General features: G+C 35.9%; 4 protein-coding genes, 2 long non-coding RNA genes, 1 other non-coding gene and 1 pseudogene across 9 annotated transcripts; 6 read left to right on the top strand and 2 right to left on the bottom strand.

Moving 5' to 3' along the window:
- The first annotated feature begins 27,634 nt into the window (after positions 1–27,634).
- On the top strand, positions 27,635–28,615 carry LOC114176758 (ethylene-responsive transcription factor ERF109-like). Its single transcript, XM_028061901.1, has one exon. It carries the CDS (start codon positions 27,688–27,690, stop codon positions 28,375–28,377), a length of 690 nt encoding a protein of 229 aa, XP_027917702.1. The 5' UTR covers positions 27,635–27,687; the 3' UTR covers positions 28,378–28,615.
- A 29,494-nt stretch (positions 28,616–58,109) lies between these two features.
- Positions 58,110–59,769, top strand: LOC114178904. Its single transcript, XR_003603397.1, has 3 exons — positions 58,110–58,474; positions 58,557–58,697; positions 59,355–59,769. It is a non-coding gene; the product is annotated as an uncharacterized LOC114178904 (long non-coding RNA).
- Positions 59,770–64,539: 4,770 nt separating this feature from the next.
- On the top strand, positions 64,540–67,583 carry LOC114176865 (probable LRR receptor-like serine/threonine-protein kinase At1g51810). Of its 3 annotated transcripts, none has more exons than XR_003603075.1 (9): positions 64,540–64,770; positions 65,082–65,622; positions 65,749–66,212; positions 66,319–66,454; positions 66,640–66,711; positions 66,813–66,881; positions 66,987–67,058; positions 67,233–67,298; positions 67,375–67,583. XR_003603075.1 is itself a non-coding variant. In XM_028062045.1 (8 exons), the coding sequence occupies exons 1-8, from the start codon at positions 64,689–64,691 to the stop codon at positions 67,246–67,248; spliced, it is 1,452 nt and encodes a 483-aa protein (XP_027917846.1). In that variant the 5' UTR covers positions 64,540–64,688; the 3' UTR covers positions 67,249–67,583. The 3 variants fall into 3 exon arrangements, 1 of the variants encoding a protein (XP_027917846.1); XR_003603074.1 differs by having other exon boundaries at positions 67,369–67,583; XM_028062045.1 differs by having other exon boundaries at positions 67,233–67,583.
- Positions 67,584–68,288: 705 nt separating this feature from the next.
- Positions 68,289–77,672, top strand: LOC114178185 (annotated as a pseudogene).
- A 2,848-nt stretch (positions 77,673–80,520) lies between these two features.
- On the bottom strand, positions 80,521–82,500 carry LOC114178669 (pentatricopeptide repeat-containing protein At2g15690, mitochondrial). Its single transcript, XM_028064709.1, has one exon. It carries the CDS (start codon positions 82,415–82,417, stop codon positions 80,708–80,710), a length of 1,710 nt encoding a protein of 569 aa, XP_027920510.1. The 5' UTR covers positions 82,418–82,500; the 3' UTR covers positions 80,521–80,707.
- A 9,461-nt stretch (positions 82,501–91,961) lies between these two features.
- LOC114179128 (cell number regulator 2-like) lies at positions 91,962–93,147 on the bottom strand. The gene is made up of 4 exons (XM_028065351.1): positions 92,880–93,147; positions 92,700–92,771; positions 92,380–92,592; positions 91,962–92,063 (listed from the first exon to the last, which is right to left on the bottom strand). The coding sequence occupies exons 1-4, from the start codon at positions 93,091–93,093 to the stop codon at positions 91,987–91,989; spliced, it is 576 nt and encodes a 191-aa protein (XP_027921152.1). The 5' UTR covers positions 93,094–93,147; the 3' UTR covers positions 91,962–91,986.
- A 1,689-nt stretch (positions 93,148–94,836) lies between these two features.
- Positions 94,837–96,204, top strand: LOC114179053. The gene is made up of 3 exons (XR_003603422.1): positions 94,837–95,356; positions 95,573–95,811; positions 95,986–96,204. It is a non-coding gene; the product is annotated as an uncharacterized LOC114179053 (long non-coding RNA).
- A 24,597-nt stretch (positions 96,205–120,801) lies between these two features.
- Positions 120,802–120,908, top strand: LOC114180043. The gene has a single exon (XR_003603619.1). It is a non-coding gene; the product is annotated as a small nucleolar RNA R71 (small nucleolar RNA).
- The last annotated feature ends 23,271 nt before the right edge of the window (positions 120,909–144,179 follow it).

Below are 144,179 nucleotides of genomic sequence, written 5' to 3'. Positions count from 1 at the left end.
GCCTGCTGCTCCTCCGGTCTCATTCATCATCCAATCTAAGATTCAGGATGTGACACATGCACAAATAACAATGGTGGTGTTCGTGCACACTGATGAATGGGTTATACAGTCTTCTGAGAGGATCTTGGCCTTATCAATTATTTAGCTAGTGATAAAGTTGGCAAACCCGCTGACCAGCAAGCCCGCATGAAAAATGTGGGATGGGCTAAGATTTCAAGTTCGCCAGTCTACACAGCCTCAACCTGCATGGGCCCGTGGCAGGGTGACAGGTCAACCCGCATTAAAATAAAATCTTATAATTGTATATGCTAGTTACTTTTTTTTTCTGGACTCTTACTTAGACTATCCAAATATTTGTACGAGTGAAAAAAACTAATATTATGTATCTTTGAATGTACTAAAATCTCAAGAATTTATCATGTTTGTCAAATTACGAATATGAATATGATGTAAAAAATAATAATCTTGCACTTGTATATGTTAGTTATGTGATTTTGTCTAAAAATAAAGTCACAAAATTATTGATTTGAGAATTTGTCCTTTTCAAATGTGGATTTAGACATGATATAAACTTAAATGAGTTCAAATTTATACAACTGTTTGCTGTAAAAGGGATGAGTTTTTCTTTCTCTAGAATTTATGATATGAGTTTTCTTTTCTTGCTCTACAATTTATTATTTAGATAAATGAATATAGAAAGAAGGTAAAATGAGATGTTAGAAAGAGAAAAATGATGAGATTGAAACAAATTGAAATATGATCTAATTCATAGATACAATTTGTTAATAATAATTTTAAAGTCTAATTGTAACGAAACTTTTTCCATTTCTAATGTCCAATAAGTGTCATATCATTTTCATCCATAATATTTAACAATATTTTTTACATTAATTAGTCAACAATAACAAATTTTATTATTATATACTTTGAGTGCATTTAAGAGAAGAATCTTTTCCTTCTTCCTGGAATTTAAACTTATAGATAAATATATATATTTTTAATTTCTCATATTAACTCAATTACTGCTGTAGTATTTTAAAAATGTTTGAAAAAAATTAACCCTTCAAAAAAGTACAATTATATTTTATGTTCCTAAATATATGGAGAAAATTAATCTAAAAGGTAATATTGATATATTTATGTTTATTATATTAACTTGAACTAATAAGAAAGACGATTGAATATATTTTTCGTTCACCAAACTAATTTCAATTCTTAAAAGTAATACAACTTATATAGTCCTCTATACAAACAAAGTCAACTTATCCATCCCACTTAATGGATGAGGTATTTTCAAACTTCTCCATTACCGATAAAATTTATTGAATTGAAAAAAAATCTATAGCTTCTTTTTATTTCAACATTAAATATTCAATATGAATTTCTAAAATAAATTTATGTTAGAAAAGTAATTAATTACAAGCACTATTATCATTACAAAAAATTTGATTTTTTTATGGACAAAATTTGTATGTAATGAACAAAATTCGTAAGTAATACATAAGAAAATAAATTCGTATGTAAATCAGGCGTCGAAAAATTTATATATGGAAAATATTCTATATGTAATTTACATACGAAATTTTTCGTAGATATTAAAATCTATATGTAATTTACATACATATTATTCCATATGTAATTCTCGATGAATTGCATACAGAATATTCCGTATGTAATTCTCGATGAATTACATACCGTATGTAATTTACATATGAAAAAATTCGTATGTAATTGACTAGAATACATATGTGTATATTACATAAGGAATAATCTGTATGTAAATTATATACGAACAAAATTCGTATATAAATTATATACGAATAAAATTTGTGTGTAATGTGAAATGTATTACATACGGAATGATCCGTAGATAATAATGGGGCAATTTTATACAACTTATTTCGTATGTAAATCTGTATGTAATAATATACTTTTTAAATTAAAAACTATATTTTTTCATTTCCAATTTTTTTTTTTTTTTACATTACCTGTTAATTGCAATGAAATTTCACCAACACCAACAAGCACTATTTACTTAATCCAAATCCAAGTTTATAAACAACATAAAACCCAAATCAAAGATAATAACATTATCCAAATCCAAGTTATAAACAAAATAAGTGCCAACAATTCGGTCTAAAAGTGCTAATATAGTTCTAATAAAAGTGCTAACATAACATAATCTAATGTAGTCCCCAAAAAGTGTTCAAAGATATAATGGTAATCAAGCTCTAACAAAACACAACCTAAAAGTGCTAACATAATGAAGAAGTACAAACATCTGAAGGCCTGATATTCAAAATAGTCATGTCGTTCTTGTTGATTGTTTAGTTATGATTGCTCTTGGTCTTGTTGAGGTTGTCTTTGCTCAGGTTGGTGTTGTTGCTCTTGGTGTTGTTGTTGTAATGTAGTTTGTGCATCTGGTGGAAGGAAAGGGAGGATAACACTAACAAAGGAATGAAATTGTCGTTGTTGTTGTTGTAACTGTTGGCTTAACCCCTTATTGTCCTCCCTATAATTCAAAACTTCTTGTTTTAGCTAGACAATCTCTTCTGAAGAGTGACTTGAGCTTCCATGATATGTGAGTTTATCCACATGTTTGGTACAAGTAACCACTCCAATCCCATAGATCTGACCCTTTTTCTTTCCACTTGCAGCAAGAACCCAACTATCAGTCCTTATTCTCTCTTCTTCTATAGGTTCCATAGGGGATGATTCAGATTGCCCAACACAAGATGTAGCTTCTGATCTAGCTTGAGCATATATGCTCTTAAATTCCTCCTATTATTCAAAAAAACAAATTTATTCATATATACAATTCATAACCTAATAAAAGAAAGAACAAAAAGTAAAAATACTAGACTTACATGTGTTTTCGTAGATCATTCACCCACAAATTCTCCTTTACTCTTTCGTACATGAGTTTGCTTGAAAACTTCATCAATATGTGGTGGACGACCCAATTCCTTCTCCTATAAACAATATGATTAATATAGGTTATAAAGAAAGAAAAACAAACTTTTTTTGTTACACTTACCATACGAATTGCATGCTCATGTATAGTAATGGATCCACCTGTATGCAAACTCCCACCTATTTCAGATGCTCAATTTTGTCGGGCTTGTAAACACTTTGTATGATACATAGGAGAATTCCAAATTGCTAGTAGAGAATTCCAAATCTCATCAAACATCCACTCCATATTTTTTCCATTTTTTCACGCTATCATAAGCATCTCAGATAGCCTATGTGAGGCTTTTGAGTAAGAGTTTTTTTTTATGTGATCCTCATCTTCAGGTCTCCATTTGACTGTCCTCTATGTAAAGACAATTTCAAAAAACATCAACAATGTAACAATTGCATGTTAGAGTGTTAAATATGAGAAAACTTACTTTAAAACATTGGAAGAATCTCTCTTTTTCTTCACTAGTTAGTGAACCCCATGTAGTCCATGGCTAAGTGTATTGTTGCCTAATGGTCATTGTGATGACATTGGTTGCTATCCTACCTGGATAAAACCTTAACAAGAGAATTTTGTGAAAAAATTAGTATACAATAAATTCATAAAGCTAATAATATAAACAACTTGTTATATTAATCATTACCCATGAGCCTGAGGTGAAATCATAGGAAGGTCTGCACGACGTATGGGTTCCTCATGGATGTCTGATTGCACATCACCTTGATTGGTAGACACTTCAGGACCTTCCTCAACAAGTGAATGATGGACTTTGGAAGGGTAAGCTAATTTCACCTTTTGTATAATTGAATATTCCTTCCTTATCAGTTCACTATAATAGAAAGCACGAGAGGAATCAAATCTTATAATGCAAATGTGATGTGCATAAGAAATAATAATAAATTAATGGAACTTCAAAGTTGAATAGAAAAATATATTCACATGTAATTAGTATAATAGTACAATAGTATAATAATTCTTGATGACATAGGGCAATGACATTTTAAACTCACCAAGACCACATGCCAGTACCCTTTCCCACACTTTTCTAAGAGGGAATCCATTCAATATACTTCCTTATGATAATTTTCATTTATCTCTTATCTTTAATTTCATATGTTAAATGTATTTTATACTTTGGCAAACTTTTAGAATAGATAAGTTTGAAACAATTGGAAGTCAAGCAAAGTAATTTTTTCAACTAATAAATCAGTCCAAAAGTACAATAAGTAGTTCTTACATAGTCATAAAATTATTTTTCTTTTTAGTATAGCCATCTCAATAGTCAGTACAACTTAATCACACATATAGTAGAACAAAATGAAGCAAAACGTACCGGGAAGTTCAGAACTTAGAGCCTTCTGTTATAGAGAAAACTATGACAAGTACTTGTGCATCACAAAGAATAGATAGCTCATAAGCTTTCTTTAGAAGTTCATTTTGATGCTTTTAAAATGTCACTTGACGGCTTGGTGCATCCTCAATTTTCTTCATTTAAACCTTTCCCCCAACATCTCGTACTCATAAAAACCAGTTGCATAAGGCCCTGTAAAAAAAAAAAAGAGAAGCCAAAAATTCTCTTCAAGTTCTAATGGGAAGAAACAAATGAAGTAAAACGTTTATAAGAACTAAGAAATAAGAAACTAAAAAAAATTGAAAAAGAAAGGAACAAAATATTACCAAAAATTCCCAAGAGGCTCTTCCAAAAAAGTTTCCCTTTAAGTTGTGTTATTTCTAATGCTGGAAACGGTAAGATTTTGAAATAAACCATTAAAAGCCACAAAAGCCACAATCTCGAACTACCGAATGAAAGCAAAAACGATTCCAAAATATGGTGAAAAAATACTGACCTCCCAAAATGCTTTAAATTAGACGAACAGAGACATTCCAATATGAGCAAAGAGAAAGAAAAAGAGCCCAAAGCTTCATTATAGGTCAAAGAACAGAGAAAGGAAAAACTAACCACTTTCCTTAGGTTAAAGTTAAAGAAGAGAACAAAAATTATGGCTAGCGGAAGAAAGAATCGTGGCCAGTGGACAAACCCTTTCAGTAACACATCTGAATCTACATCTACATTGAACAAGTAAATAGAATATAAATTCTCTTACCAAGTGTGGGGATGGTGATTGGAACTCGAAATGGTCACTTTTATTTAGAACAAACCAAGCTAGGGTTTCACTAATGGGGATTTTCAATTTACAAAGCTAATAAACATAAAAGATGAGCAAACTAAATTTTAGTGTCGATAGGGAGCAAATAAGTGAAGAGGGAAAGAAATGTAACCAACGAAAACGAAAGAAGATTTTAAATTTTATATTTTTTAATAATTTTGTAATTTAAAATCCGTATGTAAATTCGGTACGAAAGAGATATCCTTGCTTACATACGGATTTTTCATACGAAAAAGAAAAAAAAAATTAGTTTGTTGTTACATACGAAAAAAAATTCATATATAACAAAATTTTACATATAAAAAAAATTGTATTTAAAATCCGTATGTATAGCTTAATTTATGTACGAACTTTAATTCGTATGTAATTATCAATAGATAATTTTGATTTTTTTTATAGAAAAAATATTATATTTATGATATTTTACATCAAGTAATACTTTAATGTAGATGAAAAAAAAGTAAATTTACATTTAACCTTAACTCCGATATAAATATTGAACCTTTATTTTTTAAATAGTTTAGTTTTGGCTTAAATCAAACTTGAAATAAAGAAAAAAATCAATACAATATAACTTGGTAAAATTTCAATAAAGAAATCTATTCTAAAACGAGCTAAACAAGAAAATAACCAAAACTACGCTCAATAATAGAGATGGCAAATAAACCCGTCCCCGTGGGTATTGCCCGAACCCGTCCCCGTTTTGACGGGGAATCCCCGCATTAACTGGGTATGGGTATGGGTATGGGGAATCCCCGACTTTTTCAGTTGGGTATGGGGATGGGTATGGGGATGTACATATACCCGCCATAATACCCGTCCCCGCCATATCTCCATTCTCGTTTAAATTATTAAAATATTCACAATTAATCAAGTAACCCCTATATATATATATATTTTCTATTTTTTATTTCTTTTAATTATTTCATTTGTCATGAAACTCATTCTCATCTCCAATATATTTTTTATCTTATCATAACCTTTATGTAATTATGTTAAAATGATGTATGTTAATTAAAAAAAAATTATGCCTCACATTTGAATATTTATATTATTTTTTAATATTTTTATTTATTATAAATTTTTCTTTCACATGAGAATGTTTATACTCTCAATTTAAGATAATATAAAAAAATTCTTTACTTATTATTATTATTAATTTTTGTTTAATTTGAAGAACTCTTTTGTTTCATTAAAATAATTTTCGTTATTTTTCAACCATTAATTATATGTTAATATTTGAAAAGTTTTCTTAATTCTCTAAGATATTTTTCGTCTTATCATACCTTAGTTATACATTTGATTTCCTTTGTGTGATTTTTTTCGATAGTCTCTCAAATTATTTCTAAAACACACATTTGTTAGTTTTTTAATATTTTTATTTATTTTTTTATTTTCATCATGTAGAATAATATTTCGATATATTCTATCTAATTATTTTTTATTTTATAACTCATTATTAATCATAATGTAATTTTTTCACTTTAAATTCTGTTTGAAGTGGTTAAAATTTTATATATATATATATATATATATATATATATATATATATAATGATATTTAGGAATAGTATATGATAATTCACTACAAGAAAAACATGAAATGGTGACTGATTTAGTCAGTAACCCATATCAGTCACTATTTTTCGTCATTGGTGGTAGTAGTTGATTTATTGTCTGAATCAATGACTAAATTAGTGACCGATTCAATGATCGAATCTGTACTTGATTTAGTGACCAATTTAATTACTAATTTATATGTAATTTAATGACAAATTTTTTGGTCACTAATGATATTTCTATTTAATTTTAACCACTTCAAACATAATTTAATAATTAGTTCTGTAAGGTATTTTTCATTTTATCATACCTTAATTATACATTTGATTTCCTTTGTGCGATTTTTTTCGATAGTCTCTCAAATTATTTCTAAAACACACATTTGTTAGTCTTTTAATATTTTTATTTATTGTTTATTTTCATCATGTAGAATAATATTTCGATATATTCTATCTAATTATTTGTTATTTTATAACTCACTATTAATCATACTGTAATTTTTTCCACTTTAATTGTATAAATAACTTTTATTTACTACAATATAAAAATTTAATGTAATTGCTATGAATATTTTTTTGTCACTATCCAACATATATTGAAGTTCAAAAGATACAAAATCTATGTCAAAATTTTATTATTATGTTTATTATTTGTTCTTTGTGTCATTTTGATCAAGTGATGTATTATAACTTTTATTAGTGTATAAAAAAGAGATTCATTATAATTTAAAAAATTGAAGTAAACAAACATTTAAAATATATTTTAATTTGAATATTTGTTTTCCTTTTATTATTATGTTTATTATTTATTCTTTATGTCATTTTGATCAAGTGATATATTATAACTTTTATTAGTGTATAAAAAAGATATTCATTAGAATTTAAAAATTGAAGTAAACAAACATTTAAAATATATTTTAATTTAAATATTTGTTTTCCTTTTATATTTTTTTGAAATATTTTTTAATTTTATCAACTAAGTTCATCAATGTTGTAGTTTGCAAATTTAACAAATGTTTTGGTTCACATGAAATTTTATTTGGTATTTTAATATAAAATGTAAACAATTATAATTTATTTTAAGGTATTTGGCATCGAAGAAAATCCTCCTAATATTGAATATTTCATAATATTATGTTTTCTTTACCGTAATTTTTTTTCTTTTATAAAAATTAATATTGAAGTAGTTAGAACACGGGTACGGGTATGGGTACGAGATTATACCCGTTACCCGGTGGGGATGGGGATGGGAAAAAAGTTTGATACCCGTTGGGTTTGGGTATGGGGATGGGGATGAATTTTTTATGCGGGGATGGGTATGGGATAGCGAAACCCGTCCCCGCCCTGCCCCGTTGCCATCCCTACTCAATAAACCGGAAGAGGAAGGTTTTCCATTTTTTTTTACATAACCTAGACAACAATCACGGTATCGATTTGAGAAAAAAAAATTGGAGGTTTACATAACCTAAATATATTTGCTTCTTAAATTTAAAAATATTATTTTTCTATATTTCATATGTTATTCAGTTGAAAAATTATTCAGCCATTTGCCTAACTGTTTGAACTAAAAAGCGACTATATATACAAATTGAAAAATGATTTGTTAATAAAGTCTTTTCTTATAAAAAAATATTATTTTATTACTTTATTACTAACAAAGTTGATCTTTTCCATTAAAATGATTTAGCGTCGTTCTATATTTATAAAAAAGAGATATAAAAGGAAATACGTAAAACCAATAGTTAAATTAGTTTCATATTTAAATAATTTTCTTTTTTATATATAACTCGAAAAATTATTTATATTTTCATTTCATTTTAATTAAAGGATAAACAATAAAAAGGTCGGAGACAAAGTAAATACTTTTTAACTAGTGAATTAATCATATACTTTCTTTTTTCTTTTTTAATAAGCGAAATCTTTTCTTTTCCATAGTTGTCTTAAATATATAAAAAATATGTCTGCATTATGATATACTTTAATTGGGATATATTAGTTATATGTTCTCGATAATCTGATACACATGTTCGGTTAAATATTTGTACATATTGTTTTGGTACTTTTTACTTTCTGACAAGTTTAAAGATAATTTTAAATAAATTACATAAGTTAGTAAAGGTAATTTTACAACTATAAATGTTTAACCAATCACCATAATATGAAGAAATCGACAGAAATTTTGACATTCCAAGGTTGACAAAATTTGACCCAGTAATATAGAAATTTGAATTCGTCAAATATTTTTAATATCTCCATATTTGACCCAAAACCAAGTACAAAGTAGTGTTTTCTTCAACGTTTACGGAAACCAACATTCATGTCCCTAAAAAATGAGGGAAAAGAGATTAGGTAAGAGGAAAGCGAAGAAAAATATATATATTTTTTAAAAAGTCTTCGGCCTTCAATTTGTTTTAAATTGTTTGAACTTTTTTTTCTTACCACTGAAAAGATAGTATACTTTAAAAAATGATAAGTATATACAGTTTTTTGTTATTTTTCAATCTCGGCCAAAATTATTCCTAAAGAATATGTAAAATAACTAAGTATATATAGGAAAAATTAGTATTTCTTTTATTTTTATTTTAATATAGAAGTGTTAAAACTTAGTAGAGTACTACAGTATTCGTCCTTATCCGCATTCAAAAATTAATATTTGTACTACTTAAATTGATTATGTCAATTATAACATTGATATATATATACATTCAGCAAATATAATTTCGAGTAAGTGTATATATATGCATAACTAGACGTATTATCCACATAAAAGTAAGTTGGATTATGATTTTTAAAGGAAAATTTGGAAAGGAGAAATCGTTTAATTCTAGGTGTGTTTATATATATATATATATATATATATATATATATATATATATATATATATATATATATATATATATATATATATATATATACACGGTGGAGGATCTATATTCTATAAAGAAAGAAGAAAGGGAACTAAAACAATTAATAAATGATATGTCATGATACCAATGGAGATGTATGTCAAGATTAAAAAATGATCTTCTGTACCACTTTGTATATGCTAACTTTGGGAAGTTATTTTTTAAGAGATTTGTTGATCAAGTTCACTAAAGAATCAAATCATGTTGAGACTCTAAGTGATGATTTGATCACTTTAGGATCAAGCCATATTGAAAGTGATGCTTTGACCACTAAAACAATAATTGATGTTGAAAGTGATGAGTTAACCCCTAAGAATCAACTCATTTGGACAATCTTAACTTTGTGTTGGACAATGAAGAAGTTGTCCCTGACCTTAAAAGATATTCTCGATCTGTGGTTCCAGAAAAGAAGAAGATCCCATTAAAGATGTTGAAGAAAAATATCAAGATTGAGAAGTGACTTCTCTTATGCGAAACTCCCAATTGTACCAGATTTTTTGTTAGTTTTATGTTTCTTCTATATGTTTTATGGAAAACATTTTCTTTCTTTTAAGTATGTGTATTGATGACCAACAACTTTTGTTGTTCTTATGTTGTTGTTGTTTGTTATTTTGAAAACATTGAGTTGAAGTTTATCTGTACTTATTTTTTAATTTTAGTATTTGTTACTCAACTTCTATTTCTACTTGTATTTGTTATTCTTAACTTAATGTTTTTTTAATCATAAATTGCTAGCTGAATAAGAAAGTGTTGATATTATTTTATGTTGTCAACACCATAATCGTGCTAGCTATATCAAAGAAACAAAGTTCACCATGAATCATAAACTTCCAGCGTTGTATGTGTATTGTGTATTAAAATATTTGTGTATTTTTGTATCTTTATTGGTCTCAAATTTCTAAATGATTATTATAAAACCATTTGAAGGAATCATATTTTTTATTCTTTTATTTTTTATTAGTTGGGTTAATATTGTTTGTTCACAGCATATTATATTGTGAAGAAAAAACTTTCATACTAGCTACATGTTTGTTTTTATTTTTTATTATTTTTGTACTTTTATTTTATTTTATAATAAATACATACACAATTAATTACTTTGCTAACACAATATTATATTCCCACAATATTATACTCGTTTTAATTTTGGATTTTCTAGCTCTTTTGATATTTGCTCACTATTTTGGCTATAATTTTTTGTAGATATTATCTTAGGCTAATTCCAATTCCATTGGGTTTTACACTTCTATGGGTTTTTGGATTTATACTTATCTTATATTTTTACTAATTTTTGAAGTTGAGGCAAATTTGTTAAAAATTTGTAAAGGGGAGCCCATGAATATTAGATTTTATATGTATTAGCTTAAACTTTTGTAATTGGGCCTATGGGCCTAATGAGAGCCCAAGTTTAGGACGATATTTTCCTTAGTTTTTAGAGCTTATATAAGGCATAAATGTGCTTAAACCATGATGAAGGATTATCTTGTTCCTTTTTAAGATTATTGAATATGGTGTGAGTTGATTAAGAAAGTTAAGTGAAATCCCCATTGGACATTAAGATAGCAAGCTATCTAGATGTGAAAGTTCCTTTCACAAAGCTTAAGAGAAGAAGATGATGGATTGATTCAAAACAAAAAAGAAACGGAAAGCACATAAACCATAGAAAACCAAGAACAATTAAAGGAAAAAGAAAACATAAAATGGAAAGGAAAGAAATGGTAAAAATGTGAGAAGCACACCACTACAAGGCTAGGCTAGAAGCCATGGCAACCTTGAAGATGAGTGGATGTGTGCCGCTACTTGTTATGCAAGATAAGGCTTAAAAGTATTCACTCCCTAGGGAGGAAACTCTAACAAATGGTTGAGACACAAGAGTGTTTTTACTTCAAAATGTTCAACCCTTTTACATGTCTAGGAGCACCCCTTATATAAAAGAGTTTAAGGGCCTCTAAGAAAATAAAAGATACCTAAGGATGTATCTACAAAAACCTAACTCTAGCTTCCAGAAACTAGGTCAAATAAGGTTACAAAAATGAGAGACAAAAGACTTAACTATGGTGTTTGCAAGGCTAATTTCGTTCTAGCACAAAAGGAGACAAAGAATGTGTCTCATATGTCTCCAAAAAGTGGCCAAAGTGTGCTAAAAACAAAGGAGACCAAAGGTACATAGGTACACTTGCTTCATGCCTTTTACTTTATGCTTTATGCCTTTACTTTACTCTCTCCTCCACATCATTTATGCTCTCCAATCACCATGCGCCACCTAGCATTGCTTTCTTACTCCTAATTAACCTACAAAGCAAATAAACATAGATTAACATGTTGGCTTAAGTCAAGTCAACTATAGTCAACAAGTCAAACCTAGTCAAAGGTCAACATGTCAACTAAAGTTGATTCAACTAAGTCAACTTTGGGAATCAAAAATAACAAACACAAATGAAAGGGATGAAGGATTAGTGAACTTCCCTTTTAAACATGCTTAGTCTTCTTAAGCATGTGCCTCTATCCTTGGTTGGGGTCAATCCTTCATCATCCTCCCCTCCTTGGAGAGAATTTGACCACAAATTCTTTAAGCCTTTGTAGATGGAGCTTGACTTGATTTGGGGGAGGATTTTCACCTCCCTTTTATGAGCTCTTGTTCCATCCTTTCTAAGGGTATTACCCATAGCTTTGGTTAGGCCATCCCTCTTTTCTAGACCACTCTTTCTCTCATGCTTGCGCATTAGGTCTTTCTTTTGAGTCTTGGAAGAGAAGGAAGAATGGTGATGTCCATCTTGCTTTGGAAATCTTCTTTTGGAGGCAAGTAACACTTTGGAGGTAACTTGCTCTTTTTCTTTTTCATCTTTTCTCTTATCTTTCACTTTATTTTGGTTCTCATTTGCTTGATTGGGTGAGAGAGGTAGGAGTGTGAACTTCTTGCCTTGGAAGGAGAAAGCATAGGTGTTAGCATGACCATCATAAAAGACTTTTCTATCAAATTGCCATGGCCTACCTAGCAAAATATGAGTTGCTTCCATAGGCACAACATCACATAACACCTCATCTTTAAAATTTCCAATTGAAAAGTTAATGAGGACTTGTTGAGTTACTTTAATGTCTTCTTCCTTAAGCCATGATAGTTTCTAGGACTTGGCATGAGGGATAGTTTTCAAGCCAAGCTTGTCCACAACCCTTGTGCTAGCCACATTTACACAACTTCCATTATCTATGATAAGGGGACATAGTTTGTCATTGATATGGCACCTTGAATGAAAAAGGTTTTGTCTTTGAGAAGGGTCAAGTTCCTTGGAAACTTGTCTTAGTTGGTGCCTTATCATTAACAATCCACCTTCAAGGGGTTTAATCTTTTCACTTGAAGAAGAAGTTTGGGAAGAAGTACTTTTGGGGGAATGGGGAGAAGAATGTTCACTCTCTACTTATCTTTTAAGGTTTAAGGCCATGGTTCTTTTGGTAGGACAATTTAAAGCTATGTGCCCATATCCCAAACACTTAAAACATTTTATAGAACTTGTCCTTGTACCTTGAGAAGAATTAAGAGTTTCATTAGAAGGCCTAGACGAATTAGTCCTAGGAGTTGGGTCTTGGGAACTCTTGGGTGGTGATTGATCATGTTTTCTTTCTTTACCTTTCCAAGTACTAGAATAGTAGTCATTGTATGAACCACTCCTCTTGGCCTCTTTTTTATTTTGCAATTGAGTTTCAACTTTGATAGCCAAATGTAAAACTTTGTCAAGAAAGGAGTACTCATATAACTCTACTAAATCTTGTATGTCCCTCCTTAACCCACTCACAAATCTAGCTACCTTTTCCTCTTCACTTTCAAATTGGAGTCCTACTTTTAGAAGCATGGACTCCATTAACTTGTAATATTCATCTACACACATAGACCCTTGTTGTAGCCTTTGGAGCTTCAAAAGAGTCTCCCTCCTATAATAGGAAGGAACAAATCTAGCGCGCATCAAATTTTTAAGGTCCCTCCAAGAAGTCGCGAGTGACTCTTGGTTAATATTGTCCATACATAATTGATGCCACCAAGTCATGGCATAATCCTGAAACTCTAAGACTACCAAATCTACTTGCTTTTGATGACTAACTACATGAATGGTAAAAAATTGGTCCACTTTTTGTTCCCACTCAATGTAGATGTTTGGGTCATTTTCTCCTTTGAACTTAGGAATCTTTGGAGTTTGCTTCTCTTGTGATGCGTTGCGCCTAGAATGCCCTCTTTTCCTAGCCTCTCTTTCTTGCTCCCTAGCTTCAAGCCTTTGAATATGCTCTTGGATTCTTAGGTCACTTTGCTCCTTGTCTTTTCTCAATTGTTCAAAGGACTCCTTCCTAGATAACTCCAAATCCCGAAGCAATCTCATCAATGTATTGTTTTTGTTTTGTGTAGGTGCATTTGATGAACTTGCCATGATTCTTACAACAAAAATAGTCAAATACAAGACAAAATAAATGGATTAGGGGTTAGATAACATGAAAACTGGGACCAAATCCAACCCAAAATGCAACCCAAGTGTTTAGATCACATTCCCAAAATAACAAGGCAAGGCTAGAACTCAAAATCCACCAAAGGATTGAAGAAAAAACTTTTAAAAACTTGTGCAAAACCTTTCAAATGCAAGACAAGTGATTCGGCTACAACACCCCAAGAGTTTCAAGAAAAGAAAACTAGTAAGACAAAACAAAAGAACACCTAGTGACAAGCAAGAAAAGCACAAAACAAGGAAAGCTAAACTTTAAAGAAGAAAAGTTTGAGATAAAACTTTTAACAAGACTAAAACAAGAAAAACACATTTTAAAGACTCTATGGAAAGTACTTGACAAACATCTTCAAGTCTTAAATCATGCATACACCAAGAAAGATCATAACCAATTAAAACATGGAACTAATTAGCCAATATCATCCAATTCTCAAGTATGAAAACTAGTAGCATAACACCTAGTGAAAAACACACTTTTAATTCACAAAGGAGCAAGGTTGCTCTCGATTTTTAGGCAAAAATTGGTGCAAAATTTTCTTCTTTCACAACTAGTTTCATAAAATGGTGAGAAAGAGTTTTAGGTGGCTTGGACACTTAGTTCCTCAATTTTTAGGCCAAAATCAATTTCATGGAGCATACATCAAGCAAGACATAAAGTGAAAGAAAGATTCAAATACTTGGAAAAACAAGAATAAGAAAACTTCAAGTTAACATATGACACATGACTCAAGCAAAAGTTAGACACATTTAAAGACTCAACATGATATACACAAAGACACAAACATGTAGCTATCATGCATTTAAACTCATGGATTTGAGGCTCAAAGACTAAGCATCCAAAGACATGTTATCCAACCACATTTAGGAGCTTAAAGAGATGCAAAAATCGTAGCCAAACTGTCACAACAAAACCTGAAAACGCTGATTCACGTATTCTTGGCAGATCTGACCTTTGCTCGGTAATTTGATCATAATTTTCTCCACAGAACTCCAAATGTGTTGGTTCTTTTTTTTTTGGAAACTAGACTCAAAGAGCTTTCTTTTGACACAAAAAATGTAATTTTTGGACCGCTGAGCTGGTGCAGTTTAATGTTTTAAAATCGTCACGTTTTTTGCCAGCACTGTTTTTGTGTGTCATGGAAGTGGATTTGAACCATACCAAGATAGCTACAACAAGACAAGGTTAGCACATGAAAAACACCATATTCAAGATAACCTAGGCTCTAGATACCAAATGATGAAGGATTATCTTGTTCCTTTTTAAGATTATTGAATATGGTGTGAGTTGATTAAGAAAGTTAAGTGAAATCCCCATTGGACATTAAGATAGCAAGCTATCTAGATGTGAAGGTTCCTTTCACAAAGCTCAAGAGAAGAAGATGATGGATTGATTCAAAACAAAAAGGAAACGGAAAGCACATAGACCATAGAAAACCAAGAACAATTAAAGGAAGAAGAAAACATAAAATGGAAAGGAAACAAATGGTAAAAATGTGAGAAGCACGCCACTACAAGGCTAGGCTAGAAGCCATGGCAACCTTGAAGATGAGTGGATGTGTGCCACCACTTAATATGCAAGATAAGGCTTAAAAGTATTCACTCCCTAGGGAGAAAACTCTCACAAATGGTTGAGACACAAAAGTGTTTTTACTTCAAAATGTTCAACCCTTTTACATGTCTAGGAGCACCCCTTATATAGAAGAGTTTATGGGCCTCTAAGAAAATAAAAGATACCTAAGGATGTCTCTACAAAAACCTAACCCTAGCTTCTAGAAACTAGGTCAAATAAGGTTACAAAAATGAGAGACAAAAGACCTAACTATGGTGTGTGCAAGGCTAATTTCGTTTTAGCACAAAAGGAGACAAAGAATGTGTCTCATATGTCTCCAAAAAGTGGCCAAAGTGTGCTAAAAACAAAGGAGACCAAAGGTACATAGGTACACTTGCTTCATGCCTTTTACTTTATGTTTTATGTCTTTGCTTTACTCTCTCCTCCACATCATTTATGCTCCCCAATCACCATGCGCCACTTAGCATTGCTTTCTTACTCCTAATTAACCTACAAAGCAAATAAACATAGATTAACATGTTGGCTTAAGTCAAGTCAATTATAGTCAACAAGTCAAACCTAGTCAAAGGTCAACAAGTCAACTAAAGTTGATTCAACTAAGTCAACTTTGGGAATAAAAATAACAAACACAAATGAAAGGGATGAAGGATTAGTGAACTTCCCTTCTAAACATGCTTAGTCTTCTTAAGCATGTGTCTCCATCCTTGGTTGGGGTCAATCCTTCATCAAACCAGAAGGACATAAATCATTTGCTAAATTTGAGAGTTTTAACTTTTTTCTCCTTTCCTCTCTTTTGTTACATTTTTGTTTTTGTCTTTTCCAATTCTTCTACATTGCACTTTTTGTTCTTCATCAATGGAGAATTAGATCTTTGGGGATTAATTCACATAATCAAAATCAAACAACACAAATTGAGTTTTGCATGGATTATTCTTCGCTCACTAATTTTGATTTTGCTTTTTGAATTGAATGTTATTTAACTAAAAGTAACTAAATAAAAAGAGTTTTTCTAAAATAAGATTTACAAAGATATGGTGACACTATGTCTGTACATGCAAAGTTGTGTTTGATTGTCTACATGAAATTTTGGGCTTACAAAAACTTCTAAGTTAAAACCTCATATGAGTACTTTGATCAAACAAAAGCTTAACAAAATTTTAAAACGTATTAAATACATAATTCAACTCTACATTCTTGTATATTTTGTTTGTTTTCATATGTCATAATATAGATCAAGTTAATGAAAGATGCAACACCCTAATTTTTCAGTTGTCTAAAATATATAATTAACACAAATTAAAATAAAAAGTTATTCCTATTTTATTTAAAATTGCAATAAAAATAAATAAACATTGTTTTACAAACAAACTTTATTGAAAAGGAAAAACCTAAGACTAAAACATTATTCTAAATGTCTCTTGATATTGACCACTCTCTTTATTATTGTGCATCTTCATCAACACATGTTCAATCATCTGCTCTCGTATAAAAGACGATCATCGCAGGTGGAAACTACCAATGCAAGGGTGAGCTAACATACAAACATCCAAACACCATAACAAGAATATACATAAGTCATAATATAACACTCACCCAAACCTTAACTCTAGCATCTCAGAACATCATTCAGTTTTACCAGTTGTCAACCTTCACAAAGCCTATTGTCTCAAACAACAGTTCAAACAAATCATCACAGATTCAAAATGTCATCACAACAATTAATACAAACACTTGTGATCTTAGTGTCATGAGCCGATTTGTAACTCTCGCACACAGCTTACCAATAATTGCTCTACTTTCCATTACTCTCCTAGTGAGCCTCGACGAAGTATACAACTTCTTATTACTCTTCTCGAGAGCCTTGGCAAAGTATAAAACTTCCCATAACACTTCTTAAGAGCCCCAATGAAGTACACCTCCGGTACAATTATGTGGAGTTACCCTTCACCACCTTTTGTTGAGTCACCACACACAAGCATACATTTATGTTTCAAAACAAACACATATTGACATGTCATCACAATCATACTAAATAATATCTACTTCACAATTTAGACTCATATAACATATTACATCACATACAAACAAGCAGACAAGAAAAAAAACAACAAAACGAGAACACAAAAATACAAAAATGTAAGTTCCCCTACTTCTTTTTGTTCACTTCTTCCTTCTTCCTCTTTGAAACTCAACCTTTACCATTCTTCCTATGCTTGAATCTTACTTTTAATTTTCCTTCAAATATACTCAGTCACGTTCTTTTCTACCCAAGTGTAACACTCACTCACTTGTTTAATATGTATTTTTATGGGTTTTATTCTCACACTTAAAATCCTAAATACTTGTAAAAGATCTTAGTGATCTTCTAATAACCATAAAATATTAGATATATCTTTTCTTACCTTTCTACTTCTATTTCTTAGAAAATCTTTATAAATCTCTTGTATATAATGAAAATCATACACATAATAAATCTTATATTTTTTAATTAATTTGTTTAAGAAATAACCATCATATAATACTTGCTTATATTATAATAACTACTTTATATATCTTTCATGAAACTAATATTATAATAATCACTTTATATGTCTTAAATAAAATAAATCGTTTAAGTAATTAGTAAATGGTAAATCTTTAAAAATAAAATAAAATAAACCACCTTGAATATATATATATATATATATATATATATATATATATATATATATATATATATATAATTAGGTTTAATTAGTCAGATGATACTCACTTTCATTTGGATGTGTCAGTTTGGTATCCGCTTTTAAAAATGTGTCAATTGAGTCCCAACTTTTGAAAAGAGACCTCAATTAGGTTCCTTTCAGCAAAAAATTATTAAGTCGTTTACAGTATTGATATTTATATTAAAATTTAGTGGTAAAAGTCATGAATAAAGTTAACAGCGTTAATAATTTTTCCTGAAAGGGATCAAATTGAGAAACTTTTCCAAAAGTTGGAACTCGATTGATACATTTTTAAAAGTGGGTACCAAACTGACACAACTAAATGAAAATGAGTACCAACCAACTAATTAAACCTTTTAATTATTATAACTTTTTAGGTTTTACAAAAGAACTTTATATATTTTGTTAGATAGAATGTAATAGATATATTGGATTATATGTAGTAACTACTATGACTTTATTGTAATGTGTTTCCCTTGCATCAACTAGATTCATGCTTACAAAAACATCACATTTACATCACCTAGACTGATGTAGACTTAAAAATAATTATCAATAGACATTTTTGTACTAATAATATGTTGGGAAAAACGTATCATCAATTAAGAACATTACAATCTTTACTCCCAAGAATCACCCTATTAACAGAGAAATAACATGAAAACCCCAAAACTAGAGAAAAACCACGACCGTTGTCTAATGACAACTAGAGAGTACGACATGTGAAAATTTGTACAACACATAGACTACCCTCCCATGCCCTTTGACCCCAAGTACATTCACACTCTTCAAAGTAAGAATTTAACCCAAACCTCACAACACTCTATTACAAGAGTATAAGAAAATTTAAACACAAGCTTAAAGAGTTTTTGACTAGGACATGAAACACCATGGACTTCAAGTCAATTATATAGTTACCAACACCCACTCCCTAGCTTATCCTAGGCGATGTGAGACTTTTCAAGACATTATTTTCATCAGCCCAACATTCTCCACCTAGATTAAAATAAACACATCTTCATTGCCTTTACCAACAATCATACTCCACCATAAAGAGTATACTCACTTGGAGTTAAACCATCCCAATAATTTCCATGCACTCTGCATCCACGCTAACCAATGCCCGTGTATAATCACCATACACATTGCATAAATATTAGTCAATGCCTCTGTATAAACATCATACATCATGCATCAATGCTAAACAATGTCTGTGTATAATCACCACACATGGTGCATAAATATTAGGCAATGCTCATGTATAAAATTAGCACTAGAAAAACTCATCCTTTTTCATGGCAACGTGGTTATGCCATGAGGGCATTTCTTGCATTTTTCACAAAAGATCATCGTCTCCTAAAATGAGAAAGACACTCTTTTCTGAATCTGAGTCACTTTTTTGTGATGTATCTCCACCTCGACAATTTTTCTTCACATGCGCATGCTTTCCACATTGCAACATACCACTTTCATTTTATGGTTTTTGTTCCTATGTGTCCCACTTCTAACAATCATCATTGATTTTGTTTTCATGCTTTCATTACTTTTCATCCTAATTTCTTCAAAAAGGATCTTACTAGCAATTTCATTAAAAAACTAAGTTTCTTTGTCATACGTCAAAATAGGCTTGATAAGCTCATAGGAGGACAAAAGAGACCAAATGAGTTTTAATGTTATATCTTCTTCTTCGACCTTAACTCCAATCGTCTCTAATATACAAACAATTTCATTATATTTCTAAGATGATAAAATAATTTTATATCATGGCCCATGCATAGGTTATGAAACTTATCCTTCAATAACAACATATTTGATATACCCTTTGCATGATATATGCCTTTAAGTTTCTCCCAAAGTTCCTTTGTCGTCATCATTTTTTGCACGTTTGCAATAATATTCTTAGTCAAGCACAGACGAATTACACTAGCTGCTCTCACATCAAGCTCCTCACATTCTTCTTCCTTCATGTTAGAAATTCTTCCTTTCAACTCCTTATCCATATTAAATCAACACATCTTTGACTTGAGTTTGCCATAAGCCAAAATTCATCCATCCATCAAATTTCTCTATGACACATTTGACCACACTTGCAAATGCCGTTGCAACCTCAACAACCAAGGATGATTCTCCAACAACAAAAAATTAATCTTTTTTAATGTGGAAGATCAGACACAGTTGCAACCACAAAGAGTACTAAGAAAAAAACCTACCAAACCATAGCTATTGCTACCATCGGTTTGGAAAAATGCATCACCAATTAAAAACATTATCGTCTTTACCCCTAATAATCACCCTATTGACAAAAAAATAGGATAAAAATAAGGAACACAAAAATATAACGTGAAAATCTCAAAACTAGAGAAAAATCACTATTGTTGTCTAATGACAACCAAAGAATAACACTATGTAAAAATTTATACAACACATAAACTACCCTCTCATGCCCTTTAACACCAAATACACCTACATTCTCTAAAACAAGAATTTAACTCAAACCCCACAACACTATTGCAAGAGTATAAAGAAATTCAAATACAAACTTAAAATGTTTTTGACTGGGACAAGAAACACCATGGACTTAGAGTCCATCATATACTCACTAACATTTATTCCCTAACTTATTCTAAGTGATGTAAGACTTTTCAAGACGTATTATTTTCATGAGTCCAACATAATATGAGTTAAACTAACACTAATTTAAATTATTATTAATTAGTGTTAGATTTAAGTCAATCTTTATATAAATTAGACCAATACTACATGTTAACACACAAAATTCAATATAATTTATTGATCGATGTCGTACCCGACCAAATATAACAGTTAAATGTAATACTCAGTAGTTAAACCAAGGTCGTCTCTCAGTGACCAAACATTTCATTCAAATCTTTCCTAGATTGCCATTCAACACAAGGGGGGGTTGGAAGATTCAAATGCTTACAACAGATTAAATGAAATGCAATAGTGATTAAAACGTACTGACTTCCTTGATTCAAATACAATTTCAATTATCATAGGCCACCAAATGAATACATAATAACCCACTAAGCGAAAGTTACAATCCAGTTTTATTATGCAATTAAGCAATACATACATCCATGATTTCGTGACAGCCAAGTTACATACATTAAGCATGATCATAACCCAACCCAAACATATGCAATTACTCTGTAAGTTAAGCATAAATAGATGAACTACCTACATTCCACGAATTTAAGATAAAAACTGTAACATCCCGGTAGGATATTACTTAAAATAAATTCAAATATAATAAAATAAACAGGCAGGATGAAATTCCTCATTTATTAAATAGTCAATTTCCCAAAAATACGGGAAATTTAAAACTTTAAACATTTATGGTCTATAAATTCTAAAAAAACCATATGTACAACTTTAATGTTAATATTGAAAACCGTAAAAACTGTAATCAAATTACATATAACATAAACCAAAAACAGTTATAAAATCCCCCCTCGTGCACTGAGCCCACTCTCCGCCACTAAGCGCCTCCTGGCTCACCTAAAACATCATCTGCTCCCGGATAATAAATTACCCAATCATCGCCACACATAAACAGATAGGGTGAGCTATGCACATAAACATAATAATTATGAAATTAAATTTCCATCATAAACATAAGTATCCAATTATTTATTTTCTAAAAGACCCTCTTTCCCCCACTCATAACCAATATGAGTTCATGCATGTACTCTAAATCTGGGACTTAATGTGCTTCCACGACCCTCCTCGCTCGTGGTCCAACCTACAAGCCTATCCCGCTTGTAGTCCTGCTTCACGGACTCCCTCGCCCGTCATCTGAACTCCTCGCTCAGACCCGGACCGCATACCCGCCTTTCCTACTATGAACTCCCTCGGTCATAGCATTCCCAAGTTGAGCGTGAAATGAACTCCCTCGCTCATTCATCCCAACAAGAGTACCTCCGGTGAACTAATTGTTCACGTTCCGCATGCGGTCCACCGATCACAAACTTCTCATTCGCGACCCATTCCAAGCACATCCCAGAATCCTATGGACTTAGTCCATCAAGTCCAAACACCACAAACACATGCATATACCTTCTTATAATTAGGAAAATAAATAAATAATCCAGCTCATAAAGCACACACAAACATAGCAATTCGCAGCAACTCGTTTAAGCCAGGGACTATCACCCAAGCTAATCCATCAGCCTCACTTAGGCTAGTCCACCTCGCCTGAGCGAGCATGAAACAATGGCTGCATCACCTTGTCTCGCTTAGGCGAGCCCGTCTCGCTTAGGCGAGCCCATCTCGCCTGAGCGAGACCCCATTCGCTTAACCACCCAAATCTTTCTCGCCTGAGCTACTACTCGAGCAACACACCAACATCTATCACGATTTCTCGCTTAGGCGAGACCTTCTTGCCTGAGCGAGACCCTAGTTCGCCCAAACCCTCAGCTCCTCGCCTGGACGAGGATTCACGCTCAATCACACACAGAACTCATCGCGTCCTCGCTTAGGCGATCCACTCTCGCCTGAGCGAGACTTCGGTTCGCTCAACCCCAAGCTTGGTCGCCTAAGCGAAATGCTCAAGCCTAAACCCTGAATGAATTTCTACAACTCTCGCCTAGACGAGAAGGAGTCGCTTGAGCGAAAATTGCAGAGTTTCGCCACTGCTCATGCACCAAAGACACCAAAATAATGCCAAATTTACAATGCAATCATTTTCATTCGATCTGTTTCATTAATCAAACTCTAAAAACACATTGTAAACACGTTTGGAACCTCAAAATGCATGATTTGGCCATAAATCAAAATAGCATTACCAAAACCCTCATCCAATTCTGATTTCACACCAAAAATTCTTTGCACTCCACATTCCATTCAAAAATTCTCAATTTGCAGTGCATATGGATACCACAGACATACCACATTGAATCCAATTGAGTATAAAACGCAGACACACATACAAAATTCGTACAAATAAACTCAGCACCCCTAACCTGGAGTTCTTGACTAAAATTAAGAAGAAAAGGATGCTTCTGGTCTCCTAATGTTGGTTTAAAGAGATAAAAAGAAAATTGGGCTTTATTATGGGTTTAATGCCTATTCAATGATAATTACAATATGAGTTTTCAGACCCTCTTGGCTCTCTCTACCTTTTCACATTCACTCCAAACTAACTTTGGCAAAAATAAAGGTTAATTTCTGTTTATCAAGGTTTAAACCTGTGACCTTCCACCCATAAGGCCAAAGCACCACCACTATGCCAATTCACATTTAGTAATAATTATTATAATTCTATAATCTTATTATCACACAACATGATCATGCACAATATTAAAATTTAAATAATCAAATAACATATAAATGGCATACCTAGGACTTGAACCTAAGTCGCTTCACACAATTTAAGTACTCTCAACCACTTGATCTAGTACTTTTTCACGTCACACTAATCAACATTTAATGTCATAAAGGCTCTTCCTACCCGCATTTATTCATTAATTACTTATTTAATTAATTAATTTTCGTGGGTCTTACAAAGACATGGCTGATTTCACAAAACAAGCACAACCTCAAAGCTTCATTGCATTTTTCATCAAGGAGTCACACGAATTTAGCAAGCCATGGAAACATGGTCACATCACCACAATTGCTCAAATACGTGAAAAATGGAGAATGGGGAAGAAGAGAATGGTTGCCCCTGAAGAAGAAGACTTAAAAATGTGGTCACATCACCACAATTGCTCAAATTTACAAAACTGTCATTTTGCCACTTAGAAATACAAAAATGCCACTATGAGCTGAAAATGATGGCTTAGTGATGTGGACATGCTAAATGACATGGTGCAGATATTACAATGATGTGGAAACTCTCTTTTCATCTTAAAATTAGTGTCCAAGCTCCAAAATTTGCTCCACAAAATTTCTAAAAATAATTAGAAACAAAGATTAGACTAATTAATGTCAAATTACTCAAAATTCAGAAAAATTGTCCAATGAAGCCCAATTGAGGAAAATACACAAAGAAGAGACAATTAAGCACTAAACAACCCTCAAGATGGGTACAAAAAGACAATAAAATAAGGGAAAATAATGACTTATCATTTATCCTTTTGTGTTGATGTTTTGCTTACAACAAAAAGAAGTTTTCTTAACATGGATGTAAAACTTAGCTAAAATAATCACGTCCATTCTTATTTTCATTACGTTGTTTTTACACATAGGATGAAATAACTCTTATATAAGAATTGAAATTTCACAGATAAATAAGAATTAAATGAAATGAGCGTGAAGAAAATAATTGATAATCGATGTACATTTTACTTAATTACATACTTTATTTTATCTTTTATTATGCTATTTGATTAATTAGTGAAGGTGCAAGTTTTAAAGGATTAATAAAACATGATGAATTTTGATATAAATTTGGCTTAATTAAAGCTTAAGTCACTTATAAATTTAGATATTCTTAATTTCGTCCCTATTATATAATTTATAGTCTATTAAGTACTCAAAATATTTATATTTTTTAATTAAGTTTTTTTTATTTATTTAATTTTTTCGTTAGCAAGATGGCTTGAGTGGTCATCTTATATACTTGTCTTTATATATTATGAAATTATGAAATGTGAAGTTTTGTAGTTAATATGAAATGATATTAAAATTAGTGAAAGATGATTTGTGACTGTTACTATTTTCATTAAAAGTATGTTGGATAACAAAGGGTGGTTGTCGTTACATATATCAATAATAATGATGGTGACAATCTTTTAAGTGTCACTAATACAAAAAAAGATTTTTAACGTTCATTATTTTCGGTTTTTGACATTTGTCTAAATTTCGACGTCATATTGGGTGATGTCAAAATTGACGTCGAAGGAAAAATTCAACATCCCTTGACGTTAGATATAAATGGAGTCGACATCATGTGGTTGCACTTTCTTTCATAGACCAAAACCCAAGTCTCTTAACCAAAACCGTGAAGTAAATGCCAATAACTCTCTTTTTTTCTTGTTTCCCCTTAATTTCATTCACAATCATTGTCAAACATAAACTTACAATTGGTTTAAGAAACAGATAAAAAATAGCATGCACAAACAATTAATGTTAGAATCACAAAGCATGCTTTGAAACATATACCATTTAGATAAAAATGATAAAGAAATAAAGTTCAAACCAGACATAAACCGAATCTACTATTACAAAAAACCAAAAACAAAAACTCATGCCAAGGAGAAAGACTCGTAATGCAATAAGAAACATTCAATAGTTGATAGTTTATCCTTTAGTGAATGTGGTTGTCACTCATCAATCTTAGGCGTAGGAGATCCCCCCACCTCCTGCAATAACTCTCTTTCACATACCCTCTACAACAAACTACAAATATAAATAAATAAAAACCCAAATCTGAAAAAAAATAAAATAAAAAAATAGTCATATGAGTGACCTAACAATGAAGGTAAGGGGAAAACATAGAGTTAGACTAGAAAAGAGTCCCTTTGAGTAAGCAATAGTTACAATAATAATTGTGCAGTCAAAGGTCATCACGCTGCTAAAAGTGGTGGAGCTCGTTGTCGCGCCGCAGCCTAGCACGAATCACACTATTGCAATATGAAAGGGAGAAAATCAATGATCAAAACACGAAAAAACCCCAAGCGAGAGATCCTCTTATGCGCATTAGAGGTTTCATGTCCAGAAACTAACCTTCTTTCATCCTCTCACTCATCAACGAAGGTGTTGGTTCACCTAGAAACGAAAGTGTGCAAACGAATAGTGTTATTAGCGCTGCCTATAGTTCTATTTTATAACATTTGACATTGGGTATTGAGAAATGGACGTCATTTGACGTCGGGGAATTGAAAAACAGACGTCATTTGATGTTTGGGAATTAAGATTTGACGTCCTTTGACGTCAGGGTGATGAGTCCGACATAAAATTGAATAAAGATGTCTCTTCTTTAGGGAATCAAAGTTAATCTTGTCTTTTTTATTACAAAAATACCACTGATCATTTATGACTTTGGGGTTTTCGGGAACTAGCGTCAAATAGGTGACATTATAGGCCTATTTTGTGTTAGTGTGTCATAATTAATTACATGAAATGAAAATCATCAAAGAATATAACTAGACGGAGCTTAACGTATTTAAGAAGAATATAACTAGACGGAGCTTAACGTATTTAAGAGAGGCTTTTGTCTCCCAAAATATATATATATATATATATATATATATATAATTTCAAATTTCTTTTTTAATTTTAATATATTTTATATATTTGACATCTAATAATTTTTTATATATCTATACAAAGAATTTGTCATTGAATAAAACACTCTAGTTGTCCAATATATTTTTAGTTAAAATAATATAAGTCACTTTTTATTTTACATTAACCAAAATATCATTTTATATTAATTAATTTTCAAAAAAATTTATAATTTAATTCAACCACAAAAAATCACATTCTTTTCATAACACATTAAAACAAGTGAACAAAATAAGAGACAATATAATAATTACATTACTTAATTAACAAAAACATTAAACTGTAAATATTCAGATACTCAAATGAAAATATAAAAATGAAATACACAATATAATTTTTTTATAATGTCTCAGTTAAAAATAATCAAATTTATAAAGTATATAAAATTTAATTAAACTATAAATTTGGTGCGCACTAGAAGCTGTATACAACAATTTATATTTAAATTATTTAGTAAAATAGTATATTTAAAATAGAGAAACTATGTAATATTTTGGTTCAGTAGTTAAAGAAATATTATAAGGAAATTTAAAATCATTAATCAAATGCAATGATATTCTTATTATAAAAGATAAGTTAAATGAAAATAAGATGTAATGTGTAAAATTGTAATCGCTTGCGTTAATATGGACAAAGTTTGACATCCGTAGTAGTCCAGTTGTAGCCGTACCCAGATATTTTTCAATCCAGCTAGTGGTTTGCGAAGGAACAGGTCAAACCAATTTAAAGCAGTGACTGAAGTGAACTCTCCTATTTCCTTCGTCCCAGACATTTTCTGTTCCTCAAATCACTTCACATTAATACTTTTCCCAATCCCACGCGACACCTTTCACCGTGACCGTCCACCACCATCTACAATCCCTCCACGTCACCCTCAATATCTTATCTGGCACGTTTCTGGAATACGCACACGTGATCAAATCAACATCACTAACATCCGTGTGAAAACGGTGTGAACAACTGGACTTTAGCTGCCACGTCACTCCCAAACCGTATATAAGCAAAGCCCTCCTCTCACTTCATTCAGTTCGAAAAATCCTTTGACGCGCCAAACACAGAGACCACTTGACTCTCTTAAACTCCGATGATGTCGTCCTCCTCCTCCTCCTTCTCCCGCGCCACTCTCACCCCCGAGCAAGAACTCTCCGTCATGGTCGCCGCTCTCACCAACGTCGTCTCCGGCTCCACCTCCTCCGACGCCGTCTCCCTCCCGGACTTCCGCCTCCCCAACGCCTCCCAGCCTCTCGCCGGAAACACCTTCGCGCCGCCCACTATGGACACGTGTCGCGAGTGCAATATCGCTGGCTGCTTGGGCTGCAACTTCTTCCCCGAGGAGAAAAAGAAACAGAAGAGGGCCAAGAAGAAGTACAGAGGCGTGAGGCAGAGGCCATGGGGTAAGTGGGCGGCCGAGATCCGCGACCCTCGCCGTGCGGCCCGTGTCTGGCTCGGGACTTTCAACACGGCCGAGGATGCCGCCCGGGCCTACGACAAGGCCGCCATCGAGTTCCGCGGCCCACGGGCCAAGCTCAATTTTCCCTTAGTGGACGAGTCCTTAAGCATGCAGCAGAGCGAGCCGCAGAGGGTTGCAGCGGAAGAACAAATAAAGAACGAGAATCTCAACCAGGGCATGGAAATGGAGACGCTGGAATTCGGGAACAAAGATACCGAATTCTGGGACAGGATTGGCGAAGCTGATTTTCATCAGCTCATGATGATGATGGATTTCACCGGAGATTCTTCCGACTCCGCCACTGGGAACACTCTTAGTTCCTGACGACTCCCACCAATTAAGTTAATTCAGAAAAATTATTAGTTTTGGTAGTGTGTGCTTAAAAATTAGTACAACTCGGCTAAGCTAGATTATTTGTTAATTACCATTTAGCTAGCTCCATTGCGTATATTTCTGTATATCTTTCTTCCGCTATATTTTACGGAGGAAGCTGCAAAGTACAAACAAATCGAGGGTTTTTTTTTTTTTATATATTTTATTTCACTAAACAACTTCTTTTTCACTCTCTTTTCTTTCTGGCGTATTACCATCTATTGAAGCTAGTTTCGAGAACACTTAGTTTGCTAACTCGTGTCACTTTCAGTTTGTACATTTTTGTTATGGGTTTCGGATAACAACGTTGAATTCATCAAAGCTAAGAAAAGGGGAAATTTGTCTTCATTAGATGGTTGTTTTTAGTGTCACAACTGACAGTCAAATGAATGGGTAAGGGATATTCTAACAATAACTGATGTTGGCTGCATTGGAACACAGTCAGTTATGTGTTTGGGTAAGAAAATTTTGGGGGCAAAAGTTTTAGGTGGAGCCCAGTACATGACCTGAGGGTGTTAGATGTTGTCGTGTGGTGCGCACTGGGACAGTGCCGAGGATTCTCTTACCAAGTCCTAAAGAGATTTACGTACTTGGTAGGGCCACGGAATGTCCAACTTGATGCCACGTACAGAGAACCTTACAACAACCTGCAATTTCAGCACGTTTTCATTTCGTCACGTTTTCAATGTGCTCAATGCTTCACGTGCTGGTTTAGTTCAGGAATGGGATTTAAAAAGGAATAACGCCCACAGAAAGAGTATTATTATAAAACGTTTGATTCGCATTACCGAAAGCTGTTGACGTGTGAACAAGAAAAAAGAGATTGTTTTCTGGGTGGATAGCACTGAAGCTATTGTGTTAGTGTTAAGGGATTTTTTTATTAGTTCTTTCTTTGATCTTATCTTCTTCCCAATTTAAGTAACATACTATATATTTTTCTAGTTACATTTGGGTCAAACGTTATGCTTAAATACTCGTTTCAAACACAAAAGGACGTGACATATTCACTGACGCAAACATACTTTTGGCCAGGTCTCAGCTTCTCCGGCTTGACATCACGATCAACAGTAAACGCAGAAATTTTCAATACAATTCCATTCTTCTCTTTTCTTGGATGTACTGTTAACATAAATGTTGTTGGAATTTCGTTATCTATTTTTTTATTTCTATATAAAAATTTATTGACGAATATTTAAATATTTACGGACAAATAACAAGTAATTTATTGTGTAATAGAGTGTCATTAATTATAGTATTTTTTTAAAGATGCAAAGAATCGAATTTATTCAAGATATTAGACATGTAAATTATATTTTACACACAATTCCCTGCTAATTTTAGTTAGTGTTGGATAAAAAAAATCAATTAAATCATATAAAACATACACAAGTGCAGGTAAGAGTTTTGACATTATTGATTATTTTGATAATTGTGTTTTTGTTTTTTAACCGAAGCATATTGAGGTAAAAAGAGTAGGGTTTTAGACCTCGATTCAGCAGTGATGTTTATTTTTCACTTTATACTTCAATTCTTTTGGAATTAAAGCTTATTTCCACCACCACCACCACTACTATTACTACTATTATTAAAGTTTATGTTTTCGTTATAAAATCTCAATTGGATCCTCAAATTTTAAGTTGTCTTAATTGGGTTCTATTTTTTTAAAATTTGTTTTAATTTGGTCCTTTCCGTTAAGGCATCATTGACGATGTTAATGGTGTGTCACATGTCAACTCCTGTTTTTTTATACTTTTTATACTTTTTTATTTTTAATTTCTTTTTACTTTTTTCCTTAAAAAAACAGGTGACACGTGTCAAATTAAGGTTTTGCCACGTGTCAGTTGTAGTTTTTTTAATTAAAAAACTGTCACGTGTCAAATTATGATTCTGCCACGTGTAAAAAATCTCTTGGTCCCTGTACTTATTATTTTGTCTCAATTTAGTCCTAATTTGTTTTTAAACTGGAATAATTTCATTCCTTCCAAATTAAGACCAAATTTATCTTTTATATTAATATTATAATTATATTTTTATTATAATAGATATTTTTTTAAATAAATTAAGTTAATTTAAACTTAAATTTTACATTGAATTTAAAAAATTTTCTACTGCACCATGCATTTAATTGTTACCAACTTAACTACTGTTTTATCTGATGCACCATGAATCAAATGACCCAATTTAAAAGCTTTTATAACTATTTCCATGAATCAAATGACAACGTGTTTTTAAGAGGGAGTTTTAGAAGTTGTAGTAAAAAAAAAAAAATATTCATTTTTATGCTAATGTCATCTACTTAAAAAAAACAATTCATTAGATTTTCATTTAGGAAAAATAATAAAGTACAATAATAAATAATAAAATATATAAAAAAACAAAATTATTAAGATATTTTTTATTTTCTCTCTTATTGTTTTTTTGAGTTTTTCATATATTGTATTATTCTCTCATGCTTCTTTTTTTGTTATTAAAAAAAAGTTAGACATAAACTCGATATTTCTATCCTCATTTTTTCATATTTTCTCTTTCATTATTAAATAAATAAATAAGATAACTTTCTCTTGTCTCACTTGATAGCTTGATAGTGAACTATTTGTTTAACATTTAACATGATTTTTTATCTCATGACCTTTTTGTATATTTATTTTTTATTAATATAAAAGAAGAGACAATATACTATGTAATTTTTCATAATCAATTTTTAATAGTAATTTGATTATCATAATTTTTTTAGTAATTATGTCTCTCGATTTTTAATTAGATTATGATAAATTAATTTTTAGTCTTAAACTTATATTTTAAATAGATATATTAATAAAAAATATATTATTTTGACTTCCACACAAATTTTGATAAATATCCCTCATTGTGTTGAACAACTTTAAACTTTTGAACAACTTTAAACTTTTGAACAAAGTGAAGACCAAATAATTAATCAATTCAATATTCAACGAGTTCTAGTTTTTTTAAAAATTCATGTGTTTTTTTGCCTTCTCAATCAAAGTAAGCGTAAAAAAAATGGGATAAATTTGAAAACGATTTAAGTATATTATTTTGAAATTGGAAGTATTGATTTTAAAATTTAAGAAGTTTCTAAAATTTGGGTAGTAGATGATAGATGCGAAAGTATAAAAGAAAAGTTGGTGATAATGTCAGAAAGGACATTCCCGGAAAGGGCAGGAAGATATTATGTTAAGGTCACAGGGATTCATATTACGGTTTTTACGCTCTTTTGACGCAGAATCAATTCTACATTATTACGTCATCCTTGCAGTACCCAAAAAGTTCATAGACAAAGTTGAAAGAGACACCGGAAAACAAAAGCACCACAAAAAAAAGTATATATTTTTTTTAATAAAATTGAAAAGAAAAATACCCATTGGCTCCTAATCTCTTTATCTACAAAGGAATCAACATGCTTACTATTCAATTATAGAAATTGTGTTTCTAGGGGTTGATTTCAGAACTATATTAGTACTTTTAAGTTAAAAAAGCTCGATTAAATATAAATGGTTAATATTAATTTAAATGTAATAACTTAAATTATTAATAACATGCTGATAATTTTATTATTATTGTATACTTTTAATATTTTAATTATAATTAATTGAAATACTTTTAATTGTGTATTATTATTTATTTAAATTTATCATTGTTCATAAATTTATAATTCAGAATTAATTACAAAAATAGTATTTAAAAAGTATATTACAATTACAAAGAGTTTTGGAAAACACTATGGCATTATAAATTTATTATAAAAGTAAATATCATTCTCATTTTAAAGTTACATTATTAATATTAATGAATTGTATTTTGATAGAATTTTCTTGAAGATATGTTGATCGAAATGGTTTGTATGAAAATGTTTGTTTAGGAATAATTACTCTCTTTTTTATAAGGAAAATTATACTCTAACCTGAATTTTTTAACCTGTTTTTGACCCGCCTACGTGGCACTGAAACCTGGATTTATTTTAAATGTTTTTGAAAAAAAAAATGAAGGATGAAGTGACGGTTCTGAGCAAGCGGCAAAGTGGGTAGCGTGCTGTGGCCCGCGTGCGCGTGAGGAAAGACCACGTGCGAACCATCTCACAAATCAAAAGATTTGATTTTTTTCACTCTTGCGCGAACCATCTCTCAACCCACTCGAAGCAACCAAGCGGTGCCTTCAGGTTTTCTACAAGCGGTGATCTTTTCACTCAACCGACTCTCAATCTTGTACAAAAATGCGAAGTTGGTAGCGAAAGGAGAAGGAAAAGCACTTGGGCAGTGGAAGAAGCGGTAGAACTAGGAGGTTGCGTGTGAAAATTTTATTCGTCGACCTTTATTGTGTTGTTCATGCGCGTGCTCATAGGTAGAAGAACAGAACCCCTCAAAAAATCCCAAGTTGGGAACGGAAGAAGCGGTAGAACGAGGATGACGTTGGCGGTTCGTTTTTAAGGTGGTGTTTTCTTTTCGCCCAAACCCTTCGCTTTTGTCCATTACATTCTTCAAATGAGTCTTATAGTGTGAAGCGTGGGTGATCAAGAATAATTTGTGGTAAATCGCAAACCTTTGGTGGACCGTGGAAAGCCCTTGGTGTTATGTTTGTCTAAAACTGACGGTGGTGTTTTTGTTATGAATGCAGACCATTGACTCGAAAGGTGGAACGATACATTATTTGTTCCGTTGCTGTTGGTTGGTTTGTTGTTGGTCCCGTTCCAGTTATTTAGGTATATTGTTAGTTGTTTTATTGTTCGTTGGACGTGTGTTGTAATGTTTGATTTAATTTGACGCTTTTGTTGTTGAAGTTTGGATTGTTGTGAATACATTTTATTAATGTTGTTCTTATTTTATTTTACAAGATATGAGTGAAGATAGTGGTCCAAGTAAACATAACAATGGTAGTCATGATAGTGAGGGGAGTGAAGGTCGTGACGTGGGAGAGTTCAGTGATAATACTGAGGTAAGTTAGTTTTATGATACAATGTTTATTGATATTGAATTGAAAGAATGGGTTGTAAATTATGGTTGTGTGTTGTTTTTATTTTACAGATTTTGTTCAGACATTCTTGTAGGACGACATATTTATGTTTATTGAATAGGAATTTAAGTGTGGACCAAAAGTTGCGTATTCAAAGAACATCATTTTGGTGGTTCACTTTGTTGAATGATTCTGTTAAGATAAGTTGAAATGTTCTTGGTGTTTTGGTGGTTCACTCATTGCTGTTAAATTTCTTTAACCAAACATCAGTCGTATTGGACACCCTAGCTTCGTCACCAGCTTCACTAATCCCATCACCAGCTTCACTAACCCTACCAAGATTTAACACAACCCGAACAACTTCATTACATTGATCTTCTTCCGTTAAAGTCCAATCGAACATCACCTGCAATGTAATTTAACTAATGATTAAAAAAACTGTTGTTACATTTAAAACTTCACCAACTCAACTAAATCGATATGGTATGAAAATTAAAAAAACAAAATACCTTGGGTTCAATGAATAGTTTCTCAATGCTTGAAGTCCTTAACTTTAAACATGACCATCGTAATATTCTGGGAAACACTATATCCCTATTATTTGCGCCCAATTCTAACCTCTCAAAATCCCAAATCTAAAAATAACAAATGTTACATCATTCATATGAAAACACAAACACAAAAAATGTAAAACAGATTTCAATATTCAAACATAATAAAATACAACTTACCTGTAAAACCACAACTGACCCTGCCAACGTGATGTTATGGTCATTTTTTTTTGGCTATGAACCACATATGCACGACTTAATGCGTTAACCAAAAAATTGTGCACTACACTCCCCCAATTGAACTTAACCAAACTATCAATATCGTCTAATATTCTAAAAGGCATATTGCAAACCACTTTTGAATTCTTAGGAAAAAACAACACGACAAAGCACAACAATATATACAAACGACAAACATTATCTACATCATCACACTCGGTTTCTATTAGACTTCTAATCATGTTTGTTATACCTTTAATACATATTCTTTCACCACAAAAAAGTGAACCAACTAACCCACATCCATATACATCAAATTCTACTTCTTCACCAATTACACTTAACCCCAAACTAAAACAAACATCAACCACAGATAAAGGCACAAGGTGCTTCCATATGTGAAAGAATTGTTCACCCTCATCCCATCGCCGAAGTAGCTCAACTAGTAGAGGAATGCAGATATCTAAAGATCTCTCTAACTCCAAACACCATTTGAAAGGGGTGAGTCTTATACGTCTCCGGTGTCCATCAGTCAACACGTTTTTTTATCTCCACGATGTGCTTTGTGTCCACAAAATTTATTAGTCGAACCTTCCATTCAATTTTAAGAAATTAAATAATGCTCAACAACCATATTATCATGCACAACATCGAACACCATATAATAATTAACAGCATTAACCCTGTCTTCTTCCTCAACGTCCGCTTTTCCCCCCTCTTTTTTCCCCTTTCGAGCCATGCTGCAACAACAACCTACACAAAACCAATAAACAGACAAAATCAAATCAATAGACCTCAACTACAAAACCTACAACCAAATTCAGAAACAATTTTGACTTTCCCTTACACCGGAAAACCTCCACAAAACATAAATTAACCTTTCCTCTCCGTTAACCGGCGCCGGCAACTGTAAACAAAATGAACTCAAGGAACACAAACTTTTTTATCATCATAATATCGACACACGCAAAAAAAAAAACCAAAACTTCATCTTTTTATAAAATGAAGTAACATAATAATGGACGAAAGCGAAGGGTTTGGGCGAAAATAAAAAACCACCTTAAAAATGAACCGTCGACGTCGTCCTCGTTCTTCTACCTATGAGCATGCGCAAAAACAACACAACAAAGGTCGAAAAATACAATTTTTGCATGCAACTTCCTCGTTCTACCGCTTCTTCTGCTGCCCAAGTGTTTTTCCTTCTCCTTCCACTACCAATTTTGCATTTTTGTACAAGATTGAGAGTCAGTTGAGTGAAAAGATCACCGCTTGTAGAAAACCTGAAGCCACCGCTTGTAGAAAACCTGAAGCCACCGCTTGGTTGCTTCGAGTGGGTTGAAAGTTGGTTCGCGCAAGAGTGAAAAAAAAATCAAATCTTTCGGTTTGTGAGATGGTCTGTAACATCCCGTCAGGATATTACCAGTTTAAATAAATAAAAAAATTAAATATATAAAGTCATCGCATTTATGAATAACCCCATTTCCCAAAAACGCGGGAAATTTAAAATTTATTAAATGCGCAGATAAAATTTATAAACATCCATTCCATAAACCAAAACGACATTGTTATAGTTTCACCCATCAGGGTTTACAACAGTTTCCAAAAACAAATAAAATAAATATAAGAAGTTTCTTCCAGTAGAACCCCCACTCGCGACTAAGCATCACCGGCTCGACCTGCATCAACATCCTCTGCTCCCGTGTACCGCGTACACGATCATCGCCAAACACAAGCAGATATGGTGAGCTTATGAGAAGAACATACATCATCATAGATATCATATAATCAATTTAACATATATAAGCTCCACAAATAACAAGTACTATCTCTTAACCAAATCACTAACGTCTGGCCACAACCAGACCATTCGGGTTCTACCTCTTCTAGTGATTACCTCAAGGTAATTTGCTGCCAAACCTATCGGTCACGACCGACAGAGCACGTGTGGGAACCTATGCTACGGATCACACACCGCAACGCCAGGTGGAGTTCCTAATTACGAACATAGTCCGTAATGTCCCAAGACTACCAAACTCATCAGTCAACAACTGAGGAGGGCAATCTAACTGGACCCATCCGTACTGGCCACAACCAGCACACTCACACCGGCAACACTCGCCAACCCGAGCTCAACTCAAGGGTTCCTCGTGTTCATCCGCCATCCCGAGCTCAACTCGAGGGATGCCATTCCGAGCTCAACTCGAGGAATGTACGTGCTTAACCCCTATCCCGAGCTCAACTCAAGGGATACGTTCCGAGCTCAACTCAAGGAACCAAGCAATCTTACCTTTAAAGCACCACCAAAATCCTTGTAGAACACCCTACAAAGTCCAACAACTAGGACTTACAGTAGCCAAATCGCCTAACGGGGGACACGTACCGCTAGGCGCCACAGCTTCCAGACCGCCTGGCGGGGGACACGTACCGTCAGGCGCTAAGCGCCTCAAGATCCATAAAATTTTGCCACCACCGCCCAGCGGGTCTCTCTTTGCCGCCAGGCGGACGCTGATTCATATGTCACGTATTTTCTCGCTATCGCCTGGCGAAAACTGCCTGCCGCTAGGCGCCTCCCACACCATGATCCCACTATTTCCTCACTATCGCCTGGCGGGTGCGATCCCACTGCCAGGCGCCACACCAGTAATATACCTTTACTGGTTTTTCGTGACTTAGTTCAAGTTCACCACAAAGGTCTTGCACAATTACATTCTCAGATAGATGAAACCCATTCACATCATGTGTACAATTGTAAACTGGTTTATCGAATTAGACATACGTAAGTTCAACTAACCCAATACTCAATGTGCCCCTGCAGCTACTACCTCTATAAACTCTATTATTTACTTCCCTTCAAGTCCCGATTTTCCCCACTTACAACCTTACTTCACAACCTTCTTACTTAGGATTCACACAATTCCTACTATTTGACAATTCCTGAAATTCATAAAATATAACTTGCCTCTCGTCATCGTGTACATTCACTAACTCTGTACTGGTCTAGAACACAGGTTCCACACTCATGTTAGAATCCTCCCTCAACTACACCAAAATTCTCTTTCTCTCTTCACACTTAATTATCAACACTAACTCTGATTTTTTTATCATTCTTTCTTACATCCTATTACCCCTTTCCACTACTTCAGTAGTATGAAGATGGCTCCCTCCACCCATTATAGTCAGCAACACCCACGACATGTAAAAACACCAACTTCTAAGATGGCGCCTGGCGACAACGCCCGTGCCGCCAGGCGGTTCAAGTAAATAGGGTAGATTTCCAGAATTTTACAGCAGCTATGCGATCCTTCTTTCATTCTCCATCACTTCTCTCTGCATCCCAGAATTACCTTCCCCCTCGAATACTTAATCATGACATCACCCTCTAACTTTAACTCTAATAGTTCACAATGCGGTACCCCAATTCGCTATCAACACTGATTCATCTAAAAACTCTCAATCATAACCCTAAAATCATATTCACACTGTTTCATCAAAATCATCTACTAAATATACTGAATCTCAATAAAATACGATGTTACATCATCCCTAACTCACCAACCCATGATTTCCCTCCGATCAGAATCATGTTATAACACCCAGAATGACGAAAACCAAAACTCAGTCCCGCGTCGCCTGGCGGAAATTCATCACCGCCAGGCAGTTCATCAGAAAAAAAACCCAGAATGCTCACGAACCTTGAGCCGCCTGGCGGTACAGGGATTCACTGCCAGGCGCTGCTCCAGAAACTCCACAATACATGTTTAAATGGATGAGCCGCCTGGCGGCTAAGTATAGCCCGCCAGGCGGTTTCTGGAAAAATTCCAGAATTCAGCAAAACCATGATACAGACAATTCCAGAATTCAGCAAAACCATGATACAGACACAGAACATGCTTAAATTACATAGTATTCTCACACAATTCAGACCATACAACAAAATCAACGTAGAAAGTTCGTTCTCCAAAATTTCGTGCTCTCTCTCACTGATGTATTTTCAGCTTGCCAAACCTTTGCTTCCACCTCTATTCTGCCCTTCCACTAAAATGTTTCTCAACTCTTCAAATTCAAACCAAACCCAAAAATCTCAAAATTAAAGTTTAATATGAGTTCTCCAAGACTCGAACCCACAACCATGAAATTCCCCAAATCAATATCAAACCACTTAACCAATTCAGATTTCATGCTAGCAATCATAATTAATTAATTATTTAATTAATTAAATTTCACAGGTCTTACATGGTTCGCGCGTGGTCTTTCATCACGCGCACGCGGGCCGCAGCATGTTACCCCTTTTGCCGCTTGCTTAGAACCATCACTTCCTCCTAGATTTTTTTTTTCAAAAATATTAAAATAAATCCACGTTTCAGTGCCATGTAGGCGGGTCAAAAATAGGTTAAAAAATTCAGGTTAGAGTATCATTTTCCTTCTTATAATGCTATGCTACTATGATGTTTATTTCAATGAATTCAACAATATCATTTATGGTCGGCAATATATGTGGAGAAGCTAGTAAATATTGTATTAAAATTGGTATTTTTTTTTATTAAGTAGGTTACTTATTGCAATTTTTTTTACCATATAAGGGTGCATAAGATTGAAAAAGTGGGAGAAAACAAGTAAAGAAATAACACTTTTTTTCTTTTGTTGCATAGTTTGTGAACAAGGGAAATTGTTGGATTTTTTATTTTTTTCTGTTATGCTAACCAAGTAAATTCCTCTCAAACTTTATGTTTCTTGTAATATCTACGTCATGTACTTAAATAGCAATACTTAAGGGCCTATGTTAGGTATAATGAATATTATGTATTCAAATTCTTTACCTAGCAATGTCCACAAAAATAAAAATGCCTCTTTCAAAATTTCCATATACTTGGCTAATCAAAGATAATTGGACGTAATACTAGGGAGCACAACTTCCAAACACCATCGTTATGCTGAATGTTCTACTAGATCTCAAGGTTTTTTTGTTATAATTGAGAAACAATCATCAAAGCTTGGCCAAAATTTATATTACCTTAAAATTGTTCTTTGGATACTGAAATTGAAATTAAGCTGAAATTTTTCCCTATTTTAAATATTGACATGGGTTAGAAATCAGTTGCACACTACCTTATTCAAACTTGGTGTACTATACGTCACTTAGTTAAATAGGGTAAAAAGGCCAAAATTCCAACACAATGAAATTATATAATAATAATATAAAAATAAATTTCCTCTCATATTAATCCAGAGACAACTCATATGGTACATTATAAGTGCTAGACATGTCAGACTCAATTTCTTGTATATATCTTTCTTTGTTTAAGAGGCAACCCACACAACCTCTTGGGAGTCTTTCTACTTTTCAGGCCGGCGTCACTTCGCCTCCATCTAGTTCCTCCTGTTTCGCATAGCCAGGTGAGTAATGAAACGTTTACTGTTTAAAATTAAGAAGAGAAACAAAAAATTAAAGATTTCCAAAAATGAAACGGAAAGCAAAAAGAATAATTAAAGCATAAACCTTAGACCTCAAGAATGCGCAATGAAGGGAAAGACAAAATGGATGAAACCCTAACCCTCTGTTTGGATGGAGCATTTTAACAATGCTTAGAAATTTAAATGCTTTGTATTTGAATTGTTTGCAATTAAATTCCCTTCATTTTCTAAGTAACTTGTTTGAATAAAGAAATTAAAATATGTTACATTTCAATTTCTTGTTTGGAAAAAACTATTGAATTTCTTGTGAGATAAAATTTAATTTTTACAGTATTTATTTTAGGCTTAATTATGTTTTGAGTTCATGATAAATTTGGAAACGGGCTCGACGACCCAGATGGGCCGAGCTTACCCGACGACCTAGCCGATTTGATCTTACCTGACGACCTAGATAGATTGAGCTGACCCAGACAGGTTGGGTCAGCCCAATGATCCAGACAAGCCTGACGGCCCATATTTGCCGGTCGTGCCCGTCAAGTTCGTCAACCTGGCCCAATACGACCCGGCCTAACTCGGTCTGTCTAGGTCATTGGCCCAACTTGGCCCCATTAGGTCGTCAAGGGTATGAGGTTGAGTGAGAAGAAATTCAAATTCCACATTTTTTAGGGTATTTGAATTTCTTCTAATTTAGCTAATTGAAATACTTCAAAAAAATGCATGCATTTTAAATGTTTTTTAATTTCTCTATCCAAACAAAATATTTCATTACAAAGAATTTCAAATTCTCCAAATAATTGAATCACCCTCTTGAATTGATTCATCCAAACACACCATAAAGAGAATCCAATTGATAACCTAGGTGTGTATAACATGACCTCCCAAATGCAATGTGGATGAAATCCTAATAACGACACCTTTGCATCATTGCACATGCTCACCACCTTCTCAACTTAGCGCAATAGAGAATGAGAGAACAAACTGTCAAGAAATAAAAATGCTACAATGCCAAAAGGGTTGATCGCTATCTAATTACTCTTAGGAGTGAGAGTTTCAATGTCAATGGTAACACAACAAAGTCACGAGTGAAAATCGAAACTAAAAAACAAAGGCCCACCAGAAACGAAAGTGAGAAGGAAAATGGGGATCTTCTCTAGGTTTTCTTAAGAATCAAACACCATATTTCATAAAAGCTAAAATAAATCTACATCAACCTCCTTACTCAGTGGACACTTTTGACAAGTTAAGTACCATGTTCAAAGCTTAGTTTGTTGATCTCAAAACAGTGTTGACCATTTCTGTCACTTTGAAGTATATAGAGCAAGGAGAGAATGAGACCCTCAAACACTTCATGGAAATGTCCATTGTCGCGACAACCACGATCCCGTACCTCACCCCGTCTGTGTTCATTTTCTTTTTGATATGTGGGCCTTCAACTCGAACTGTTCTCTGACTCACTCTTCAGCGAATGTCGGATAACATGGATGATCTGAGGCAGCAAGCGTGCCCATATACATTGTCATTGAAGAAAATAGGCTAAAAAGAGCAAGCAAGCCCAACATCATGGTACAACCAGTACACTCTCTTGAATATAGTAGGGACATTGTATTGTGAGAAATGTAGTACCTAGAGCTTATCCATCTCTGCGAACCTCGACTGCCTTACCCAGAAGCCAACTCAACAAGAAAGTGTTCCTACCATCAAAGCATAAAACACACAAAAAAGAATGTCGGTATTTGAAGCATTTCATTAAAGAGTTGATCCACTGTAGTAACTTGGCTTGGTTCGTTCAGTAAGGCAACGACGAATGAGGCATGGGACGAGTAAAATGAGGTAGGGGCGAGTAGAATGAGGCTGAGGAAGAGGTTGTACGGACTTCATAGGCCGAGGTCGGGGGCAACTCGACCAACTCAATATGGTGCTCTAGATTCCTAGAACCGACTCCCAATAACCCGTTTAGGTTCAACAACCTATTCCACCTCCAATGCAACTTCAAGTGATCCAAAGTCAGGTCATTCAAGCACAATGCAACCCCTCTCAAGCTAGGCGTAGTGTCCATACTATTGTAGGAGGCTTTGATGGAGGGGGGAACCTCCCATGCAGCCCAAAAAAGATATCAGAGGAGTGTCAACTCAATGAGCTAGTTCCCACCACGGAGCCTTCCTCTTACAACCTTCACAGTCGTAGATTTTTGTATAGATGATCCAGATCAGGACGACCTGGTGGTTGCCACGACAACCATTGCTAATTAGTGGGTACATAAAATCTTAATCAACCAAGGAAGCTCGATTGATGTCCTATTTTGGCATGTCTTCAAGATCCTAGACATCCTAATTAACTAGATCAAATCTTATCTGAAACCTCTGCTCGATTTTTTCGGTAAATGGGTTCACACTAAATGGTACATTAACTTGTTGAGAACCTTTTGAATACTAGAGGCACATCATATTGTAATGGTACGATACCTTCTAGTGGAAGTCGATACTTCCTACAACATCCTGATTGGGTAGACGCTGAATAAGTTCAGAGCCATTGTGTCAACTCCACACATGGCAATGAAGTTCCCAACAAAGGACCACTCGACCATCATTATCGTCAAGGCAGACCCCAAAGAGGCAAGAGCCTGCTACATTATAAGCTTGAAGGTAACACTATATTTGTTTCCTACAAGCTTGGTAGACACCAAATATTCACCCAAAGCGGTAAAAATAAAGCAACTCGCCTTATTGCAGATATAGCCACAAAGTGATAAATAGTGCAATCACGTAGGCCAGTGTTCACAGATCACTAGCAAAAGATCCAACCCAGATGACAACACTTTTGACCTAAACCTTAGGTTTGATTTTCCAAATGACGATCGACCTCTATTTGATGAACCAATGCAAAACTACCTCTGGGGAACCAAGCATTCCTAGATCACAAAGGTCGACACGAACATAAAGAAGTTAGTCCATGACCAGATAGAAGAGGTCCTCAAACAGAACGCAAATCTCTTTGCATGGTTTATAGTGGACATGTCAGGGATCAACCCTAGATTCTTATCCCACAGCTTGTCCATTCTTTCACAGGCCAAACCTGTGGCCCAAAGAAAGAGAAAGTTCAAAGAAGAGTGTTGAGAAACTATAAAAAATGAGGTAACAACCCTCTTTGAAGCTAGTTTTATCAGAGAAATCACCTACACTATGTGGCTCGCCAATGTCGTCATGGTAAAGAAGGCCAGCAGCAAGTGGCACATGTATGTCAACTACACAAATCTTAACAAAGCATGCCTGAAAGACATATCTGTTACCCAACATTGATCGTCTTATAGGCAAGATAGTAGGGTAAGAGTTGTTGAACTTCCTGGATGCATACTCAGGAAACAACCAAATTCGGATCTACCTATCTGACGAGGAGCAGATGAAACTTCATGAGAGAAAGGGCCATCTTTTGTTACAAAGGCATGCCCTTTGGTTTGAAGAACGAAGGCGCGACCTACAAGAATTTGATAGATAGGGTGTTTGTCGATCTCGTTAGAAAGATAATGGTTGTTTATGTAGACGATATTGTCGTAAAGTCTACACTTGCAGCCAACCATCCAACACACAAGGTACACTACTATAATATGAGATTGAATCTAGAAAAGTGCTCTTTTGATGTAGGTGGCGACAAATTTATGGGTTTCATGATAAACCAACGAGGAATAAAGACTAACCCAAACAAGTGTGAGGCTATACTTAGCATGACTAGCTTGACCAACCTTTAGAAAGTCCAAAGTTTGAACGATAAACTAGTCTTGGTCTCTATTTTTTGTCATGTCTGGCACAAATGCAAGACCACTCTTCAAACTATTGAAAGGAGCTTATACATACTTCTAGATCGAAGAATGTTTGACTATGTTCCAGCAGCTAAGGAGGGAAGTTGTCGTACTCCCCGTCATCAATAATCCTCAACCAAACCAACCTTTGGCGCTGTACTTAGCTATATTGCACTCAACAATTAGCTTGGTCCTCATTGTGATGGAAGGCAGAAGCAATAATTAGTGTACTTCACAAGTTGGACTCTCTAACGAGCAGAAGAACGATACCAAACCATAGAGAAGTTGTTCGCAACACTGATATTCTCAGCTCGGTGATTGCATAGATTATCCTAACAAGCAAATATTATAGAAACCAGAATTAGTAGGATGTATGACGTCTTGGATGGAAGATCTCTCTGAGTTCGAGCTCACATATCAAAATAAGGGACTGATGAAGTCACAATTCCTAGCATATTTTCTCACCCAACTCCGAATCAAAGGGAAACAACTCGCATGGCGGTCTTTAAGTGTTTGTGGGTCCTCCAATAAGAAAAACAGTGGCGTTGACATTATTCTAGAGGGGCCCAACAACCTCATTCTGGAACATGCCATCCATTTTAGCTTTAACATGTCCAATAACCAGGCAATATGAAGTCTTAATCGTCGGGCTATAACTAGCCCATGAGCTCGGAGTAAAGAAGTTATACTACTACAACGACTTGAAGAATCTTTTAGAATGATTTGATGAGTTCAAGATCAACCATGTTGTGTATGCTTATCAGCATAAAGAAACTTGACCAACACCAAGCTATGACCGAGAAGAAAAATGTGAGATCTAATTCGCCTCATCGAGCTAAATGCCCCCCATCATGAGTTATCTAACTTCAGACGTGTATCCCACCGATCCAATAGAAGCAAAGTCTATAGGTAGGCAAGCGACATTCTACTCCGTGTAGAACAAAGAACTTTTCAAGAGAGGATTCACTACCCCCTCCTCAAATGCTTGGATCAAGAACATAGTTAGTGCGTAATTGTTGAGATGCACCAAGGCACACGTGGCATGCATTTAAGAGCTCGATGCATGGCTGCATGAGTACTCAAAGTAGGGTACTACTGGCCGACTTTGAGAAAGGATGCTCATGAATACATCACGAAGTGCCAAGACGGACAACAATTCGATTAAGGATGTCAACGAAGTGGGTAGGGTAGGAGTAGTAGCTCCCCCATACCCTACTCGCTAGATAAATATCTGCCCCATACCCATTCTCATATCCATGTGGGTATTCGATATGCGGGTACCCACATATATTTTTAATTTCCACGGGTACTTGTGGGTATTTACAAAAAAAATTTAAAATATTTAACAATATATTTTAATCGTAAATTCAAATAAAATACAATACATAACATTAAATCTCAAAAAAAGTCAAAATAACCCATTCAAATAGTATTGACTGATAGTTTACTAAGAACTGATTTTTTTTAAAATTCATTGATAAAAAATAACCCATTTAAAATTAATTTTTTAATCATGTTTTTTTGTTTTTTATTTTAGTTTAAATTAGAGTATAACGGGTATATGTATCCATGGGTATAGATACTATGATAACCGTACCCGTTCCGTTAACATACGAGTATAAGAAATACACGTACCTGTATCCATATACAATATTTATTTCCTACCCGTTGCGAGTTTTATCCGTAGGTACCCACAAGTACGAATTTTTTTGAAATCACTAGTTTGACTCCTTATGTAACACCTCAATCGGATTTTACTTGGTAAAGTAATTATAATTGAAAATAAAATTTAATTCTTCTAATACCATTCTCAAGGGCGGGAAAATTCAAGACTTAAAAGCGTATGAATTAACATTACCTCATAATTTATTTAATACAACTCAACAATAAAAAATCACATAAAGAAAATACAAAATATTTCAAATCGTGTTTTCTTTAATAAGATTCCCCAAGCTAGCCCTCACTTCGGCTCTATGCCTCACCATCATCGCTTGGAATAACATATGTTCCCGTGTGACAAGTTACACAATCATTGTCAAACACAAATAGAAAGAGTGAGCTCAACAGAATATAAATATGCACAATCCACAAGAATACCTCACCCAAAAGCAATAACTTTTCACTTACCAAGACTCAAAACTTAAAGACCTTACCACACAAGGTACCAATGCAGCCATAATTTCATAACCTATATGAGACTAGCACATCTAATCATATCATGCACATACTCGACCATGGTCTTAGGGATTCCATATGCTTCCAAGAACCTGCCCGTTCGTGGACCAACTATACGAACCTCCTTGCTCGTAGTTCAACTCTACGAACCTCCTCGCTTGTACTTCAAGCTATACGAACATTCTCGCTCGTAGTCCAACACGCGTGAACACCAACTGTTATGAACCTCCCTACTCATAATAGCCTTAAGTGTGAGCATGGAACATACAAACCTCCCTACTTGTATCCCCACATAAGAGTACATCCAATACGATCCTCCGCGTCTGTATTAATTACGCGATTCTAACTCTATTACGAACCTCTACGCTCGTAATCCATGCAAGCATATCCCAGACCAAGAACCATCACCACGAGGCATGCAAAACTAAACACAAACACACACTACCACTGCACTATCGCCTGACACTACCTAGGCGTCGCCAAACAACATTGCAATATAGATTGCATGGCGGTCTCAACTCGCCATCGGGCGACACCTGCTCCAAGACCCGCTGGTTTCCTCTTATCGCTTAACGGCCTCCTTTGTGCCGCCAGGTGTTATACCAATAACGTGCAACCACTAGTTTTTGCACCAAAAAATCAGATTTTAACACCTCAAACATCTCATGCGTAAGTCCAGATTACCAAGTTACATATCTATACATTACACGTGAAACAATTTTACATTATCACTCAACATATGCATCCTTCATGTATGTTTATATAGGATTTGCAATTTGAAACCATGCCAACCCTCACCTTAAACTATGAATAACTGTAAGAGCCGTAGAATTTAATTAATTAATTAATTAATTAATTAATAAATACGGGAGGGGAAATAATTATGACATTAAATTATGGTTGGTATGACGTGGAAAAGTACTAGCTCAACTGGTTGAGAGTACTTAAATTGTGTGAGAGGACTTGGGTTCGAGTCCTATGTATGCTAACTTTTGTGTTATTGTTTTATTATTTAAATCTATGTAATTATGTTCTGGTATGATATGAGGTCTGAATTGGATTTGTTAAGCATGAAACATGACTTGGTTGAATTGGTGGTGTAATTACTTTGTGATTGAATGGTTATGGGTTCAAACCTTGGAGAACTAAACTAAAAACATTATTTTTGGCATTTTGGCTTTGAATTGAATATGAAAGGTTGGGAAAAACCCTAGATAGTTGAGAGGCAGCCTTGGGTAGCTGAAAAACAGATCATAAAGGTCAATTTAATGGTAGTTAACAGTACCATTAGGTAAATTTCGTTTTGGGTAATTAAACTCTACTAAAAGCCAAGTTTAAAAGGGTAAAAAGTGGCCATAGGGAAGGTTTTGGCAAACTGAAATAGCAACCTGAATTAGAGCACGAAAATCAGAGAGATTGGTGAGGTTTGAGTAAGGTTCTGGTGAGGTTTGAGTGACCACATCAAGAAGGGGGAGACGTAGTGATCATTGGAGTATCTCAAACAATTCAATTTAAGCGAAGGAATTCCAGGTTAGGGAGGCTGGTCTCCGCTTTTGACTTTGTTATTATCTTAATTCTCGAATAATATGTTAGTCTTGATGTATGATCATTGCTGTTCTGGTAAAATTCTGGGTTCTGGGAAATTTCCAAAAACCGCCTGGCGGGCTTTGCATAGCCGCCAGGCGGCTCATATGTGTGTGTGTAATTCTGGGTTCCTGAAGGAACCGCCTGGCGGTGAAACCCTGTACCGCCAGGCGACGCAAACCTGTCACTGTGTTTCTGGGCGTTCTATTGAACTGCCTGGCGGTGATAAATTCCCGCCAAGCGATGCGAGCCGTTGAGCTCGATTTTTCTCTGTTTTTTTGGGGTTTTGGGAGGGAATGGATCGAGGAACTCGAGGAGGAGTGGTACCAGGGACGATTAAACTTGATTGTTTGTGTAATCCAACGAAATGCATGGTCTGATTTGATGAAACAGTGTAATGAAATGGTTAGGGTGAGGGTACTAGCAGATTGGTAGGATTAGGATTTACAGAAGTTAATTGTAATGTAACTGGTTTGTTGGAAATTAGACTATGTAGTGCAGAGTAACATTATCATCGGGTTCTTGGAGAAAATGGGTTGCGAAAGAGATAAGAGAGCCTTCAAATTTGAAGGGGATCATTACGCAGGGGCTGTGAGACTGGGAAATGCCCAGAAATCCCGCGGCAGTGAGACTTGGGTGAGTGGTCGCGTGGAACAGTGAGGGTAGTGGCTGTATTGGAAAGCAAGTTGGAGGGTGAAGAGGAAAGATGTGAGGAGAGAGTATAGGAGGAGATTATATGATTTGGAAAGAACGGAAGGATAAGATGCAAACTGCTGGAGGTGTAATGGTTGTATAGAATAAAAATTAATGTCGCACTAATGAACCTGAGGTTCGATAAATCAGAATTCTGTGTTGGGTAATAACGACTGAATGGGAGGAACTTAAAGTTAATTGATAATGCTAGCTTTGGATCCTGAGAGTAAAGGTAGTTATCGAAATGGTGATAGATATTGGCCCTAGTACTACTATATTCATAGCTGGATAAATCAGAGGTAATAGGGGTAGGAAATGCTTGAGGGTACGTCTCATGTGTTAAATAATAGAGTTAAACCATATTACTCTCTTATAAGTAGCGGTAGCAAACCCAAATGAAAGTGTAGAATTTGTGTAATGGGTTAGCTATTGGGAGTGAGTGTAAGAGGATTAGAAGGAAATTACGTAGTGACGTTGGCTGAATTGAGTCATGGTGTACTCTGGTTGAGCAATCTAAAGATAGTACTGTGCAACATATTGATATGGCGCCTGGCGGCAGGGCTGAGACCGCCAGGCGATAGCCAATACACAAGTGGCTCTAGAGTGAGTGGCGCATGGCGGAGAGGGAGATTCTGCCAGGCGAACGGAGCAACAACAGTGACGTCCAGGAGCGTTGGCGCCGGGCGGTAGCGACTTAACCGCTAGGCGGTGGCGATTAGGATCATGTGTTTTGAGGCGCTTAGCGCCTGGCGGTACGCGACACCCGCCAGGCGGTCTGGGAGCTGGCAGCGCCTGGCGACACGTGTCCCTTGCCAGGCCATTTATACTGCTGCAGCTTTGAATTTCATTTATGAAATTGTGATCTACAGTGCGTCTAGTGATGCTTTAAGGGTGAGATTGCTGGTGTTCCTTGAGTTGTGGCTCGGAACGTATCCCTTGAGTTGTGGCTCGGGATAGGGGTTAAGCACGTGGTATTCCTTGAGTTGTGGCTCAGAATAGCATCTCTTGAGTTGTGGCTCGGGATGGCGGATGAACACGAGGAACCCTGGAGTTGTGGCTCGGGTTGGCGAGTGTTGCCGGTGTGAGTGTGCTGGTTGTGGCCAGTATAGATGGGTCCAGAGAGATTGCCCTCCTTAGTTGTTGGCTGACGAGTTTGGTAGTCTTGGGACGATGCGGACTTTGTTCGTATATGGGAACTCTATCTGGCGTTGCGGTGTATGATCCGTAGCATGTTTTCCCGCACGTGCTCTATCGGTTGTGGCCGATAGGTATGGCAGCAAGTCACCTTGAAGTAATCCTTAGTCGTTGTAGAACACGAATAATCTGATTGGAGGTCAGATGGCAGAAATTAAAGAACTGGGCAATGTGATATGTTGATGTTATGTATGATATATTGTGTTTATATGCTTATATTTCTGCAACTTTATACATGTGATTTAATTGTTAAGCTCACCCTATCTGCGTGTGTTTGGCGATGATCGTGTACGCGGTACACGGGAGCAGATGTTGGTGATGCAGGTGGCTCGGGTGCAGCCTAGTCGCGGAGAGGGGATTGACTTGGGGAAATTATTGCGTTTATTCACTTGTTTTTGAAAACATATGTAAACCCTGACGGGTGACTTGATAATATTGTGGATTTTGGTTTTGTAATGAACGTTGTATACTTTATTCGCCCATTTAATAAAGTTTTAAATTTTCCCGCGTCTTGGGAAAATGAGGTATTATTAAACACAAGATTTTATTTATTTCATTTATTTAATTATATATCAGTAATATCCTGGCGGGATGTTACAATAACTCATGCTCTTAGGAGATGTCAAACAACAACACTCAATTGCAAATTCACATATTCCATACACCAATAATTTATACATTTAGTTACACATGTCTTCATCACTTCACAATTAGCACTTTAATTTAAAAAAAAAAATCATGCTCTCTTAATGAATCAAAACCAACAACTACATAATGTCTCCACTTATGTAAGGCCATAAAATACCTCAAATGCATCTACACCAGGCCATTAGTCCAATACCTCATACTAATTCCATTTTTTTAGCATCATCATACAATCATACCCCATGCATTACGTATACTACAATACAAATTGATTCAATGTACATCCCCATCACATGTGTGAGTCAAAAGATCCCAATATAAACCCGTCCCACAACACCAACAAACAAAATTACACACTCTATTGCACTCCACACGTCGCCTGGCGGCACATACTTGCCGTCAGGCAGTGCATCAAAGTTCTTGGACAAAAATCAGATTCCTTCACCTGCAACAGTCCCAAAAATCACCACAACTCGCCTAGTCATCCAATTGAATGAAAACCACATGAATTCAACAATCATACACATCCAATTACTCATATAATTGCAACTTTACAAGAATTAAACCCTGAATATGAGATTTCAAATCCATCCTCAAACCCTAACATGAACCCTCATTTTTGTTCGTGCAACAATTCACCCATCATATCAATACACAGCACGAAAAACCCAAAATATCACATGAAGGTTTTTGTCCATTCCCATCTTGTAATTGCTACCCCTCTCTACCTCTAAAGACGTATAGGGTTCTCCTAAGTTCTCCACAACTTTAAAAACTTAAAACGTGAAAAAGAACTATTTTGCGCTAGCCAACGTCCAAACTTACATCCCTCCTATTATCAAGCATATGCACAACCAATACGTCATTCCATGTTTCATGACATTTCATGCACACATATAGTTGTAAGATCTCATCTCACGTCTATGGATACATGAAAAAGAAACCAATTAATTAAAATACCTCATAAATGGCATATACACAAGATTCAAACCCAAGACCTTTCAACACTACCTAACACACTCAACTACTTGAGCTACCATTGCTCCTTTTCTATTACTTGACAATTAATTCTCTCAAAGATACTTTCGATCCACAATTAATGCTAATTAAATATTTATTATTTATTTAAATTTTTCGGGTTTTACACCTTACCTTAGGTGTTGCTCGAGAAATTGAACACTATAACAACTCCCTGGCCATTCGCTACACAGGATGGACATAAGCCTTTTTCCACTAGTAAAATGACAAGTCAATTTTCTCATCGTGGTCATAGACTATTTCACTAAGTGGATAGAAGCGGAAACATTGCCCATCATCTTAGCCCAACAAGTTCAAAAGTTTTGTTGAAAAAAAATCATATGTCGACACAGGCTGACACACTCCATAGTCACCAATAACAACAAATAGTTCATCGATAGTGACTTCGAACCGTTGTTGAGCCAACTCGGCATAAGGCACCAACTCTCGTCAATTGAGCATCTCAAAGCCAATGGGCAGTCTAAGGTCGCCAACAAAGTCATCCTCACCAAGCTGTAGAAGAAGCTCGATGTCGCAACTAAAATCACAGCGGGACGAAGAAAATAATTTAAAAGATATAGAGGAGTCACCACCATAGTTTATTATGGAAAATTATAGAAAAACCTTAAAAAAAAGAATATACTTTGGAACTAAATTTGGGTTCGGGAGTCGGTTATGTGTGGGGAAGGTATTAGCATCCCACAACGTTTGTCCTAAGACAATTCCCTTTAATTAAGTATGCAAGATAAAAATATATTTTTTAAAATATTTGCTATTCCCTAAAAATCAAACAAAATAAATACATACATATAATAATAAAGATAAAAGGCAAAATTATTTTTTAGTTTTTTGGCTCGACAAGGATTGTACCTCGCTCCTACGTATCTTCACTTGGAAAATCAAGGATCACATAGTTCTTTGCAAAAATATTTGTTGTTTGATATTTTTTTTTAATTTTAGATTTTAATATTTTTATTATGAAGAGAATTTGAGGTTCAACATGATTAAATTATCAAGCAAATCCAAGATTTGACATGATATCCAAAAATGATAAAAAAAGAAGTATAATTTATAATTTATAAATTTTTTATTTTAGATTCTAATATTTTTTTTATTATCAAAAGAATTTGATATTCAACATGATAAAAGACTTAGTTATTAAGAAAATCTAAGACTTCGACATGATATTCAATAATTATATAAAAGAAATAATTTATAATTTTTATTTTTTATATTTTATATTTTTAAAATAAGAGAATTAAAAGCCTATGAATGAGTATTTTAATTATCAAGCAAATCCAAGACTTGACATGATATTCAATAATTATGTAAAAGAAATAATATAATTTATAATTTTTCTTTCTTTTAAATAAGAGAATTAAAAGCTTAAGAAAGATATTTCTAATTACAAAGATAAGAATAATAGCATCTCAAATAGAAGAAAAGAGAAAGGTCGCGCATATAAATTAAGTTTCACGTGAATTAATCACTCAAAAAGAGACATTCATTCATAATCAGAGTTGTTGACATAATCAGACATTAAACTTCAATCGACACATATCAATCAGGAATCTAAACCCAACATCTGAACCCCAAAAGCATTTAGTAGAGTTGTCAAAATGGATTGGAACCCGCAAGCCAACTCAACCCACCACGGGTTTGGGCCGGGTTGGGATGAAAATATTTTATAAATTTCAATAGGGTCAATTTTTGAGAGGACTTGGGTTCGAGTCCTATGTGTGCCAATTGTATGTTATTTTGACTTGTGCATTATTTTATGGATATTCTTGAATGTGAGTAGTGATAATGAAATCCTAAAATTATAGGAATTATCATGAAACATGATTTGGTTGAATTGGTTGTGCACTTGCTTTGTGATTAAAGGGTTGTGGGTTCAAGCCTTGGTAGGAACGAAACTAAAACTTTCTTTTTTAGCCTAATTTTATTCTTGGTGGGAATGTGAGAAGGCAGAGGAAAACCCTAGCTACAAAAGTGGCAGCCAAGAAAGGTAGAGAATGGCCATAATTGACTTTGAATAGCAATTAACCATAGGATTAACTTTAATTTTCGTTTTTGGACCATTAACAATCATTAAGGAGTAATTAAGAGTAATGAGATTGGTGAGAGTGAGGCAAAAACGGGACTATTGTTGAGAGTACTGGCAAGAGTGGATTGCAGAGGAGTTTTTGGAGTTTTGGGAGAGGTAGAGTGGAGTTTTGTGTGAAGAAGAAAAGGGAAACTTTTGGACATCCTAAGGACGTGAGCTAGAGGGCCAATTGGAGTGCGAATTCCAGGTAAGGGGAGTTGTCTCTTATGTTTTTAGTTCGTATTCGAATAAATGTGCATTACCATGAAATATTGCATGATCCCACTCGATTCTGCACTGTCTTTTTTGGGGTTCCTGGATTTTTCCCAGAAACTGCTTGGTGACTCAACCCCTGCCGCTAGGCGACACATCGGATGTTGGTTTTGTTCTTGGTTCTGGTATGAACCGCCTGGCGACGATGAACATCTGCCAGGCGATGCGACATTGTTCGCATTTTTTCTTGGCTTGTGTTTTGCGCAGGGGTCATTGGGACTTCTGATTGTGATCTTGTGTATGATGCTATGTGTTAATAGTATGAAACTTTTAGAATTGGGATTTTGATGGTGCTGTGGGAATACTCTTGATGATTAATCATGGATAGAGGTGGGGTTTTGGAAGGGTAGAATTCGAATTTTGAATTATTATGGCTCATGGTATGTGCAAGTTAGAGGAAATAATATCATAGGACATTGGGTTGGTAAATCATGTGTGAATTATTGTGTTGTATTGAATTTGGTGTCTGGATCGAGTTCTGGATATCTTGGGTATATCGCAGGTACAACAACTTGGGGGTTTCCTAGGTTCTGATGTACCGCTTGGCAACACTTAGCTTGCCGCCAGGCGATGACGGGAACAATGGCACAATGTTGTATTAATTTTGGTTGGTCATGAGGGAAGAGGTCGTGAGTGGTATTAGAAATAAAATGATGACACGGGAAAGGATAATATACTTATGGGAATTGAGTATGTGAATGGTAATAGGTTGGAAAGTATGACTATGTTATGGTGTGTTGGAAGGAATGTTAAGGAAAGAAAGGGAGAAGGATAATTCCAAATAAAAGTTTCAGGTTTTGGAATCCTAGTTCTTTACTTACGTGTTTTTTATAATTGTTGATCATAATTATGGACTTTAGGTGTCATTCGTGGCTCATATGCATAGAGGGGTGATATGTGGTTATGCTATATTGGGTGTGGTAAGTAGGAATTCTATGAAAGTAATTAAGAATATTGGGAGGAAGGTTTTATTCATTGTAGTGCAGTATATTTGGAATGTTTGACGTAAGATAGTGGATTGTTGGTTATTACCATAGACATGGATGTACTTATTATACTATGTTAAAGCCCTTGACAACTTAGAAACCTTGAAGGGATGATGGATTAACAATTGTAAGGGGTAGGTGCATGAACATATGAGAGTTGCAGACTACCCATAATGTAATTGTGATGGAGGAGTGTCTATTTGAATCTTTAGGAGTGGAGTATACTGCAAGTCAGACCATTTGAGGTGCTAAAACAATAGTTGTCTGCTACTGATATGGCGCTTGGCGGCACGGGTAGGTGTGCCAGGCGATAAGAGTACCAGGGGAGAATTACTGTCACTCTTGCGCCTAGCGGCAGGGTGTGGTCCGCCAGGCGATAGACACCACAACAGTGGGTCTGCGAGAGGTTGGCGCCTGGCGACAAGGGGGTTCCTCTAGGCGGTCTAGGCAGATTTTGCCTAGCGGCGCTTAGGCTGCGCCAGGCAATAACGTTGCAGTCCATGGCTTGTTTGTGTGATGTTTTAACGGAAAGATACTATACTTGGATCGGGAAATGTTGTGCCATGAGCGGGTAGGATCATGGATGGTGGTTAACATGTGATGATATGAGAGGGTAGGTTCATGGATGGTGGTTAACATGTAATGATATGAGCGGGGGGGGGGGGGGTTCATATCCAATTACTCTCATGTGGGGTTACGAGCGAGGTAGGTTTGTATGTTTCGTGCGCACGCTTGAGAGATGCTGTGTGCGGGGAGGTACGTGACTGGTGGATCACATGTGTTGGACTATGGTCGGGTAGGTCCATAGAGCAGGACTACGAGCGGGGAGGTTTGTAGGGCAGGACTACAAGCAGGGAGATTCATAGAGGCAGGAGCACGAACAGCAAGGTTCGTGTGAGCATCATATTCGTGAGTCCAAGGCTAACCATTTGTGTGATTTGAAGGCTGAAAAGCCTTGGGGTTTAAGGTCTTGGCCAAGAACTAATTAGAAAGAATAAGATGGGTGTATTACTTTTCTTCTAGTTATTGTATATGCTATTTCTAATTTTATCAGCTCACCCTTTTTGTTTGTGTTTGGCGATGATCGTGTGATTCGTTACACGGGAGCAGATAATGATACAGGTGATGCTGAAGATGCTCAGGCGACGGAGTGAGGGCTAGCTGGGATTAGAGCTAGGAATTTTACTATGTTTTCATGGTTTTATTTGGAACATTGGAACTTGTAATGACTTTTGGTTTAATTTCATTTGGATTTTGTCGCATTGGATATTAAATTTTAAATTTCCTGCGTTTGGGAATAATAATATCTGGTTGATTTAATTTCATTTTATATCTTTAATTATTTAATTAAGTAATATTCCCTAGGGATGTTACACCCATCCCCACCCTATTCCGTCCCCGTTTAAATTATTGAAATACTCATAGTCTATTGAGTATCCTTATATTTTTTATTCTTTTAATTGTTTAGTTTGTCATCAAATTCATTCGCATCTCCAAGATATTTTTCCTCTCATCACAAGCTTTATGCAATCATGTCCAAAGGATATATGTCAATTAAATATTTTTTATTTCTCACATTTGAATATTTTTACTCTTTTTAATATTTTTGTTTATTTGATATTTTCTTTTCACGTGAGAATGTTTACCCCTATCAATTTAAGTGATCAATAGCATAACATTTACTAGGTAATATAAAAAACTTGTCTTCTTTACTCTATTATTATTAGTTTTTTTTTTCATTTGAAGAACTCCTTCATCTCGCTAAAACAATTTTTATTATTTCTCAATCGTTCGGCTAGGTTAATATTGAAAAGTTTTCTTAGATTTCTAAGATCTTTTTCATCTTTTCATACCCTTAACTATATATTTGTTTTCCTTTCTTAGATTTCATTCAATGATTTATCAAATTGTTTTAAGGTTGAATTAGCCGGTTGGTACCCACTTTCGTTCTGATGTGTCAGTTTGGTACGCTTTTAAAAAGGTGTCAACTGCGGCCCAGTTTGATATTTTTTATATAATTATTTTTATTTTCTAACTCATTATCATATGTGTAATTTTATCACTATAATTGTCTAAATTAATTTTATTTACTATAATATAATAATTTAATATAATTGTCATGAATGTTTGTTATCACCATCATATATATATTGAAGTTCAAAAGATGAAAGGTCTGTGTTAAATTTCAATTATTATAAGTTTTATTCTTTGTTCTTTGTATGATTTTTTATCAAGTGATGTACTTCTTGCAGTCAAAGCATCTGACATGATCTCCGCAAAAATAAAACGAAAAAGGAGTGTTTGAATTTATAAGCAAAACTATTGTAAAATATCATCAGCCTTACCCTCAAAGAGAGCAGTAAGATCCTTAGGATGTGGGATGTGAAGTACTTCTCGACTGGAGATCGACCAAGGAAGCTGAAGTAGAAGTTCAACACCTTAGGATGACTCTAGTTGAAGGGAAACCTCGACTTTTGAATATCAAGAAACAAAAAGTGTTTGAGATCGTCCTCATCAGACAAAGCCTTCAACTTAAAGGGTCTAGTTTAAAACTTCTTAAAAGATAGTGTATATACGGTAAACAAAGGGTCGTGTTGGGCACCATTTAGAGATACCCAACTGACTTTAGCCCCAAGATTCATTTGGTAGAAGTGCATGAACATATAAGGAGTGGGGGTCAGATTGAGTTGGTCATATACTACTTCAAAAGACTTAACAAAACCTAACTATCGGGGTAGAGTGGATTGGGAGCCACAAAAAGCACAAAAAGAAGAACATGCTCAAAGTCAATCAAAGGAAAAGAGATGTCAAAGTCACTAAAGAACTCATAAATGAAGACAAAATTGTCCTTTTTCTCACCAGTCCTAGAGAAAACCCTCCCCCTTAAGGAACAAGGCAGGACAGTAATCCCCTTAGGGCAAAATTTGAAAGTAACCATAAGATTGACGAATTTCTCAGAAGAAATTGTCTTGGAGGCATAAGAAGTCACCTCATCCAGAACCCATGTATACCTAGAATCTCTAATGAGGGAAGTCGGTCACACCTCTTACTTACTCGTACAAGCGACATAAGCACTACGACCTGCCTAAGTCGGTAACACGAAACAAAGCTTGCTTAAGTCAGTAATACAAAGTAAAGTCTTCCTAAGTTAGCAATACTCATACAAGAAAGCTCGCTCAGATAAGGCGATAATAGAGTTTTCTTAAGCTAGTATCCACAGTCAAAAGACAATCACCACAATTCGATTAAGAAAGACCTAAGTTAATAGTAAGTTCAACTCGATCAAAGACAACCGTATATAGTTCGGTTAAACGGCCAATCCACCTGCAAACATAAAGACGACTACAACTCAGCCAAAGGGTCAGTTACAACCACAACCAATACTCATTACATGTTAATCAAACTTCTGAGCTTGGGGGCTTATACCTACCTAGTCAAACAAATATGCTACGTTACATGGTCCAATAAGGCCCATTCAACATTATTAACCTAAAGTGGTTAAATAATACTCTAACATATATTTGTTGGTGAAAGTATTCATATATTAACAAAATATATGACCAAATCTCAGTAGTTTGAATATGTTATGGTTTTCTTTTGTACCATTTATCCATAGAATATATGTTTAATTAGATAAGTTATCACATTATTATTATTCATATATACGGTAAGTTATTTTTGTTGATATTATGTGACATTATCTTGATATTATTAGTTTTTATGACAAACATCATAGAGCTTCGAAACCTATAAGTACACATAGTATTTCACACACACACACACACATATATATATATATATATATATATAGTGATAGATCTTCAACAAATGTTTTAGGGGTGTCAAAATTTTATATAGATGTATAAAAAAATTTGGGAGCGTAAAATATATAAAATATATTTAAATGAAAAAAATAGTTTAAATTATATATTAATTTATATAAATATAAAAATTGGGATCTTATTTAATAATATATATATATATATATATATGGAAAATGATTAGTTGTCTACTTTATTTTATCACTTACTGTGGCATTTTAATTTTGATTTTGAATTTAATTTTAAGTTGTCCATGTTGCCAGAGAAAATTCAAAGTCCATTGTGCTCGTGGACATGTTTTGGATTGAAAAATCCCATTCTCGAACCCTAATCTGGAAGTTTCCATTTTCAAACCTCATTCCTTTGCACCCACCAAGGCTCCCACCGAAGAACCTTCCCAGTAAGAAGCAATCAAGAAACCCACACTGAATAAGCCTCCTTGGAAAAAGTAATCGTGAAAGCTTTGATGGTCTTCCTTCAACTCATTTCACTTTCGTGATGATTGTCCTCTAATTTGAAAACCAGGTTTGCTAGTTTCATACCCTTCCATTTTCTTTCTTCGTTCCCACCCACGTAGCCTCTTTGGAAGAAGGAATTTGGTTTTTGCGATGGCTGTACTCCAATCACGAAACTAGGTTAGTGGTTTTCGAACCATAATTGGCCATTATCCTTATTTTTTCTCTTCTTTTCCACTAACGAAGCCTCCCACCCATGAAGCTTCCCATCCGAGATTGCTGCAAGGAACTGTAAAAGGGGCATTGGTATCAACCTGGTGTGGAAATTTGGGTTGCTTCATTGGTGTTTAAAAGGTGTAGTATTCAGTGTTGTTCAGACCACGATGAATCTTGTTTTTTTTAGGTATGTTTTTCCTCCATTTTGGGATGCCCTTCGTTGTGAATGTGTTGTTTCCTGAGAATTGTTGTAGCATTGGTTGAGCTTGGTTTAAGTAATATGTTTATGTATTCGAAGCATTTATGTGAATGCCCTTTATTTATGAAAATGCACTTTGTTTACTGAAGTGAGGAAGTGATAATTGTGTGCGTTTATGTATGTTGGAGAAGTTGTAGCATTGCATGAGTAATATATCCCCTGTGACCCCTATATCGTTTCATTGGAAGGAAATGGTTGATTATTTTTATTTTGTGGTTTGAATCCTTTGATTTATGATGTCCACTACTTCTTGTAAAACTGTCTGTGACCACCGTGGTGCATATGGGAAAATTTTCTGATGTTAGGGGTTTTAACTGTGATATTTAATTTAGATTACTTTTGGTGAAGTGAAGATATGATTTGTGAATCATGAGTAATGTTAGTGGAGATGGTAATTGTAGCACAAAGAGGAAGGTAATAGTTTTGAAAGTATTTTATTAGCTTCAACATATTTATTGAATAATGGCTTAATTGTGGTGTTTCCTTGGTGGATCTAGATTTTTATTTAAGACATTCATGTCAGATGCAATATGTTGGTTCTTTGAATAACAAATTAACATCATAACAAATTCTTTGTATTGAAAGAACACTGTTTGGTCGGATGACCAAGTTGATGAAGATGACAAAGGTCGAAAAAGGAATGAAGACAATGAGCTATTGAAGGAAAACAACATGTATGCGCGAATGAAGCATCAACCATGTAGACGCTACAAAAGTTGTGCTATTCAAACTCCATTTGGGAGTTATGGGAGGAGGAAGTTGAATAAATAGTTGGAAATTGTTTTGAAATGTGAAATTGTTAGAAATGTTTAAATTTTAGAAGGAAGTTTAAAGGCTATATTATTTGACTAAGTTATGACCTTTTTATCGATGAACAATGTAAGTTAAAAAAGTAAAAGTTGTAAGTGAGAATCATAGGTTATAATATTACATGTTATGATTTGTAAGTGAGAATCATAGGTTCGTAGCTTTTCAAAGTAAAAGTTGTGTGTGTACACAAGTGTTGTCTAACATGTTAGGAAGTTAATTCTATTCTTTATTGAATTATCCAAACACTTATAATATATTTGTGCAAAAGGTATTGTATGGGTAACAAGTTAATTTGTCTTAAGTTGCACATTAATTTCACATATATGTACCGTAGTTTCCAAAACTATCAACATTTTATTTTGCACAAAGTCCTTTGTGGGTTACAAGTTAATTGCCCTTGTCTTACAAGTTATATTCAGATATCTGTTAGGGAGATGATTGTGTTTCCTCTTGCCCTTTCCAAAACCGTCCATGTTTTATTGTACAAAAAGTCATTGGTAGGTTACCATTTGATCTGTCTTAAGTTGCACTTAGTTTGGAAAAAGTTAAAGGCAAGTTTTTTTCTTTTTGAAAATGCACTTATACCTAGTTTAGAAGAACTTAAACGGGGTGTGGTATTAGTATGCACAAGTTTGTTCCACCATGTATGGAAGTGAATTGTGTTTCCTCCTACAATTTCCAAATCTGTAAATTTTTTTTTAACAAAAATTCTTTCGTTGGTTACAAGTTAATTGCTCTTGACTTACAAGTTAATTTTAAAAATGGGATAGGGAAGTTTTTCCCCAAATGCACTTATAGCTAGTTTAGAATAACTGGGAAGGAGTGTGGTATTGGTGTGAACAGGTGGGGTCCACCATGTATGGGAGGGAATTGTGTTTCCTCTTTCACTTTCCAAATCTGTATTTTTTTTTTGTACAAAAAGTCCTTTATGGGTTACAAGTTAATTGCTCTTGACTTGCAAGTTAATTTTAAAAATGGGTTAGGAAAGTTTTCTCTCAAATGCACTTATAGTTGGTTTAGAGGAACTAGGATGAGGTGTGGTATTGGCGTGCACAGGTTGGGTCCACAACATATGGGAAGGAATTGTGTTTACTCCTGCACTTTCCAAATTTGTGAACTTTTATTACTGCAAGAAGTCTTTTATGGGTTATAACTTAATTGTTCTTGAGTTGCAAGTTAAATTTAAAAATGGGTCAGGAAAGTTTTTCTCCAAATGCACATATAGCTTGTTTAGAAGAACTGGGATAGGGTGTGGTATTTATGTGCACAGGTGCGGTCCACCATGTGAGAGAGGGAATTGTGTTTCCTCCTGCAGTTTTAAAATTTGTCAACTTTTATTTGTGCAAAAAGTCTTTGGCGGGTAACAATTTAATTGCTCTTAAGTTGCTAGTTAATTTTAAAAATCGGCCACAAAAGTTTTTTTCCAAATGCACTTATATTTGGTTTAGAAGAAATAAGATGGGGTATGGTATTGGTATGCACAAGTGAGGTTTACAATGTGAGGGAGGGAATTATGTTTCGTCCTACACTTTCTAAATTTGTTAACTTTTATTTGTGCAAAAAGTCTTTGGTGGATTACAAATTAATTGCTCTTGAGTTGCAAATTAATTTTAAAAATGGGTCAGGGAAGTTTTTCCACAAACCTTAAACGCCGACGACAGCAAAAGCCCCAATCTTTGGCGAGCAAGAAAATAGAAAATGTCGACGAAGAAGATGAAAGCAAAAGTCGCAATCTCTGGTAAGGAAGAAGATGAATCACAACCTTCATCTCCACAAAACCCCTAATGCCACGCAACAACAACACAAAAATATGAAGAACAAAAGTCTTGGGTTACAACTTGAAAACTTTAGACCAAAGAAAAGAAGGGAGAAGGGGTTGTCTTCAAAACATTAAGGTTATGGGTTATAGAGTTCAAAGGAGAAGGGAAGAAGTGTTGTTTTTGAAAACTTAGAGGAAAGAATGGGTTCTTCGGTGTCAGTTTCGCGATGGCTTCTTGCTGGGAAGGTTCTTCGTGGGAGCCTTGCTAGATGCAAAGGAATGGGGTTCAAAAATGGCAGCTTCCAGATTGGGGTTCAATGGGGACTTTTCAGTCCAAAACATGCCCATACACATAATGGACTTTGAATTTCCTCTGGCAACATGGACAACTTAAAATTAAATTGAAAATCAAAATTAAAAAGCCATAAGCCATGCCATGGTAAGTGGTAAAGAAAAGTGATAAGTTAAAGTAGTCAACTAATGGTTTTCATATATATATATATATATATATATATATATATATATATATATATATACTTTTAAGTTACCTATAAAATAAAAAAAAATTGAAAATTTCATAGTTTGATACGTGTCATGTACGAACACGGTGTTAAATCCAATTTAATGGAAATGATTAAATTGAACCAAACAAAAAAATTAGGGGACTATATCAATAATTATACCTTTATTAATTCAAACAGAAATGAAAATGAGGACAAATTTAAATATTGAAAGGGGTATGGAAACAAAAACATGATACGTTGTTGAAAACATTGAATATTATTCATACAAATATATGTACTTACTCAATGATTCACTCTTAAACCGAGAATGAATTCAAATAATATCACAAAAATGAGTTTATTTGTCATTCCTACACTTAAATTTATACTATTATGTTATAGCCGATTTTATTATTTTTATACCGACTAATTCAATTTATCTTTTAATTAAATAATTTAATTTAGTATTTTATTATTATTTAAGATTTTCAAAGGATTCATTTTTCATGTACTATATGCTTAAAGAAAGACACCAATTAACTTTAAATTTTATACAAAACATTAGACTTTGATTTTGTTTTGAACTTAAAATTTAGTTCCTAAACTTATGTGTGACAAGTTATTTGATTTTTAATCTCACTAGTGCAGGAAAGAGTTTCTGCCGCGGTTATTTTAGTCTTTTGGCCCCGGTTTGAGACCCGAGGTATATATTGCCGAGGTAAAAAATGTTACCTTTCTGCCTCGGTTTACACCTGAGGCATATTCAATCATTACTGCCTCGGTTCTAGAATAACCGAGGCCTAATATAGACATTAAAAATAAAATAAAAATTAAAACAACCCAGCCTTTCTACCTGAGTTCCATTATCAGATTCAATGTCTATTACACATAAACACTCACGCACCCAAAGCACAAAAACAGTGGCCATTTTAGAACCCTTTTTTCACCATTATCTCATCTTCATCTTCCCGACCACCATTGTCGGGAAGATCCCCATACGGCTGAAACTGGTTCGGCAACCCAATCGGCTCCGCGGTCACGCCACCCAAGTTCGCCGTGAACAGCAGCCACTCTCCGTCGCCACTGAAGCACACGTGATTCAACCTCTCCCTCTTACCCTCCACCCTTTTAGCCACCTCCACCCTCCGCAACCCACTCCCATCTGGTCTCACCAAATAAATCCCAAACACCTCACTGTTCTGCGCCTCATGCCTGTTCGACGAAAACGCTATCCTTCGAACGGAGGATGATGGCGTCGGAACTTCAAACGGAGACGACAATGAAGGCGAACCAGAGGCGACGAGCAGCACCGGCGAACCAGAGTCCCTCACTGCGTGTGGCGGCGTGCGTTTGTCGTCTGTGGTGCAGCGACGAGCAGCACCGGCGAACCAAAGTCCCTTTGCTTCCGCCATGTCTCCACGACGTCAGTGTGCGCAATGGTGGTGGCGCGTCAGATGGCCAGCGATGCTACCGCAACGTCCCTCATTGAAAGATCTTACCTTTGAGATTGAATGTTGGATCTGAGATGTTGGAGAGAAAGAAAGTTTGAAACTTTGGAAATGATTGGGTTTGATTTTGGAGATGGAGAGAAAGAAAGTTTGAAGTGTTAGAGAAAATGAGGAAGAATGCGGTGCAAAGAGGAAGACGAGGATTGTGGTTGATTTTGGTTTATTTAACCTAAACTTTCCACCTTCCTGTAGTGCAAATAAAATCAAAGCAGTGTGAAGTTTATGCCTCGGGTCTTAAACAACCGAGACAAAACCCTTTTCGTTTAATTGAAAAATTAAAAATGACGGGAGAATTAAAAATATTGACAGACATTAGGCCTCGGGTTTGAGTGAACCGAGGCATAATGTAAGTTTTTGCCTCGGGTATTGAAATAACCGAGACATTAAAGATTGAAAAATTTCAAAATTGCCACCGTGTGTTTATATGCCTCATTTGCTGTACAACCGAGGCATAAAGAGCGAGTTAAAAAGTCAAAACTGTAGTAGTGTCTTCACTAAGTTTGTATAATATGATACACTTGATGCCTTTATATATAATGACAAAATTGTTAATTTTTGAAATTAAGTTTGGGGTTTAACTTTGTTTAAAAATATTTCTACAAATATTTAATAAAAACGTTAATTTTATTAAAAATATCATCATAAGTTGTATACAAAGATTAAATTGAGTATCAATATAAGGAGGAATAATACTGCTTCATTTTTATAAAAATTGGGACTAAATTGAAACTAAAAACAAATATAGAGACCAAATTGAGTCATTTTGACACATGACACAACTGTGAAGTGTCACATGTAAAAATAAAAAAAATAAAAAAAATAAAAAAAATAAAAAAAGTTAAAAAGTTAAAAAGAATTCAAAAAATTCAAAAAATCAGAAATTGACACGTTGACTTTTAACACCGTCTAGTCAAAATTAACGATAATGACCAAATTGAAACATTTTTAAGAAAATGAGAACCAAATTGAGATAACGAAAAACTTGAGTACCAAATTGAAATTTCTTCACAAATAAAGGACTAAAAAAATAATTTAACAAAAATAATTAAAAACAAATGTTTATTCAACCTGCAGGAGATTTGAACAATTACAATAAGAGATAAATAAAAAAATAGAAAAATATTATATTCTAATTAATACGAGCCATCGGCAATGTCGCTTTGTAAATTACACAGTGGATTGGTGTGGGACCAAGTCAAGGCATGACCATCACTATCTTTGAGGAGAGCCTTCTGAACGATGAACCAGGCCATGCCTCTTTCTCTTCCGTTTTGAACAAAACCACCAAAAAAGCTTCCCAAATCGCAAGCTTTCTGGTGGGGCGGTGGTTTATGACAGCATGAGCCCCTCCGTCTTCCTCCTATGGCTTGTCACTCTTCCTGTCCTAGCCTACTCCGCCCAAACTTCTGTCCCACCTTTAGGTATACATTTTCTGCATTCACCATTTTCATAGCTTAATCCTCCTTTTCTCAATGCTTGCATCAATATGCACACAATTTCATGCTTTTTCATGTCTTTATGATTTTGTTATGTCATGACCGCATGCACAGATCATTCACAGGATCATAGAGGGACTCTATAAAGCATAGAGGGACTCTATAAAGCTTAACATTGTGATTGAAATTGCAAACCTATCTTCGATAATATAAACAAACAGTTGGTGGTCATAAGTTCAGATATAAATGCATGAAGGTGTTTGTGAGTTTGTAACACGATGGATTCATGGATGCAGGGTATTATTTAGACTGCGGGGGCTCGAAGGAGGTAACGGTAGACGATCTGAAATATGTTCCTGATGGAAGCTACATCAAGGTGGGAAACACCAGCCCCATTAACAAGCCTGGTTTGTTGCCCACACTGTCCACGCTGCGTTACTTTCCCGATGCGTCGGCCAGAAAATATTGCTATTCATTGCCGGTGATCAAAGGAAGCAAATATCTGGTGAAGACCATGTACTACTACGGAGGATTCGATGGAGGGACGCAGCCTCCAGTGTTCGAACAAATCGTTGAAGGGACAAGATGGGGCGTTGTGAACACGACTGAGGACTATGCCAAAGGTCTTAGCTCATACTTTGACATCACGGTGGTGCCATCGGGGAAGACCTTGAGCGTCTGCTTGGCCAGGAACTCACACACTGGTAACTCAAGCCCCTTCATTTCGGCCCTGGAGGTCAGGATCTTGGAACCCTCTTTGTATAATCCCACTGATTTCTCCAAGTATGCCCTTGTAACCGTTGCCAGAAGTGTCTTTGGAGGTGAAGATATCATTGGGTAAATACATCAATCTTTCACCTCTTTATTTTTCTCTAGAGTATGGGGTTGATTAAACAGTGAAGATTAAGGTTTAGAGATTTGAAGATTTCTGATCATTGAGATGTTGTTTATTTGTGGAGCTAGTTTTCCAGATGACAAATTCAACCGGATATGGCAACCACACAAGGACCAGAATCCTGTTGTGGAAAGCCAATCAAATGTAACTTCTTCAGACTTTTGGAACCTCCCTCCAGTTAAAGTATTCAACACAGGAGTTACCACTAGTCGAGGGAAGACTCTTGAGATTGAGTGGCCCTCTATGCCCCTTCCAAGCACCTACTACTACATTTGTCTCTATTTCCAAGACAACAGACAACCAAGCCCTTACAGCTGGAGGGCTTTTGACGTTTTCATTAATGGCCACCTCTTCTTTTCTAACCTTAATGTCACCTCTAAGGGTCTCACTGTTTATGCTGCACAATGGCCACTTTTTGGGCAGACCAAAATTTCATTGACCCCTTCTGTAGGAGTACCAGTTGGTCCTGTCATCAATGCTGGAGAAATTTATCAGATTCTACCTCTTGGTGGTCGAACTCACACTAGAGATGGTAACTTACTCATCTAGATATTTTTCAATATCATTCTGCCCGTATGAGATACATTTCATCATGATGCTACTAGTTCTAATCTTTTAATTTTTGTGGTGATCCATAGTAATTGCAATGGAGGATTTGGCAAGAAGCATTCAGAATCCACCTCCTGATTGGAACGGCGATCCTTGCCTTCCTAAGGGAAATTCGTGGACTGGGGTTACATGCTCTAACGGTTTTCATGCACGAGTCTTGACACTGTAAGTTCACCAATAAGCTACAGCACTAGTTAGATTCCAGTGATGTCTGCTTTTTCATTTCATTTGACTCAATTCATAGTAAATGATTGGAATAACGAATCTACTATCTAGTAACAATTGTTAGTTCTTGTGCTTTTTTATGATGGTAATTCACGATCACATTTTTGGTTTTTGTATATGTGAAGGAACTTGACAAATGCCGGGATTTCTGGGATACTTCCTCCAACCATTGACAATCTAAGTGCACTAGCTCATCTGTATGGAATGCTGCCATTTTACATAAAATGCCCCGAGTTATTCCTTCTTTTTGTTGTTTCTAACCTCTGAATCGTGTCAATTTGTGAACATTTGCTTACAGGTGGCTTGGGGGAAACAAACTCTCAGGCGTCATCCCAGACTTGAGTGGACTGAAGGATTTAGAAACTTTGTACGTGACCACATTATTCATAATTTTTAGATTTCTTAAATTGTCCAAAGTAATTTACCTAGACGTTAACACCCTTTTTTTTCTTTGATCATTGTTAAATCTAAGGCATTTGGAGAAGAACAACTTTGAAGGAGCACTTCCTCCAACAATAGGGAAACTCCCAAGACTGCGTGAAATGTAAGATCTTACAATTTTTAAACAAAGACACTCAAATACTTTCACAAATATCCTTCAAAGCATAATGTCACATTCACTGTGTAAAATGCTTTCCCCCACTTTCTCTTTCTCTGCTACTCACATCTATCCACTAACTTGTGTATGCTCTGTGACAAATGGTGTCTGCAAAACCAGACATTCTGATTTTTAGGGGGGAGTTAGCAAACCGTTACACTAAAGAGAAGTGAAGTGAAAGTTCAAGTAAGTGCAACACTATACCTTTTTAGCTATGCTGATTATAACTAACAGAACTAATTGAGTTCCTCTGAAGCTCAAGGTCGCTCTAGAGATTTATCAGTGAAAATTGAATGAGCACAAAGCCATCGCAAATTCGACTATAATATAATCGCTGTGTCTGATCGATGGGGCGTTGAATCATGATTACATGCTTTTGCTGCAAATATTATCTGTAATTATACCATGATATATGAAGTATATATATATGATGTAATATGATTCAAAGAATCTATTTTTTGTTTAGCAACATTCATGAGTCTTACGTTCCAGTAGTTAGTTACGTTATCACAGCCATGCTAATCTAGCCAATACGAACAAATCCACACTTGTTTCAAACTATATCTCTAATACTTCATATAATCTTAAAATTAATTCTGAATAGAAAATCATAGTAATACAAATTAATAATTGTATACACTATATGACTAGATCACTTGATAAGGTGGTTCATTATAATCTTACACTTAAGCTAAAATATTAGTTCAAGTACAATATTAATATCCTATTTTAAGATTTATGTAGTCCTTTATTTTGTAGAAAATGTTATTTTTGATTAATTATCAATTTTAGATATATTTTATTTTAAAATTGTATTTAAGTTTAGAATATTAGTTAAAATGAAAAAGTTAATTCTGATTAGAAATGAAACTAATCTAAACATGAAACAATTCAAAAGAATAAATCATATTTTGGGTTTCAAAGAAACTTAAAAGAGAAACGTAGAAAGAAAAAACATGACTTGAATTAAAAAACAAAATTTTAAAAAATAATTTTTAAATTTATTTATGTTGCATAATATAATGTAATGTTTGAGAGATAAGTTTCTTCAATTATACCATTTATTTATATAGTAAGGTAGATTAATTGAATCTGTGATTTGTTTTCTCATTTTTAATGGCCATTCTTTTCCAGTTCCACATTTTTAAATAGGTACGGCTTGAACTGATAATAGGTGAAGACACAATGCATCCAAGAAAGAGCCATAAAATCTGTTTTCACATATTAATATAAATATGAACATATCCGATAATGAAAAAAAATACCCTGCTTCGTGCTTCTACACACCATTATCAATCTCTACGCACACAAATTAACCATTCATTCCTCACACATTTCAACATATTTCCCCACAAAATTGGAACTCCTCCAATCTCCTTCTCTTTTGCCTCGCTTCGATTTTTTTTCTTCGAATGTTCGCTACCAATGCTGCTACCAACCTCTTCTTCCCGTGCAAACCTTCGTCCTTCCGGTGCCGCGCCGCCGCCGGAGACATCTCCACGGGCCCCTCCTTCTTCCAGTCCGTCGCTGGTGGCCTCCGGCTAGGCCCCTTTCCAGACGGCGGAGGGCTCGCTGCGGAAGGACGGCGTGGCGGCGGGAACGAACCGATAAGGGTGAAGAAATGGTCTCGGAAGAACGAGAGTTATTTGGATAATGACAACGAGCCTCTTCCCCTTCCCATGACGTACCCCGATTCCTCACCCGTTTCGCCGGAAGAGATTGATAGACGTCTCCAATGCGATCCTGAAGTTCAGGTTTGAGCCTTTATGTATTTCTTATTTGCATAGTGAGTTACTTCTGTAAGGAGTGTTAGGGTTGGGTTGTGTTTCACCACATCCGTGATTAAAATAATTTGGGTTGAATTGGGTTAGGGACGTTGTTTTTCTACCCAATTGAGGTTGATCCAACCCTATCAATAGTGAACTGAGTTGGATGGGATTTGATGAATGAGTATTCAAAAAATAAAATATATTTACATTATAAAAGGATGTTATTTTTCATTTACCAATTAATTTATATATAACTTTCGAAAATTTATATTTTGTATATATATATATATATATAAATAAATTAAATCAAATCTTAAATTAAAAACAAAGTTATGTAGAAGTGAGAAGAAGAGCATTTTTATGGGACTTTCAAAATTCAGTTTGTGAGCTATCAACATTTTTTTTTATGATGTTTACTTTTAGACTTGACATAACGTGAGAACTATTTGAATGTAAGGACAAATAAAGAGTTGTTTTCTTTTTTCACAATCAGGAATTTCTGAGAGAAGGTTGAGTTTACTGAATAGATTTCTTAAATATGACATGGAAGTCTAGGATTTGTAAATAGTAATTTAAGAACCCAAAGATTATTCATTAAAGATACTCTAAAGAATGTTTGGTTAAGAAAGCTGTGACAAATGTATGTAATTTTTTTCAATCTTTATTTTTTATAGAACATTAAAAATATACTATATACTTGATGGGTTAGGTTCAAGGAAGGAACACCAAAGCTCAATATCTAATCTAATGAACTATGTGTTTGATTGTTAGATTTGATCCTAACACTCAAAATATCCAACCCATTATGTTTGGGCTAGGTTCATAGGCAACGTTACCCATGAACACCCCAACTTTTATTGGAGCAATTCAGCTAGTTCACAAGATAAGTTTATTATTATCCTTATTGTTACTATTATTATTATTATTATCATTATTTAATTTTGAATTTGACTTGTAGGATTGTAAAGAGGTGGTGTATGAATGGACTGGCAAGTGCAGGAGTTGCCAAGGATCAGGATATGTTAACTACTATGGCAAGAGAGGGAAAGCGGTTACTTGCAAATGCATTCCTTGCATGGGAATTGGTAATACATATGATGAAAACTTGTGTTGATATTCATGGGGCTAAAATTTGTGTTCTTTGAGGAGGGGTTAATCATGAGATTGGGAATTTATTTTATGGACATAAATGTTGAGTGTCATGTTATGACCTTTAAATGTTGTGGCTCCTTGCATGTGTTTGCCCATATGCCTACAAACATTTGTTGTATGTTGACACTAGCTTGAAAATTTTCTCTTTATTCTATTTGTTTCTGGAAATGGGATCCTTATTTTCTCTCTATCCTGAGCGGTGGGAGCCTTGTGCAGTGGACCATAGTGAGATAAAGTATTGTTGTTATTGCTGTTATATAGGATATAAAGTTTAGGGTCCGGCTGAGAATGTGCTTACTAAGGAGCAAGGGGATTGTAGTGAAATTAGGCTATGCCTTGTGTTCTATTCAGGTTCATTTTTCATGTGGAATGTTTTAGTTAGAACTAAATTATACAAATGGTATTTTATCTATGACATTTTATTCAGTTTGGTTTCTTATATTTTAAAAAGTTCAATTTAGTCTTTTCTTTTTAAAATGATTCAAAATGGTTCTTATGTCAGTATAAAATTAACTTTGTTAACTGTGTTTCCTTTCTCTTCTTCTTTGTTTAACAAAACCCTCGAGTCTAGAGCATGAAATCCACTACCAAGTTGGCCCTGCGTTTTGTGGGGTCTTAATTCTGTGAAGGCTGTTTAGAAATTGAAAGATGTTATTCGTAAGGATTGTGATTGGATTGAAGGGCGTTTTTCTTTTTTTAATGTAGAGGGTTGTTATAGTTGGAGGATAATGCTTTGGGTTTGGTTTGTTTTTTAGGGTTTATAGTTAAGAACATGTGGGTTATTAATAACTGGTCACTACCCTTGTTGATATCTAAATAGTTAAAACTGAAAATATGAAGAGCTTAAGAGATTGATTATCTCTCAGCTGAACTTTGTTATTTATAGAAGAAAATTATCTCTCAGCTGATCTTTGTTATTTATAGAAGAAAATTACCAAAGGAATAACTAGGTTAATTAATGCTAACAGCTCATAGGTACAACATATAACAGTTTTCCAATATCACTGCTAACTACTTACCTTAAATACCTATTCTAATCACTACCTATATTTACTACATATTCTAACAAGATTAAATGATCCTTGATTTATTTTCTGTTGAAGTTTGGATTGTTTGTGAACCCAGTTTCTCTCCTCCTGCTTAGGTTGGGTTATGAGACTAGGGAAGGGGATGAAGACAGAGCATTGTAGGGTATTACAAGACCCTACTGCCCAGATTTTTATGAGATGGTGGAAGAAGTAAAACGTCTTCTAGGAGTTAAAAGTTGATCCTGATTGTCACCAACACTATACTCTCTAGCAAAATTAATTGTATAATAAGTGGAGGTTGGTCTCTAGCAAAATTAATACTTGAACTACATGTAACTCCTTTGGGACGTCGCTCAGGAATTTGTAGGGAGAATGGCTCAATCACTTTCTGGTTAGGAATGAAAAGAACTATCACCAAATTTGTGGCAGAATGTCAAGTGTGTTACAGGAGTAAATGTGATACAGCAAGCTTGTGACAACCTTTATGTATTCCAAATGCAATTTAGAAAGATATTAGCACGGGACCTCCTAAATCAAAAAGGATTTAAGGATTCTTGTAGGGGTGGACAAATTTAGCAAATATGAACATTTTAGCCTAACACCCATATTCTGCAAAAGGATTTCTGAGATATTTGTGAGAGAAGTAGTAAGACTTCATGGGATACCTATTTCCATTGTCAATTATAGAGGTCCCACTTTTATGAGTCCTTTTTTGGAAGGAGATATTCTAGCTGCAGGTACATTTTTATACATGAATAAGGAATCATAAACAGAACAGTAGAAAACTCTCTAAGATGCTTTTATTTAGAACCACCTAAAAGTTGAGCTGAGTTTATTCCATGGACTAGTATTCTTAAAAAGTGGATTTTACCTAGTCTGATTTTTAAGGTGATTTTTATACCCATTTATACTCTATAATTTGGTTATTACTCTAGTCAATGTGGGATTTCCAATATATCCCCTCACATCAAGGACTGAACATCTTTAGCATCTCGATAGTAGGTGGTAAGATAAGCCAAACAAATCTCGCTATAATAAACTCTAGTACCATTTTAGAAAGTAGACTTTAAATTTAACTCAACTTCACAAAATTGACTTGTAAGGTAAAGTTTACATCCACCCATTTAATATAATTTGGTTAAATCTCTAGTCGATATGAAATCTCCAATAGGTATTGTTAAGAAGTGGACTTTAAACCTAATTCAAAAGTAGACTGTAAGATGGTTTTGTGGGATTGAGTTAGGCTTAAAGTTCACTTCTTAACATGATATTAATGCCATTGTTTAAAACCCTATCCTAGCGAGATTTCTGATTCTTGGGCATATAGTTCCACCCGCTATCGGGCTACTATCAAACCACTCATTATTAATATCTAGTTCCACACTCGAGATGTATATACCTCGGCATGAGGGGGGTGTGTTGGAAGTCCCACATTAGCTAAGGATAAGTGATTTCAAAGTATATAAGTGGGTGTAAACCTCATATTACAAGTTGGTTTTGTGGGATTGAGTTAGGCTTAAAGTCTATTTTTTAACCGGTATAATACTATCTTTCAAGGGGTAGCACAAAGCCTGCCTCTTGTTATCGTATATAGGAGTCCTCCACCTTCTTTAGCTAAGTTTGTACTAGGCGAAACCATGGTGGAAGTTGTTGCTCCAGATATATCAGACTGTGATGAAGCTTTGGAGCAGCAAAATAATTTCGTTTATGGAGAGCACAAAATTAGTATGCCACATTATGCTAATAGGCACAGGAAGATAACTTTGATTCAACCAGAGGATTTTGTATATTTGGAGACTAGGCTTCATACCATGGTTACTAGACACCACCCTAAATTAGTAGCTAGATATTATGGACCTTATGTGGTTCTTCAACAAATTGGAGCTGTCACATTAAAGCTACAACTAACTAAACAGGCTCAGCTACTTAAGGAAGCTGCAGGGAATCATCTAGCGGAAGCGGAATGCCAGCAGAGTTATAAAAGGAGTTTAACAAGTGAACACCTTAAGTCATTGGACAATTCAATAGTGAATAAGATTGGAGAGATAATTGAGCAGGTGTTGGTGCAATGGCAGATCAAACCTCCAGAAGAAGCTACTTGGGAAGATCTTTCAAATTTCAGTATTTAGTTTCCAATTTCATCCTTGAGGACAAGATTGTTTCAGAGGAAGGGTGTATTGTTAGCAGAGGTGATAGAATGAAAAAGATGAGGGAACGACCTTTACATGTCTATTATAGAAGAAGAAAGAGTACAAAGGGGTTAAATTGTAATTAGATTTAAATGTTAATCAGATAGTAAGTATGCTGTTTGGACTGATAAATCGGTCCTCTATTGTAGTGGGGTTTTTTCAACTTCTGTTTTTACATTGATGTTACTAGGATTTTCCAGCGGAAAGGAGAGAGCTCCTTTTAAGGGTGATTTTGTTTACCCTAGTGTGTGTTGCTATAAGTTTTGTGAAGGAATACAAATTCTTTGTGTTGTGTTAGAATTTCGATTTCTTCACTCTTAACTCCAATTGATAAGAATTTAAAGATAAGCTAGTTTAAAACACCTTAAAGCTACCATTAAATTTAAATAGAAGCTAAAAAGATAAACATTCATATTCTTCATTGATGTTTGATAGCTAAAAGGAGAATACTTATATAGCCTTAAAAATACCATCAACTAAATGAAGACCCTGAAAGTGTCATCATCTCATTTTAGGGAATTTAAATATAAATCAAATGTTAAAAAGGCTTAATTAAAGTTCAAGTCCCTCATAAATTTGGGTATTTTCAATTGAGTCTCTATTAAATATTTTTTGTCTATTGAGTACTTAATATTTTTATATTTTTCCAATTGAGTCCCTGTAATTTAATTTTTCTGTTAATTGGGTGATGTAACTATTATCTTGTCCCATTATCTTTCTTACTTGTGTTCATGTGTTAAGAAATATAAGGTTTTTGTGGTTAATATAAAACGATATTGCAGTTATTGTTAAACAACAAATGATTTTTATTGCTTTCATTGAAGACATGTTGGATAGCAAGGGACCATTACCATCACCTACATCTATGGTGATAATGGAAACAATCGGTTGGTAGCTGTAGGTGATGGATGACATGGAAGTCATGGGGGAGCTTGAGAATATCGTTGAACATGTTTTCAAATAAATCAATTAAAGTTACTTGTCATTTTATATTAATCGCAGCATCGTTTTGTATTAACCATCAAACCTCATCTCTTAACATGTCAAGACATGTAAGCAAGAGGATGGGACAAAATGATATAGACCAAATTATTTTAATAAACTCAATTCAAAATATCCAAATTTATGAGAGACAATTAAAAATAATACATAAATCATATAAACAAATTGAAAATATCCAAATTTATGAGAGACATTTAAAAATAATACATAAATCATATAGACTATAAAGCATCTATTTGGGCCTAGAGAGGCCCGTCTGTAAATTGCTTTCTTCCTTAGCCTGAAATCTGTCATTTCTTTTTCCCTCTGGCCTTTTGTAGAAAGATGGAAGCACTGTTGCACATGTACGGAAATTTACTTTCAATGTTGAAACTGTAGATGCATTGTTTACGCATGTAATATGTATTAAGCAAATATATTATTAGATAACTTTGTCTAATTATGTATGCATCATCTTATTCTGAGGCATATTTGTATATAAAAGCTTAAGAATTGGACCAAAAGAAGGCGAGATATAATCATGTAATGTTATAATAATTCTATAAGACAAAACATGATTATTGTAGCTATGATGCAGTCAGGAATCTACATGCTTGATTATCATTCAGTCACAACTCATGAACTTCAATTTCTTACTGTCTGTGATGGTCGTGTTTTATTTTATTTCATATTTTGCATTGTTCATGGTTGTGTGTGGGCACGACTTTACTGTAAATTTAGTTTTCTATCATCTTAACTGTTTCAGCGTAGAAGTGGGGTAGAAGAGTGATACCTAAAACTGAGAAAACAACTGGGTGATTGGCCTTGCCCCAAAGATCAATAGCAGTTCTTGTGTGTTAATTTTGGAAGATTTGGCACCAGCAGAGATGCTTCAAGGCTTTGACTTCACAGATGGCAATTATTTGATGTATGTAGTTGGAAAGAAATGCTAGAATCTCTATTTGGGATTAGTAACCCTGAGTTCATTTGGATCCACTCAGTTCACCTAGTTTCTTTGAAGCATTCTGCTATTGGTCTTCTTTGGTGAGCCAGGGTTATCTTAGAATAGAAAGATTGACTTGTTGCATTACATGTTTCTTGTTCTTTTTTTTTTTTTTAACTTTTATTTTTTGTATAGTTGAGGATTTATTATCCTTTAACTTTTGTACCTTCTTTTTCTTTAATAAATTCTAATAAAAACTAATTTATATATATATATATATATATATATATATGTAAATTGGTTTTTATTAGAATTTATTAAAGAAAAAGAAGGTACAAAAGTTATATATATATATATATATATATATATATATATATATATCTGAAATATATTTCCCGTCTACTGAGTACATGCTAAATTAGCCTAAGTTAAGAAGATAATACATTAGTAATCAAAGGCATAGCAACCATGATGGCTGTTATTGCTTGACAGTGAGGAGGATGTTTCTTTTCTGCATGACTTGGGTTTTTATGCAGCATGAATTACGATTCCTTTATGAATAACATCTAGTTTTCTAAGGCTTCCAGTAAGTAATCAATAGATTTTGTAATACCCAATAGTGGACTTGTTTTTGTAGTTTCCCTTTTGTCGTTTGTTTGAATCCTAACTTTCTGTCCATTGTTCATTTCAATCAGTTTTTTTAATGCATTAGGAATGTTTGCATATCCTACATGGCATAGTTACTGAATGATACCAAGTAAAACACAGATGTACAGTCTTGCTGTTTAGCAGTTGTGGCTTCATGTTTATTTGTCTAAGAACTAATTATTTTAATTGCGCTTTTTAACTATGATAAGTAAGCTACATATTATTTAGGATGTTCCATTTTCCCTTTCGGTTTATACTTCGGTGAAACGTGTGATGTGAGAGTGGTTGATGATCATATTGAAGTCGTACTTTATATTGGAAATTTAGTGTCAGCATTGTATCCCTCCCCTTCCCAGTAGTGGGCATACCTTTCTTGTGGGATACATTCTTAGGTTCTTTCTTTTGTTTACTACGTTAGCTATAGCAATACAAAGCTAGATTTCTTTTGCTTCGGAGCTACCATAGAATTTCTTTCATACAAGTGGGTTATTTGCTGTTATAATAAGTGTTGTTTTCATAGATGTAAACTTTCTGCTTTAGTAGTAAACCTTTTCCCAACAGTGCACAGACTTTACTGGCATTCATGACTTTTCTATCAAAAACATTCCATGGTGACCTTAATTCGGTGTCAACTTTCTGAAATTTCGTATGTTCTCTTAACTTCACTTTTATCAACTGTTACTTTCAAGTGTCAAGTTGGAGTAATTTACGAACTCTCGATGTCACAGGTTACGTGCAGAAGATAACTGCTCGCAAGGATATTGATGTGATGGAGAATTTAGATAATGGAAAACCACCATGACGGTTGATGGTCCTCCCGGCCTCAGTCTTTTGTTCTTCTTTTATTCCCATTCTCCCCTCGGGAACTTGTGCTTCATTTATCATGATGAGTTATATTCTTCCACAGTAGTTCCTCAAGATATTATGTAAAGGAACATTGTGACGATTAGATTTGTTAAAGGTTGTACCCTCTAGAAAACTGACCTGATAAAAAGGTCCCCACAAATGAAGATAGGAAAACTCACTTGTATCTTTTGGGAAGAATATATTCTTTTCCATAAAAATGCTTATCTTTTGGCGCACACCATTCTTTTCATACCCAAAATTTTCTTTTAGCATCTTAAGTTTCGTACTGATGAGGAATTACTGATGTCCCATTTCTCGCAACTATAAAAGGCCAGAATGGGCTTTGTTTTTGTGTGAAACGAAATCCATAGCAGCATAAAATGTCAGGGACAAGTTTCCTTGATTTCCAATACAACCTCTCAAGGAGAAAATACTTAAGGAAGCCATCACGTCTATTCTCCCGGGACAGGCAGAACTCTGGGGTGAATAGTGTATATCTTCAGCCTAACGCTGATGAGATGAAGCGAGTGTTTGACAAATTTGATTCCAATAAAGATGGAAAAATTTCTCAACAGGAGTACAAAGTGACCATGAAGGCTCTAGGCATGGGGGACTCGGTTCATGAAGTGCGAAACATATTCAAGGTGGTTGATTTGGATGGAGATGGATTCATCAACTTCAAAGAGTTTATGGAGGCTCAGAACAAGGGTGGTGGGGTTAGGGCGATGGATATACATAGTGCCTTTCGGACGTTTGATAGGAATGGTGATGGCAAAATAAGTGCAGAAGAAATCAAAGAAATGCTAGCAAGGCTGGGAGAAAGGTGCAGCATCGATGACTGCCGCCGAATGGTGAGAGCTGTGGACACTGATGGAGATGGCATGGTTGACATAGACGAGTTCACCACCATGATGACACATTCCCTCAGACCTGTTTGAATGCCATGTATTTGTAATCAATAATATTAATATCTAATAATTTAAAACTTTCTACTTTTTTATTTCTTCATAATTTGTGCAATTGATGAAAAATTTTAAAACTTTAAAGGATTTAAAAATACTTTAAATAAATGAAAATACAATCGATTGTGTTTGAGATAGATGAAATAAATGAGAATGAAATAGAAGAGAGTTTAAAGGTAGGGCGAAGAGATTCGAGGTTTTTTTCTTTTCTTTTTTTTTGGAACGGTGGAAAGGAATGAAACTTTTTAGGAATACCTGCAATTCGTATAGCGTAATCAATTGAGCAACATTCCATCTTCATAGAAATTCTATAAATTGAACACAGTTAATTATGTCTTTAAACATATTCTATTATTAGCTCGGAAGTCATACAACACCATAGTTTCATTATAACCTTAAAATAACTTATAATTTTTAACTATCATAATAGAATCTTAATCAATTACGTTTATGCATGAAACCTAATTAGAATTACTACTAATTTGAAATTAATTCACACAATGGATTATAATGGCTAGTGATTTAAAACTATTTCACAAAGGTAATTTCACAATTTTTAATATATTTGAGTACAAAATTTGAATTAATAACATTTTAAATTATTTTATTTTTTAAATGTTTTGTATGATGATAAGACAATTCAAATTTAGTGAATCTTAATTATTTTTATAAAGTGTTTCAATTATAAAAAATTCAAAAAAATCATTTAAATATCAAATAATTGTTAAGAATTAAAAAATATTAATATTGATAATTTTTTTATTGTGAATCTTGATTGGTACTCTTTTTTTTAAGTTCTTCAAGAACTTTTCAGTTTATATTTGCAAAAAGTTTTGTCAGTTTATGTTAAATAAAATTATTTTTAAGTTGTGAAATATTACACTGATCTAACCCAAGTAATAGTCATCTAAGGTCATGTAGATCCACACTTAGGTTGAACTCGTCTAGGTTAAACTTGAGCCAAGTAAACTTAGATGACTTAAGACTAGGTTAACCGGAGTCAGTTTGGACCTAGGTTGAGCAAAGTCAAGGCATCCCACATTTAATCGACTCATCCTAGGTCAATGTTCATCAGAGTTAGGCTGGGCTAGGTAAGTCTTAGTGTGATCTATACTAGATCTGGTCTAGTTTAGTCAAGACCAAGTCGAGTCTGTCTAAGCCTAGGTTAAGAGGAGTTGAAACGAGACAAACAAAGTAAAGTTGACCAGCCTTAATTGAATCAAGTCAACCTAGGCTTGATCAAGTCAAGTTAGCTTAGGCTTAGTTGAGTTCATTGGCTCAAATGAGTTTATTTAAGCTAAGTTATACTAGATCCAAGTCAAGCCGAGTTGGGCGGGTCCATGTTAACCTAAGTTGGGGCCAAGCCACATTCAATTGAGTTAGGCTAGACCTAGGCAGATCCTAGTTTGATTAAGACTAGGTTGGGCCTAGCCAAATCAAGACTAGTTCAAGCCGAACCCAAGTCAAGTTGAGCCAATCTCATCCCAGGTTGAGTTGAGTCAGCTCGGGTTGTGGTCTAGTCGAGTCGACTTGGACCTTGGTTAAGCATCGACCCGGGTTAGGTCGATTTGAATTGACTAGAACCAAGTCAATTTGAATCGTTCTGAATCTAAGTCAACCAAGTCGTGATGGGATTATATTCAGTCGAGTTAGGTTAGACCCATATCGAGTTAAGTACAATGAGTTTAGCTATGGCCTGTTCCAAGTCAAGTTAAGTTCATGTGAGACCAAGACAAATCAAGTTAGGTTTGACCAAATCAAGTTAGATAATGTTAGGTTAAGACATCAAGTTGGAATCATGTCAAATTAAGTTCAATCGATCTACGTGAAGTCAAACAAAGTCTATTTAAGTGTTGATCAAGTCGAATCGACTCAAATCCAAATCTACTCAAATTATAAAAACTAAAATATGAATTTGAGAATAGAAAGAACTTCAAATTCTTACTTTTTAAGTATAATTTAAAATTATTTAATTTTAAGTAATCAAATTATTCTAATAAAATTTTAGATTTGTTTTTCCGAATTCCTTATCCATACAACACATTTTATTTAAACTTTTTAAAACAAATGAATTATCCTCGTAAAATACCATATCTAAGCACATTATTAGGTTAATTTTATAATGTTATTTGAAAGCTTTTTTTTATTCCGTATTTTCCGAACAAATTTTCACTCAATCAAAAAAAAAAAAATATATATATATATATATATATATATATATATATATATATATATATATATATATATATATATATAATTTTTAATTTTTTTCAATCTGTTTTTCACTCATCTTGCTTCTTTTGTCTTGGCTTCTATTTCCACTTACCAATTTATTTCTCCTCTGTTGAATCATTATACACGATCTTGCCTGCAAAATATTGGAAATGTAAACCAGGAAAAAAAATGATATTTTCAGAAAAGGGTCTACGTTTAAGGAAGCTAGAAGAAACTCAAGATGGGCAAAACAGTCAAGAAGAAAGTTGGTATAAAAAAGAAAATGAGAGCAGTATAACTTCCAGCATAATAATTGAGTGGGAGTGGATGCTTTGAATAGACTAATTCAAATTTCAACCATAACTGATGAACAGTAGGGAAACTAGGGAAACAGTTTTGGAATGACAATTTTCATTGACGAAGAAAATCTTTTGAAAGGAAGGGTTTAATAAAATAAGTTGTTTTACGTAATTTTAGTTGAAGAACATTCAGAAAGGTGTATTCATAAAAAAATATATGAAAAAATTTGTTAAAATTACTACTGTATGAAAAAAAAAAATTATCCCTTAATCTTGTATATTTTTGCCCCTAGATGGGTCTTAGAGGGCCACTGTATAGCTAAATGTTAAGTTGCTGGAACCAAATAAACATGTATTGAGAAAACCATGAGAGCGAATTTTGTAGAGAGAGAATAATTAAGTGAATATCAGAAAAAGAAGCAACACATTCTAAATCCATGCATATTACATATTTCATGTTCTATCCTAGTAGTATTTAAGGCTTGGACGCACATCTGTTTTCCGGTATAAGGGGATAGAAAATGATATATCCATACTACTGGAGCATTTCAAGTAAAGATTTTTTCACCAGTAATCCCCACAAGAGCATTTTCCATCCTTGAAATGGTGAAACCTTTTGTTATCTCTGACAATTAATTCCCTCCCAACAATCCTGGACATGATCTTGATGGCATTGTGGCAGTCACCACAGACACGAAGGTTCTTGATGATTCTAAGAGGTGTTCTTGGTGGAGTACTAATAAGGCCATAGGCAATTGCTAAACGTTCACTGTGGTAGAGCAAGGCTTGCTCCTTTGCTTCTTGATCAATGTCATGAAGAACATATCTTGTATCAGGAACATATCCCGCATCTTTCATCCCATTCAAGGCCTTCAACTTTTCATCATCCTTGTAAAGAGTAGGATTCTTATACTCAATAATTCTGTTCCTTCCATCAAGCATGCTAATTGCAGTATACTTCTTCGGAGGTGGCGTGGGGATCTTATTCACAACAGCCTTTGATGGGTCAAGACTAACCACCAACTCTTCAACATAGTCTTCAAGATCAACGTCTCCATGAACACGAGCATAATGCTTCAGTTTCTCCCATACGGTTACAGTGGGCTCAAATGGCAATTTGGCAATAAACTCCTCAGCTTCCTTGAGATATGCAGATTGTCCCAGAACATCCAAAAGCCCCATGTAGTGCTCCACCCCAGGCTCTATTCCATACTTGCTTTTCATAGACTCAAAATGTACGTAAGCATCCTCCACAGCCTCTGCACTGGCACAAGCTGACAACACTGCAAGCAAAGTCTCTGAAGTGATCTCCAAACCCAGTTCATTCATCTGCTCAAACAACTGCAAGGCATCATCCCCATTGGTATTATTTGCGTAGCCCCGCATCATCAAGAGCCAAGAATCCATATTCCTGTTGGGCATATGATCGAACACCCTACGTGCATCAGTCATGCTTTTACAATTCCCATACATTTCAATCACCTTGTTGTTCAGCTTGAGATCACTCCTAAAAGAAGACTGCAGAAAGTGGTCATGGGCCTTCTTAGCATCCTCAAGGGACTTGGATTGGCCACACAAGTCAAACAGAAGATCGAAGCAACCAGCATCAGCTTTGACCCCTTTGTCCATCAACTCTATTGCTTCTTTAACTTTCCCCTCTTTGCACAAAAGTGTCAAATCAGTGATTGAAGGTGGCGGTGGAGGAGCAGGGGAGGTTTGTCCTTGAATAGATGTTTGATTATTGTTCAGCTGGTTGCCTTGGTTTTGGAATTGGTTAGGGTTTGGGAACCCCTGAGTTCTAGGGTTCCACTGGTTCGGGGTAGCAGGGTTTTGATTGTTCCATCGATTGGAGGAAGTGGATAGGCGAAAGTTAGGATTTTGAGAAGTGGGAGTTTGAAAATTAGGGTTTTGAGGGGTTGGAGATTGAGGATTCCACTGATTATGGTTTCCACCATGTTCTGGAAATGGAGGAGGAACATTGTGTTGACGAGGTTGATGGTTATGGTGAGGAAATTGATTGGTCTGTGGATTGAAATGTTGAGGCTGATGTTGCTGCCATTGTTGAGCCTGAAAGTGCGCAGGATCAGAAGGTGATTGTGGTTGGTTTTGGTGGGAAGGGACTCTTTGATAGTGGTGGGGAAGTGCAGAGGTGCTTAGAGATTTAGTGGTTAGAGTTTGGGTGTAGTGGTTGCCATGGATAAGGTGTGTCCGAAGCTTGAAGGAGGAAGAAATCATTTTTGTGCGCGCACGCTGAATTAATGGTAATGTCGCCATTTCTGAGCGAAGCAGTTGCAGAAGCAGCTAGGGTCTTGGAGCGGATTTGTTCATCGGAGGAAAAGTTCTTCGACTGCTCCTTTTCTTTTTGGGCCTTTGGCTTTTAATCTGGGTCAAGATCATGGGCCAATTCATATTTTATCAAATTTTACTTCTTTCACCCCAAGAACTTCTTTGCGCACTCCAAATTTTCAAAATCAAAATTTCAACTTTTGTAGAAGTGACTTTCAAATTATATGAAACTTCCTCAACAAGATTTTCAAAACGCATGATTTGTATTTCAGAAAATTTTTTCATGATTGAGAAAGAATTTTAAATTTATTTTAATTAAAAGAAAACAATTAAAAGCCATTAAGGATGACATTTTTGGAAAAAAATAATTAGAAACTAAAATTAAATCCAATACTTTTTAATGACCTTTTTGTATTTTTACTAATTAGCTTAGTAAAATGTTGAGATGTATTTATGTTGTATTCGATCCATAGATATATGAGAAAGAAAAGGAAAGTATGTGGAAGTTGTACAAATATATCTAATATGGTTGAAGATGAATAATGATAAATTTTTAAAATCTTTGTCGGAATAGCGTTTCATATATATATATATATATATATATATATATATATATATATATATATATATATATATATATATATATATATTATATAATACAAAAAAAAAATTAAAACACATGACACTTTGACAATTGATGTAAGGCCCAGTTTTAATTTTCTGCCCTAATAAGTGAGGGTTGGCCTTAATCTGTTGGGCCTAAAGGGTGGCCCATAGGGCGCTAAGGCCCTAAAGTTGCTAGGGTTCTCTTGTCAGCCTCACTTTTGCAAATACGTACCTAAACATTGTCCCTTCTGTTTCAGAGCTCTGTTAGGGTTAGTCGTCACCCTCTCCAAGTGAACTTCAACTTCTCCACTCCATGTAAGTTGTTTCCGAACTCGTTGTAGCTTTCCACTAACTCTACTGTGGCGTTCCTGTGAGACTCTTTTGATAATCCTTTATGCTCTATTTCGTGGTTTCTTTCCAGCCACTTATTTCTTTCCTTGAATTGCTGCGCTCTTACGTTCTGTGTCGAAGGCGTGTCGGGGTATCTTGCTAGCTTATTTCCAGGTAAGGGAAGCTAGAACCCTATTGTTTGGTACAATGATGGTTGTTTTGATGGTGTTTTGTGATTTTCATACTTACATGTTACTGTGAGTGTATGGTATGATTGGTATTACTGTTTGGATATGGAAATGTGGTTGTGGCAGAGAGGAACAGTGGCGAGGTCTGATAAACTCGCCCAAGCGAGTCTGTCTCGCCTAGGCGAAATTAACAGGGGCTCGCCTAAGTTTTTTTCCCGAATGGTCGTCCAAGCGACCCACTGTACTTTTTAAGCGAGCGAACGTCTCGCTTAGGCGAGGAGGGTCTCGCCTAAGCGAGAACGCGTGCAAGGTCCTTATATTGGAAGTCGAGCTCTCGCCTAGGCGAAGGGAGCTCGCTTGAGCGAGGGTCCTCCTCGCCTGGGCGAGACCTTTCTGCCTGAGCGAGATGCTGGGCGAGAAGGGGGTTGGCCTTGATGTTTTCCTTGATTTCAAAAGTGGACAACATGCTTGTATGAGTATTACCTTTAAGATTATGAACTGAATGGCTTTTATGAATGAGGTGGTGTGTGAGTTGTGACTTATGCATGATAATTGTATGAGATGATTCATGAAATTGAAATGATGAGTTTGGTATGAGTTCGACATGAGACATGCAAGGGTTGGTATCAATGTGGCATGGTAACGATATGAGACGGAGCTCCATATTCTAGGTTCGAGAATAATGAGTTGGCATGGTTTGGTTGGGAATACGAAAGAGGTGAATTATGAGAAACTGTATGAGATGTATATGTATATAATTGTGTGTATGCATGCTGAATTTGTGTTGATTGATTGAGAAAGTTTGGTCCATGTCAGTGCGTAAGTCCTTGGGATCTCTAGGTGAGATTCCCAGGGTCATGCTTCAGTGGTCGTGACATAATTCCATGGCCCCTGTTAGTGGGTGTCCATGGTGGTGCCCCATATGTATAACTAGGTAAGGATTCAAGGTAAGGTTGCATCCTGACACTCTAAGGAGTAAGTTAGTCTCACCTAGAGCGGACTGACTCCTGTGGTGAGAGTAGCAGGTGGCCCGAAATTCATTAAGGGCTAACCTTGTGGTGAGAGAAAATTTGATTCATGGTAACACTTGTAACACATAGCTCGGGGGTGAGCAGCTCGGGGGTGAGCAGAGGTATCCACCATAAGTGCAAGCATCCGCTGAATCCGACCAGGTTATACGTATCCGGATGAGTCGAGTCGAGTCATAGTGTATTGATTGAAAAGTTATAACATGCTTGTATGATGTATGGGTATTGGATGGTGAAAGTATATTTGATTGTATGATGAAAATATTGTTGGCTCTAGCTTACCCTTTTCTTGTTGGTTGCTTTGTATGTTGTGTTTCTATCTTTGCGATGATCATCAATTTATTGATGGGAGCATATGCGAGGGGTAACCGTGGTTAACATGGGAGAGACGACTCTACTGCTTAGTCTTCTTGGGATATCTTTAGGGCTACGGCCTATGTACTTGTCAGTCTTTACATTTCTCTATGGTTCCAGCGGACTGTTTATCATGTTCCCTTATTTTTGGTGGCACCATGGTGTGCCTTGGTTGTAAGGCGTTATGTTGAAACTCTAGGTCTGCGCTGTTATATTATAATTGTGTGATGATTTCTTTTAATTACGCTCATTAATTAATTGGGACGTTACAATTGACACTGTACGTGATATTGTGGATGAAATTTAAACACATTCTATAGTTTTGTATGTGATATTGTAAATGAAATTTAAACACATTCTACTTTTGACATGTGGCATTATATTTTGGAGAAGATGCTTAAGATGCTTCAAAAGTGAGGACATAAAAGAGGTATAGGCTACTATGCTTCTATCACATTTGTATAAATATAGGCTTTTAACTTAACTATTTCATTGTTTCACCGCTGACAATTAGGGATGTCAAAGTGAGCCAACCCTGCTCACATGGGTTGGCTTACCATGGGTTGAGCCAGCTCAATCTAAGTGAGTAAGAGATTTTGCAACCTGACCTGACCCATCATGGGTTGGTGGGTTAGTGGACTGAATCACTTACAATTTTTTATTTTTGAAAATTATTTTATATATTTATTGCATTACAATGAGAGTGAATTGACTTAATTTAAGTTGTATAATAGTGGAATTAAAATGTTCACTTAATTTTAAATATATTATTATAAAGATAATAGTTAAAGATTAAAGTATCAAAGTATATAACTTGATAAAAGTTTCTGCTTTTACTCTCAATCTGGTCGATTAACGCAAGATTTGGAGTTTTTCCTCTCACATTTAACATCAGATTTGTGTTCTAATCTCTACTCTTTCTCTTTTTATCTGTTTTTTCTCTCATAACTTTTTCTTATGGTTGAGCTCTCTGCATTTTTCGTCTCTTCTTAAAAAACCCTTCCCTTTTCTTTGAAATTTGGTCGATTAACATCATATTTGGAGTTCTTGCTCTCTTCCTCTCACATTAAGCTCAAATTTGAGTTTTAACTCTATCTTTACTCATTTATTTACATTACATAGTGTTCTTAATACCTATGTATTTCTCCCCGTCATGTAAAATTACATCGTTAATGTGACGAAGTCTGAACTTGTGAATCATTTGCTCAAAAGTTTTTCTTGGCAAGACTTTATAAATAGACCGCCAGATTTTCACATGAATGAATTTTTGGATATTTATATCATCTTTTCAATTGAACAATACACTATTGTCTTCATATATGGTTGTTGATTCCATCTTTGTTGGGGATAGCCACAAGTTTCTTGCACATGTTAAATTATAGACCTTAACCAAACATATTCAAAACTTTCCTCATAATTCTGTATGATTAGACGATGTTACTACTATGGTTTGTTTCATATACATCATGAAACCATTGTGCTACCACATGTGAACAAACATCATATTTGTGGTCAACCATTATGACATTGCGAGAATATGTAAAATAACATGCATATACATAACCCATTAGGTCTGATTCTCAATCATTTGGATGGAATAAACTCATATTCGTAGTACCCTTAAGGTAATAAAATATATGTTTTACTCCAAACCATTTTCTTCTTGTAGTTGAAGAACTATATCTTACTTAACAAATTTACAACAAATGCAATATCATATCGAGTATAATTAGCAAGATACATTAGTATTTCTGTACCACACCTAACCAAACTCAACCAAATAAGTAAACAATGCATCAAGGCAACCAGGTATTCAGTCTAGGCCGAGTCAGCCTAACTTGTACCGGGCCTGGTCAACTTAACCATATAAAGGACAACCCTCACGTACATGCCAAAAACAACCCAAGTACACGACTTGGGCTGGCATGGACTCAGACTCATAACAGAATAAAGGCTAAAGTAACAGCAAAGCGGCCAACCTAGGACAGTGTGCGGCCAAGGACGACATCTGACAAGTCAAGAAGTAAATGGATTAGACTGCTCTTAAAGACTTAGTAAAATGGAAGCCCCCGCGTTCAATAGGCCTTAAGGGCCTAAATTAGGGCCCAGGCCCACTCACAACCCAAGCTAGAGCCCAAGTCAAGGCCCGACCCACGAGACAATCAGACATCATTAATGCTCTATAAATACGCGTGGACCCCAGTAATTAAAGGTACGCATTCATTAATCACTGATTTGACCTTCTGAGAGCTTTGACTTACTTGAGCTTTGGAGACTCTTCTGTAGGTAACCCTTCCTGGGTTCAAGCTGACATGTATCAAACGGGGAGAGACCAACTGAGGAGATAGCGGACTACATGGTAAGGTGACACTTGTGCCTAACTCATCTTATTTGTTCTTTGCAAGAACAATTTCTATGACACTAAGATATGGTGCTTCTGGACCAAGAAGATCTTCATCATTTTCTTGAGATCTAAGAATAGCGTTTATCAACATCTAACGACCTCACAACTATTACAGTGCATAATGGATGTGACTTGTCCATTTAGAACATTTTACACACCTTAATTATATGAGCCTCTTGATGTATAAAAAACACCTTTATTTAAATACTCAATTTGTAATCTCAAACAAAAATTTTATCTTTTCAAGATCCTTCATCTCAAATTCTTTCTTTAAGCAATCAATTGATTTTGTGAGCTCATTAGGAGTTTCAACGATGTTTATGTCATTTACATAAAAAATAATTATGGAAAATTCACTTTTGGATCTTTTCATATAAATACAAGAACACATATGATAATTTCTATATCCTTCTTTTAATAAGTACTCAAAAAGACGGTTTATGTTACACGCACCCTGATTGCTTTAATCAATAAAAGGGCTTGCTTAATTTTATTAAATAACCCTCTTTAGAATTTACCTTGTTGGGAAAATAAAATCCTTCAGGGATTTTTCATATAAATATGATTATCAAGAGAGTCGTACAAATAAGTTGTAACATCATCCATTAGATGTAAATGCAAACTTTGTTGTGCAACTAGGATAATCAAATATTGCAATGTTGTTGCATCCAATACCAGAGAATATGTATTTTCACAAATCAATATCAAGTTTTTGTGAAAAACCTTGAGCAACCAATTGTGTTTTGTATCTAACAATTTCATCATTCTTTATTTGATTTTTGCGCAAAAATTCAAATATACCCAAGGGGTTTCACACCTTCAGGTGTGCGAACCATAGGTTCAAAATCCTTTTGTTTAACAAGCAAATCTAATTATGCTTATTTGCATATTTTCATTTTGGCCAATCATGTCTTTATCGACAATCTTCAATGATCATTGGTTATTAATCCTCATTGTCATTCATAGCATTCATCATTATATTATATGTAAAAGTTTTGTCAATGTTGACTTCATTTTGGTTCCATATTATATGATTCATGACATAATTTATCGAGATATCATCATTTTCAACAATTTCAGGTACCTGAAGTTCTTTTGGAACCGAATCATTAATTAGGTCAAATGAATCTTTTGGGATTCCACCTTTTCGATTAGGTCATCTTGCATTTTAGCTCCCTTTCTCATTCAAGAGTTTTTATCTTTGGAACCAATAGGCCTACCACGCTTCAAATATGTCTTTGGAACTAACAAGCCTACCGCGCTTCAGGCGTGTTACGAAATAATATCAAATATACTCGGAGCATTACCAGTTGTTATATATGATTTGATTACCCTTTCTGTCAATAAGAATATTTGGTAATTGATTGACTAATTTTGTAAATGAATTATCCTTTGAACTTCTAGTTTACATTCTTTTGTACGAGGATCAAGATAAGATAATGATAATTCATTCTAACAAATATTCTTTTCCAATTTTTTTCTTTCTCTTCCTAATGTTGGAAAACTTATTCATCAAAGTGATAGTCAAAAAGTCGAATTGTAAATAAGTCGAACTGTAAATAAGTCTCTTATTGGTTGTTCAAGATATTTTATTATTGAGGGAGTATCATATCCAACACATATTCTCAATCGTCTCTAAGGACCCATCATAGTCCTTTTTTGTGGTGAAATTGAAACATATATACCATACTAAAAAATTCTTACATGAGAATATTATGTCACTAACCAGAAACCAATTACATAATAGAGTATTTGTGATAACTTATTGACTTTATGCGAATCAATAATGCAACATGCAAAATTGCATATCTCCAAGTAGCCATTGGAAGGAGAGAGTTTCCAGGAGTTTCTAGAACAAATTCGCGCTAAAAAATGATCAACTTACCTCTCTTTCAAAAATCACAACTTTTATAGTCAAACTGTTATGAAATTATATAGGTTGATTTCCAAATCAATTGGTTGATTTCACTTGACTTAAGTGAAATCAATCGATTAAAAAATAAATATACTAATTGAATTTGTTGTAGTTTAAGACTACTACAGCCAACCTTTTAACCTGTTGAAAAACCATTCAACAGATTAAAAGACACACCTAAGATCAAATACATCTAATTAATGCTACAAGGTCAACAATATGAATTACAAACTTCAAATACACTTTTTTAATGATGTAATCATGTGGAGAGCACACGTTCCAACCTTGATCAACATTGATATCATCAAATCTCCTTTCCTTCATCAATGTTGGCTTCATTCCAATGGTAATGGCTTCAAGATAGCTTAAAAGAGCTTCATTAAATCTTCAAGAAGCATACCACCTTGGCTTCTCATGTCAACAATCTCCCCCTGATTTGATGAAGCCAAACTCAATCTTCTTCTATCTTCTCCCATTGGTTGGATACCATTAGGTTGATGAAGTAACACCTAAGCTTGAAACTTGTGAACCTGAAAAACATTTACAATAGCAATACACACAAGCTAGCAAGCACACAAATATGCACATGCTCCCCCTATCAATAATATGAGTTCAAATTCAGATTTGATTATTGATTCCAATTTTAATGCTTATACTTAGTTCAATGTGATCAATTTTCCATTTTCCAAATTTTCTCCCCTTTGGATTCATCAAACAGAACAAATGCATAAAGAGAACAAGCATTGCATATCCTTTCATTAATACTGGAACATAATACAACCAACAGAAACTAAAAACAGAAAAAAAACATAAAGCTGCTATAATTAGCCGACTGAAAATAAAAAACAACCAACTCAAACAGACAGAACTCAAACTGAAAAAGCACAAACACATGGATGTAATGCATGATCCTAAATAGCCAACACACTCAGTCATCCTGAGGATCATTTTTGGTCTGGAATGAGTTCAGCATGTCATGGATATCATGGATTAGGTCATCTAATGCATTGAATCTCTCATTGCAATAGTTGTGATGTGCATGTTGGGACACATTGAGCTCATGCAGTTGGTTTAGCACCATCCTCTCAAAATGTGAGTACACAAGGCCTCTATACTTTGGAGGGTTGTAGGGAATTAAGTCCATAGGTCCAGCAGTTGGTTCTTCCTCTTGATTTGCACCACTTGGGCCAACTTCATGGTCATGTACACCACCAACTACAACACCAACAGCTGTCCATGCATTTCCCACCTTGAGAAAGCCCATTCTGTGCAGATTTTGGTTGGAGGTATGGTTCAACAGTCTAGTTGACTCTTCTAGCTCATCCTCTACATCAATTTCAAAGTATTCAATGAATTTTGATACCAAAACCACATATGACAGCCTAAAATTTGTGAGCCTCTTAGCCTTGAGCTTGTGATCACGAAACATATAGATCCAATCCACTTGAATGTTATGTTGAATGCAATACATGAGTATCAAATATCCCTCATTCAATGTTGAATGGTTGCTACCACGTGGAACTATGATTTTTATGACTATCATAGCAAGAAGCCTTTGATCCACCTTGAAATCATCAACATGGAAGTGTTTGATTTCAGTAACAGGATTCCTCAAGCATTGGCCATAGTATTATGGAATATGAATGGATGATTGGTTAAATATGTGGACATGGAATTGGTATGAGCAATAATGTTATATTGATTGATGGAACATGGTATTGGTGTGGTCAGGACGCAATACCACGATAGTTTCGTGGTGGTGCCTCATTGGTCAGGGCGTAATTCCATGAATCTCTAGGGGAGATCTCATGGTGGTGCCTCATTTGGTCAAGATGTAATTCCATGTTGGTTGCGTGGTGGTATCTCATGGTCAGGACGTAATTCCATGACTCCTGTTGGTGGGAGTTTCATGGTGGTGTCTCATTATATAATTTAATAAGGATTCAAGGTAAGGATTACATCCTGACACTCTTAAAGAGCTAGTTAGTTTCACGTTCTTTTACTCTGTTCTATTATTGGCATCATGGTGTGCCTTGATATTTCCATTTTAAATACCTTGGATGTCTGTAAGGAGTAGTATTTATACTCCATGACCGTGCTTCTTATATTATTCATCGTAATGTTTCATTTAATTATTATTATTTAAATGAGACGTTACAATATGTCATAGAAAGAAAGAAAAATATAGCCCACCAACATTATTTTATCTTCGAGTCCAGTCAACTTGAATTATGAAACCGTTAGAAAAATAAAATCCTCCAGATTCTATCTAAATTAATTATTGAAATTACTGAATTAGATAGCTTCCACGTTCTCTACTCTAATAATTTATTCTGTGTCTAAGATTAGCAAGTGTGAATAATATTGATTGCTAGGTACAATAGAAAACTTCAATATATTCTTTTATGTATTTTTATTTCTCTTCTTTTATTTCTTTTAAGTGAACCATTTTAACTTTTCCTAGGATAACCTTTGAGGGTATAATAGTTTTTGTATTGACAAGACTAAATTTGAGTTAGAAACTTTGAAAGGGTTGTATCAGATAGAGCCTGATAACTGCAGGTCGGATTTGGCACAATTTTCCATTTCTTTTGGATTATAAAAGCACTCAAAGCAAGATCTCAAAGACACAAAACACTCAAATCAACCAGCAAACATAATATAAACAGCAAGTAGTTGAAATTAACAGCACCAACTGCTACGAGGGTTGCCACAAAAACATGTTTCACTTTTCATCTGGTCATAGTCTGTGACATTACAGGTGATAGTATAGCTCCTTGTCCTTGTCTTTCCCTGTTGGCTTCCCAACCTATATTTCAGTTCATTGCCCTCACAACAAGTTAGTTTCATCTCATATACAAATGAGAAAGGAGTGGTAAAAACACAAAGATGAAGTTTTATGTTCAGAAAAATTATACCCTGATTACCAAACCTTTTAGAGTAAACAATAACACCATAACCTTATTTTAAGAATAAAATATTATACTCATGTGAATTAGTACATAATGGTAGTATGAAATATGATGGTTGGCAAAATATTCCACTTACAAGATCCAGAAAAATAGCAATAAACTACTCTTGCTCAAAAGTAAGATCCAGAGGGAAAAAGATGACAAAAGGATTACCTATGCTCAAGTCAAATCCACGGTTTTTTAGTTCTCTATACTCCTGACATAGAGCACAGGTTTCACAACAGAAATGAACTAAGCAATCCATACATGGAGCCTCTGGCAACTCATATTGTGCCCTCATTTTGGACCTATAATAGCATGAGTACAAGCATGCAAGCCCGCTCAGAGATAGCAGTGTCGCATAAATAGCCCCATTACAAGTGCAACCTGCATATATCACAGAAAAAACACACCAAAAATAGCAGTACATATAACTATTATGAGTCATCACCTCGAATATATATTCTACACATGAATAATGCATAAAAACTTACTTCTATTGCCTTTATTTATTATTTCTGCTATCAATCCAAATGTAACGCAAGGGCAGAAGCAGGTGACCAAACCTTAGACAACAAAAAACAACCATATACTATGTGAGTTCCTTGATGTTTGTACTAAAGAGAAAAAAAGTAATGACCCCAGATGATTGATTCATGGGTTCTTAGCCTTACAGTTTCCAGGATCATCAAGACAATGACAAAGACCAGTTGACCATCGCTGTGTCCTGATCATAGGACCCCTAACACTGTTGCTGATGTACGGAGGAGCATAAGATGGTATATGGGGACGGCCATAAGTTGGAGGCGCCACCACTGGTACGATATAGCTTGGATGGCTATGATGAGCTTCATATGACTCATCTTGTTCACCTACTGCAGGATACATTTTTCTTAGACTTAGCTAGAATTATGTTACTGCAATGACCCTCTAAGCAAGGCAAACTTTTCTGGCTTATCTTAGTATATATAAATGGGAGGAACTTAATTTAAAGATGGGATTCCTCATGGGGAGTAGTTTTTTTTTTTTTTCATTGTGATTATTTTAATAATCAGAAGTTGCAAAGAAAAGTACCAGCTTGTAATGAGCATTGAATATCAGCTTAAATAATTGAACTGAATAAGGATTCTTCCTCGTAAATCTTAGTGCAAAAAGGATAGGAAGTGAAGACCGTTTATGGTGGGCGGGTACAAAATTCAATTTTCTTAATTAGATCCACTTTTGTTTTAATCAAATCTGTTTAAAATTCATTTAATTAAATATTTAATATATTTAAAATTTATTTTATTAATTTGAATTTTAATCTAAAACTAGGTTGGTCTAGAACAAAGATCAAATCGAATCGATCTAAACTAAAGATAGAGACAAAGTGCCAGAATCTTCATCTAACGCCTTAAACCAACGCAGCCACCTCATCTTTCAATGCTCTTTTGGTTCAATCAAGTATTTTAAACAATCTTGCATCTGTATTATTTTCTATCTGGCCTTTTCAGTATATCTGCAACCTCAGGAGCAGTTCACACATTGACTTTAACAAACATTTGTAATAAATTATAGTTGGTATTGAAAACCGTATACCGTAAAGTTTCAAACCAGAGATATATTCAACTAGATTTCAAAAAGATTTCAAGTGATTCTTTTATAAGAAAATATTATCTTATTCCAAGATTTTTAGTTTTAAACAATAAAAATAAAATCTTATGATATTTAGTCAAAGATTGTCACTAGAAACAACAAAAATTTTATATATTTAGGTGATACAAAAAAAAAATCGATATCAAAACTATACAAATTTTAATACATTACTAAAAAAATTCATATTACCTCTCAATTTTGTTTTAATTTTTTTTATAGGAAATACTTATAATTTTTTTATGAAAAAAATTGCAGAAAATTGTTATCAATTTACTTTATAAAATATTTTGTATAAAACACTTTTCATAACAAATTTTGTAGAAAATATTTACGAATTTTATAATTTCGTAGAAAATAATTTCTCACGAAAAAATTACCTGATAATTAAAATTTTTAGTAAAAATAGCAGAAAAAAGTCTTTTCTTGTAAATTTTTTAAACAAATTTGCAAAAAAAATTACATGTAATGTGAGAATTTTTAGTAAAAATAGCAGAAAAAAGTCTTTTCTTGTAAATTTTTTAAACAAATTTGCAAGAAAAATTACATGTAATGTAAGAATTTTTAGTGGTAAATTACTTTATTTATTGAATTTTTATGAATTTCACGTCATTTTTAATTTTATTTATAAATATCATTTTCATTAAACAATCTCGCTTAATTTTTTTTTTGTTACTTTTATTTGATTTTTTTTTTCAATCTTAATTGTGATAACATTATATTTAAAAAAAAATCTCTTCAAAAATAATCCTAACATTTTTACTACATCATTTTTAACTTTAAATAACATAGAATTTATCCACAAACAAAAAAATGTTGCCTATACATGAAAAAGGCAACACTTTTATAAATGTGACTTAGAGAGTACCTAAAACAACAATTTTCAAAATGTTAATAACTTATACTACAGTTCATTCAAATGTTGCCTTAAAAAGTGGCCTAATATATTAAAACATGACCTAAAATAAATTAAAAAAGTTTAATTCCAAAACTAAAATTTCCCTCCGATTGAAAATTAAACATTGCGCAAAAACTAAAGAGACACCGCTAAACCTAAACACACAATCAAAGACACTAAAGTCATCTTCTTCGTCAAGCTGCGCCGCATGTCGGGGTCCGCTGCTCTCGCCTCTAAGCTCATCGCCGTCTGGCATGCCACTGGCCGCGAAATCGCCCGCCACTGCGGCACTGACGCTGCGCAGTTCCTTCTCATCGAGGGCGGCAGCTGCGCCCTCCTCCTCTCTCTCGCTGTGCTCGCTGTCACCGTTCTCCTCCCGCTCAACATCTCCGGTGGCACCGCCGTCATCGACGATGGCTTCTCCAGAACCACGATCACGAACATAGAGAAGGGGTCCTCTCTTCTCTGGATTCACTTCCTTTTCGCCGTTGTCATGGTGTTTTTGGTTCACTTCGGGATTTCGGTCACCGAGGAGCGTTTGAGAGGGCACCCTTGGCCACTGACATTTACTGGAAGAACATGGGGACGCCGAGGATGTCGCTGAAGTCGCTCAATAAGGAGGTATGATATGCTATTTCCTTTTTACCCTTTGGAGAGATGTAAGTTAGGTGGATCTTTACTCCGTAAATTTCAAAGGAATTTTGGTTTTTGTTTCCTAGTAGTGTTTTGGTTGAATTTTTTTTCCTTACATTTTGTTAGCTTCCACAATTTTAATTACTGTCAAGTTTTGTTTTAATATGCCATTTTAATAAGTTAGTTCTATTTTAATTCATGTAGATTGCGTGAATATATATGGCTAAATGATTGATGATGCTGAGGGGTTAGAGAAAATTGAGAACCTACAGAGTTATGATAACACTGAGATTTATGAAAAGGCAGTGAAGATTCTTGAGACATACTGGACGGAGGAAGATGATGAAACTGTGCCTCCACGGGATGCTTCTCAGTCAGGGTTCAACTTTGGTGGTCACGAATTTCCTTCAGTGCCTTCTGGTGGTTTCAACTTTAATTAGAAGGTATTCTTGCTTTACTATAACAACATTATGTTTTGTTTTGTATGCAAATTTTTTTATTTGAATTAGTAATGTTCGGAACGTTTGCTTTTGTGTGCTGTCCTTCATCGTATGTGGCATTATTATTCCATTCCATTTTGGCTTTCTACTTGCATGTAAATATATTTTTTTTGGCAGCATGATGGTGAAGATCAAGATGAAGAAGAGTCATAAAAAATTTAAATGGTACATGTCTGAAGATCAAGATGAAAGAGGAATGAAACTGTAGAGAAGATAAATTGTACATTTTTTATTTTTATTTAGTTGTAATTACTTTTATTTTTATTTAGTTGTAATTACTTTACTTGGAAATGTAGACAATATTACAATATATGGAAAAATTTTAATTTCGTTATATATTATAAGTGTTTTAATTAATATAGTCTAAATTTTATTTTTATTTTATTTCTACTACTTTAATAAAATATATTTATTTTAAATAATAATTTTAAATGTGACAAAAAGAATAAGGAACACAAAAATAATTGTTGCATTAAGTCGATAAGAAAACCATTCTCTATTGTAATATCTTAGGCAACAATTTTTAATTATTATATATTAGGCAACAGTTTTTAAAATTCGCAGCCTAAAGGAAAAAAACTGTTGCCTATAGTATAGGCCACAATCACCTACACAATGATTACAAATTCCTTACCAATTCCTTGCCTAAAGATTAGGCCACGGTTTTTTGGCATTAGGTCAAGGTTTTTTTTGGGTTGCCTAAAATCAATTTTGTTGCTTTGTCTATTAAAAATAATCCTGACCTTTTTTAGTTATAATGACTTTTAATAATCCATGCTACCCGTGTAGATATATATGTCTAAAAATTACTCCAAATTGTTTTTATATCCAAAGTGGAGGTATATCCATATATTTTTAAAAACTACAGTAAAATATAAAAAAAATCAACAAAATTATTTTATAACTTTTGAACAAATAAGCATATGGCAAATATTATGCATATGTAGATTAAGAAATGTTAAAAGTAATCGTTTCGAGCATTTGAATATTATCCGGACCAATTAGATATGTTTAGAATTAGAGGTTAACAAAGATTATAGTTTAAAATTTATTCTTTAGACATAAGAGCGTGAAAAAAGAAGAAGTTAACATTATGAACAAGCACACATTATGAAAAAGTTAACATTCTCTAGAGAACCTATTATTAGGTTTGGATGATAATAAATATAATTATAATTTTATGATTACCTTATATTATAAAAACATGATTTTGTTAAATAAATAGTATATAATAAAATGAAGGTTAAATTATACCTTTGATCTCTATTTTTGTAATAAAATATTAATTTGGTCCCTCTATTTTTATCTTAATTTAGTTCCTATTTTGAAAAATTTGATACAATTAAGTCATTTTCGTTAGTGATATAGTAACAAAATTAAAGAGGTATCAAGTGTTAATTCTTGGGATTAAATTCAATGGAATTAAATTTAGAATTACAAAAAATGGGATTTCAAAAATCAAGCAATTATAGGCATAAAAAATATGCAAACCTTTAAAACAAGCTTGTAGTTTGTATTGCCATGGAAACACTACGTTGCACAATACTAATCACTATCTCTTTGATAGCTCTATCCATTGCAATGGGTACCACTTTGTAATAAAAAATAGTATCCAAGTCATGCATAGATTCAAACAAGAAGAACATAGCGATATCACCATACCTCTGAAAATGCATTTGCAAACCAAAACCATTGAGCTTTAGATTAATAATAACATGTATCCCAATGTTAGGTATTTGTGATCACATTTGTAACCACAAGAAGTAACAACTAGCGATGCTTGAAAATAACATGATATTAATCTATATATAGTCCATCAAAGAAGGGAAACAAAATTTTGGTTCCAAACTTGTCTGAGAGAAAATGGTGTTGGGGCAGAAGTTGCTTGAACAAAGGGAAGTTGATTGGACAATCCCAAAGGAGATTGACGCACCTAAGGAAATCACAAACACACCATCTACACACACAACAACTATTGTTCACTTGTTGTAATAGCTTTAGGTTAGGTCAAGTAGCAAACTTGTGAAACAACTGCGAACACATGAAGTAGTTATCAAGCAACACGAACAACCGAACCTGCAACGCACAAACCAAAGCCATTGAACCTACAATTGCATAATGCATAACAAATTTGGATGAAAGAGGGAATGTGAGAAATTAACATGAAACTGAAAAAAAAAATCGAAAGTCATTAATTACCAATTCGAAGTTACGATTCACTGATGATAAAGATTCGAAAAAAGAAATCCACAGAAATTGGAAGGTTCGATTGAGAGAGGGCAAACGAAAGATCTTTCACTGAGATTGAAAGAGGGCAAACGAAAGTTTTTGAACTGAGATTAGATAAAAAGGAAGTAATGTGGACTCTTAGGTTAGGCAAGAAGAGAATGATCATATTTCGTGTTAGGTCACATGAGCAACACGAATAAGTATTCAAAAGGTGAGAAAAGAGGTATTATGAAAAAGTAAGAAGGAAATGAATTTTTCTTGCAGTTTAAAAAAAAAAAACTTTAGCAATTACCTGGGGTTTAAGAAACTCTATCTACATGTATGAAGTACTTGAGTTTATTCTAACCTCTCCTAATAAACCTCCGCTAAACTTTATAATTGTCAACACCCAATTTCGTCCGGCTAAAAAAATAATAGAATAAATAATAATAATTTGTTTTATTAAGAAAAAAAAGAGAGAAGTAAATAAGTTTTTTCTTTGGTTTTTTCTTTGTCTAAATAATAATAATAATAGGATAATAATAATAAATAAATAAATAAAAAGGAAAAAAAGAGATTGTTTTAATCTTTTATGTATTTTCTTTTGAGACTTTGTTTCTATTTTAGCCCAAAATATTTTGTACACCCACACCGTTTTTTTTCTTGCAACTAATGGAGGCCCAAAATTTTATTTTCTGACCCCCACTCTGTGCTTTGTCATTTTTGCTTCAGATTAAGAAGTTAGTGTAACATCCCATTTAATTTAATTTGTGAAATTAAAGGAAGCGTCACATAAAGATAACGTACTAGTGCATTCCTGGAGTTTAAAACTCAACTCCTTACAACCTAGGGCACACCACGATGCCCAAAAGAAAACTGTATACAAAGTTTAACAAAAGGCATATAAATCCAAGGACGAACAAGTACATGGGCCATAGCCCTAAAGAAAAGCCCATAAAGGAAATAAGGTCCAGTCAACGCAGACTATGCAGCGGAACCATCACCTCCCTGTTGTCCACGGGTGTTCCTCGCATCTGCTCACACCAACAAGTTGATGATCATCGCAAAAGAGAGTACCATACAACAAAACACACAACAATGAAAGTAGGGTAAGCTAGAGCACAAAAGATTTCATCCATACAATCAAATATATTTTCACAATCCCATATACACATATCAACCAAGTATGTTATGACTTTTCAAACAATATACTAAGACACGACTCGACTCATCCAGATACATATGGCCTGGTCGGATTCAGCGGATGCTTACGCTTGTGGTGGATACCTCTGCTCACCCCCGAGCTGCTCACCCCCGAGCTATGTGTTATAAGTGTTACAATGAATCAATTTCCCTCACACACAAGGTTAGCCCTTAATGAATTTCGGGCCTCCTACTACTCTCACCACAGGGGTCAGTCTGCTCTAGGTGAGACTAACTGACTCCTTAGAGTGTTAGGGTGCAACCTTACCTTGAATCCTTACCAAGTTATACAGATGGGGCACCACCATGGACACCCACTAACAGGGGCCATGAAATTACGTCCCGACCACTGTAGCGCGACCCTGAAAGTCTCACCTAGAGTCTCCAAGGAATTACGCACTAACACGGACCAAACATGCTAAATCAACCAAGAAAGATTCATCATACAGATTTACACATACATATCACATACTAGTTCTTCATAATCCATCTCCTTCATTTTTCCATTGAATCCATACCCACTCATCATTCTCAACCAACGTAGTGGAATTTCATCTCATGCCAATGTCAGGTCAATTTAATACCAACCACCTCATTCATTTCACATGTGAAGGTTCATGCCAAAACCATCATTTACAATTCATGAATCACATCACTCATGCATATTTATTTGTCTCATGCATTTAACACAATAATCAACATCCAAGCAAGCATAAACCATTTCAGAATTCCAGAAACGACCACACAATCACACTGCCTCGCCCAGCTCCTCGCTCAGGCTGAAGGGTCTCGCTCAGGCGAGAGGCTCTCGATTAGGCAAGCCCCCTTCGCCTAGGCGAGGGCTAGAAAAAGGGGAACAGTAGCTTACACGGGATCTCGCTTAGGCGAGACCCTTCTCGCTTAGGCGAGACCCCTCTCGCTTGGGCGAGACGCTCGCTCACTTAGAACATACCTGGGTCGTCTAAGCGGCCGCTCGCGTGAAACAGCTTTGGCAAGCCTCTATTGATCTCGCCTAGGCGAGACATGCTCGCTTAGGTGAGAAAATCAGTGCTCACCACTGTTCTCTCGTGCATTACCACTCAACAGATCGCCAATGGCTCAAAATTATCATACCCAGGTTCGCATCAACATACCAAACATATTTAAACGATAAAATAGTGGCGCAAACAATATCACTCAAAAGAAAGGGCGAACCCTAGCTTCCCGTACCTGAAAAACAAGCTAGCGGAACGCTCCGACACGCACACCGTGAGCACGACTGTCTCTAGGATGCTCAACGAGCTGAAACGAATGGTAAAACAGAGAAAAAGGACGAGTCATCACCAAACCCTAACGGTAAACAATGAACATAGGCAATGAAAAGAGGAAACATGAGCTGAGGAGTGACTTACCTGGAGTAGGAGCTGGGTTTGAGTTAGCTCGAAGAAGACTTAGAGCCAACCCTAGTAGAGCGTTCTGTGAGAGAGAAGTAAAGGTGACGACTGATTTTTCTGAGAGAGTGAAAGTGGAAACGTTAGGGCAGACTAGGGTTCAGCTTTATCCTTTGGGCCAACTCTCAGGGCCATTAGATTTGGGGCAACCCTTTTTATTAAAGGCATAAAAAGAATAAGGCCTTACATTCTCCCCAACAACAAAATTTTTGACCTCGAAAATTAAAGCTTACCAGGTAAAAAGATGTGGGTGTGATTTCCTCATGTCCTCCTCCAACTCCCAAGTCGAGTCACCTGTCCTCTGATCCCAGATGACTTTAACCAGGCTGACCGCCTTTCCTCGGCATTCCTCAACTTTGCTATCCTCTAGAGCGATGGGTGGTACTTCCACTATGAGGTCTTCCCTGATCTGTATATCCTCGGCTTCCAACACATAAGCCGGGTCAAACACGTACTTCCTCAACTGTGAGACATGAAACACTGGGTGAAGGTTTGCCAACTGTGGGGGTAAAGCTATCTCATAGACCACTGGTCCAATCCTCCTCGTGATCTGATAGGGACTAAGGAATTTAGGAGAAAGCTTCTTTGAGCGGAGAGCCCTTCCCACACCAGTGGTTCGGGTCACCCTCAAGAACACATGATCGCCAGCTGCGAACTTTAAAGGTCTCCTTCTACGGTCAGCGTAAGCCTTCTACCTACTCTGGAAAGCCTGCATTCTGTTCCTCACCATCCTCACCTTCTCGATAGTTTGTTCTAATAACTTTGGTCCAACAAGCGCTGCCTCCCCATCCTGATACCAATAGAGAGGGGTCCTACACCTCTTGCCATAAAGAGCCTCGTATGACGCCATGCCGATGCTCGCATGAAAACTATTGTTGTAGGTGAACTCTATCAAAGGTAACACCTCATCCCAAGCTCCCAGGTGATCCAATATACATGTTTGTAATAAGTCCTCAAGCGACTGGGTGGTCCTCTCAGATTGGCCATCGGTCTGAGGATGATAAGCCGAACTCATGGTGCGCTTGCTACCCATAGCACTCTGTAGCGTCTGCCAAAATTGTGAAGTGAACCGCGAATCTCTGTCTGACACAATACTTGACGGTACTCCATGCAATCTCACTATCTCCCTAATGTACAGCTGGGCCAACCTGGCCATAGGCATTCTCAAGTTCATCGCCAAGAAGTGAGCACTCTTGGTTAGTCGGTCCACTATGACCCAGATTGCATCATGCCCCCTAAAAGTTCGTGGCAAGTGGGTCACAAAATCCATGAAGATGCTGTCCCATTTCTACATTGGTATTTCCAAGGGTTGTAGATTGCCACCGGGTCTCTGATGCTCCACCTTTGCCTTCTGACATGTTAAGTAGGTTGATACGAACTGAGTAACATCCTTCTTCATTCCCTGCCACCAGAAGGATTCCTTGAGATCTTGGTACATCTTACTCATGCCAGGATGTAAGCTAAGATGACTCTTATGTCCTTCCTCAAGGATTAACCATTTTACCTCAACATCATCAGGTATACACACTCTGCCCTGGAATCGTAGTATGCCATCATCACCCAAAACAAAGTCCCTAGCCTCATGTGACCCAAGTTGTTCTCTGACTCTGTTCAGACTGGCATCCAACAACTGCCTCTCCCTAACCGAGGTCAAGAAGTCACTAGATATAGTCAGGGTACTAGATCTAATGAACTCGGACCCCAACTCCACCTGTAGCCTCATGTCCCTAAACTTCTCCAGCAGTTCCACCTCCTTAATCATAAGGTGTGCATCATGTACAGTCTTCCTACTCAAGGCATCTGCCACTACATTCGCCTTCCCTGGGTGATATAGGAGCTTGAAGTCATAATCCTTCAGGAATTCCATCCATCTTCTCTGTCTCATGTTTAACTCCTTCAAGTCAAACAAATACTTGAGACTCTTATGGTCGCTAAATACACGGAACTGAGCACCATAAAGATAATGCCTCGAGATCTTCAAGGCGAACACTATGGCTGCTAACTCTAGGTCATGAGTGGGATAGTTTCTTTCATGAACCTTAAGTTGCCTTGAAGCATAGGCCACCGCCTTCTTTTCCTGCATTAACACACAGCCCAACCCCAGATGGGATGCGTCACAATAGACCTCAAAAGGCTTCCCCATGTCAGGGATTACTAGTATCGGCGCACTGGTCAATCTCCTCTTGAGCTTCTGGAAACTTTCCTCACACTTATCTGTCCAGGTGAAAGGTTGATCTTTCCGAGTGAGTTGCGTCAAAGGTGCCACTATCTTGGAGAATCCCTCTATGAACCTCATATAGTAGCCAGCTAATCCCACAAAGCTCCTGATCTCAGTTGCTGACTTAGGACTTTCCCATTTAACCACTACATCCACCTTTGCTGGATCCACCGCTATCCCGTGAGCAGATATCACATGCCCCAAAAATTGTACCTCGTCCATCCAGAGCTTGCACTTAGACAACTTGGCATATAGTTTCTTCTCCCTCAAGACACTGAGCACCAACCTCAAGTGTTCTGCTTGTTCCTCCCAAGTTCTGGAATAGATAAGGATGTCGTCAATGAAGACAACAACAAACTTATCTAGGAACGGTCTGAAGATCCTGTTCATATAGTCCATGAATACTGCCGGGGCATTAGTCACACTAAACGACATCACCACGTACTCATAATGTCCGTACCATGACCGGAAGGCAGTCTTCTGTACATCATCCGCCTTCACCAAAATCTGGTGGTATCCCGACCGTATATCTATCTTGGAGAACACTGATGAACCATGCAGTTGATTCATCAAATCATCAATTCACGGGAGGGGGTACTTGTTCTTGATAGTCAACTTGTTCAGTTGCCTATAGTTCGCACACAGGCGTGAACTCCCATCCTTCTTCTTCACCAACAACACTGGTGCTCCCCAAGGCGAAGTACTGGGTCGGATGAACTGCTTCTCCATCAGCTCCTCTATCTGTTTCTTGAGTTCCACTAACTTTGCCGAAGCCATGCGATATGGAGCCATCGACACCGGGCCTGTTCCTGGTACCAGATCAATAGAGAACTCCACCTCTCTACTAGGAGGCAACCCTGGTACTTCATCCGGGAATACGTCTTCAAACTCATGCACCACAGATATGACCGATGTTCCCTCCTTCTCCCCTACCTCCATACGGGCGAAGATTATGAAGCATTGTGCGCCACTCTGAATTTCCTTCACCATACCTTGAGGAGACACCAACTCAAGCTCCTCTGAGTCGGGGAACAACAATTTTTTCTCCCAACAATCTATCAGAATGCGATTGGCAGAGAGACAATCCATCCCTAAGATTACTTCCAACTCCTTTAGAGGTAAGTAGATTATATTTACTTTGTACCTGCGTCCCTCTACCTCTACCAGAAGCCTAACACACAAGGACGACGTCCTGACCAGACCCAACGTCGGGGTAGATACTGCAAGTTCACACTGTAGCTCGCGCACCGGTAGACCTAGACGCTCCACACAAGCAATTGACACAAAAGAGTGTGTCGCTCTAGAATCATACAGTACACACAAAGATTCACCAGCTATCATGCATCGACCCATAACAAGATTATCTGCGCCTACAGCCTCTGCTCCAGTCATGGCATACACCCTACCTATCGCTTGAGGCCTGTTGCCTCTGTCTCTCCACTGGTGTTGGTGAGGGGTCTGAACCAGAGGGCGTGTCGCTGCCCTAGCAAGAGTGGGACAGTCCTTTCCAAAGTGGCCCTCCTTGCCACAGTTGTTGCATCTGCGGTAACCCTCAATGCGTGGACAAGCGTTCCTCAGGTGAGGGCCTCCACATATATAACACTACACTCGACCCTGTTGGGGAGAAAAGCTCCTAGACCCTTGGGACTGATGGTGGGGTCTATCATATGGCCTCCTCCGCTCCTCATTTGGACCCAGATGGTCCACCAGTCCTCTACGGTTGCTGTAGCTGTTGTGGGCGTTGACCTTCTATCTCCCGTTTCATCTTCTCCATCACCCTGGCCTTCTCCACCAGAGCGGCAAAGTCCTTTATGGACAAGGGAGCCACCATCAAGCGGATATTACCGCGGAGACCATTCTCAAACTTGCGGCACCTCCATTCCTCGTCGAGCAGTAGAGTGTAAGCAGTTGAGGTGTTTGAACTTCTCAGCATATTCGGTCAATGACTTCCCTCCCTACGTCAACTAGAGGAATTCCACCTCCTTGGCATACCTCACGTTGTCGGGGAAATACTCTGAGAGGAACTTCCCCCTGAAAGCCTCCCACGTGACCAGCTCGTCCCTCTCCTCCATGATGGACTTCATGCATATCCACCAATGCTCTGCCTCACCTGTGAGCATGTATACAACGAATGATAGTCGATTCTCGGCCGGGCACATCTTCACATCGAATATCCTCTCTATATCCTTCAGCCACTGGTTTGCTGCGTCTGGTGTAAGACCCGTGAAATTTAATTAATTAAATAAATAATTATCTAATAAATGCGGGTGGGAGAATTAATTATGACATTAAATTATGAGTGGAATGACGTGGCAAAGTGCTTGCTCATGTGGTTGAGAGTACTTTGGTTTGTGTGAGAGGACTTGGGTTCAAGTCCTATGTATGCCATTTTGTGTATTATTCATTGTTATTTTAATATAGCCTAACCATGTTGTGAAATAATATGACAATTGAATTATGATTGTTAGCATGAAATCTGAATTGATTAAGTAGTTTGATATTGATTTGGGGATTGCATGGTTGTGGGTTCGAGCCTTGGAGAACTCATATTAAACTTTAATTTTTGATATTTTTGGCTTTGGCTTGAATATGAAGAGTTGAGGAACATCCTAGTGGAAGGGCAGAATAAGGGTGGCTGTGAAACAGCCTATAAAGGGGCAATGAATGGGAATTAACCACCATTAAGTGGTAATTTCGTTTTAGGTTAATAACCTAGTTTTAGGCACACTTTAAAAGGGAAAAGTGGGTAAGTAGCAAAGGTTTGGCAAGCTGAAAATACACCAGAGAGAGAGAGCACGAGAATTTGGAGTGTCCGATCTTGGTGGAGCAGGCCAAGGCGGTGGAGCAGCTGGAGACGGGACCCAATAGTGGGACTCAGCCATAGAGGACCACCACTGATCCCCGACAGCAGAAGAAGCCATATACCAGACCATCATCTTCTTCCAGGAAACTAGAGTGTTTTAACTGTGGTGGTGAGCACTTGAGGAGGGACTGTCCAAAACCCTCTGGCAGCGTTGGAGGCAACAGTAGCACTGGCAAGTGCTATGTGTGTGACCAGACAGGACATTATGCCAGACATTGTCCTAATAAGAAACCAGCTGGAGGTGCACCAGCCAAGAAACCAGTGGGAGATAGGCCCCGAGCACCAGGGCGTGTCTTTGCATTGACGACCACAAAGGCGATTCAGTCAGGTAACCTAGTACATGATACTTGTTTATTGTTTGGTAACCGTGTGGTAGTGCTATATGATTCAGGAGCTACCCATTCATTCGTATCTAATGAATGTGTGAGAAGGCTCAGACTTGTGATACGAGAGCTAGGATGCGAGTTAATAGTCGCCACACCATCGTCAGGGGAGGTATCCACCAGTTCTGGTTGCGTGGGATGCCCTATGGAGGTGGCGGGCCGCAGATTCAAGGTGAATCTGATTTGTTTGCCCATAGAGGGTCTAGATGTCATTTTGGGTATGGATTGGTTGTCGAGCAACCATGTGGTGATTGACTGCGGACGACGCAGAGTAGTATTCCCTGAGACAGCAGGATTGGAGCTCATCTCTTCTAATCAGGCTATGAAGGAAATGGAGGATGGAGCCACATGTTTCATGATTGTGGCTCATGCAGAGAAGTTGAGTACTGCAGAGAAAATTAGCAGGATTCCTGTGTTGGAGGAGTATGCAAATGTCTTCCCGAATGAGATTCCGGAATTGCCACCGAGTCGGGATGTGGATTTCACCATTGATTTCATCCCTGGAGCCAGTCCCGTATCCATGGCACCTTATCGGATGGCACCGGCCGAGTTATCTAAGCTGAAGAAGCAGATTGAAGATCTGCTTGAGAAAAAGTTAATACGCCCGAGTGCATCGCCTTGGGGTGCGCCGATGTTATTAGTGAAAAAGAAAGATGGCAGTTCCAGACTGTGTGTCGATTATCGGCAGTTAAATAAGTTAAATATTAAGAATAAGTATCCACTATCGAGGATTGACGATTTTCTGGACCAGTTGAGGGGAGCTGCAGTGTTCTAAAAAATTGACTTAAGGTCGGGGTATCATCAGATCCTAGTCAGGCTGGAGGATGTTCAGAAGACAGCTTTTCGGTCGCGCTATGGCCACTACGAGTATGTGGTGATGCCGTTTGGGGTGACTAATGCACCGACCATATTCATGGATTATATGAATCGGATCTTCCGACCATATTTGGATCAGTTTGTGGTGGTTTTTGTTGATGATATTTTGATATATTCTGTGAGTAGAAGAACACGCAGAACATCTGAGAGTGGTTTTGGGGATTCTCAGAGAGCATCAGCTGTAGGGGAAACTGTCGAAATGCGAGTTCTGGCTGAAGGAGGTACAATTCCTGGGTCTTGTGATTTCAGCCCAAGGGATAGCAGTAGATCCTGCCAAAATCGAGACAATGGTGAAGTGGGAGAGGCCAGAAACAGTCACTAAGGTGCGGAGTTTTCTAGGCTTAGCCGGGTATTACATGAGCTTTGTGGAGGGTTTCTCCAAGATGGTGAGTCCTTTGACACAACTTACTAGGAAGGATCAGCCTTTCTCGTGGACCAATGAGTGTGAGGCTTGCTTCGAGGATATGAAGAGGAGGTTGACTACAGCACCATTGTTGGCGATTCCTGATACGACTAAAATGTTTGAGGTAAATTGTGACGCCTCTTATCAGGGATTGGGATGTGTGTTGATGCAGGATAAACGATCTGTGGCCTATGCATCGAGACAGTTGAAGGTGCATGAGAAGAATTACCCAACTCACAATTTGGAGTTGGCTGCAGTGGTTTTTGTACTCAAGACCTGGCGACATTACTTGTATGGGGCTCAATTATAGGTATTCAGCGACCATAAAAGTCTGAAATATTTATTTGATCAGAAGGAGCTGAATATGAGGCAGAGGCGCTGGATGGAGTACTTGAAAGACTACAACTTTGAGCTTTTCTACCATCCTGGTAAAGCCAACGTCGTTGCTGATGCTCTGAGCAGGAATAGAGTTCATGTGGCAGCTATGATGATTAGAGAGTTGGAGTTGCTAGAACAGTTACGAGACATGAACTTGGGACTGGATATGGGGGAAGGTCAGATACGATGTAGTATGCTGAGGATCACCAACGAGTTTCTAGAGAGGTTCGGGTGGAGCAGGGTAATGATCAGGAACTGCAGTAGATCATTAGTGAGTTGGGTACTAAGAAGAGGAAGGACTTCAGAATGGGCAGGGACGGTATTCTACGATTCAGAGAGAGGGTGTGTATTCCCAGTAGTAGAGTGTTGAGGAAGATGCTCTTAGATGAAGGGCATAAGAGCCGTCTTAGCATACACCTAGGTAGGACTAAGATGTATAAAGATTTGAAAGCTACATTATGGTGGACCGGTATGAAGACATATGTGGCTAATTACGTCGCTTCTTACTTGGTGTGTCAGAAAGCGAAGATTGAGCATCAGAGGCCAGGTGGTATGTTGGAGACTCTGGATATTCCTCAGTGGAAATGGGACAACATTTCCATGGACTTTGTCACACATTTACCGAGATGAGTGAGAGGACACAACTCCATCTGGGTAATTGTAGACCGGTTGACGAAGTGTGCACACTTCTTGCCCATAAATCAGAAGATGTCCTTGGATAAGCTGGCAGAATCGTATGTCAGAGAGGTGGTCCGATTACATGGTGTGCCTGCCAGTATTGTATCAGATAGAGACCCAAGGTTCACATCGAGGTTTTGGCAGTCTTTGCAGAAGGCCTTGGGTAATCAGCTAAGAATGAGTTCGGCGTACCACCCTCAGACCGATGGACAGTCTGAGAGGACTATCCAGTCGTTGGAGGATCTGTTGAGGACGTGTGTGTTATATCATCTGGGCACTTGGAGTGATATGCTGCCATTGGTGGAGTTCACGTATAATAATAGTTATCACTCCAGCATCGGGATGGCATCTTACGAGGCATTGTATGGTAGGAGATGCCGAACACCCCTGTGCTGGCAACATGACAGAGAGTCGATAGTGCTTGGTCTAGAATTCTTACAGCAGACCACCGAGAACGTGAAGATGATACAGGATCGCATGAAGGCCACTCAGAATCGGTAGAAATCCTATGCAGATAAGAGGAGGAGGCCGCTTGAGTTTGAGGCGGGTGATCATGTATTTCTCCGTGTGACCCCCACAGCTGGCATAGGGAGAGCTTTTAGATCGAGGAAGTTGACTCCTCAGTTCATCGGTCCAGACGAGATCACGAGGAGAATTGGACCTGCTGCATATAAGATCGCTTTACCGCCACACTTGGCAAACTTACCTAATGTTTTCCATGTGTCGCAGCTGAGAAAATACATAGCGGATCCTACGCACATTCTGGAGGAGGATGACGTGCAGGTACGAGAGGACTTGACTGTTGGCGTCGGACCAGTGAGGATCTTGGATTCTCAAGTAAGGCAACTCAGAGGGAAGGAGATCAGAACAGTGAAGGTGCTATGGGATGAGGCAACTCCAGAAATGACATGGGAGATGGAAGATGTCATGAGGCGATCTTATCCTCATCTTTTCTCTGGTAAGTTCTCTTTTTTCGAGGACGAAAACTTTTAAAGGTGGGGGTAATGTAAGACCCGTGAAATTTAATTAATTAAATAATTAATTAATTAATAAATGCGGGTGGAAGAATTAATTATGACATTAAATTATGAGCGAAATGATGTGGCTAAGTGCTAGCTCATGTGGTTGAGAGTACTTTGGTTTGTGTGAGAGGACTTGGGTTCAAGTTCTATGTATGCCATTTTGTGTATTATTCATTGTTATTTTAATATAGCCTAACCATGTTGTGAAATAATATGACAATTGAAATATGATTGTTAGCATGAAATCTGAATTGGTTAAGTGGTTTGATATTGATTTGGGGATTGCATGGTTGTGGGTTCGAGCCTTGGACAACTCATATTAAACGTTAATTTTTGATATTTTTGGTTTTGGCTTGAATATGAAGAGTTGAGGAACATCCTAGTGGAAGGGTAGAATAAGGGTGGCTGTGAAACAGACCATAAAGGGGCAATGAATGGGAATTAACCACCATTAAGTGGTAATTTCGTTTTAGGTTAATAACCTAGTTTTAGGCACACTTTAAAAGGGAAAAGTGGGTAAGTAGTAAAGGTTTGGCAAGCTGAAAATACACCAGAGAGAGAGAGAGCACGAGAATTTGGAGTGTCTGTGAGATTGGAGTGTGATCTTTGGGGTTGCATTGAGAGAAGGCTAAGGAGCCAATTGGTGAAGGGAGGACACTTAATCGTCAAGCTTTAAGCGGAGAAAAACCAGGTTAGGGGAGCTTTCACGCTAGTTTTTATGTATGAACCTGTTTTATATAGCCTGTGATATGAAATGTATGCATTACTTTCGTGCTGTTAATGGTTTCTGGATTTCTGGAAATTTTCCAGAAACCGCCTGATGGGCTATTCATAGCTGCCAGGCGCCGCATATCATTTTTGCCTTTTCTGGGTTTCTGAAGAGAAACCGCTTGGCGGTGAACTCCCAACCGCTAGGCAATGCGTGTTGGAAAGCCCAGTTTCTAGGTTCTGGTTGAGTTGCCCGACGGTGATGTATACCGGCCAAGCGACGCGAGTCACATTGGGCAATTTCTGTGTTTTTCTGGGTTCTGGGGAAAATCTGATCGAAGGGAAAGACAAAGGAACCGGCTAAATGATGTTGTGATGGTAAATCGTGTACGAATTTACTCGATTAATGGTAAGATGTGATGAAATAGTGACTAAGTACCCTAGGATCGGGAATTGGGGTACATATGAGGTATAGTTGGGTATGATTATTGCTGGATATAATTAGTATTGAATTAGAGGAATGTATTGTTGGATTTCTTGTACCAAGAAGAGAGAGAATGGACGAGAGAAGCGAGAAAGGAGAGCATGGGAAAGTGGGCAGGCATAACAGAAACTGGTTTATTTTCCAGGTCTGATACACCGCTTGGCGGAAGACAGGTTACCGCTAGGCGGCAGCGTGCACCAGTGGTGTTTTGGGGTTTTGGTTGGGTTGGTGCAGACTGATTTCGGTGATAGTTTGTAGATAGTTCGTAGACACGAGGAGGTGCGATGAAATCAGTGGAAAGAGATAAATTGGATACTTAGAGGAGAGAAGAGTGTAGTGTAGTTGAGTATATAATATTTTAACTATTGGCTAGATAGAAAAATAAATCTGTCATATAAGGGTTTATTGACTGAAATACGAATGCAGAAGTAGTTGGTACAGTTAATTAGGTTAAGTATCAAGATAGAGTCACATGTTTGTGCGGGCTTAATGAATAAGTTGTATTTGGCTGTTGGTGAATTGTCATTTACTCTTAAGTAAAGAAACACACTAGCAAGATAGGATGAGAGGGCTTCTAATGGTAGAACCAAATTTTGGTGAGGAAATAATCACTGGAAAAAAATGTACTCTAGGGGGGGAGTGCAAATGCATGAATTGAGTCTTAATAACTGAGTGGGGTTCAGAGAAATCAGAGAAAACAATATCTGACTGGGTTCTGGTACGGCGCCTGGCGGTATAGCATTACCCGCTAGGCGATAGCGATGAAACAGGGAGTCTGCATGACGGGAGGCGCCTGACGATGAAATGTATACCGCCAAGCGGTAGCGGTAACCTCTGTAGGGTTCTGAAGCGTGGGCGCCTGGCGGTGGGGGGCTGTCCCGCCAGGCGGTAGCTGTTGTGTTTGCGTGTTTTACGCGCTTGCCGCCTGACGGTACGTGTCTCCCGCCAGGCGGTCTGGAAGCTGTGGCGCCTAGCGGTACGTGTCCCCTACTAGGCGATTTGGCTGCTGTAAGTCTTAGTTATTGGACTTTGTAGGGTGTTCTACCAGGCTTTTGGTGGTGCTTTAAAGGTAAGATTGTTGGGTTCCTTGAGTTGAGCTCGGAACGTATCCCTTGAGTTGAGCTCGGGATAGGGGTTAAACACGTACATTCCTCGAGTTGAGCTCGGAATGGCATCCCTCGAGTTAAGCTCGGGATGGCGGATGAACACGAAGAACCCTTGTGTTGAGCTCGGGTTGGCGAGTGTTACCGGTGTGAGTGTGCTGGTTGTGACCAGTATGGATGGGTCCAGTTAGATTGCCCTCCTCAGTTGTTGGCTGACGAGTTTGGTAGTCTTGGGACATAACGGACTATGTTCGTAATTGGGAACTCCACCTAGCGTTACGGTGTGTGATCCGTGGCATTGGTTCCTGCACGTGCTCTGTCGGTTGTGGCCGATAGGTTTGGCAGCAAATTACCTTGGGGTAATCACTAGCAGAGGTAGAACCCGAATGGTCTGGTTGTGGCCAGACGTTAGAGAATTGATTAAGAGATGGTACCTTGATACTTGTAGAGTTTCATCTGTTTAATTGGTTATTTGATATCTGTTATGATATATGTTGTTTTCATAAGCTCACCCTATCTGCTTGTGTTTGGCGATGATCGAGAGCAGAGAATGTTGATGCAGGTGGAGCCGGTGAGGCTTAGTCACGGAGCGTGGGAAATTGATAGAGGCTGTACCCCACCAAATTAAAACATATTAAATGCAGTACATGAAAGTGAACCAAGTCGTCTCCCAACGACCAATATTTTTATTCAAAGCGAATTTTCCAGATGAACAAACAATAAAACACAGGGGGGGTTGGCGGACAGATTCAGAATGCTAATCAATAGATTAATTTAAATGCTACAGTGACTAAAACCGTATTGACATCCCTGATTCAAACGCAATTTCACTTATCATAGGCCACCAAATTAACACCAACCCTGCCTTGTCTCAATCCACTAGATAATAATTCACTAAGCGAAAATTACAATCTAGCTTCATTATGCAATTAAGCAATGCACACATCCTTAAATTCCTGACAGCCAAGCTACATACATTAAGCATGAACGTTTCTTAAACAAAACACATGCAATTACTCTGTAAATTAAGCATTGACAGATTCACCACATGCATTCCACGAATTCAGAACAAAAACATGGCAGATTTCACAAAACAAGCACAACCTCAAAGCTTCATTGCATTTTTCATCAAGGAGTCAATACACGAATTTAGCTACACATGGAAATCAGTAATTACACACTTCAAAACTGAAATCACAAAAATCAGAACCAAGAACCTTAACTTATCAAATCTGAAAACGCAATTTAAGAGCAAAAATAGAGATTTCAAAGCTTAAATGGAATGCAAAATGGTGTTATCATATATAAATGCGAAAACCCCATGAATGGGTATTGTTCCAAGTCAATAAAACCCACAAAACGAACTGCCCAAGCAAGAAAACGAATTCAAAACGTAAAACCCTCAATGGGTGCTGTCAAATATGCATAAAAACGGTAAAAATGAGCCAAAAACGTGAAAAACCGCAAGAGGGGCGTCCATGGAAGCTTGGAGAACGAAAATGGAGGTTTTGAAGAGAGGTTGAAGATGATGGAGCGGCTGGCCTCCTCATGCAGACCTAATTCGCGTGGTCATATCACCCTTGCCACTCATAATTACAAAACTGCCACTCTGCCACTCAGATTTACAAAAATGCCACTCTGGGCCTCAAATGTTGACCCATTGACTTTGCTGACGTGGAAATGACATGGAAATGATGTGGCAATGATGTGGCTAGGGATGGCAAAATGGGCCCGGCTCGATGGGCCGGCCCGCCAGCCCGACTGAAAAAGTATGGGCCAGGCCACGAATTTCAGCCCGCCAGCCCATGACAGCCCGGCCCGTCAAGCCCGCTGGCCCGTCGGGCCAACCCGCGGGCCAAAACGGGCCAGCCCGCGGGCCGTAAGACAAAAACAGGCGGAAGAAGTAAATTAATATTTTATTTTCTTTGGGTATTTTTAATTTTTATTTTCATGTTGGTGTTTGAAATGCAAAGATAAAACGGTAAAGGCATTGGGTTCTGCACACACACACACTCTCACTTGACAATTCGCAATTTCAAATGTTTCCTTTTGTGTTGACTTTTCACTGTTGTAACTTGTATCTTTGGTTGTGTTACATAACAGACCACCCTGACTATTATTATAGTCACTGCGCAGGTTATTATTGTATTAATGCATATGTAGTACTATTACATTTATATACAGATTAATGTAGTCAACTAAATTTGAAATGAAAAGATTTAAAATCTGATTTTGGGCCACAAAATGAACATATCAGGAAAAGGATGGCGGGCCAGCCCGTCGGCCCGCCAGCCCGCCACCCCACGGGCCGGGCCCAAAAAAACAACCCATTTTTCCTTGTCGGGCCAGCCCGGCCCGGCCCATTTTAAACGGGCCAAAACGGGCCGGGCTGGCCCGTTTTGACACCCCTAGATGTGGCAAGTCTCTTCCACTGAATATTAATGTCCAAGCTCCAAAATTTGCTTCACCCAAATACCTAAAAATAATTAAAAACAAAAATTAGGCCAAATAATGTGAAATTAGTCTAAATTCGGAACAGTGGCCTAATAAAGTCCAACAGATGAAAAACACTCTAATGATGAACAATTAAGCACTAATCAACTGTCTAATGGGTACACAAAGGCTAGTGAAATGGAAGAAAATAATGACTCATCAAAATCGACCACACTTACCCTTTTGCACTCCTGGGCAAAATTAAAGAGTAAAGCAAAGCAAGGACATCACAAACATAACAAGAGAGACAAAAAGACACAAGACAAACAGACACATGACAAACGGACTCGACACAGAAAAATGGAAACACATCTAACACAGAAGGATTCAAAGCTGCAAGGTATCCATGAACATCATCCAAGCAGTTCAAAACATGTCAAGTACTCAGTTCAGCTTAATGAGAGAATTGAAAGCAACATAACCTCACGAAATATGCACTGTATCACTCAAATCTCTAGGCTACTGTTTACTCTCAAAGCACCCTTGAAAAACAAACATCAAACAGACTTGGCAAGCCTTTAGAACGAACAACCAAACCAGAAACACATGCAGGTCAAGATCAGAAGGACTTTTCAAGGTTGTAATGGGGCTAAGGACAAGGTGTGGAACATATGGATCAGTAGCTAAGCAACCATGGAAATAGAGAAGCAATGGGGAATAAGTCTCAATCAATCATGAAAGTAATCCCAAACACCAACACTTCCAACTTCGGTTCTCACACAATGCTCAAATCCAAACTCCTTTTTATTTCTTTTCTTTATTCTCTTTTCTTTTCTTTTGTTTTCTCTCTTTTTGTTTTCTTTTTTTTTCTTTTTCTATACAAAGAACATGCAGAGAAACAACAATTTGGAAATCCCACTTTGGTGTACAAATGAGGAATTCCAAGAACCAACAACAAGTGCGCGCACAACCACACTTGTTGTGCGCGACCACACTTAATTGAGCACCCATTCCCAAAACAATTCCAAAGCTCCAAAATTTCCTAAGGTAGGAATAATCATGGTTTTTCAGGCTAAGGGCTTGTAATGAGCTGTAAAACAATGAAAGGGTATGCAAGCTCAAAAAGGGGTATCAACGGAAACAGTTCAAGGTAGGCTCATCTGGTTGTAGGCTCACAGAATAAAATTGCCTAAATCATATCCTAACATGCATGTGAATCAGAAAGGCATTCAGAAAGAGTCAAGCCAAGGCCACTGTGCAAGCATTCAAGAGACATATATCACACAATCAAAGAACAGAGAGTGGCTTAAATTCTTACAGAGGGTAAACTAATTCCAAAAGCAAGTTGACATGCAAAGACAAAGCAAGGATAACAGTTCACAGAATAACCAACAACTCATCCTCCAAAAGTGAAGTGAGTGTCCCAAACAGAAAACAAAAACATCACACTAATTAACACAAATTAACAAAAATGAAACAAACAAACGGAAACAACAACAGACAGACAGACCTGGACAAGTGCAATAAAAGTAAAGAAGAAGGGGAAAGAAAACTCCCTGAATCATGGTGAAACAGCAGTGGGGTCAAGCAGGGAAGTTTCCTCCACAACAGTATCCACCAAGGCAGGATTGCTGAGGAATGGCTTAAGACGATGCCCATTCACTTTGAAGCTCTTATCTGTGGACTGGCTTTTGATTTCAACTGCACCATAAGGATAAACATTAGTGACAACAAAAGGACCAATCCACTTTGATCTCAACTTACCCCCCATGAGTCCAAGTCTGGAGTTATACAGTAAAACTTGCTGACCAACAACAAACTCCTTTCTAGCAATGGAGCTATCATGGAATCTCTTAGTCTTCTCCTTGTAGAACATAGAGTTCTGATATGCCTCCAAACGGATCTCATCCAACTCGTTCAATTGCAGCTTCCTTTCCTCTCCAGCTTGATCAAGAGAGAAGTTGCATGACTTGACAGCCCAGTAGGCTCGATGCTCTATCTCCACTGGAAGGTGGCATGGCTTACCAAAGACAACCCGATAAGGAGACATCCCTATAGGTGCCTTGTAAGCAGTCCTGTGAGCCCATAGAGCGTCCTCAAGTCTATTGCTCCAATCCTTCCTGTTGGGCTGCACAATCTTCTCCAAGATCCTCTTGATTTCTCTGTTTGAGATCTCGGCTTGCCTATTAGTTTGGGGGTGATATGGTGTAGAAAGTTTATGCACAACCCCGTACTTTTGAAGCAAAACCCCCCAAGGATCTGTTGCAAAAATGGGTGCCTTGGTCACTAGCAATAGCTCGAGGAACTCCAAACCTGCAAAATATGTGAGACCTAACAAAATCCACAACAACTCGAGCATCATTAGTTCTAGTGGCTTTGGCTTCCACCCATTTTGAAACATAATCAACAGCAAGCAAGATGTAAGTGAAACCAAAAGAGACAGGGAAAGGGCCCATGAAATCTATACCTCAGACGTCAAACACCTCACAAAATAGCATGGGTTGTTGAGGCATCTGTTGTCTCCAAGAAATGGCTCCTCTTGCTCGTTGGCATTCCTCACATGTGCTACAAATCCTCCACGCATCTTTGAAGATGGTGGGCCAATAAAATCCGCAATCTAGCACCTTACGAGCTGTCCTTTGTGTGCCAAGGTGACCACCAGGTGCAGATGAATGACAAAATTTGAGGACCGAGTCAATCTCATGGTCCGGAATGCATCTCCTGGTAACCTGATCACTGCACATTTACCACAGATAGGGGTCATCCCAAATGTAATACCTAGCATCGCTCTTGAGTTTATCACATTGAGCTCTGGATGCTAGGGGAGGAAAAACAGAAGCAGCAAGATAATTAACAATGTTAGCAAACCAAGGTGAGGAAGAAGTAGAGAGTGTCAACAAACTTTCATCGGGAAAGTCATCCCGGATCGGTGAAGCATCATCAGTAGACCTCTCAATCCTGCTTAGGTGGTCTGCAACCAGGTTTTATGCTCCGCTCCTATCACGGATCTCCAAATCAAATTCTTGGAGCCAGAGCATCCATCTTATCAATCGAGGTTTTGATTCTGCCTTCTTCAACAGGTACTTAAGAGCTGCATGGTCAGTAAACACAACAACAGGAGAACCAAGCAGATAAGATCGAAACTTTTCAACTGCAAAAACTACCGCAAGGAGCTCTTTTTCTGTTGTGGTGTAATTTGATTGGGCAACACCTAATGTCCTAGAGGCGTAGTAGATTGCCCTCGGCTGCTTATCAATCCTTTGAGCTAGAACAGCCCCTAATGCATAGTTGGATGCATCACACATAAGCTCAAATGGGGCTGTCCAGTCGGGCGCCTGAATGATTGGAGTTGTGGTCAGGGCCTTCTTGAGGCAATCAAAAGCCTCTTTGCATCCTTCATCAAAGATGAAGTCAACATCCTTTTGCAGTAGGTTGGATAGTGGGAGGGCCTTCTTATTGAAGTCTTGAATGAAGCGCCTGTAAAACCCTGCATGGCCAAGAAAAGAACGAACCTCTCGCACAGAAGAGGGGTAAGGCAATTGTGAAATAATTGAGATCTTGGCAGGGTCAACTTCAATGCCCTTTTTTGAAATTATGTGCCCCAATACTATGCCTTGTTCTACCATGAAATGACATTTCTCAAAATTGAGAACAAGGTTAGATTGGATGCACCTGTTTAAAACTCTGTCCAAACTATCCAAACATGCATCAAATGAGGACCCATATACGGTAAAGTCGTCCATAAACACCTCTATGCATTTTTCAAGAAAATCACTAAAAATGCTAAGCATGCACCGCTGGAATGTGCCAGGGGCATTGCATAGGCCAAACGGCATCCTCCTATAGGCAAAAATGCCAAAGGGGCAGGTGAATGTAGTTTTTTCTTGGTCCTCAGGTGCAATGTGAATTTGAAAATAACCAGAAAACCCATCAAGAAAGCAATAGTGGGACTTACCTGCCAAGCGCTCAAGCATCTGATCAATAAAAGGCAGGGGGAAATGGTCTTTTCTGGTTTCTTGGTTTAGCCTTCTGTAGTCAATGCAAACCCTCCAACTATTTTGCACTATTGTTGGAATCAGCTCCTCTTTTTCATTCTTGACTACAGTGAGGCCAGTCTTCTTTGGAACAACATGGATGGGGCTAACCCACTGACTGTCAGAAATGGGGTAGATGATCCCAGCTTGTAGAAGCTTGGTCACCTCCTTCTTTACAACATCCAAGATGATAGGGTTGAGTCGCCTCTGTGGCTGTCTCACTGGCTTTGCTCCATCTTCCAACAATATCCTGTGCATGCATGTTGATGGGCTAATACCAGGGATGTCAGCCAATGTCCATCCAATTGCCTTCTTATGCTTTTTAAGAACGTGCAACAACCTCTGCTCTTGTTCAGCAGTGAGGGAGGTGGAAATGATGACAAGCAGTTTGTCCTCCTCCTCTAAGTAGACATACTTGAGGTTGTCTGGCAGTGGTTTTAACTCTGGAGTACTAGATGCTGGCTGAATATCAGGAACCAGAAGGGAGGGAGAAATGGGTTCCACAGCTTGTACCTGAGCATAACAATCGGATGCATGTGTACTTCCTGCAACATGGTTAGTGCAACCTGATTGTATAACATCAAAGTGAATAGGTACAACATCCAGAGAGTCAAACTCATTAGATTCAATATTATCCACATCATATTCAGCATCATCAGAATCAGAAGCAAAATCAGAATCAAGAACATCAATGCATGCAAATTCAGATAACTCAGACACGGATGAATGTTTTAATGCATGCAAAGAGTGGAAATCAGAAATCAATCCATCAACAACATCATCAATAATATCCACGTGAAAAACAGAATGATCCTCAGAAGGATGTTTCATGGCATCCAGAATGTTGAATCGCATAACAATATCATCGAACTCCATGGACAAAGTACCTGCATGGACATCAACTTTGGTTCGTGCAGTTTTCAAAAATGGTCTGCCTAAAATGATTGGTGCAGAACCATGTGAAAATCCCTCTTCCATGTCAAGAATGTAAAAATCAGCTAGGAAAATCAATTCACCGACACGAACCAAAACATCATCAACCAAACCTGCGGGGTGGGCAACACTTCTATTTGCCAACTGAATCACCACACCCGTAGGTTGCAGGGGTCCAAGAGAAAGAGATTTAAAAATAGACAGAGGCATTACATTTATTGAAGCACCAAGATCAAGCATTGCATTTTCAAATTTATTGTTACCTATGATGCAAGGTACACAAAATGTACCTGGGTCCTTGCACTTCTCAGGAATCTGAGGAACAGATTTACCTATCAATGTTGACACATTTCTGCCCATGCTGATCTTTTCGTTTCCCTTTAGCCTCCTCTTGTGCGTGCATAGCTCCTTCAAGAACTTTGCATATTTGGGAATTTGTTTAATGGCATCCAACAGAGGTATGTTCACCTCCACCTTCCTGAAAGTTTCTAAGATCTCCCTGTCAACCTCTTCCATCTTTTTGCTTGGAATGGCTCTTGGAGGGAAAGGAAGAGGTATGGAAGGTGCAGCAGTAGAGGTGGAAGGTGTAGAAGTCACACCAGATGTGGAAGGACCAGCTGCATGAGCATCACGCTTTCTCTGAAGTGTGGCAGGGTCAGCTTCCTTTGGTGGTGTAGGCTCGGAAGTGGGAACTTGAATGTTCTTCCCAGATCTCAATGTAATGGCACTCACATTCCTCGGATTTTCCACCGTCTATGATGGAAGCTTGTCAGAATTCTGAGCTTGTGCCTGGTTTAGCTGAGTGGCCATCTGCCCCATTTGATTTGTCAAACTTTGGATTGAGGACCTAGTCTCTTGCTGAAATTGCATATTTTGAAGGGTCATCATCCTGACTAACTCCTCCAATGAAGTAGAAGAAGAAGGTGTAGGTGTTGCAGCAGGAGCTGGTGTGGGTACAGGTGGAACAGGAGCAGCTTGTGGTGCAGGTGCAACTCTTTGTTGCGGAGGTGGTTGTACATTTTGAAATTGTTGGGGCTGTTGGTTACCCTGGTTGCCCCATCTCAAATTAGGGTGATTCCTCCATCCTGGATTATATTTGTTGGTTGACAAATCATGGTGGTTTTGTTGTTGTTGTTGGGGCCTATTGTTGTTGAAAATATTTGCTGCATAGGCCTGAGGTGTGTCGACTGGTGTAGAAGAAGAAGGAGAACCAGCCTGTTGTTGCAACGCTGGGCAAGAGTCTGTAAAGTGATCAACAGATGTACAAAGGCCACAAACTCTTACAGCTAGAGCTCTCTAATTAGAAGCAAGTTGATTGACCAGTGTGGTAAGAGCATCAATCTTACTTTCCAACTTCTTTGTGTACTCGGCTGCTCCTACATCATGAACACCTCTAACAACTATGGCATCACTCCTTGTGCCAAATTGTTGAGAATTTGAAGCCATGTTTTCTATCAGTTGCCTGGCTGCAGCTGAGGTTATGTTACCAAGGGCACCACCACTTGCGGCATCAATCATATTTCGATCCATGTGGTGCAAGCCTTCATAAAAATACTGCAGGAGGAGATGTTCAGAAATCTGATGGTGTGGACAGCTTGAACAGAGATTCTTGAACCTCTCCCAGTACTCATAAAGGGTCTCCCCAGATTGCTGCTTGATGCCAGAAATCTCCTTCCTTATGGCTGTTGTCCTTGAAGCAGGAAAGAACTTGGCAAGGAACAATCTCTTCAGGTCATCCCAGCTTGTGATGGACCTGGGTGCTAGGTAGTACAGCTAGTCTTTCGCATTACCCTCCAAAGAATGAGGGAAAGCCTTCAAGTATACATGGTCCTCTTGTACATCTGCAGGCTTCATGGTGGAACAGACGACATGAAACTGCTTCAAGTGTTTGCACGGGTCCTCACCTGCAAGACCATGAAACTTTGGCAACAAGTGTATCAAACCAGTTTTCAGCACATATGGAACCTCCTCCTCAGGGTAATGTATGCATAAACTATCATAAGTGAACTCTGGTGCAGTGAGCTCACTCATGGTTCTCTCATGAGGTGGAGGAGGTTGAGCCATGTTATCAGTATGAAAATGCTCAGAATGCAAAGAATGAGGAGTGTCAGGAATGTGATGAGAATCAGAAGAATCAGGAAATGTCACTGAATATTCAGCATGCAAAGATGGATTCCTAGGATGCCTACTTCCTCTATGGAATGTCCTATCAATCTCAGGGTCAAATGGTTGTAATTCACTTGGGTTTCCCCTAGTCATGCACCAAAAAGCATTAATTGTGGTGATATTGGCATAACAAAGGGTATAACTACAAGTATACTCAAACGACCTCCAAATGACTTGAAAATTGGTAGGATATTCCTTTAAGTGGTCAAACAGAAGCACAAAAAAAATCAGATCAAAACTCAAAGCACAAGTATTTTTAACAATTTTTCAAAAGTGGAAAAAATGAAGAAAAATCACAAAAAACATTGCTGAAATGTAGAAAATGGCATTTTCTGGAGAATCTGAGTTTGCAAACCGGCGATTGTAGGAAATCAAATTCTACCCCAAATCCATATAAAATAATAGTGATTCTGATAACCAGAGCAAAAGTTATGGTCCTCTGAAGTTTCACTAAAAATCAATCCAAAATTTTTTTGAATCTCTTAACTCAGACCATACCAACTGCTCTAGCTATTTTTCCTATCAAGTTCAATGTCTTAGAAGTGGGGGAAAAAATTTCAAGTCAAAACAAGCTCCGTAGCTACCAAAACAAAAATCCAGAAGTTAAATGCCAGATTCGGACACTATTCAAACACTATTCACTACTACAAATGACACTATTCATGCGCGCCGCGACACTATGCACTACACTACACAGAAACACACAGGAATGGAAACAGGCACTGAACTTAACACAACATTAACATCACAATGAACATATACCAACTCAACCACACTTGAACTACACACACACCAAAACACAAAACACAAACACACTGGAAATTTTACTTTGAACGAAACGATTGGTCCCCGGCAACGGCGCCAAATTTGATAGAGGTCGTACCCCACCAAATTAAAACATATTAAATGCAGTACATGAAAGTGAACCAAGTCGTCTCCCAACGACCAATATTTTTATTCAAAGCGAATTTTCCAGATGAACACAACAATAAAACATAGGGGGGGTTGGCGGACAGATTCAGAAAGATAATCAATAGATTAATTTAAATGCTACAGTGACTAAAACCGTATTGACATCCCTGATTCAAACGCAATTTCACTTATCATAGGCCACCAAAATAACACCAACCCTGCCTTGTCTCAATCCACTAGATAATAATTCACTAAGCGAAAATTACAATCTAGCTTCATTATGCAATTAAGCAATGCACACATCCTTAAATTCGTGACAGCCAAGCTACATACATTAAGCATGAACATTTCTTAAACAAAACACATGCAATTACTCTGTAAATTAAGCATTGACAGATTCACCACATGCATTCCACGAATTCAGAACAAAAACATGGCAGATTTCACAAAACAAGCACAACCTCAAAGCTTCATTGCATTTTTCATCAAGGAGTCAATACACGAATTTAGCTACACATGGAAATGCGTAATTAAACACTTCAAAACTGAAATCACAAAAATCAGAACCAAGAACCCTAACTTATCAAATCTGAAAACGCAATTTAAGAGCAAAAATAGAGATTTCAAAGCTTAAATGGAATGCAAAACGGTGTTATCATATATAAATGTGAAAACCCCATGAATGGGTATTGTTCCAAGTCAATAAAACCCAAAAAACGAACTGCCCAAGCAAGAAAACGAATTCAAAACGTAAAACCCTCAATGGGTGCTGTCAAATATGCATAAAAACGGTAAAAATGAGCCAAAAACGTGAAAACCGCAAGAGGGGCGTCCATGGAAGCTTGGAGAACGAAAATGGAGGTTTTGAAGAGAGGTTGAAGATGATGGAGCGGCTGGCCTCCTCATGCAGACCTAATTCGCGTGGTCATATCACCCTTGCCACTCATAATTACAAAACTCTCACTCTGCCACTCAGATTTACAAAAATGCCACTCTGGGCCTCAAATGTTGACCCATTGACTTTGCTGACGTGGAAATGACATGGAAATGATGTGGCAATGATGTGGCAAGTCTCTTCCACTAAATATTAATGTCCAAGCTACAAAATTTGCTTCACCCAAATACCTAAAAATAATTAAAAACAAAAATTAGGCCAAATAATGTGAAATTAGTCTAAATTCGGAACAATGGCCTAATAAAGCCCAACAGATGAAAAACACTCTAATGATGAACAATTAAGCACTAATCAACTATCTAATGGGTACACAAAGGCTAGTGAAATGGAAGAAAATAATGACTCATCAGAAATGCTTGGGAGTTTTACACTTTTTTTTGTATTATTTTGAGTTGGACTATTTTGTAAACTCTTATGAGAGGTTTTATTATGTTATTCAGTTTTATGAACTATAAAGTTTGCTTTTATTCTCGGAAGTTAATAAAATTTAAATTTCCCGCATTCTTGGGAAATGAGGTTTATTCATAAATACGGCAACTTTATAATTTTAATAAGTTTTATTTATGTAAATTAGTAATATCCTGACGGGATGTTACATCTGGGCTGACTCTATCGCCAAATTTCACCGGATGATGTTTCAGAAAATCCTCTAGGCTCCACTCCCTAACTATCGGTCGTGGCTCAAGACTAAACACAAAGGCAGCCGCCTTGTTCTCCTCCAGCTGACGAAGTGCCTCCATATGCTGCTGATGAGCATCCTCAGCAGCCACTCTTGCAGCCTCCATTTGTTGCATCACCAACTGCTGCTGCTCGAGCGACGCTGCCTGTCGCTGCATAGATGCCTCGTGTTGCTGCATCATAGTCGTGCTTTGCTGCGCCATCGCAGCTACCATCGCCTCTATTGCCCTAGCAATATCGGGTGCGTCTTCTTGAGATGATTGGAAGGTCCTACGATGAGGTGCCATAGTTCACTAGCACAAGGAAATCACTTAGTTAGGCTTGATAAGATAGAAATTTAACTAAGAACACTCAGAAAGACATAGAGAAAGCTAAGCGGACATCCAAGTCCACAGACCTAAGGAATGACTGCTCTGATACCATAAATGTAACACCCCATTTAATTTAATATGCAAAATTAAAGGAAGCGTCACATAAAGATAACGTACTAACGCAGTCCTGGAGTTTAAAACTCAACTCCTTAAAACCCAAGGCACACCACGATGCCCAAAAGAAAACTGTATACAGAGTTTAACAAAAGGAATATAAATCCAAGGATGAACAAGTACATGGGCCATAGCCCTAAAGAAAAGCCCATAAAGGATATAAGGTCCAATCCACGCGGACTATGCAGCGGAACCATCATCTCCCTATTGTCCACGGGTGTTCCTCGCATATGATCACACTAACAAGTTGATGATCATCGCAAAAGAGAGTACCACACAGCAGAACACACAACAATGAAAGTAGGGTAAGCTAGAGCACAAAAGATTTCATCCATACAATCAAATATATTTTCACAATCCCATATACACATATCAACCAAGCATGTTATGACTTTTCAAACAATACACTAAGACACGACTCAACTCATCTGGATACATATGACCTGGTCGGATTCAGCGGATGCTTGCGCTTGTGGTGGATACCTCTGCTCACCCCCGAGCTTTGTGTTATAAGTGTTACAATGAATCAATTTCCCTCACACACAAGGTTAGCCCTTAATGAATTTCGGGCCTCCTCCTACTCTCACCACAGGGGTCAGTCTGCTCTAGGTGAGACTAACTGACTCCTTAGAGTGTTAGGATGCAACCTTACCTTGAATCCTTACCAAGTTATACAAATGGGGCACCACCATGGACACCCACTAACAGGGGCCATGGAATTACGTCCCGACCACTAAAGCGCGACCCTAAAAGTCTCACCTAGAGACTCCAAGGAATTACGCACTGACACGGACCAAACAAGCTAAATCAACAAAGAAAGATTCATCATACAGATTTACATATACATATCGCATACTTGTTCTTCATAATCCATCTCCTTCATTTTTCCAGTGAATCCATACCCTCTCATCATTCTCAACTAACATAATGGAATTTCATCTCATGCCAATGCCGTGTCAATTTAATACGAACCACCTCATTCATTTCACATGCGAAGGTTCACACCAAAACCATCATTTATAATTCATGAATCACATCATTCATGCATATTTATTTGTCTCATGCATTTAACATAATAATCAACATCCAAACAAGCATAAACCATTTCAGAATTCCAGAAATGACCGCACAATCACACTGCCTCACCTAGCTCCTTGCTCAGGTTGAAGGGTCTCGCTCAAGCGAGAGGCTCTCGCTCAGGCGAGCCCCCTTCGCCTAGTCGAGGGCTAGAAAAAGGGGAACAGTAGCTCACGCAGGATCTCAGTTAGGCGAGACCCCTCTCGCTTGGGCAAGACGCTCGCTCGCTTAGAACAGACCTGGGTCGCCTGAGCGACCGCTCGCGTGAAGCAGCTTGGGTGAGCCTCTGTTGAGCTCGCCTAGGCGGCACATGCTCGCTTGAGCGAGAAAACCAGTACTCACCATTGTTCTCTCGTGCATTACCACTCAATAGATCGCCAATGGCTCAAAATTATCATACCCAGGTTCGCATATACATACCAAACATATTTAAAAGATAAAACAGTGGTGCAAACAGTATCACTCAAAAGAAAGGGCGAACCCTAGCTCCCCGTACCTAGAAAACAAGCTAGCGGAACGCTCTGACACGCACACCGTGAGCTCGACTGCCCCTAGGATGGTCAACGAGCTCAAACGAACGTTAAAACAGAGAAAAAGGACGAGTCATCACCAAACCCTAACAGTAAACAATGAACATAGGCCATGAAAAGAGGAAACATGAGCTGAGGAGTGACTTACGTGGAGTAGGAGCTGGGTTTGAGTTAGCTCAAAGAAGACTTAGAGCAAACCCTAACAGAGCATTCTGTGAGAGAGAAGTAAAGGTGACGGCTGATTTTTCTGAAAGAGTGAAAGTGGAAACGTTAGGGCAGACTAGGGTTCAACTTTATCCTTTGGGCCAATTCTCAAGCCCATCAGATTTGGGGCAGCCGTTTTTGTTAAAGGCATAAAAAGAATAGGGCCTTACAGTTAGTCTAATAATTAGAAACAAAATATGTTCTAATATTTAGAATCATTTACTCTGATTTTGTGCTCTGATTTCTATGACACCTCCTTTTCTAGATAAGGAAAATAATATGTTTCTCAAGAATATCTTTTTTCTAATTATAATTAATTGATCTTGATCACGTTTGATTTTGTGCTCTGATTTTTCTGTGATTTGATTCCCATATTGTGATAATTTTAAGACCATTTCTTGCCTTTTAAAATTCGTTGTAATTAAGACTGACTTTATTACGAGATTACATTAGATTTATAATGTTGTGTATATGAACCCATCAGGAAAAAAAAAGAAAAAAGGATTTTTCTCTCTTAGAATTCTAGAGACCTCTCTCACCCTAAGCACACATTTTCTTTGAACCCTCGCTTCTAAAAGACCCACTCACCTCCGATCGCCACCCCCACGTGCTTCTTGGTGTTCCAATGCAACTATTGTAATTCCGATCTCTCGTACAGGTTCGCAAAAATTAATTTTTGTTGTGTTATACAGGCTTTCTCAAGATTTAGTTATGACCTTGGTTGAATTTGATGTTTTCACTATTTCTTTTTTATATGGAAAAAACATTATTGTCATGCATTTTTGGGTTCATTAGTTTTATAATTAATGTTTGTTGATTGCATTGGGTTGTGAACGTTGTTGCATGAATAAGTGAGAGATATCATGTTTTAACATTGTATGAATATGTTGTGCCATATTTTTCATGTTAAGGGTTTTAAAGCTTTTTCATAATAAAATAATATGTTTAATCCTAAACGTTATTTCCTAATCTTTTATTTATTTTCCTAATGTTTTCATAAATTGTGGATATATAATAGTCACGTTTTTGGGTATCATGTCTTATTTCAAAAGTTTTTTTAAAGGAAGTAATAACAAATAAATAATTTAATTACCCTTTTAACTTTAAAAATGTATAAGTGCTCGTGTGACCGCTCGCGTCGTCTTAGTACTTAATACCTTCGCTCTTCTATAAGATTACTAAAAAAAATACAAAATTTTCAAATATTAAAAAAGAGTGATATCAACATCTTTGAACAAATTGTTTTCAAAAATTCTTTTTCATAAAGAACTACGTGACCCTGATTCTTCATTATGAATGGAGATACGTAGGAGCAAGGAGTAATCCTTCTCGGGCCCAAAAAACAAAAAAATCTTTTTTGTTTCCTTTGTTTTTCTTTGTCATCTTTATTTATTTATTCTTATTTATTTATTTTTATTAATTTATTAATTTTATTAATTAATTAATTTATTTTTTTAAATAAACATTTAAAGGAGACCACATCAATTTGTATTTTAATTAAAGGTATCGTCTTAGGATGAACGTTGTAGGGTGCTAACACCTTCCCTACGCGTAATTAACTCTCGTACCCCCAATCTCTGTTTTCGTAGACCTTGCTCCTTTTTATGGTTTTCCATAGTTTCCTATAATAACTATGGTGGCAACTCCAAACCTCTTTTTTACAAATTTTATTTTTTAGTTCGTCATCCCGTCACGATTTTGGTTGTGACAAGAATTTTTGTAGTGGTTCCTCTTAATAATACAATACTAATACATAAGATTCTAATATATATCAATATTAAAAGGAAGTTTCAAGCTCAACAATCATATTCATTTAAAGACTATATAAGAAGAGGAAGAATGCATAAAAGAAAAACACAATGATCTTATAGGCTTATATACGTATTTTTTCTCTAAGTTTCTTAGATTAGAGAAAAAGTATTCTATAATCACTACTACAAATTCTCATATTACATGGGAATTTTCTTGCAAATTTGTTAAAAATATTTGCAATAAAAGATTTTTTCCTGCTATTTTTTCTAAGAATTTTAATTGGTAGGTAATTCCTTCGTGGGTAATTATTTCCTTTACAAAATTATAAAATTCGCAAGTATTTTTTACAAAATTTGTTGCGAAAAGTGTTTTATACAAAATATTTTGCAAAAAAAATTGGAAGCAATTTCCTGCAAATATTTTTTTCATAACAAAATTTATAAGTATTTCCTACAAAAAAAAATTCAAAACAAAATTGGCAAGAAATATGAGTTTTTTTAGTAGTGAATCCCTCATTGTGCAAAATCGTTTGTTTATAAGGCATGCTTATTGTATTATGTTTTTGTTGGGGTGTTGTCATTCAATTTTTTTTTTGTCTTATAAACTAGAAGTGACAATAATACTTATAATCCATTATCTTATGACAATGTTAGCATAAGAGAGGTGTAAATTCTAAGTTGTAGTTTTCATGCATTTCTAATTTAATTTTAGAAAAATAATTTACAAGGTCTTAAAATCTATGATTCTCACACATTCGTAATCTTATGATAATGTTGGTGCAAAAGAGGCATACATTGTAAGTTGTACTTTTCATGCATTCCCAGTTTAATTTTTGAAAACTAATCTGCAAGATCTTAAAATCTATGATTCTCACACATAAATTATAATAGGGAAATTTGATCCATGAGAGACCCAAGATACGTTCTTCAATCTCCTTTTTCCAATTTATCTCTTGGTGTTTCTTTTCTTCACTCACACTTTCTAATGGTTAGCTATAAGAAAACTCTTACGCTAGACACATAACCTTAGATTCTTTTATTAACCAACTTCTATCAAGTTGGTTATTGTCAGTTTTAAATTATAACTTTTCATAATAATCAATAGGTCCTTTTATTTTACTAAATCATATTTAGACCTCAAAATTATATTTCATATGCGTAACATAATTGCAATATTAATTAATTATAACATTATCTCTCATAACACTTCGCAAAATAATAATTACATAAATCATAATATGCATTAAAGGACCTTACATAAACTAGTTCCATCACTAATCATAATTAAATATATAGAAATAATAAGTTATGACGATTACCGTCATTTAATCAACACATTCCCTTCCACGTACTATTATATTATCATTTCTCTTCAATATGACTTTACAATGAGAAGTCCACAATGCATTCTAACAAAATATCATTTTCAATAATAATAACATAATTTTTTTCTTTGTCATAATATGAAAGCATATACATAAAGTAGAAAACATAAGTTTCATAAACTTGTACATTAATGAGCTCATAATGAAAATAGACATTAATAATAACATTAACATTCAAAATTTACTAGTAGACATAATACTCATTCTCTACATGGCTAGTAAACAATTTAAGCATTAACTATTTTGTTAAAGCGTCAACAAATCATAATAGCAATGCCAATATGTTGTATTGATACCTTACATTTTTGTATTTCTTTAACGACAAAGTATTTCAATTCTATATGTTTAACATTTTGGAATACTTGTCGTTCTTAGAAAAGAATACTATTGTAGAATTATCATAGTAAATTTTTAGCGGCTTGGCAATATCGTTGACTACTCCAAGTCATAAAATAAAATTTTTCAACAAATTAGCTTGAATTGTGGCATAATACCAACTACAAAGCTAATATCTGGAAATGTACATGTTTTAGCATATATCAAATTCCCAACAACATATGCATAAGAGATATTTTTCATCTGTTTGTGTTTCAAATCATTCTTTGGATATTGCATAAGACTAAATTTGTCTCTTTTTGTGTATTGGAACGAGAGATGTTGAACATTTATCCATTGTAAATCTTTTTAAAATTTTATTAATATATGCTTTCTAAGATAAACCTAATAGTCCTTGTGATCTATGAAAAAAATATTTCTATTCTCATCACATAATATGTCTTACCCATATCTTTCATTTTAAAGTTGCTAGAGAAAAACTTTGTAGTTTCCCTTAATAGACCAATATCGATAGCTGCAAGTAAGATATCATCAACTTACATGATCAAAAATACAAAATTTGGTCCCACTAACCTTCTGATATATACTGATCAACATTGTTTTTCTTAAATTCAAGACTGCAGGAAACACATGCATGCTTCATTCCTTTGCAATATCCTTTGATGTTTCCATATGGACAAGATGGTTATTAAAAGGATATTCCCATTAGAGAATGTTACAAATACAGTCAAAGTTGAAAGAGAGTTCATATTTCTTTAATAGACAGGTTGAATTTAGTAAAATTGTAAATTCACGTAGGTTGATTCAACATTTTTTGGTTGATTGCTAAACTACTATTGAGGTCCAAAGGTTGTCTTTTATAAGAGCTAATAAAAAAATTATTTGTTCCAATATTCTCAATGATTGACAAGAAGTTGTTAACAAAGGTGAAATTAACCATTCTACAATTGGCAAGTGTGTAGTTTTTCCTACTTCATTTATAATTGATATTAGATACATGTTCAATAATTTTCAATATGTTATGGTCATCTATAAGAGATTTGAATATCCAGATTTTTTTATAATGATTATGTAATGTAAATTGGTGTGAAATTCATGATTTCTTAAAACAAAAGGGTTAAGTTCTTCGGATAGAACAAACAATGTTTAGTGAGTAAGACTTATAATTGATATTAGATACATGTTCAATAATTTTCAATATGTTATGGTCATCTATAAGAGATTTGAATATCCAGATTTTTTTATAATGATTATGTAATGTAAATTGGTGTGAAATTCATGATTTCTTAAAACAAAAGGGTTAAGTTCTTCAGATAGAACAAACAATGTTTAGTGAGTAAGACCCGAAAAATTTAAATAATTAAATACATAATTATTTAATAGATGTGGGTAGTAGAAGCCTTTATGGCATTTAATGTTAATTGTTGTAACGTGGAAAAGTACTAGCTCAAGTGGTAAAGAGTACTTAATTGTGTGATATGTATGCCAATTGTATGATATTTTATTGTGTGCATTGTTTTAATGTTATGCTTCAATGTGAGTAGTGATAATGTAATCCTAAAATTATAGGAATTATCACAAAATAGGTATTAGTTGAATTGGTTGTGCACTTAACTTGGTAATTGATGGGTTGTGGGTTCAAATCTTGATGAGAACAAAACTAACCTATCGTTTTGCCAAATTTTAATTTTGACTTGAATATGAAAGGTAGAGACAAACTCTAGCTGCATGGAGGGCAACCTAGTGGGCTGAAAAGGCAGCCACTAATGGTCTTTGAATGACCATTAACACCAAAACATTAAAGCCATTTTCGTTTTGGGGTTAATTATGCTTAATTAAGGTAATTTTGGAAGAGAGAGAGAAAGAGAGAAAAAAAACGTTAGAGAGGACGAAAGGAACTGGTTTTGGACGTGAAAAAGAGAGATTCTGGAGGTAATTGGGAGAACTACCATTTAGTTTTTGGAAGAGTGAGAGCTGAAACCTTGGAATAGCAAAGGGAGGTTCTTGGGTACCATAAAGGAAATGTTAGAAGAGCAATTGCAACAAGAAATTCTAGGTAAGGGGAGCTATTTCGTGTTTATGATTATGTGTATGATTAAGAAGCCTGCTCTCATGACTTTATGCTTGCGTGCCATGAATTTTCATGCTCTATGTGATAGGATTAGAGGTTTGTTGTTTTTTATGTTGTTTGAAAAGCATCTTATGCTTTGGTATGAATATGATGGGGGTTTTTGTGATGTATGATTGTTTATGGCTCAATCTCAAGTTTTGGTGGTCCAATTGGGTTTATAACATGTCCATGATAATTGCTCGATGTTATAGATTGCTTGGTAATGTTTGAATGTGGTTTTGGGCATTGTTTCTAATGTTTGCATGCGTGAACAGGGAAGACGTCTGCTATTCTTGCTCAAGCGAGCAAGCCTCGCCTATGCAAAAATAGCAAAGACTCAAACTTGGTTTTGCTCGAGCATCTTATTCAAGCGGAGAGCCCATGTTTTGGGCAGCAGGTCATCTCGCTCAGACGAGCGTGCTTCACCTAAGCGAGGAATCATGGGGAAATCTATGTAATTCTACTTGAATCGCAGCCCAGGTGAGAGGCTTTTATTCTGGGCGAAGGGTGAACTCGCCCAAGCGAGAAGGACACACCAAACCGAGAAGGACACGTCCAAGCGAGAGTTCGTAGATTGCTACTGTAACACGCTCGCTCAGGCAAGAGAGTCCAACTAATGAAGGCGTGACCAACCATGATACCTCTATAGAAGCACCCTCAAGAAGGATCACTAGAAGCATGTCTAGAGGGGAGTCTTATATTCCATCTCATTTATCTTTGTTTTCCATTACTTTAGTTTGAATTCCCTAAGTTGGTTTTTAGTTGACTTATTTTGGTTGACTTATTGATTTTCACCAAAGTGGACCTTTGACCAAGATTAGCTTAAATTATACTAAGATGTTAATCTTTGTTTGTCTTGTTTTTATAGGTAACTAAAGAAAGTAGAGCATGCTAGGTGGCACATGGTGATTGGAGCATGTGGATGATGTGGAGGAGAGAGAGAATCAAAAAGCATAAAGTAAAAGCAAAAGTAGACATGTACCTTGTCTCCTTTTGTCATTTTGGATTATTCTTTTGAAAGCTACTTGGTCTCCTTCCCTTTTTGGCCTAGAATCCTCATGGAAATGCATCCACCAATCAATGCCTCTCATTTTGTCCGTGTGGCATTCCTAGCCTAGGAATTAGGATTTGCTAGTTGATCCCTTTCATGTTTGTGTTTTTGCTAAAGGACCCCTATGGACTTCTATTTAAAGGGGACTCCTTGTCTTCTAAAAGGGTTGATCATTTGATGTTATAAACCTTGTGTTTCAACTACTATATTTCCATGAGCTCTCCTTCCAAGAAGTGAAACTCACCTTTGCCTTATCTTGCTTGCAAGTGGCAGCACCATTCACTCATCTCTAGGGTTTGGTTGGCCCCTATGAGTGGCGTGCTTCCTCCATTGCACCACCTTCTATGCTTTCCATTTTATTTGTTTCTTCTTTCATTTTTGTTCTCTAAGTTTTGTTAAAATCGTATGCTATTTGAACTTGAATCCAACTCTCTTCTCCCTTTTATGAGCTTGAGAAATGAACCTTCACATCTAGATAGCTTGCTATCTTAATGTCCAGTGGGAATTTTCGAAAAGCTTTCTTAAACAACTTCACCATATTTTCAAATCTAAAAGGAAACAAGGTAATCCTTCATTATTTGGTATCTAGAGTCTAGGTTATCTTGAATATGGTGTTTTTCATGTGCTAACCTTTGTTTTGGTGGCTTTCTTGGCTTGGAGACCTCTTGGTTTTGGCTTATTCAAGTGGTGTGCACATTTTCTTCCCACTCCACAAGAGGTTATGTATCCAAAAACCCATCTCTTGATGTATGTGCTTGTTTGAAGTGAGAATATGAATTGTATGGTTTTCCTTGCTTGAAAACCGAGAGCATTCTAGTTGTTACCATGCCAATTTTTTTTTCTTCACATGTTGAAAGTCTTCTTAAATTGTTCCTAGCTACTTTTGAGTCTCTTTTCATATGCTTATTTGAGTTTTCTTGTACTTGTTTCTAAGTATTTGAGCTATTGCATGAGATCTATGCCTTGTATTGTTGTATGTTCCTTGAAATTGATTTTGACCTAATTTTTAAGGAACTAAGTGTTCAAAACATCCTAAAATATCCTTCTCATCATCTTAAGCACCTAGTTTTGAAAAGAAAAAGTGTTTTCCATGGAAAAAGCCTATTTCGCCGAGAGCTTTTATGTTGTTTAGTGATTCCATTTGTTAATTTTTACTAGGTGTTATGCTACCAAATTTTATGCTTGGATTTTGGGTGATGTTGGCAAACTAGTTCCACCTTTTTACATGGGTTATGATCTTTCTTGGTGTATGCATAATTTGAGGTATAATCTTGGCTTGTTCAAATGCTTTCTATAGAGTCTTTAAAAGTGCTTTTCCTTGCTTTAGTCTTGTTCAAAGTTTTATCTTTAAAACAAATTTCCTTAGAAGTTTAACTTTCTTGTTTTTGAGCTTTGCTTGCTTGTCTTTAGGTAATCTTTGTTTTGTCTTAGTTGTTTTCATTTTCTTGCTTTCCTAGAGTGTTGTGGTCTAGCCACTTGTCTTGCTTTTAAAAGGTTTTCATCAATTTAAGGTGTCATTCACTTGTTTGGAAATATTTGAGTGTTAGCCTTGCTTGTGTGCTTTGGGAGTGTGACCAAAAACACTTGGGTGCATTTGAAGACCACACTTGGTCTCGATTTTAACTTGCTTCTCTTCCCTAACCTCTTTCTTGTCTCAACTTTTTGATTTTTGGTGTGAGAAACATGAATATGGAACCAATCTTGGAGGTAGAAGAGGAGGAGGAATCAGCTTCACCTTGTTCTCCTCCCATGGTGACTCCTATGGCCCAAGAAAATGAACAAATCACCCTTGCCAACATCCTACGTGAAATGGAGATCAGTAGGAGAGAAACTTTTGACCAATTGAGGGCGGTTAAGAGGCAAAGTGAGATTTTCCTTCAAGAACACATTCAAAGGCTCGAACTTAGAGAAGATGAAAGGAGAAGGAGGAGATGTTCTTCCGAGGATTCAAGCCATGGTGGAAGAAGAAGAAGAAGGCACAACCATGATGGTGGGGGAAGGCGCAATCAACTCCCACAAAGGCAACCTCCACAAATCAAAATTCCAAAGTTCAAAGGAGAGAATGATCCAAACATCTACATTGAATGGGAGCAAAAAGTGGACCCAATTTTTAGCATTCATTTAGTTAGTGATTAAGAGCAAGTAGATTTCGTAGTCTTAGAATTTGAGGATTATGCCATGACATGGTGGAATCAATTGTGTATGGACAATATTAACCAAGAGCCACCTGCGACCTCTTGGATGGCCATTAAAAATTTGATGCGCGCTAGATTTGTTCATTCCTACTATAAGAGGGAGACTCTATTGAAGTTCCAGAGGCTTCAACAAGGGTCCATGTGTATGGATGAATATTACAAAATGATGGAGTTCATGCTTCTCAAAGTAGGACTCCAATTTGAAAGTGAAGAAGAAAAGGTAGCTAGATTTGTGAGTGGTCTTAAAAGAGAAGTTCAAGATGTAGTTGAATTGTATGAGTACTCTACTCTTGATAAAATTTTACACTTGGCCCTAAAAGTTGAAAGTCAATTGAAAAAGAAACAAGAGGCCAAGAAGAGTACTCCTTACAATGACTACTACTCTAGGACTTGGAAAAGAAAAGAAAGAAAGGATGAGAAACCATCTTCCAAAGACCACCCAGCTAGGTCAAGTGTGCCTAGAGTTTCCCATGAGAATCCAAACTCTTCCCAAGGTTTAAGAACTAGTTCCATAAAATGTTTTAAATGTATGGGCTATGGTCATATTGTTTCAAATTGCCCAACAAAAAGGAACATGATCTTGAACCCAAAAGGAGAGGTTGGAAGTGAGCATTCTTCTGCCCCATCCTCTAAAAGTTCTTCCTCCCACACTTCTTCCTAATCTTCAAGTGAGGATGAAATCAAACCCAATGAAGGAGGTTTGTTGGTGGTTAGGCGCATGTTAGGCCAAGTGCCCAAAGAATTGGAAAACCAAAGATAAAATATTTTTCACTCAAGGTGCCAAATCAACAACAAAACTTGCTCCCTCATAATTGATAGTGGAAGTTGTGTCAATGTGGCTAGCACAAGGGTTGTGGACAAGCTTGGCTTGAAAACCATCCCTCATGCCAAGCCCTATAAGCTATCTTGGCTTAGTGAAGAAGGTGAGATCAAAGTTGACAAACAAGTTGTTATCAACTTCTCCATTGGAAATTACAAGGATGAGGTATTATGTGACTTACTGCCCATGGAAGCAACTCATATTTTACTAGGAAGGCCATGACAATTTGATAAAAAAACTTTTCATGATGGCCATTCCAGCAAGTTTTCCTTTAACTTCCAAGGAAAAAAGATTACATTATTACCTCTCTCACCAAGAGAAGTCAATGAGGACCAAATCCAAATGTTAAAGAAAAGAAAAGAAGAGAAGGCGCAAAAGAAGGCGCAAGGGCATGGCAAAGAGGCCAAGATGAGTATGATCTCCCTCAAAGGGGTGAAAAAGGTAATGTTTGCCCAAAAACCCATTTTCTTAGCTTATTCTAGTGAATCTTCCCCCTCTTTCCAAAGCCCTCACCCTAAATGTCCCCAAGACTTGTCATTAGTCTTAGATGACTTCCAAGATGTTTTTCAAGAACCTCGAAAGGGCCTCCCACCCCTAAGAGGTATAAAACACCAAATTGATTCCGTTTTCATCCCCATTTGCAGCGTTTTGAGATTCGTCCCACTTGCTCTTCGTTCCCATTTGGCCAGCAGTGTGCGGAGACCCTATACTTCCTCTCAAAGTTCGTCTTTCAATTAGAAGAGGTTAGTTTTTCATTATATGTATATATTTGTTCATTGTATGTATAGAATTACTTGTATTAATTTATAAATGTCATTGTAGTTTTAGTCTTAGACTATTTTTTGTTAATTTTTTTGGCCTATTTTTTTTTAAAAAAAATTTATAATAATATTTCTAAAATTACGAAATAAAATTATATTTATTATTAGATATATGCATGTTTAAATAATTCTCATTGCATTTTATTTTTGAATATTATTGTTGTTGTGTTATTTTATATATGTAGATTTATTATACTTTTAGTATACAGTGATGGTTGAGTCAAATAGAGAGATCCACTTTGCACCATACATTGATTCGTAAGTGTTTTTGCTAATAATATTTGTGAAGTATTATTAATTATTTTGGCTAAGTACTTGTGATTCATACATAATGAAATTGTATTACTTTTTCAGCGATTCAAGAATCCATCACCTCTGCTAGATGACATTATCCACACACTAAGACAGGAATGGGCAGCATATCTATTGGAGAGATGGAGTTGATACCACATGAATTAGAACTCCTTTTAAAAACTTTATTGTACAAGAATTTCATGTTGAAACTTTTAGTTTGTTGTTATTTATATTAGTTTAGAATATATGTTGAAACTTAAGTTCTATTATATATAACTGTAACTCCAGAATTGAATTGAAAGTATTATGAAATTGTTCTGGGAATTTTCTGATTTTCAGGTGTATGGATGTTGTAAAAACAGTGAAATTAAAAAAAATGGAGCAGTTTGACGTCTGGTGTGCCCTGACAAATGTTATTTAACGTCTGACCGTACCAGGGCCGACGTTATTTAACGTCTGACAGGCTCTGACAGACGTTAAATTGCTCAGGTTTTTCCCTTATTTCAGCACGAAAATTGACGTCTGCTGTTACTGACCCCGACGTTGGATAACGTCAGACTCTTAAAGGACTGACGTCAAGTGACGTCTGCTATTTTTCCGACGTTATTTTGACGTCACCCGGTACGACGTTGGTGTTTGGGCAGACATCAAAGGTCGAAAATGTCGGACGTTAATAGGCTTTTTTGTGTTGATGTATCCTGTTATATTATACATTATTTTTTATTTATAAGCTCACCCTTTCTGTTTGTGATTGGCGATGATCGTGTAATTCTTTACACAGAAGTAGATGATACTACAAGTGATGCTGCTGACGCTTGAGATGAAGAGAGGGGCTAGCTTGGGAATTGAGCTAGGAACTTAATTATGTTGATTGCTATTTTTATTGGATTTTAGAAATTGTAATAACTTTATTACTTTTATTAAATAGCTTTTGGCGCATTGTACAATGTTTTAAATTTTCTTGCGTATTAGGAATATTAAAAATTAAGGCATATGAATTTCAATTATTATTTATTTATTTAATTAAGTAATTTTCAATAGGGATGTTACACACTTGACCAAATTCGACCAAATCCTGACCGAGGTTGACTCGATCGAATTTCGACTAGGGTCGACTCTACTGAATTTGGGTGATCTTTGGCCAACCTTAACTTAGTTGAATTTCGACTTAGGCTGTCTTGACCGAATTCCAGTTAGGGCCAACCCGTATCAACTTTTATATTGAAAATTTGGATAAGATTTCTTGGATTTTTTGTATTTGAAATTTGGATTTAAAGATTGGATATCTAATCCAAAAAGTATGTAAAATGTAGATATATTGAAATCCAGATTGAATAAAATGGATTTTAAATAGATTGATTTTTTTATAAAGTGGATCTTAAATTAATTGTATTAGAGAAAAATTGATTGGATCAGGAATAGGAAAATCTAATTAATGTGTAATTGCTATGCAAGCTATTACTTGTGATACTCGCAAAGGTATTCAAAATGTTTCGAGTTTGATAAAAAGCTTTCATTTCAACTAGTGTGGTTAAAGTGAGAAAGGCTAAAACAACTAAGAAAAATATGTCTAAAACATACTTGAATTAAAGGAAGAGATTAAGTGCCTAACGGGCACCCAAATGTTATATCTTTTAGTGTTTTATATAAAATTGATCTTAGTTCACCAAAAAATCAAATGGATGACGTGTGTGAAACAAAAATTGCTACCGGACAATCAAAAAGAAAAAAGTGTTTATAAACAGATCTTATATTAAAACTCTTAAATTTTGTTAAATTTATTTGAGATTTCAAGCACGTTTCATAATAGTATTTGACTTAACATTAAAGCAAAAATGTGTCAAACAGTATAAACAACTCAAATACAATTTTGAAATGGGTACGAAACATGAAATAAATCTAATAAGTGAGGGATTAACTACAACTTAGCTACCATATTTATGTTGTGTTTAATCCCTAATTAACTACAACTTAGCTACCATATTTATGTTATGTTTAATTCCTAACTAATTAGCTACAACTTAGTTACAATATCTATCTTATGTGTAATCCCTAACTAATGGTAGCTAATTAGTGAGGGATTAGCTACAACTTAGCTACCATATTTATATATTATTATATTTAGGGTACAGTTTGTTTTATTTTTTAAAAAATTTTAAAAATGAAATAAATTATTTATGATATATTATAAAAATAAATTGTATGTATGTATTTTATTTATAAAATATGAATATTTAACTTAATTTAATTAAACACTTAAAATTCATTTAATATTTAAATATTGATATTAAAAGAATTATTTTTTTAAAAAATAATCATTAATATTAGTATATAATTATTATATATATATATATATAATATAAATACTATAAATAAATGAAAATGATACAAAATATAAAATGAAAGTCAACGAATTAAAAACATAAAACTTATAACTTAATCTATTGGTATGAAACTTTAAAAACGAATTAAAAACATAAAGCATAAAACTTAAAACTTAATCTTATTCGTATGAAACTTTAAACAGTTGTTTGTCGGAGACATTCATGTCACTGTTCAAACATTCGAACAAAACCCTTTGGCTCTTGGATCACTTTGCCTTTTGGTTGAATGGTTGGAGACTCGCAGGCACCGGAAGCTCGCATCGAAGGTTGTCGGATTTCGTATAGTGAAGAAGTGCGAACATTAGGGTTTTGATTTCAGCGTGGAGACAATACCGAGAAGCTTGGAAGAGAACTTGAAGAGGTTGCAACGACATCAAGTTTGGTTCCTAAATCAGGTTAATTATCTCGAACTTTGTCATTTCTCGTTCACCTTCTTCGAAGTTGGTTTGGAGAAAAAAGTTTTCTATTCAGTTTCATCAGTAGTTCAGATTGCAACGATAGTAGGTTAGTATGGTTCAGATTTTACTATTCCTAGCTGTTTTAATTATTAGTCTTGGTCTAGGTAGTGAAATTCTTTTTTAAGGTTAAATTTTGAGAAGTAAATAGATTTTTAGAGTCTTTATACCTTTTTACACTTTCTTAGGTAGTTTTAGTTCACTTTTTACTTACTTTTTTTTAGATTTGCGTGATAATAGTTGTGTTGAGTCTAGTTTTTATTGCTTGTGTGTCAATAAATTCTAAAACTGTTACGCTTAGCATCCTTCTCCTAATACCTTCAATTGATGTTGCCCCTCAAATACTAGCAGTTATGACTACCAAGTAATCTAATCATTTTTTGCTGCTCTAAGCCTTAGAGCATTCTTAGTGATACCAAATCATACCAATTCATGATTTATCAGACAATACAAAGCCATATGTAATTCATCACTTGATATAATTTATTGGCTTACCAAATTGCATCGGAGCAATCACAAAACCTAGGAGAATCACAAAAACACTTGCAGTAAATGCTTAGAGGAAACACTCTCTTTTTTCTACAGCTTGTAAGCTATTGTCAGGTATAGTTGAGCACAAGCTGAGAGATGTGAATTTTTAGAACCAGTTATAGTTCAAGAAACTCATGTGTGATTGATATAAACTAGGCAGCTGTGACGATTTTAGTGTTACTATTGTCATTATTATTGCAATTCTATTTTGTTATTATTCAAATTTAATTTAAAGTTTTCTTAAATTTGACTCTGAACTTTTGAAACTGGCGTTGCTTATCATTTGTCACTTGGTTATTGCACGTAGCTTGTTGTCGTTTCTCCTTTTTGCTGCTTATCATTATTATTGTCGTTTAACCTTTTAGTAGTAATTGACTTCAATGAAGGGTGAGTTGGGAAAATGCATCCAAATAATGGAGCCAGGTCTTAGTTTGGTATAGTTGCATATAATTTTCATGTTGATGTCTGGTCCAAAAAATGCTTTTATTCTCCATGAAGTTTTTTTGAATCCTCTATTTCTATTTTCAGCTATATGTACGGAATGAACTAGGAAAAAAAGCTTATACTTTTAAAAGAGAATAATATATGGCAACATACTTCCTATTCCTTTCTGTTTTCCTCCATGGTTTCACCTCAAGACTTTTGCTTTGAGTTTCCAAGTTGATCTTATAACATAGCTTCTTCTGCCATGATCTTCTAGATGAAAGTTGATTAGACATGATTCTACAAAGAAATTAAAAGAAGAAAAATTAAATGATATATATATATATATATATATATATATATATATATATATATCCCTGAGGCATACGTATTTTCACCAGTGATGATAAGAAAGTTATCCAAAGGCAAAATCACAAGAAAAGGAAAAGTAAATAGGAAAAAGTCGAGCCTTTAATTTCAAAATTCACTTTGCTTTCTCCTTTACGTGATTGCAACATGGAATAGTTGATGTAATATATATATATATATATATATATATATATATGAAAATTAAATTAAACCCTTTTGATGTAAGTATAGAACTTGCAGCTCAAATCAAAGAACCTACCTCTTTTTCTTTTGTGCATCCATATCAAGTTTTGCAGTTTTAGTTAGATGAATACTTGCAAAATGCTATTTTTTCCTTCCGTTTTCAATCTAAGATTCCTATTAAAGGGCTCTTTTTATCTAACTAACTCTTAGTTGTAAAAGCTACCTTACGATTGTATTATTGTTTTCCTTTTTAAAATTATAATTAAAATTATTAAAGCATCTAGAGAGTGTGATAACCAAGTTGTTATAATATGCTTTTATTGCATGGTTTTGTGGTCAGGAGTGGCTTATTACTGAACTTCTAGATTCTCCAAGCATTCAAACAAGGTACACTAATGTTCCTCGTAATGATGATGGTGGTGAACAAAAAATGGATGATAAATTGTCTATTTTTAAACATCTATGTCGCCCTATTGGCAAAGGTCAACATAGATTCTTAACAGATGAAGAACTTCAGATTACTGAGACATATATCTTGGTGAATTGTAAAGAATCAGAATCTTATCTTCAATAAGTTTTCTTTTTAATTTATGTTTATGCATTTTATAATTATATTAGTTATGTTATTAATTACCGTATTGTTAGACAATTCGAGGGTTCACTAAAGGAAAGAAATCCTTATATATTTGAGGATTAAATACTCATAGCTCGAGATAGAGATTTTAGTAGATGGTTGAAACAACAAGTAGTCTCTCTCATACTCTTTATAATGTACAATTTAATATTTATTAATTATAATAATGATATAATTATGTGTTTTCACTTTTCTAATCATTCATAGGTTAGTACAGGTCATGTCCAAGATCAAAAGATTCGAGAGATAAGTTATGGCCCATTGAAGGTTATGACTTCTTATAATGGTTTGATTGTTAATGGATATAGATTCCATACAAAGGATTATGGACATAATAATTCCACCATGAATAATGGGATATGTGTTCGAGGAAACATATATGGTGAAAATGATTTGGACTATTATGGTATTGTTGAGGAGATATTAGAATTATATGTTGGATTTGAAAACAAAGTGGTTATTCTACATTGTCATTGGTATGACCCTGTCAATGGTGTTAAAGTTGATAATGTCTATGGGTTGGTTGATATCAATCATAAATCAAAGCTTCAAACAAATGAGCCATTTGTATTAGCTAGACAAGCTCAACAAGTCTATTATACAAAATATCCTCAAAGTGGGAGTAAAAATACTAGTAATTAGTGGGTAGCTTGCAAGGTTAGAGAAAAATTGTTTATAGTTGAGACAATGAATAATGAAGAAGATTTTTCAAATGAGCAAATTGCTATTGATTATTTTCAAGATGAAGAGTCCAAGAGAATGAGTACTATTCTTATTGAGAATGAGATCATACAACTATTTGACGCACATGCTCCAATGGAAGAAGTAAATATGGATGATACACAAAGTTCAATTGAAAATGTAAATCATGATGAGGTCAACAATGAACACAATGAGGATGATGGGTTCATGGATGAAGATGAGAAGTTAGATGATTTAGATGATTCAAATATGGAGTTAGATGAATCTGATGAAGAATGGTTATGATTGATACTTTTCCATTTCATTACCTTAATATTCTTCCTAGTAATTTAGATTCTGGAACCTACTCTATTTCTTTTATCAATTTCAAGCCTTGTAAGAAGATTGTGGAATTATACTCTTTCATTAGTCATTGTCAGTTTTGACATTTATTTTGTTACGTTATACTTGACTTTGATTATGGATTACTTTTATCCTCTCTTTTTTCCATTCACAATTTTAACCCAAATTTGAAGCACTTGTTAGTTACCTAAATTTAAAGCTTCATCTTGAGTAGTGAGAAAAGTGAAATAGATAAACTAAGACATGTTTGGGATGTTATGATTTATTTACGAATGGTAAGCTTGGATTTGAAAGAGGTACGAAAGAATTTCCAATTAAACCAGTTTGGTGAAAAAGAAAAAATAGATGATAGATAAAAATATCCGATGAATCTATCTCTATTCAATTTCACTTTTTTTAATGATCTAGTCATTTTTTTTTTCACATTTTTTTCACATTCTCTTGGACATTTGTTTACTCTATTCTTTATTTATTTTCATTCATGTTATTCTACACCTATTTTTTCTTCTTATCAATAACTTTGTTTTCACTTTTTCTTATTTACTTCAATTCACTTTATTCCTTTTTTCCCGTTTCTTTCCTTCTCATCAACCAAATGTGTAAAGGTTCCTGCTAGATGGAATATAGGACCATGTTGTTTGAATTGAAAATTTGATAGGTAAAAAATATATAGATAGTTTTATATCTATAAAACTCTTAACTAAATAAACAAAAAGACTTGTTACTAATCTAGAAATTAATATGATAGTTAAATAACTAAATAAACAAAAAACTTGGTAATTATTCTTTATTGATTATATATAAATGAACATGATAGTTAAAAGAGACCGTGTGTATGAAAGTATGAAATTTTATCCTTTAGCTCTGCTGTGATTTGGTTTGTTTTTTATAAATGAGATTATCTCGTATGATTTGATGTTTAGATTTTAGTTAAAATAATTCAGAAATGTTGTTTTACTTCCAATAGAAATAGAACAACAAGAAATGTACATGTTTTTAAAGTTATATAGTGATATCATTCAATCTTGAATTGATTATTTTGATTTGAAAGTTTATGCAGATTATTTGACACTTTGATAAGTATATGATCCTCTTATAGAAGTCCTGTTTCTAGTGCTCAAGATGTACAATGAATACTATACTATTATTATTTATAATTGG

The sequence above is a fragment of the Vigna unguiculata genome, chromosome 3, assembly GCF_004118075.2.
Source record: "Vigna unguiculata cultivar IT97K-499-35 chromosome 3, ASM411807v1, whole genome shotgun sequence".
NCBI classification, from domain to species: Eukaryota; Viridiplantae; Streptophyta; class Magnoliopsida; order Fabales; family Fabaceae; genus Vigna; species Vigna unguiculata.
The sequence above is the reverse complement of the archived record's forward strand: the minus strand, read 5'-3'. Positions and strand labels throughout refer to the sequence as shown.

Coding starts and splice junctions, on each gene's coding strand:
- LOC114176758 (XM_028061901.1), top strand. CDS start 27,688: ATGATGTCGTCCTCCTCCTCCTCCTTCTCCCGCGCCACTCTCACCCCC.
- LOC114176865 (XM_028062045.1), top strand. CDS start 64,689: ATGAGCCCCTCCGTCTTCCTCCTATGGCTTGTCACTCTTCCTGTCCTA. Junction 65,623..65,748: donor GGAGGTGAAGATATCATTGG/GTAAATACATCA, acceptor TTGTGGAGCTAG/TTTTCCAGATGACAAATTCA. Junction 66,882..66,986: donor CTGAAGGATTTAGAAACTTT/GTACGTGACCAC, acceptor GTTAAATCTAAG/GCATTTGGAGAAGAACAACT.
- LOC114178669 (XM_028064709.1), bottom strand. CDS start 82,417: ATGGCGACATTACCATTAATTCAGCGTGCGCGCACAAAAATGATTTCT.
- LOC114179128 (XM_028065351.1), bottom strand. CDS start 93,093: ATGTATCCTGCAGTAGGTGAACAAGATGAGTCATATGAAGCTCATCAT. Junction 92,593..92,699: donor AATAAATAAAGGCAATAGAA/GTAAGTTTTTAT, acceptor TGATATATGCAG/GTTGCACTTGTAATGGGGCT. Junction 92,064..92,379: donor TGGATTTGACTTGAGCATAG/GTAATCCTTTTG, acceptor ACTGAAATATAG/GTTGGGAAGCCAACAGGGAA.